Here is a 144,179-nt window from a genome sequence, read left to right as displayed (position 1 = left end):
GTCAGCTGAGGCTCCCTGGAATATTGTGAAAGAATCCATGTTCACATTCAGTAGCTATCCTAACTGGCTAAAAGGTTGTACACATTTTCCTTTCAACTGACTCTGGTGTCCCAGGATTTTTTGAGTGAGTTTTTTTTTTTTTCTTTTGGCCATGCCTTGAGGCATTTGGGATCTTAGTTCCCTAACCAGTGATTGAACCTGTGTGGAAATGTGGAGTCCTAACCACTGGACAGCCCAGGAAGTCCCTGGAGTGAGATGTGTAAATAGATCCTGACTCATGGCATTTTCTTTGTGTCCGCGTCTTTCCCCTTCACTTGACTTTGACCATTATGAGTGAGAGATTCCATCTTGGTGTACCCTCCCTTACCCTAGCACTGGACTTTGCACACAGTAGGGGCTCTATAAATGCCTGTTAACTTGAGTGGAGTTGATTTTATCCTTTTGGCATGCAGGAATTTTGACCAAGACTTCACCCTGGGAGGTAGCATTTATGATTAGTTAGGGATTTGAGGCGGGGGTAGGGGGGAGACTGTGACCACATCATGAAAGTTTAATGTGTTGGTATAGGCAACTCAGTCACAATCTAAGTATGTGCAGATCGTCTCTACACCTGGACTGCACTGGAGGACAGACCGTGTAAATTTGGGTTCGGAGGCAAGTAATGAAACTCCGAGGAGTCTGAAAACAACTCTCATAACACGTATCTCATAACACAGGTGTGGGTCCATCCAAGGGTAAATGTGTGGCGGGGCTGTCTGAGCTCTCACTAGGGCTGAGTCTGTCCTTTCCAGATTGCTGTTTGGTAGTTATTAATAAAACAAAGTGAATCACCCACCTACCGCTTTCCCTCCATAGTCAGTATGTTCACCAAGTTGACGTGAAGATCTAAGGTGCTTTTTCCTAAGCTTCAGTTAACCAAGACCAGTCTGTGGAGTGGCCCTGTGGCCTTTTTTCCCCCCCCTTGGTTTGTTTCACTTCCTTAAGGATTCATCTTGGTGTTTCACTTTTCCTTTCCACAATTTTCAGTAGGTGGTTTGCTGGTGGGAAATGGGGGGAAGGGGAGAGGGAAATGGTCCCCTGAGAAGTGATAAATTCAACACAAATCTGCCATGCAGCAAAGGTCTTATTCTGTCTCTCATCGGGGGAAGTTTTCATATTGTCATGGAGGAAAACACACGTGCACACACACACACACACATCACTAAACCCACACAAATGAAACCCTCTCTTCGGAGAAGCCAGCTACAGGAAACTGACTTATGCACAGGAACTGGCTAATCTCTTTTGTCACATTCGGATCGTTCCTTCGGCCTCAGTCACCGCTCACACCAAACCCAGTCATCTTGGGTTTGATTCTCCACCAGCCCAGCTCTCAAAACTTTAGATCTTCCAATGCGAGAATGTTACACTCTTGGGGAGGAAGGAAAGATAGATCCTAGAAGGAATTCATAGCAGTGAAATGACTTGGGCTGCTTTTGTTTTTACTTACCTGCACTGAACAAATTTGACTTCCGGAGGCAGTCATTTTAGTGTCAAGAGATTTCTTCGGCCTTCTACAACAGGTAAGACTTTGACTTCTTTAAAAATGTTTCTTCACTGTCAAAAATCTTTCTGATTTTATTTAGCTTTTACTATAGATTCAACATAGTGATTACTCTGTTCAACCTGTTGTGAAGTATAGAACCGTGTTACTCAGACAAAGGGAGTTAGTCTGATATCCAACTACTCCCCATGCCTGCCCAAGTCTAACAGGATGCATTTAGTTTCTGAAACATTAAACATTATAATAGTTGGCTTTTCGGTTTTCCAGATAGCCTCCTAGAGAATTCGTATGCTTATAATTGGCTATGATTGAGCTCAAACATTTTGGTAGTTTAAATATCATCCTATGTTTGATGAAGTAAATCCAAAGATCCTCTAAACTGTGCAAATATAAGTTTAAAAATTGTCTAATTCAGAAAAGAAACAGAACCCAAATCCAAATGATGTAGATTCATATCTGAAATTCCTAGCTTGTTGGTTTCACCTATTCCTAATGCTAAAGTCCTTTTTTTTCTAAAAGTGATATTTGATGTGTAAGTACATATTTTTAAATGAAATAAAATTTAGTTTTTTGAAGTGGTCTGATTTGGAGATACGCTGTGAGGTACCACTTGGTAGCCTGGGTTGTAACTAAACAAAGTTAGAGAAATCACTGGTTTGGGGTTCTTTACTAAATTAAAGCTAATATTGAAATATTCAAGAAAGCAGCAAGTAGTTGATTATCACTTGTTGATTCTAAACTGGCGTTGTGAAGGATGTAAGAGAAATGTAAAGAATTCTGTATTTTGAAGGATCTAGTAGATGTGATAAGAACTAACATCCGGGAAGCAGTGCAAGATGGGAATTACGGGATGGATGGAATGACCACAGGCTGTAAGAGTTACAGGATTCTGAGGGAAAGCTGGAGTGGTCTGAAAGACACGGGCCTTGGAAAGATGAGAGATTTGAGCAGCTGGAAAGCGGAAAATTGTGTGGGCAAAGGCGCAAAAGTGAGACTGATTAGAAGATGGCCATCCCACTTAAGGAAACTGACCTGAGAAAAGATGAAAGCTTGTTTTACACTTTGGCAGGAAATAAGGTTGGAACATTAAGGTGTAGATGGGTTATGGAAGACCTAGAGAGGCAAGGCTGCTGAGGAGAAGAGTCTACTCCATTCAGTGGCTGCCTGGTATCCTTAGGCCTTTGGGCACTTCTTTCTCAGCACTCACAGCTCTCACAATCCCACGTGCGAGGTTGCCTCGGGACCCTCGCTTCTTCGTGCTCCGGGCTTCCTCGTGTATCTCCTGCATCCGTGATTCTCTACTTGCCCTCCCTCTGCTGTTTCCCCTTGTACATTGTTAATGCAGAGAAAGGTTTGTGTGGCTTACGGTACCTATAAGACCACCATTTTTGGTTACTACCTGCTAAGGAGACCCTTCAGTCATTTGGTAACTGAAGTAGACTTCCTCTTGGGCGGACAAGCTGGTTGACTAATTATAAGCAAGTCTCCATTCTTCAACAGTCAGACCCCAGATCCCATGAACTATCTGTTACTTTCTTTGTGTGTCTGAATGATATGTTGTGGATATGCTGCTGTTCTTTCCCTAATGATTCCGAATACTTTTTTTCCCTGGACTATGAAATATCTGCATCCACATAATAATGAAAGCAGCTTCCAGAATATAAACCCAGACTTTGCCTTGTGTCAAATCCTGGTGCTGTTGCTTCTCACCTATGAGAACCTCAGACACATTACTTAACTTCTTTAATCCTCGTTAAAAAAAAAAAATATGTAAAGTAGCTCTAACAATAAATTAAAACATCTACTTCAGAGGGTGGTTGTAGGGATAAAAGAGATAAAAACATGTAAAGCATTTAGCCTAGTGCCTGGGATAAAATAAACTCTCAGTAAATGTAACTATTACAATTCTTAGCAAGAATGGGGACGCTAGAATGAAGATGGCATGGTCCCTGGCTTAGGAACAACATATCTGTAACGTTACTTTTTTAATGCCAGTATTCCTTTCAGAGGGAAGTGCGAGTGATAGGTAGAGGCTGAGATTTAACATTTTTTTTGAGCACCAAGAATAGACTCGTCACAGGGTTAGATGTATTATAGTGGTAATGTACATGAGAAAAGGGAAACAAGATTAGAAATAGATTTTTTAAGCCTTTCCCTAGCAAATTCTCAGACTTATAAGACAACTCTCTGAGCGACTGCTGAACTATTTGTGGGCATCTATGGTTCATGCTCACTGAATGCTTTCGGTGGGAAAGCATTCCAAGCATACTCTATAAAGAGTACTTGGAATTAGAGATAAATGAGTATCTTCCTTGGGCTGTTTAAGTGAAATTATGTATTTTATGATATATTTTAATTTTAGTGCTGAGAAGGCACTGCTAAAAATCCATTTCTATTTTGGAATCAGGACCATTTTGACAATGAATGCCCATAGTGCTTATTTTAAATTCTGGATGCTTGGATCTGGACAAAAGCCAAGATTAAAAAGCATTCTGCTTTCCCATTCTGCTCTCCAGATCAGAGATTCTTTTGGCTTTAGTGAACACCCTTTAAAAATGTGTATATGGCCAGTATGCTCATTATGCAGGAGATTCTCAACTACACATGTAGATTACTTTGGTTTTATCATATTATTATTTTTTTAACAGAGCTCCACCATATTCTAAGGGAGGAACTTTGGAGGCTTTGTGTGTGTAAAGGGGGGACACAAGTCCAGATGGATGTCAAAGTGGAGTGTGCTATAAAGCAGCCCCACAGTATCGAGTGCTGGGCTGGGCAGTGAGGGCTGGGGGTCAGAGATGGAAAGGATGATCAGAGGGACGTGGAAGGTGCCAGGATTAACGCTCCTCCTCTGAGGCTTTTCAGTCATTTGACTCCAACAGCTGCTTGAATGCCCTAAGCAACTTCTTGATGCCTCGTGTAGAAAAAGTCATCATACTGTTCCCAGATTTGGACCCTTGTTCAGAGACGATTTGATTTGTCTGGTTCTGGCATGGAATCATAGTTCCTCAAGTTGGCTGGACATCAAAACCCTTTGAGAAGATTTTCAAAAACAGTGATTCTCTTGTATCACACCCCAGTCCTGGAGTGGGGTCCAGGAATCTGTGTGATAAAAATACACATTTTTTTTTTCCCCACTCAAGTGACTTAGAGACAGTTGTTCTGTAGGTGAGCATTTGGGAGCCATTGATCCAAAACCCTCCTACCAGGGCCCCAGCACCGAGATGGTAAGTTGATTAAGAGCTGAAAAGAGGTAAAACCATCTTCCCTCTATTGCAAATAATGTGCGTGTGTGTTAGCCATTTAGTCATGTCCGACTCTTTGTGACCCCCATGGACTATATAGCCTGCCATGCTCCTCTGTCCTTGAAATTCTCCAGGCAAGAATACTAGAGTGGGTAGCCATTCTCTTCTCCAGAGGATCTTCTTGACCCAGGGATTGAACCTAGGTCTCCTGCATTGCAGGCAAATTCTTTACCATCTGAGCCACCAGGGAAGCCCTTGTTAATATCACATAAAAGCATTTTCCTTTGTTTTGAATTTATTTCTTAGGAGGATTTCTGAAAGTGGGATGATTTGGTCAAGTATGTATGCTTAGAGTTTTTGTCAACCATATTTACATGTTAACTTGCAAATGTAGGGTGCTACTTGAAAAATCCTGAAGTGTTACAGACCTGTAGAGGCTATTCTGTGTCACTCACGGAAAGCCCAGAGACAGGAATTTGCTTTCACATGAGATGATGCCAAATCACTCTCCCACTTCTCTGTTCCAGTAAGACACAATACTAATGAATTACTTTTGGAAGAAAATTTCAGAGCATTACGGAATGCTCGATTGCTTCTTTGAGCATAAGTTGAAGTCTTCTAATCACTACATTAATTTCTTGTGAAACTGAAGTCAGTAGTGACCTCTTCCCCATTTCGTAGAAAAGAAAACCAACGAAGACAGTGGTTAGGTAACATCAATATGGTTCTCATAATATGTGACATGAGAACTACATATAGTCATCCAGTCATTGTTCGAGGAAATAAATGATTGAGTGCTTTTTAATAAGTGACCCATGGAAAAACACCAGTAAAATGAATGGATGAAGAGAGTATTACCCAAACTGGGGGAGAGGGGGCAGAATGAATTTACTCACATAGACCTCCTGTTCTTTTCTCTTTTTTTTGGATTATGTTTTATTCATTATGCATTATCATAATTTGCTAACTTAAAAGCATGGCTATTGCTTGTGGCACAGATGGAATCAGGTGAATTTTCAATGGCTTCCATAAAAAAAAGACGTGCTTTTGCAAAATTTCTAGTGAGATATAGGTAGGAATGTGTGGGAGCCTGTACTTGCTTGCAAGGACTGATTGTGTTATTCCAGAAAACTTGCAAACCAGTTGTTAAACACAGTCACTATTAAAAAATTTAATTCTATAAATCCCAGTTCAATAAATTATATTAAAAACAAATGTAATACTCAAAACTTATTACTCCTGATTATTTACAATATTTTTGTTATCTGTGCTTTTGAAGTTATCATCCCCAATTTATCTGTGTGATAGAAATATCATAATGATGTGATATATATATTATATCAATATATCATATAATGATGATATGAAACATCTGTATTCAGTGATATCATGTTCATAACTTGAAACTGGACCCGATAGGTGTATTTACACCATAAAATTGGCGAATGCTATAAATCAAACTCTCCACCTTTTTTTCTTTTCCTTTGAGAAACATCTATTAAATAAACATTTACCAGCATGTTGCTGAGGAAATGTATAAAATACAACCATGGCAACTTGGCAATATGTGGCAAGAGCTATCCAAATGTTCATACACTTTGATCCATTAACTCTACCTCTGGGAATTTATTCTAGATAAATAATTCAAAGAAGGAAAAAAGTAACATGCATGAACTGTATTGTTCATTATGTATTATTATTATGACACTGTATTGTTATTATGACAGAATGATCTGAAAATAACCTAAATAATAACCAAAAATAATCTGGCAGCACTAATATCTCTGCAATATTTTATAGTCTTAAAGGTCATCATTAACAATAGTTATGAAAATATATTTGATATGGTGTTAAATTAGAAAATCTGGATTACAGTTTTCATGTCACATTCTGGTTTTGTTATGAATGAGGATGAAATGTGAATTTTAAAAAAATACAGCATTTGTGTTAGAATGGTGAGATACTAGAATTTTGTTTTTAGTTCATGTATTGTAGGAATGGTGTGTGCCTTAAAAATGCGGAGAAAGACTGTAAATAAGCGGTTTTAAGTAGTCTTAATATTTAAGGGCAAGGCTAAGGGGAGTTTTGTGGGCCAGATGGGGCTTGCTTTTGACATGCAAATATGCACTGTGACCCCAGGTGAGGTATCGTAAACGGTGTTAGGATCCAGGCAGTCTGAAGTGGTGGATGCTAAGGAGGTTTCCTTAAGGCAGCTCTGGAAGAAAGAAGCCACTGGCTGCCTGCGGAGATTGAGGAAGGGCCCAGAGAAAAGCTACTGTCAAAGGCAGGAGAGAGGGAAGAAGATTTCTTAGGAAGAGACAAAGAGATGCTGATCTCAGAGGGGAGTCAGATGAATATGAAAGTAGTTCCATTTAGATCTCAAAACAACAGGGCTCAAATCAGGAAGAAAATGATTCTTGTAAATCATGGGTTCTCTAATCTCAGCTGGATGGATGGGGGGATGTATTAACAAAAGCAGCTTTTACCTCCATGGATTCTGATCCAGTTGGTCTGGAGGTTGGCGGGAATATTTTTAACTAGTCCTCTGGCCTCGTAAAGATTCTGAAACAAATGGTCCGCACAGATCATGCTTTGAGAAATGCTAATGGATTAAAGGTGATAGTTTGGGTTGGCTTAGAGAATGTGTATGTATGTGTGTGTGTGTTTGGGAGCAAGCCTACTAATACCTTAAGGCTTAGGATCAAAAAGAGGTGTGACAACAGAGAAAAAGCCCCAAAGGGACAAGCTATTGTGTTGAATCTATAGAAACAAGCTAAAGACAGGAGACCACACTCGTGATACTCCTTAAAGGGGAATGTGGATGATGCCATAAAATTCCCTCCTATAGGCATTTGGATCAACTGAAAGTAACTGTGAACAGGCGAACTACAAGAAGGAAGCACAGAGAAAAATGGTCAAACGGAGAGCCGAAGATCCGTGAATATTCTATTTCAAATCATTGGGGAGTGATCATCAAGCATAAACCTGGAGAATACACACTGCTGGGTTTAGAAAATGTTTGAGCTGTAGTGTACAATAATATCACACTAAAGAAGTGAAGAAAGCCTGATGTTTGAGGAAATGTAGTATTTTATATAGAGAGTTATAGCCCTCAAAGTAATAACATCAGACATGTGCCATAATAACAATGTATGTATCACAAAATAAACATCTTAAAGTAAATGACGTGGCAGTAGCAGAAGCCATTGGTACTGAGATTATTGATTTCACCTGGCTTTAAAACTTTACTGACAGTAATAAGCTCTCAAATCATCTTTAATATTTTGGTTTTTTTCTACTTTATGCTGAAAATTCTTCAATTAAAAAAAAAATTCACATTCCCTCTCATCGGGGCATTAGTCTCTCAGGACGTTCATTAATTCCTTTGAGAATCTGATGAGAACCAAAGACCATATCCCTGAGAAAAAAGCCCATGTATAGAAACTGCATATTTGTCATGCACTTTTAGGAGATTTAGGGATATCCTCTAGAGTGCATTCCTGGTGACTCAGATGGTAAAGAATCCGCCTGCAATGTAGGAGAGCCCGGTTTGATCCCTGGGTCAGGAAGATCTCCTGTAAAAGGGAATGGCAACCCACGCTAGTATTCTTGTCTGGAGAATTCCATGGACGGAGGAGCCTGGCAGGCTATAGTCCATGGGGTTGCACAGAGTCGGACACGACGGAGCAACTAACATTCAGAGTGCATCCATGGAAGATCAGTAGTCCAGAGGCCTCATATTAAGAAATCCTGCCTCAGAGACTGTCAACGCAACAGAGGAGGCCTTGCAGAAGTTGCGAAAGTCCTGGTCATTGCTGATGTTGGACTTGGCTGCTAAAGAGAAAAATTGATAGTAAAAAGAAGACAAGAGGGCAGGTACACGTATATTTTTATAGCACTGGATCCTTAAGCTGGGTAAACACGTGGGGCTAGAGCTGGTTCTTGTCAGATTATTTATGACCAATGTTCGAAGTCCTTAATTCTAAATTCTCTTATGTGAGGCCAAGATCAGTAGCCATTCAGGAAAACCGTCTCTAAGATTGTACTTTAATGTCTTACTGACTGTCATGTGGTACCTACTTGGCACAAGAAATGCAGGCAGCTTGTAAATACCGATCTAGCCAACTCCAGAGTGTAGCGAGTGGTCCTCAGTGAGTACCGGATACCCAGCCAGGCTACTTTTAGAGGTGAAAGGCATTATTAGCTTGTGTGTAACGTGATCACTTCGGAGTGGGAAATGTTGGTTTTCCTATCTGAAGCCGAACATCTGTTAGGGCCCTGATGATTTTGGAGATAATACTTTGCCTGTGTAGCCTCTAGACCACAGAAGCTCAGTTGGCCATCTTCTGTTAATGGGTACCTGACTTGCAATTTGGGGAAGTAGGTGTTTTCGGCTGAAAGCTCATGCCTTTGTTAATGTACTGTCCACTTGGACGGTGATAGGGAGTTAGGCAGGGTATGGAGATTTACCCCAAATTCATCTGTTTGAACTAGTCAACTCTGTTGATAGTGATAAAACCATACTGTCATGTCATGTTAAGAGAGTAGGGGAGATACAGGATGGGGAGGGGAACTGCACCATCTTCAACCCTCCAGAGGAAGACTACAATTGGCTTAACAAATTGTGAAATTTGTGAAATTGTGATATTGAGTCAGGCTTCTCTTGGTCTAGCATAATGTAAGGATTATACATCTTTCTTTGAGGTAGAATAGGAAAATCTGTAACAAATACCAATATATATTTAAGTAATTAGTGTACTTCACCTTCTACAACCATCTTAATTATTGCAAACCCATGACTACAGCTCCTGCCAATTTCAACTCAGTGTATTCAATGTGTTTTTTGATGTATTCAGTGTATTTTATTATTATTATTTTTGGCCATGCCCACAGTGTGCAGGATACAAGTTCCCTGACTAGGGATTGAAACCATGCCCTCTGCATTGGGAGCATAGAACCTTAGCCACTGTACTGCCAGGGAAGTCCTCATTAAGTGTATTTTAATTTAATACTTTTGCCTGGTCAGCCGCTTCAGTTGTGTGTGACTCTTTGTGACTCTATGGACTGTAGCCCGCCAGGCTCCCCTGTCCATAGGATTCTCTAGGCAAGAATTCTGGAGTGGGTTGCCATGCCCTCCTCCAGGGAATCTTCCCGACCCAGGGATTGAGCCCAAGTCTCCTGCATCTCCTGCATTGCAGGTGGATTTTTTTTTACCTACTGAGCCACCTGGGAAGGCCCTAATATATTTAATGCGTTTAAATAATAATATTGCATCATAGAATTCTCAGCTACAGCTCAGAAAACAGAACTATCCCATGTGCTCCAAAGGCCACTGGCAAACTCTTCTTCCCCTTTTCTCCTGCGAATTGCTCCCCCTGCTTCAGCATTCTGCCTAGCAACCTAATTGCTGATGTGGGAAACTGACTGACATTTGTCTTTTTCGCCATACTTTTCCTATCTTTTCAGAGGCTCCTTTGAAAAGTAGAATCCGTACTTTTCCTTTGTTTTCCCTGGTACTATTCCAGCTGCCTCCTTCTTGAGCACTTCTAAATACACATATCTTATCATGAATCTTTTTCTCAGTTGCTGCAGAAAATTCTACCTGTCTTTGTTCCAATCTTGAGTTGAAAATGATCTCAACCATGATTGAGAAGTATAAGAATGCCTGTGATTAATCCTTCTAACAAAAGAGGGCCATGTATTGGGGTTCAAATTTAAATAATGTAAGACCATTGTCATCTGCTGCAAATACCCTTAAAGAGTTCAGAAATCCCTTTTGGTGTACTTTTTTGGGGGATAAAACCTGACTTTCCTCAAGCTCCAATAACTTTGGACTGTAACTTGCTGTAATTTATTATCGATAGTCACTCACTCTCTCTCTTCCTCTGGCTATAATAAGGAAGTAGAAGAGGGTGTTGGACGTATATACAGGAAATAGGAGGGGAAAGGCAGAAAAACCTTAAATGTTGACAATACCACAATTTCCTACATTTGTTGATATGACAAATGATACTGTCACTCTATTCTTATACACAAACTATCTGGTAATATTAAAAATATCTGTAATGATGTTGACTTTAAAAATATAATGGGCTTCCCTGTTGGCTCAGAGGTAAAGAATCTGCCTGCCATTGCAGGAGACATGGGTTCGATCCCTGGGTTGGGAAGGTCCCTTGGAGAAGGAAAATAGTAACACCTATTTGTAACAAATGTAGCATATGCTTTAAACCTAAATATACATGTATATATTTTATTTATGAGTATTTAGGTTTTCCTATACTAAAAACACCATCATGCTAGTGCTTTCCCTCCAAAATGTGCAGAAACTATAGAAAGCTGCTTAAACGTTGCTTCCTAACTTTAAGAGAAAAATAGCTGATGATTAAATGGGTCACGTGAATTAATGAAGGGCAAACAACTTTGCTGACTCCCATAGGTATCTTTTCTTCCTTTTTGTTCTCTGCATCTCAGGAAAAGAGATTTCAAGATGTAGATTATGGTAATGTTTCTGTTAAACGCTAGAGCCATGAAAACACACGGGTAGTTTTGGCATCGTGACAGGGAAGTTCTACGTAAAACTTGGACCAAACGTTGAAAACCCAAACCTATAGTTTTGGATTTCCCCAAGGGCTACCCATTTGATATGTCATCCAGGAAAGACCCAACACACACAAATATGGAAGGAAAAACAAAAGCTTTGTCTTCCAACAGGGGCTAGACTCTTGTGGTTTTCAGTTTAGAAACTAAATTGTGCAATTGCGCTCATGAAAAAAAGTCACCAGCCTTTTCAGCTTAAGCTCATGTTCAACTTTTTCTTCCAACCTGTGACCAGTCAATCTTATGAAGTTATATTATCTTGAAGCTTCCTCGGATTTATTGTTCTTTTCTTTAGAGGACTTAAGTGATCATATTTAAAATTTTTCCTACATTTACCCTATTTGGAGTTTTCAGTGTTAGTCCTCCCTTGTATATTTGGTCATGACTGGTTTTCTTTCTCAACAGGTATGTATTTCATTATTTTACCTACCAATTATAACTACTTGCTTCTTTTGCCAATTTTGAGAGTGCTTAACGATTCTTACATACTAGATCTTTACCAAAGTAATTACAAAAATGTAGGGTAAATAACAAAGCAAATTCACTTGCCTTCAAAGTGTTTAAGAGTTTGATGAACTTTTAAATTATTATCAAGTTTTTCCTTTTCTTATAAAATATTGGCCAAAATATAATTTATAAATAATATCTCCAGTCAGGGAAAAAGAGATGAATGATCCTTCTACTCACCATGTAATATGCTCAGTTCTAAATTATTATTTTAAATTACTTTAGGTGGCTATGGAAAGGCCATTCTTTTAAGAAAAATTACAAGTAACTGGGCAGTCGGAAGGAATACCCTTAAAATGTTCCTATCCTGTGACTGCTTCTAAGAATTGTTCCTAAGAAAACAGCAAATGTTTTACTATAAAAGCAAAGCTTTTCAACACAATAATTTTTTGAAGAATGTTTAATAGGTGAGAAAAAATCAGAGTTTAAAATCATATATTTTTATTTATAAAGGCTTATATATTTTTACATGAAGTCAGAATATGAAGTAGATAAACCAGTATGTTAAAAGTTATTATCTAGTGTATGATAAACTTATATATGATTTTTATGTTTCCTATATTTTCTGTGATTTGCATATATTATTTTTATAATAAAAAGGAAAAATCTTTTTTAAAAGAAAATCAATTTATGGTGTGAGGTTAATAGTGAAACTAGTAAAATGATTTTGATGTGAGAATTATTTTGACATCTTGAAGAAAACCTAATGCTTGATAGTCCTAAGCCTATAATTAAATTTTATCTTTTAAGATTTAAAGTATCTTTAGCTTTAAAGGGATTTCAAGTTTCTTTTATCTTGAACTTTGAAAATCACTTTTATGAGAGATGTTAGTTATTAAATAGGTTTATGTTTTTAAAATAAGAGAATTAGCTTTAACTAGTATCAGAATTTAAGTAAAATACACAATGTTCAAATGATGAATATAGATGATTATCTAAAAATTTTTTAACATGGGAAAAGATTCCCAGAGGGATCCTTTAAGAAGCACATATTCCTTATGTATCTTAAATATTTAATTTAGAAAGAATTGACTTTCAAATATTTTGAAAGATGCTGCTGCTGCTGCTGCTAAGTCACTTCAGTCGTGTCCGACTCTGTGCGACCCCATAGACGGCAGCCCACTAGGCTCCCCCGTCCCTAGGATTCTACAGGCAAGAACGTTGGAGTGGGTTGTCATTTTCTTCTCCAATGAATGAAAGTGAAAAGTGAAAGTGAAGTTGCTCAGTTGTGTACGACTCTTAGTGACCCCATGGACTGCAGCCTACCAGGCTCCTCCGTCCAAGGGATTTTCCAGGCAAGAGTACTGGAGTGGGTTGCCATGGCCTTCTCGGATTTTGAAAGATACCTATTAGGCAAATCATTCGTTATAAAGTAGCAAAATTATCTTGTAGCCTTTCATGACCATTTTTCTGCACAGTAACAAATATCTTAAAGTTTGTTAGTTTCAAATGCTAAATATTATTTCAAATGCATTAACTTTGTTTGAAAAGTTGATAAGTGAAGGAAAGCATTTTCCTTTAAAACATGAACAAAATCTCCTGTTTGACGGCATAATATTTCCGATCACATTTTTGTTTGCTTTTGTTTGCGCTTCTCTCTGGCTTTGGCTTAACAGTAATTCATGGCTATGTTAGACAAGTTATGGTTCATGAGACACACAGCATATCAGTTAGCAGAGCTTTCAGCTGCAAGTTGTGTGATACCTAACAATAGCTTACAAAAAATCTGGATCCATTTCTCCCCCATAGCCAGAAGTCTGGAGGTCTGCGTTCCTGCCCCTGGTTCAGTGGCTCAATGACACTGCCTCTGCAGTTTTCCTGGGTGTCATCATAGCTGCAGGATGGCTCCCGCTGCTTCCAGGCTTGTACCTCCATTGAGAGTCGTAGAGTTGGGTGAAGGCAAAAAGGAGGCTGATCTGGCAGTGGCTGTTGCATTTTCTAGGAAAACAAGAGTTTTCCCAGAGATCTCCTAAACAGATGTCAACTATCTTGTCATTGCTAGGATTTGGTTACATGCCCAGCCCAGTTGTGAGGAAGGTGAGGAAACAGGAAGTAGAATTGTTACATAATTGTCTTAGGCTATTGGAAGGACTGATGCTGAAGCTGAAACTCCCATACTTTGGCCACCTCATGAGAAGAGTTGACTCTTTGGAAAAGACCCTGTTGCTGGGAGGGATTGGGGGCAGGAGGAGAAGGGGACGACAGAGGATGAGATGGCTGGATGGCATCACCGACTCGGTGGACGTGAGTTTGAGTAAACTCCGGGAGTTGGTGATGGACAGGGAGGCCTGGTGTGCTGCGATTCATGGGGTCGCAAAGAGTCGGACACGACTGAGCGGCTGAACTGAACTGAACTGAATGCATTCCCAACAGGGAGGCAAGTGAGGAGTGTAGTAGGAATGAGGTAAGGGTAGGGATGGGGTGAGGGTAGATGGGATGATGATGATAACTCCTATGGGGGAGAATTGTTTATTGGTGAGGAGGAGAGGCAGAAAAAAGATATTACTCTTTTTATGTATAAAGCACAGATATGCATACAATACATAGAGTACATTTATGATATTAAATTTTAATGAGTGACATGATCAGGAAAAAAAGTGTCTAAAAATGCTTTGAGGCAAATGATAATGAAAAAAAGGGTGAGAAATGGTGGCTTAGGCCAAGCATGGTCCATTGCCTAAGGTCTTGCCCATTGTCTTACAACAAAATTGAATTCTATTTTTAAGAAAATATTATTTATATATTTGGCTGCACCAGGTCTTAGTTCCGACACGCAGGTTCTTTGATCTTCCTTGGGGCATGTGGGGTCTTTAGTTGTAGCGTATGGAGTCCTAACTAGAGATTGAACCCGGGCCCCTTGCATTGGGAGTGCAGAGTCTTAGCGACTGGGCCACCAGGTAAGTCCTGGATTCTATTATTAATGACAAAGAGAGGCTCGGATATTGAGTAGAAAACTAATAACGCCTGCCACAGGTAATGTCATAAATTAAATTAAGGAACAACTTACATTATCTTGTAATTGGTGATCTTCTCTCACTGGATTGGCAATTTCCTAAGAATGGGAACTGTGTTCTGTTCATCTTTGTATATTAGTATATAGACCTCCCAATATATATATTTTGTATGTTGAGTGTAAAAAACTGTTTTACCTGTTTTAAAGCTGGACCAATCACCCTAGGCATTAATTTAAACTTATTTCCCCACCCAAAATCCTTCAGTAGATTCCAGTTTCTTACAGGCACAAGATCTACCTTCTCATTCTCTTTTCCTATCATCTCCTTAACTCTGGTCTAGGGTCCGGGCATGCTCATTTACTTTTTCCTTAAGCTCATCTTTGCTCTCAGTCCTCTGCGCTTTTCTACAGGCCAATCCCTTCCTTGTTACCCTTCCAATTCCTCTCCTGTTGAGACTCTATTCTAGGTCACTCCCCCTGGGAGTCCTTAGGCAGTTCCACTTGCCTAGAAGACCTTTTCCTTCATCTCCAACCTTTTTAATCCTTCTCCTCAAAACCTAGTTTAAGCCCTGCTTTCTTACAAGTTCTTTTTTTTTAATTAAAAAAAATTAAAAATTGGAGGGTAATTGCTTTACAATGTCGTGTTGGTTTTTGCCATACAACATCATGAATCAGCCATTATGAGAAGGAAATGGCAACACTTGCCTAGAGAATCCCATGGAGAGAGGAGCCTGGTGGGCTGCAGTCCATGAGGTTGCAAATATATATATATATTATATACATATATATAAGATTTACCAACTGAGCTATGAGGGCTTCCTCATAGCTCAGTTGGTAAATCATCTGCCTGCAATGCAGGAGGCCTAGGTTCAATTCCTGGGTCGAGAAGATCTCCTGGAGAAGGAAATGGCAACCCACTCAAAGTATTCTTGCCTGGAGAATCCCATGGACAGAGGAGCCTGTCAGGCTACAGTCCTCGGGATCACAAGAGTCCGACACGACTAAACCACCAACCACCACCATATATATATATATATATATATATCCATCCATCCTTTTTTCTTTTTTGCCCCTTCCTTCCTTTTCTTTTTTAAAAAATAATTCCTATTCTTTTAAAATCCTATAGTGTTTACGATCTGTTTCACTCTTGGTGTACTTAATGTGTGTGTGTGTGTGTGTGTGCGCATGTGTGCACACGCATGTGTGCTCAGTCCTGTCCAACTCTTGTGGCCCCATGGACTGTAGCCTGCTAGGCTCGTCTGTCCATGGAATTTTCCAGGCAAGAATACTGGAGCAGCTTGCCATTTCCTACTGCAGTGGATCTTCCTGGCCCAGGGATCGAACCTACGTCTTACATCTCCTAGCTGGCAGGAGAATTCTTTACCACTGTGCCACTTGGCAAGCCCCAATTAAGTAATTAAGTGTAGTGGTAAAGAACCCGCCTGCCGATGCAGGAGACATAAGAGACTCAGGTTCTGACCCTGGATTGGGAAGATCCCCTGGAGAAGGAAATGGCAACACTTGCCTAGAGAATCCCATGGAGAGAGGAGCCTGGTGGGCTACAGTCTGTGAGGTCGCAAAGAGTCAGACACAACTGAAGTGGCCTAGCACCCACGCACATAATGTCTTTAATGTTAGTTACCTGACTTGAGTATCTACATCTTGTCCTCACAATGGGCTAAATTCCAGGAGAGCAGGGAATCTCTCACAAAGTCCACTGTAGTGCTGTGCCTCTAGAAAGCAATTGGTAAAAGCTGGTTATAGTAGCTAAAAGTGATAAGCGTCAATAGATGAGAGCCAGTCAGTAGCTAGACATGGTTTTCTTCGCAGTTCTAAAACCCACTGTACACTATTTGTGTTTTAACATAAATAACCAACATCGTGGGAATTCACTTATAAGAGACAAGCCTAAAGGCAGGTTTAGGAGCTGGAAACGGTTCATTAGCTCGATTCTGCCTTCCGTTTCCTGATCCTCTCTGCATGAGATAATTGGAGGTTTGGAGGCAGAGTGTAAAGCTCAGGCTTTTGGAGTTAACCAGGGTCAAGTTACTTAATTTCTCTGGCTCTCAGTCATCACATTTGTAAAATGCGGATAGTACTATTTTCCTTGTGGGACTGTCGTGAGGATAAAGCGAGATCAGGCATGAAGGTGATTGCCTCGGGCACCCTGGCACTCAATAAATGGAGCTGTGGATGGCTTGGATTATCTACCTGATGCTTCAGGGGCAATATGTCTTTGTTTTACTGAGTTTCCCTCTCAGCATTCCCCTGAAGAGAAATAGTCGCTTAGGTATACTTATTTAAAAGGTATTTCTACTTAAGGAGTTGGAATAGGAGTAGTATCTACATTTCATAACATTTCAAGCTGGAATGAAACCCTCCTATCTTATACTCAATGAAAGAAACACCTAGAGGTGAGTGGTTACTTCTGGTTACAAGGCCAATGACAGAGATGAAATTGAACCCAGATATCCTGACTCTTGATCAGGGCTTTCCCCTCTAGGCGAGGGTTTTGCTTTGGGGGGAAATTTTTTTTGTGTGTGTGTGTGAGTGTGAGCCAAAGCTGCTTCACACGTAAACTGGGGATAATAATATAATAATACTATTTTCCAGATGGTGAAGGTCAAATGAAAAGCTGTATGGGAATGCTGTACTTAGCTGTGTGACTGTTTCTCCAATTTGACTGTGCTTCTGAGTCATCCTCGTACTTTGAAAATAGCCTCTCTGGTTCTTCCCAGACCTATTGAATGTGAACGTCCCCGTGAGGGGCCCAGGAAAACATTTTAAACAACCTCTAATTTTGCGGATGCTCACATTTGAGGACCTCTGACTTTACCTCCTGGACATTGATCAGTTGGTCTGTAAACTGAGGGAGTTCCCTGGTAGTGCAGTGGTTAGGACTTGGCTTCACTGCTGTGACTGCAGGTTCGATCTCTGGTTGGGGAACTAAGATCCTACATGGCATGACCCCCCAAAAAAATTCTTTTTTAATCTGTAAATTGAGAATAATGATACTTCCCAGGGCTAATGGTACATCACATCACGGTAGGGCAAGTGCAGTGAATAAATACCAAGTTTTTCTTTAATACTGTAGTCAGTATTATATTACACTGCCTCTGATATGGATCAGTATTATAAACCCAGTGATCCTCGTCTACAGGTTGGACACTTGACTTTGAGCTGGATTAGAATGCCTCGGCTTTCTCTGTTCCCCATGCAGCATTTAGCACAGTGCCCAACACGTAGTTAGACTGCAGTTAGTTCCTCTATTGGAGGAACAAGCACACGAATGGTGTTGTTGAGAATTGAGATCAATGACACTTCAGATTATCAGTCTGAGATAATACAGGAAACTGGTAGGCCACCAGTTTAGGAAGAGCCTGGATGTAGAAGGGAATGACCCAGAGAATGGGATTAATGACCAGTAAAAGATATCTTCCAGTGTCTTACTTCTCTTTGTATACAGTTTTTGCTTTTTTTGTGAAAATTTCTCTTCCTTCCACCAAAAGTGGCTTTGACGATGGAATAAGACTTGAACACATTCTTATAAATATGAAAACTGTAAAAAAAGGGCTTTACTGGAGATTTGCATTCTGACAAAGCACTGAACCTCTGGAGAAAGGGCTGTTTCAATGGTGGGAGGAGGCACAGTAGGGAGGGGAATCCCCATCGCCCAGAGGTCCCCTGTGGGGGCGGCACCTTCTGGTAAGGCTGTCCCCTGAGGGGCGCGCACCGTACCTGCTGAACCAGCTGCTTGGGAAGCCCACGTGTCAGACTTTCTTGCAGGGGATCCTTATCATCCGGATGGCAGCTACTCCTGATAGACTGGGAAGCTGCTTCCTTTGCCATCTCCTTGTGGCTCGCTGAGCTGGGCCTCTGGATGATCCCAGATGGAGAATTGTGCTGGGGGGATGTCACAACATGCTTCTGAATTACTGTCCTCCTTAAAAATGAGGAGCCCAGAACTGTCAGTTCTATGCTCGAGAAGCAGTGATGACTCACGGTTGAAAAGACACTGGAATTCAGCCAGGAGAATATCATTAAAAGGAGAAGATGGGATAACAGATCTTGCTTGTGGCACAGAAAGGAAGTCCTCTGTCTCTTTCTGTGCCCCATGATGCAAAAAAAAAAAAAAAAAAAGAAATTACCTATTGATAGTTAACTCTGTGGTAGTCAAGTTTCCTGGGACGTGACTTTAGAAAAATAACAAGTGTGGGAAATTCCCTTGCAGACCAGTGATTAGGGCTTGTGCTCTGACTGTCAAGGGCTGGGGTTCAGTCCCTGGTTGGGGAACTAAAATCCCACAAGCTGATTGGTGCAACAAAAAGTTTAAAAAAAATAGCAAGTATGAGCCTCACTCTTCTAGTTCCTGATTGCATACATACACGCACACATGCACCAGGCTAATACGGCTTCATAGGAAATGGAATACTGAAGAGTTCATGAGGGGGTTTTTGAATTTAATCTTACAAGGTAAGCACTTTGGGCATGATAAACCCCAAAGAAGTGTTCTGATGGATGTCTGCATGAGATATGTGAGTGTTGTAAGATACAGACATAATGTACAAGTGAAGAGGTGGTTAGAGGAAGACGGAATGAACTTAGGGGATTATCTTCTGTTGCATTTCAGTTCACTTTGGAATTATGAACTTGAGACATTGGCTAATGCTGATATCCTGGGGTTTCTTTTGGAAACTTACTATTGTCTCTTGTAAGTAATTTCAGGTAGGCTTGTATCATTAAGGCAAGACTTGGGTAGACTAGTACAAGAAGATGACTAGACAGTCATCTCCTGAGAAGATGGATTTATACGAAGAGATATAGACCAGAAAAAAGAGAGTTGGTGACCCATGGAAACGTACAAAACAAGCAAGTCTGAGAATTGTACTCTGGCAGTGACCTTCCATGCACTGTCAAAGGACAGAGAATCGCAACTAACAGACTTCCTGTATTAGGATCCATTCACAAGACCATGTTCTTCCCTAGTGGCTCAGACGGTAAAGCATCTGCCTGCAACCCAGAAGACCCGGGTTTGATCCCTGGGTCGGGAAGATCCCCTAGAGAAGGAAATGGCAACCCACTCCAGGAATCTTGCCTAGAAAATCCCATGGATGGAAGAGCCTGGTAGGCTACAGTCCATAGGGTCACAAAGAGTCATACACGACTGAGAGACTTCACTTTCACTTTCACAAGACCATAGAGATGAAGTGAGCCTTAGGATAAAGCATGCCCTCGACCTTTCTGATACTCAGTAACAAAAGGAAATATATTCCCATAAATCCTAACAGTGGTAATCATCTCCATTACACAAGAAGCCTCTTTTCCTAGAATCTGAGTTCCCCCCAGAGATTTTTCTACCATGCTGGGCAGGGCAGTCTGGGCACAATCCACATATCACTGGAATATTCCAAAGTGTGTGTGTGTTTGCTTGCTTTGTTTTCACTTGAGTGGTATCTGAAAGAGGGCTGAGGACTTCCAGACTGAGTAAGAAAGGAACTTACAGATTCAGTGAGACCCGCTCATCTGACAGATGAGGTCACTGTGGTGGTGGGGGGGGGGGTCCTGGACTGGTTCCGGGTCACTTCATTAGTCTGATTCTGACCCAGGATCTGGGTCTCCTGTGTCGTACTTTCTTGAAAGTGACTACAGTGTCGGTTGATACTAGCAAATGCTGTTTCTATCTAGGAAGATGCGTTTATATTTGCAAGATGCATTTATATTTTCTCTTACACAAAGAGTCATGAGTTACTTTCACAACTCCTTGTTGTTACAAAAGAAGTATATATGTGTGTGTGTGTGTGTGTGTGTGTTTTACTGCGCCATGTGGCATGTGGGATCTTAGTTCCCTGACCAAGGATCAGTCCTGCATCCCCTGCAGTGGAAGTTCAGAGTTTTAACAACTAGACTATCTGGGAAGTCCTTGGAAGCAGTATATGTTTTTAAAGGAAATTTGTAAAACATAGATAAGCTCACAAAAATTTGTGATTGCACCAATCAGCGCATCACTAACATCTGGATTTAGCTTCTTATTCCTTTCTTTAATTTTACTGAAAAATCAGGATCATGTTGTACACACTGTTTTGAATTTGCTTTTTTTTACAGTGTTGTCATATACTTTTCTCCACATTGTTAAATATTTTCTAGAATTATAAGGAATTCAATAATAAAAACTTGTGTGTATTCCTCCTTTGAAAAGTTATGCTTTGTGGCAAGTTGTCTTGTATTAGTTAAGACAAATGAGGGCAAAAATGAGTAGAAATGCAAGTCCATTCTATAGGGAGTGTTTTCTGGAAGTCCTTGCTATTAGAAACAGATTTAGGATTAGGCCTCCTCTCATACATGTCGATAATACCTGTGTAGAGGTGGGAGAGTTGGCCTAAAGGATGAACACCAAACTCCAGGTAGGAGCTCTGGATAATCTAGAGAGAGCCACGAGTTACCACGCCAAGAGAGGATGGTTACCCAGTCCCACACCCTGCGAGGACCTGGTCATTTTACTGTCACGGGGACCACGTTTACAGGGCCTGGGAACTTCTAAGTGTGGAGATTTGGGAGGCAAATGAGTGACGTGGCCAATGGTTGCTTTTTGTGCCAAGAAAAGCCATGAGGATGCCTTAGAGAACTGCAGGATTTTGTAGGATCTAGGTGACATTCCCCTTTGGGCCTTTCTGACACCTTGCCTACCTGCTTGTTCTGCTGCCGTGGTCTGTAAATGGGCTGGGCATTTTCTCTAGTCAGTCTCTGAAAGCTCTCTAGAGTGCAAAATGTTAACAGGTTCTTTCTGTCACAAGTTAGGCCAGTGGACACTAAATTGGACTGGTACCTGTTCCCAGGAAAAGAGGTGCAAATTCTCTTTCCATCTTGCGTACTGCTAAGGTGGGTGTCACTGAACACTGTCCTGAAACCAGACACCTGCGAGGGCCCCGCGTGCTTTGTTTGGCAAATGTGCCAGGGCTGAAGGCTTCTCAGGGCCTGTGTCTCTGCGTCACGGGTGGTTTCCCGGGTGGCTCAGCGGTGAAGAATCTGCCTGCCAGTGCAGGAGACTCAGGAGACACAAGGTCGGTCACTGAGTCAGGAAGATCCCATGAAGAAGCCAGCAGCAACCCACGCCCGTGTTCTTGCCTGGAAAATTCCATGGACAGAGGAGCCTGGTGGGCTATAGTCCATGGGGTCACAAAAGAGTTGGATATAATTGAGCGTGTGAGTCTCTGTGTCAAGGTAGGAGATGGAAAAGGAAAGACAGTCAAAGACAGGTGAGAAGAAAGGTCGGGAAAGGGTATCAGAGGCAGGAAGGTTGAACCATCTGCACGTCGTGCTCTTCCCTACTAACATTTGCTCTCAAAGCAACAGCAGGGTTTAGAAGCATTGACTCCAACTTTGAGAGGAGTTCTACTGTAGGTAAAATGTTATCAAACAGCGCTGCATGCGACAAAGAGATTGTTCGTGAAAGGAAGAGCCCATCCACGTGGCAGACTTCATTTCTGTCTTATTTTAAGAAACTGCCACAGCTACCCCGACCTTCAGCAACTACCACCCCAATCAGTCAGCAGCCATCAACGCTGAGGGAAGACTCTCTGCCAGTAGAAAGTTTATGACTTGATGAGGGCTCAGATGATGGTTAGCATCTTTTAGCAATAACTTATTTTTTGATTAAGGCATGTGCATTACTTTTAGACATAATGCTATTGCACAGTTAATATACTTACAGTATACTGTAACTTTAATATGCAATGGGAAGCCAAAAAATTCATGTGACTCACTTTATTGCAATATTTGCTTATTGTGGTGGTCTGGAATCCAAATCCATAGTATCTTTGAGGTATTGCCTGAAAATCTGCTGGTAAAGAAAAAATTAATTGAGAAAAGCATCAGGGAGTAAAGAATAGTACGTTATAGTTTGTATATTAAAAGAAAGGGTGAATGTGTGTCATAATTACACATATTCATACATAGATGTTTGTGAATACATGTCATAATGTAATAGCTTTGGGAAAATGCATAAAAAACTTCACATAATAGTTGTCTCTGGGAAAATGGCCTGGGGCCCTGGAGGGCAGGCAGAGGAGGGAGATGTATTTTTCACTTTTGTCCTCTTTGAATTTTACGATAGACATGTATTAAGTATTCAAAAGGTAAACATAAAAACACTCAAAGATTACACGTGAGCTCAAATAAGGGAGAAAAATAATGCCTGTGAGGAGTCTCAGGAAGGCCTCCTGGAGGAGGTGGCATCTGAGCTGGGCTCTGGGACAGGCAGAATTTTACTAGGAAGAGTCAGCAGGGAAGAAGGTATTTCAGGAGACAAGAGCAGCACACTTAAGATTGAAAGTGAAAGTAAAAGTTGCTCAGTTGTGTCTGACTTTGCGATCCCTTGGACTATACAGTCCATGGAGTTTTCCAGTTTAGAATGCTGGAGTGGGTAGCCTTTCCTTTCTCCAGGAGATCTTCTCAAGCTAGGATTCGAACCCAGATCTCCCACATTGCAGGCGGATTCCTTACCAGCTGAGCCACAAGGGAAGCCTACACTTAAGATTACTGAGTCAGGGAAGGCAGGGAGAGTTGGGGGATGTCACACAATCTGGAGGCAGCAATGGCTTGGTGAAGTGGGGCTGGGGAAGAGGAGAAACGTAATGAGAGAGACGGTGGAAGGAGGTTACTTTATACTTGCCATGCAGAAATGAGCCATTTACAAATTGGCTTCAGTGTCCCTTTAAAAATGATCTCCCCACTGTGCTTCAGTCTCAGAAGCTGACTTTCTGCCCTCCAGTTACACAAACCCTTCTCCTGTGCACACCTGGCCACTGGCCACTTCTCTCTGGATGCTGTCCACCAATCCCATTTTCTCCCCCGCTCTGCAAGACCTATCTCAAATGTCACTGCTTTCTGCCTCTTCCACCCCCACCATCCTGGAAGATTTAAGCACTCTGTCCTCAGTATTCTCTTGGCATTTTGCAGTACCTTTATTATGGCATTTGTCCATTTAAATTTTAATTTTTTTTTCTGGGAGGAAGCTGTGTGTGAGATCATTTGTATGCAGAAGGCTGCTTCTTTTCTCTCTAATTTAGAATTTTTTTTCTCTATGACCTCAGTTATATGGGGCCTTATTATGATGAAGAACAGCCACACTGGCTACCTTTCCATGGCCATCTCATTACCTCTTCCTAAGAATTCATTTCTTCTATAGAGAACAACCTCAACAAAGAAGTGAAGGTCAGTCATCAGCAAAGTAGGAAAATTTTTTTTTCAAAAACAAAAAACCTCTAGGTGTAAGCTAAACTATATTAACATTTTCTTTATTACCTTCTGTCCCCATTAAGCTCTTTAAAAGAATTCCTAATTTAAAGGCAATTAGAGTCAGATATCCTCTCATCTATTTTCAGACTTCTATGGATTTGGAACTTGATAGAACATTATGTATGCATAAGCAATAAATTAAACAGTTAAAAGAATAATTTTGCTCTGGAATATCTTGATAGTTTCAGGTTCATTAGGAACTTGTTTCTCCCAGTTTTTGTAAGACCTCCATCAGAAGTTGAGCATCTAAGGAGATAGTTAATCCCACTGTTGTGTATTATAGCTGCAATATAATCAGTATGGGAGGTATAAACAGTGATATCCCAAAAGGGGATTTTAAAAAACCTAAGACACGCTGTAACAACCTGTGTTCTTAGGTTATTCCTCTTTGTTCCTCTTCTCCTTTAGACAACTTAGGGAGTAACTGGGCTTCCCTTGTAGCTCAGTTGGTAAAGAATCTGCCTACAATGCAGGAGACCTAGGTTCGATTCCTGGGTTGGGAAGATCCCTTGGAGAAGGAAATGGAAACCCACTCTAGTATTCTTGCCTGGAGAATCCCATGGACTGTAGCCTGCCAGGCTCCTCTGTCCATGGGGTCGCAAGAGTCAGACACGGCTTAGCAACCACACTACACCAGGGAGTAACTGCTCTGCCCTTAGCACAGGTTGTCTGTGGAGGGACATGTATTGGAGGACTGGAATTCATAGTAAGTCTCGTAGTGTCCACCATTGCAGATGCTTTTCCTCTGCATAGACCCTTTGTACCCACTGTACCTTGTAAGAGGTTTGTACCTCTTAATCCCCTTCACCTGTTTCACCCCCACTCCTATCCCAATTCCATTCTGGCCGTTCTGGGACTCAGGGGCTTCAGACCAGACTTGTACATTTCTTTATCTACATAAATGAGATTCTTTAATGAATTGTTCAGCTGCTCTTTTTAAGGTTACTAATATGTCATGGGTACCCTTCTTGTGCAATACATACAGGGAAAACCTAATTCTTTTTTTAAATCAAAATATAGTTAAAGTACAATATTATGTTAATTTCAAGTGTACTACATAGTGATTTGACATTTGCGTACACTGTGACGTGATCCCCACCATGAGTCAAGTCTGGTAACCATCTGTCCCCATATAAAGTTATTACAATATTGCTGACCATTGTTCTACTTAGTATCACATTCCTGTGATTTATTTTATAACTAGAGGTTTGCACCTGTTAATCCCCTTCACCTGTTTCACCCCCACTCCTATCCTAATTCTTTTTAATGCTGTATTGGATTACATTGAATGGATATGGCAGGATTAATTTAACCACTGACTTATGATGGAACTTTTAGTTAGTCTCAGTTCTTTTTTTTTTTTTTTTGCTATTGTGACTAATGCTGCAATAGAATTCTTGCACATATATCTTCACTACTTATATAGGAACAACAAAACAATGCATTTAAACAATTGGAATTGTTGGGTTAAAAGGTATATGCATTTAAAATTTTGATAGCTACTGGCAGGGACATACCAAGGACATAGGGGTGGAAGGGGTCCACCCCAGGTATAGACAATAAGGGAGTGAGTCATCTGTCAAGAATTTAAAGACAATAATAAAATCAGTGTGGGTCTGTTTTTTGTTATCACCACGCACTGGCAGTGATAGAGTGAGTGCTTAAGAGAGTGTATGGATTCCATTAGAGCTGACTTCAGGGATGTATTGTGATTGCCTGTGGTACTGCATATTTCTGACTCCTAAGCAGTAGATGAGAACTAAAGAATGATAGCCCAATGATTATAGAGACTATGAAACAGAACTTGATTAACTTCAATTCTGCTATTCTCTGTGGCTTTTTAGAGTTTTGTGTTTAGATTTAAAACAGTGAGTAGAGCACAATTTGCAGAGTATAATATTTTTGATTGATAATTACAAGTTTTAGTTCACACACAAAATATTTTACTGCACTTGAATAATACTTTAAAAATTGAAATTTATCTTTGTTATAAACTGTTACTTGTTTATTTTAAAGCTAAAGAATGAATCAGGGAAAAAATGATTGTTCTTGACTCTTATATATTATTACTGAAACTAACTTTGCCATGTAGATGAAAGAGGTTAAAAAACGATCAGCTCCAAGTGTCAAAAACAGTAAGTGTGCCGCTGGATTCCGTCAAATTGCCTTCTACAAAGATGGTGTTCTTCTGTACATCCTCCAGTTGTGTGAGAGTGAGTGCTTAAGGGAGAAACCTTTCATATGTTGTTAGAAACCAGGCCTGTAGTAAGAAAGAAATCACCCACCAGCTGAAAAATGTCTTTCTGAGTCTACCACCTCACCTCCTGCTTTTATTTTAGGATTGTGTCTTAGTCTGTTTGAACTGCTATAACAAAATGCCACAGACTATGCAGTTTGTAAACAAGAGAAATTTATTTTTCATAGGTTGAACAGTCTCTCATGGATATGAGGTCTAAGGAGGGCTTGCTTCCTGATTCTTAGACAGTGCCTTCTCACTGTGTCCTCATATGGTGGAAGGGACAAATGAGCTCTCTGGGGCTCTTTAATAATGACAGTAATTCCATTGATGAGGGCTCCAGCCTCATGGCCTAGTCACCTCCCAAAGTCCCCACCTCCTATGACTATCATCATGGGGGTTAGGTGTCAACTTAATTCAATCTGAATTTTAGGGGCACACCAACATCGGGTCATAGCAGATTGCTTAGTTTCATCAAGATGGCAAAGAAAGACAGACTTGCCCCAAATGAGAGACAGAGGGAGGGGAGGTAGAGACAGCTCTGTGAATGGACTTGGAGGCAAGCCCTCCTCACTAGCTTGTTCTCTTGGGCAAGTTACCTTACTTCTCTGTGCCTTAGTTTCCCCTGCTGTAGAATAACCACAGTGGTATTGAACACATAATATTATTGTAATGATGAATGAGTTAATTTTCATAAAGTACTTCAAACAGTATCTGACAAGTGCTTAATACCATGTGATTATTGTTATCCTCATTCACCAAATGGCTCCCCTCCATATCTCAGTTGGTAAAGAATCCGCCGGCAATGCAGGAGACCCCGGTTCGATTCCTGGATCAAGAAGATCTGCCGGAGAAGGGATAGACTACCCACTCCAGTGTTTTTGGGCTTTCTTGGTGGCTCAGCTGGTAAAGAATCTGCCTGCAATGTGGGAGACCTGGGTTTGATCCCTGGGTTGGGAAGATCCCCTGGAGAAGGGAATGGCTACCCACTCCAGTGTTCTGGCCTGGAGAATTCCGTGGACTGTATAATCCATGGGGTTACAAAGAGTCCGACACGACTGAGTAACTTTCACTTCACATTTATTTACCTAATAGTCAGGCATGCTGCTAGGCATGGGAGATAGAATTTTTTAATTGCCTTAAAAAATCCTCCAAACTATGCACTATTATCCACATCTTGCAGTTCTGCTTATATGACCTGCCGGAGGTTATACTATTAGTCGGCAATGAAGATGAGAATCTAACCAAGACCTGGACTCCACAGCCCAGGCTCTGTGCAAATGATGTAATATTACCCATTTTATACTTTGAAACTGAAACTAAGTCACCTCATTTCATGCAGTGCTCTGGGATAAATTTCCAAGACAAAATACCTTCTTTTATAGTTTGAACAATCTGTAAATTAAGGGTTTACCCTAATTTTAGAAGATGTTGGAAGCCTTAATTATTGCCCTGGAAGAGAGATGATCAGTCTCTCAAAGAAAGTTAATGAGGAAGAGAACATCTGTTTGAAAACAAGTTTTATATTAAAACTGGCAGTTATCTTTTGAGTAAAAAGCCACCTATTTGAATTATAGATCTATCTATATGGGTTTACATTTTAAAATTAAGGAAACTAAATATAGGATATAAAATGTAGATATGCATATTTGAAAAAGTACAATGTAGATGGAAAGATTGCTGAATCAGTGATTCAGTTTCTGGGCTTCAAGTCAGCCTCCAGTAACTAAACCACTTGTTTCAGGGCCTTGGTTTCCTCATGGGAAAATGAGTGGGTTGAACTAGATGACCTTTCAGGTATCTAATCATGCTGAGTTTCTTTCCACAATCAGGGGACATACTATTTCATATTCTATTTAGTGGCTGCTCAATGAGGGGGCAATACCAGGAGTTTGGGAAGTTCTCAGAATTCATGGACACAAAAATATATAAGGAAAAATTGCTACATATGTATTTAAATAAGAAAGGATCAATATCCTTAATCTCCAAAAGATTTTTAAAAATCATCATTTAAGAAATGATGGCCACCTTACTAGAAAAGTAGGCAAAGTAAGTGACTTATGAAAGGAGAAATATGTGGTTGATAAAAGATGAATTTTAATTTTCACTAGTCATAAATGAAACGCAAATGAAAACAGATCAAACAGGCAACTATTACACCCAGTGATGGTTGTGTGATGAACATATTCATATACAGCTATGGGGTACAAATTGATCCAAGTTTTTCATCTTTCTTATTCTAGTAATTGTGCTCATATCTATTTATGCTAAAGAAATAATTGTCTATTTGTACAAATTTATTTTGTAAATGTTCACTCAGTGTTACTACAGTAAAAATTAGAAACAATTTAAATAATAGTCAATTGCTTTAATAAATAATGCTACTTTTGTATAATGAAGTATGACAGTCATTAAAATTATGTTTGAAGGATCTTAATAACATAAGAAATATTAACGATGTAAATGTTAAATAAAAAGCAAAATGCCCAGCTGAATGTAAAGTATGATATTAGTTTTGACAAAAAAAAAAAAGGCACATTGAAAAAACGAAACAGGAAGAGGTACACTAATTTCTGCAGCTTTTGGTTTTAGGTGGTAGTTGCTTTTCTCCTTTAGGTCATTTAGATGGTTCAGTACTTTTCAAATGTTCCATAATGTGGATGAACTACTTTTATAATCAGAGAAAAAAAAAGAATGCAGAGATGATCCAGAGAAAAATGAGGGGGAAAGTAAGTCAGCGTGAGGAGGACATCTTCAGTCTGATTGGATCAGCAAATAAGGGAGGAAATGTTGTTACCACTAATGGTTTGAATGTGTGTGTGGAATGATGGTGGTGGCGATGGCCGTGCGGTGGCAGTTCCGGGGTGGGGGATGGGGGAACCCAGGGATGTGATGGTTTTCTTTGCTACAGATGATGCTCTAGAGCTGGGAGGTATTCTGGGCTTGGTGGAGTCTACTTAGATATCAGGTAGATTTCATATTTTCCAAGTAAGTAAAGATCAGAACTACTTTGTCTAAGGAGGAAACATAAAATCTAAAAGTAGAAACTCCTCACTGCCCCTTCACCTTTTCAGACAAAAAGGACCCCAGCGGGGAGGGTCTGCCTCACATTCAGAGTTACTTTGATTTGTCATCTGGTTTTATGTGGGTAGTCCATTTTCACTCTTGAGTTTCTTTCTTTTTTTCTTTTTAAAAGTTATTTTCATTATTACTGTTTGCACTTTTGCAAAGAGCTAATTCTGCAGAACTGGAGCAAGGAGGGCCACGGGAAGTTAGTGAACATAGTTATACCAATTAGGAAGTTCAGTAACTTCAAGTTCAAAGTAACTTCAAGAGTATCCTTTGACTAGAGTATTTTCTAGACTGGCCTTTACTTCCCAGAGGCAGGTGGTGATGACTTACGGAGATGCAGGTAGGGCTTGTACTTGAAGTTGAAGGCTTTCTTTTCACGACTTGGCTGGGAATCCTCACCTGGGCATGGCTTTCTCTCCTCTGCCTCCCTTCTACCAGGAGGCAGGTTCTAAGCCTCTGCCCTGTCTACGTTTATGTCATCTGTTATTTGATGCATCAGTTTTCCTTCAAATACTTGAATAAGTCATTGTGGCACGAAGTATACTTTTTATTTTTTAATGATGCTTTTCTGTATTCTCTCTAAAGCTAAAGGTGAGAATGAAACCACAGCTTGGACAAAACGCTATAGAAAACAAAAGAGCCTACCCTTTAAAACCTCTATCATGAAAAATTTTGAGCATATATAAAGATAGTGAGAACAGACTAAAAGTACCCCCATATACCATCATTCAACCTTAACAGTTCTCAATATTGTCCCGGTCTTATTTCATGCATCATCCTGACTCCCCCCCCCCCTTTTCTGGGATAATCTAAAATAAATCCCAGACATCATATTCATTTCACCTGTCAGATAAAGACTTTCTTTTTTTTTTTTTTTGGTTTTTGCCATACATGGAGGGGGGTTCAGGATGGGGAACACATGTAAATCCACGGCTGATTCAGGTAAGGACTTTAAAAATGTATACGACCACAACGTGATTATCACCTAACAAAATCAGCAAGAGTTCCTTAATGTCATCAAACACCCAGGCCATATTCAAACTTCTTTAAATATTTAAAAGATACAGGAAGGATGGAATTTCCCTGGTGGTCCAGTGGTTAGGACTTCGAGCTCTCAGAACTTGCTGAGGGCACATGTTCAATTCCTGGTTGGGGACCTATAATCCTAACATCCCACAAGCCACATGGTGCTACCAAAAATGCACATACATGGGATTCCCTGGTGATTCAGACGGTAAAGAATCTGCCTGTAATGCAGGAGACCCGAGTTTGATCCCTGGATCGAGAAGTTCCCCTGGAGGAGGGAATGGTACCCTACCCCAGTATTCTTGCCTGGAAAATTCCACGGATAGGGGAGCCTGGCGGGCTATAGTCCGTGGGGTCGCAAAGAGTCAGACACGACTGAGCACCAACACACGCACACACACACACATAACATATAACACACACATATAACATATAACACACACACATATAACATGACTGAGCAACTAACACACACATATATTTTATGTACATGTAAGGGGCTTCCCAGGCCGCGCTTAGTGGTAAAGAACCTGCCTGACAAAGTGGAAGATGTAAGAGACTTGGGTTCGATCCCTGGGTCAGGAAGATCCCCTGGAGGAGGGCATGGCAAACCACTCCAGTTTTCTTGCCTGGAGAATCCCACGGACTTCCATGGGTTACCTTCCATGGGGTCACAAAGAGACGGACGTGACTGAGTGACTAAGCACACATGCACATATATAATTTAAAAAATTCTCTCATAAGGAGAAAAAGGAGAGATGGGTGGCTTAGGACATTCTTGAGAATAGGTGTAGTACACGCAGCTTAGCTTGTCTTCTTTCCAGGATAGGCCTTGAAAAAAAGAACCAGAAGCCAGAGATAGTGCTTCTAGGAATTTTAAACAAATTTGGCTGTTCAGATATAGAGAATTTTTGTCTTCAGACACTAATGGGAGCTCATGAACATTCTTTTGCCTTAAGGGACCTCAGATCAGTCTTTTCTGCCCTTTCAAGCCCAAAACCTAAAAAACAAAGGAACACACACAAAGCACTTCAAAACTTTACACATAACTCATGTTTTATTTTAATTGTATTTTCAAATGCACAGAAGCAAGGAGAAGAAAATGAGAATCAGCTATAATTCCAGGAATATAGACATTTCATCTTAACATATTAGTGTATACTGCTTTTCATACAGTTTTTCATAACTGTGCATATTTTGGAATCATACCGTTCATATTTTGAAAGCTGCTTCTATGGGGGTGGGGGCTTCCCGGTGGTGCTAGTGGTAAAGAGCCCAGCGGTCAATTCAGGAGACGCAGGGGACAAAGTTTCCATCTCTGTGTCGGGAAGATTCCCTGGAGAGAGGAGTGGCTACCCACCCCAGTATTCTTGCCTAGAGAATTCCATGGACAGAGGAGCCTGGTGGGCTACAGTCTATGGGGTCTCATAGAGTCGGGCTGAGTGACTAACACTAACTTTATCTCATTCAGCTTAGGGACCCTTTTCCTGTCTCAGTTAATGCGCTTATACTCTGCTATTTTAAAAGATATGGATTGTAGGAAAAAACTAGTTTATCCAAGAACCACCTGTTCTATTTTTTAAAAAAGCACATTTATTTATTTGGCTGCATCGGGTCTTAGTTGTGACGTTTGGGATCTTTGTTGCAGCACGCAAACTCTCTGGTTGTGGTGTGTGGGCTTCACTAGGTGCTGTGTGCGGGGCCTAGCTGCTCACGGCATATGGGATCTTAGTTTCCTGACCGGGGATTGAACCCCAGTCCCCTGCACTGCAAGGCAGACCCTTAACCCCTGGACTGCCAGGGAAGCCCCAAACCACCTATTCTTGAATGATTTCCCCCATTATAAACAACATAGATGAGACTATGTGTGTAACTAAATATTTTGTGTCAGAGTTTGTGGAAGAATAAGAACCCTCCTTGCTGCCGTCCTTCTTCCCTGCCCACACATTCTCATTCCTTGTGATGTGGCCACAGCCCCCTCGGCTCTCCTGGAATCTCTCTGGCACCCCAGTCTGAAATGCCTCACTTTCCCCTTGTCTCACAAACCAGTCTCTCCTCCAGCCTTTCCTGTTTGCCAGTGGCTCCCTCCCAGACCCCCTCTCGGGCCTCACAATCATCTTACTTTGGGCCTGCCAGCCAGCTATCTCTAATAATCTTGCAACAGCCATTCAGGATAAATAATAATAGCAGTAAAGACTTCTGTATCACTCTGCGCCAGGCACCCTCCTACGCGCTTTACATTCCCTAATCCATTCAATTCCATACAGCGACCTTCTATGACAGGTACTGTCAGTATTGCCTATTTACAGTTAGAGAAGCGAAGGCTTAGCAACTTTCAAGGCCGGATGGTTCGAGTCCATCGTCTTAATCACTGTGCTATACTGCCTCTATTTACAAAGGAACTAAAGCTTAGAGAAATTAAATAATTCACCCAAGATCACACAGGCAGCAGCAGATGTTGAGGTCAGACACAAGCTTGCCTGAATTCAGGAGTCTGCGCTCTCCTTCTTACTCTGAATTGCCTCTTTTCATTTAGCAAGGGTTGTCAAACTTTTTCTGTAAAAGGTCAGATAGTAAATATTTTAGGCTTTGTGGGCCGTAAAATTTCCGTTGCAACATTGAATTGTAGCAAGAAAGAAGGCATAGAAAATTTGTAAATGAAAGAGCACAGCTATGTTCCAATAAAATGTTATTTATGGACATGGAACTTTGAACTTCATATGATATGCACATGTCATGACATATTGTTCTCTTGGTATTTTTTAACCATTAAAAAATGTAAAAACCATTCTTAACTCGTGGGCTATACAAAAACAGATGATGAGTTTGACCTGCAGTTTAGCCACACTTTGACAACTTTGCTTTGCAGCACTGTTACTTTCTAGAATGGTCAGACATACTTGTACCTGCCTCTTTCCTATTTTTTTTTTTTTTATTTTTGCTTGAACAGTTCAGCTTGGGCCCCATATGTGCATGCCCAACTGAGAAAACATGAGCCCTTCAGTAAATGAAATTTGCATCCCTTAGAAAGCCTTTGGGCTTCCCAGGTGGCTCAGTGGTAAAGAACCTACCTGCAGGAGATGTGGAGGCGGATTTGATCCCTGGGTTGGGAAAATCCCCTGGAGAAGGAAATGGCAACCCATTCCAGTGTTCTGCCTGGGAAATCCCATGGACAGAAGAGCCTGGTGGGCCACAGCCCACGGAGTCACAAAGAGTCGGACAAACTTAGAGACTGGACAGCAGCGATAGAAAGCAGGTCAGAGACCAGGTGATCGTTCCTTGAGCACGTCTTGTAGGGGTTCCACCCTCAACTCCAAGCAGTTTTTCAGAAGATTCCTTCCAACTGTTTTAAGAGAGGTTGCAGTAACTACACTTTCCCATCATGTACATTTCGAGTTGAGATTCTAGTGTTTTTAAGGGTGCTCTGCACAGTTGCCTGGCTGGCTTGCCTTGTTTTTGACTCTCAACTTGGACCAAATTGAAAACTCTAGACCTGTGGTGAGAATCCAATTATTGTGTTCCTCTGAGTGGCGTGGACCAGTCAGGGCAGGGTGGGTGGGACAGAAGGGGGGAAGGGTGCCTTGGTCCCTGCTTGGTGTGGGGTCAGAGGGGCAGGGCTCTGGGTTTGAAGAGGGCTCAGGGACTGGCGATAATCCATTTTAATTAAACGGTAATGGGATGACATAGGCTTTAAGTTTGGGAATGTAAATACTGCTTAAATACATTCTGGAGAACACATAATAAAAGCCACAAACCATCTTGCAAGCAAAGTTTCAGAATAAAATCCATTTGGAATACAGATGATCTGTGCATAAAAATCAACTGATTTGAAAGTGATTTCCTTTTGTGATTTGGAGGAGGAATTTAATCATTATTTGTGGCAATTAGAAATGCACTAAGGGAAATTACTGAAGTACAGTTGAGAATTAGGACTTCCCTGTAGCTCAAATGAAATGGTAAAGAATCTGCCTGCAATGCAGGAGACCGGAGTTGGATCTCTGGGTTGGGATGATCCTCTGGAGAAGGGAATGACAACCCACTCCAGTATTCTTGCCTGGAGAATCCCATGGACAGAGGAGCCTGGTGGGCTACAGTCCACGGGGTCGCAAAGAGTCAGACACAACTGAGCAACTAACTACTATTACTACTATGACAGTTGAAGTTTAGTGAAATGAACATCTTGCAAGGTGAAAAATTTATGATAAAATACTCTTTCAGAAGGTAATCTCTTGTAAAGGCGTAACCTTATTTTTATTTATTTATTTTAAAAAATATTTATTTACTTATTTTCGGCTGTGCTGGGCTTTTGCTGCTGTGTGTGGGCTTTCTTGAGCTGTGGTGAGCAGGGGCTCCTGTCTAGCGGCGGTGCATCGCCTTCTCGTTGTGGTGGTTTCTCTTGTCGCAGAGCACAGGCTGTAAGGCCCAGTCTTCAGTAGTTACAGCATGCAGTCTCAGTAACTGGGGCACCAACGGGAGTTGGTGATGGACAGGGAGGCCTGGCGTGCTGCGATTCACGGGGTCGCCAAGAGTCGGACACGACTGAGCGACTGAACTGAACTGAACGGAGCTTAGTTGTCTCGAGGCCTGTTGGATCTTTCCAGGTCAGGGATTGAACCTATCTCTCTTATAGTGCAAGGCAGATTCTTAACCACTGGACCACCAGGGAATTCAGCATTAACCTGATTTTTTGAAAAATACTTTTTTACTGAAGTTTAGTCTTTGTACAGAAAAGTAAACATGTCGTAGGTCCGCAGCTTGAGAAATTTTCACAAGCTGAACACCCTTGTGGAACTAGCTTCTGGATCAAGACACAACACACTTCTCGTAAATCTCAAGAGCTCCTCATCTGTAGGAGTAGAACTGGAGCAGGGGCCTGGCTGGAAGGATGGCCAGAAACACTGTCTCGAAACCGGGATTGCTTAGGAAACTTGGTTTTTCTTGAGATGCCTTGGATTGGGCAATGGGAATTGTGGGGTGTGGGTGACACGTGGAGCTGCTGCAGCTTTGGGGTCATCCTCTGTTTAGGTCTAACTTTGTTTCTGCCATTGCCTTGAACAGTGGCTGTAGGCAGGATTCTCAACCCCCTGAAGTCTCTGCAGTTCTGAAATGTAGATCTTCATGAAGATAGCAGCCAGCTTGCTCACTACCGTGCTATTAGGACTGATACAGTGCCTGCCACAAGAAGCCCCAAACAACTGCCTTTTAAAAAAAAATAAATAAATAGAACAGCTAATGAATACTATATACAGCCCTAGAAGATGTTTAATGATGTAAATAAAAGTCTCAAAATGAACTCATTGATCCAGTAATGCCACATTTATGAATATATTCCCCAAGAAAACTGTCCTACATAAAAATTACTCCCATAAATGCATATATGTTTAATATATAAAATAATACTTGTTAATGGCTGTGAAATACGGAAACTAATTCAAAGACTGCTAATAGTGGGAAATGGCTCTGCAGTTATGGATTGTTGAAACAATGGAAAACGATTTAGTTAAAACCTGTCAAGTATGTAGACTGTTGAAAATAGAAAAATTTTTATGTTGAAAAAAAATGTTTAGAAGATATATAAAGTGTATATTTACCAGTGAATGAAAACTGAGTGAGAATTTGGACTGAGAAAGTTTAGAAGTGACTCTACTTTTCCTTTATGAAGTTCCTTAAGATTTTTGAATTCATTCTCTTTTCCCAGAAGAAGACAAAGTGAAATGAAGCACCAAGCCCTACTCCCAACCCCCCGAACTTGGATTCATTCGTCCACCCCCAGCAGGGCCTACTCTTGCTTGTGCTGTGCTATGGGGGGGACATGGAGAGAAGGCAATGGCAGGAGATGAGTTACTGAGAAGCATGATGATTTCCTAATCATTTACGTGCTAGATTCACGGCAGAAGCAATTTCCTTAATGGATGAATTGGCTGCTGCCAGAGCAGGTCCTTTGCCCAAAACTCTTTTAAGAAGGATGACATTCAGATGTATTCTCTGTAATTGACAGGCCATCCTCAGCTGATGGCTGCTATGGGTTCATCTTTTTAAAAAAAAATAAAAGAGTTTTTATCAGCATTTGGGCTTTCCCTGGTGGCTCAGATGGTAAAGAATCCATCTGCAATGTGGGAGACCTGGGTTCAATCCCTGGGTTGGGAAGATCCCCTGGAGGAGGGCATGGCAACCCACTCCAGTATTTCTGCCTGGCGAATTTCCATGGACAGAGGAGCCTGGCAGGCTACTGGGTCACAAAGATTTGGACACAACTGAGGAATTGAGCATATCAGCATTTTGAAGTAAGCCACCTCAATCAAAGCCCAGATAACCTAAAATGTGCAGCAACAATTATTAGTTCAATGAGTCATAATTTCATCTTAGTTTTATTTTGCTTTTCTAAGAAATAGTTTATATTGTCTACTATTGTTTTTCTTTTTTAGATTATTATTTTTTATGCTCTATCATTATGAAGGAAACTTCTCATAAGATAATCAAGAGGTATTCTTGGAGGTACAAAGTCTTATAAAAGTACAAGCTTCGATTATTGCTGTATCATTATCATTTCCATCTGGTCCTTATGAACTCCTGGTGAGAAAGCTCTCATTCCAGTTTTTCAGGTGAGGGAGATGTGCAGGAGGACCAACCATGTGAGCAGTGTGATGATGGAGGCACAGTGGGGTATTCTGGCAACACAGAGGGGATATCTGATCTAGCAGCTGGTCAGGTGATCAAAGAAGATTTTTCAAGAAGAGGTAGAAGTTGGAGGAGTGAGTCTTCCCTGGAAAACAGAGTATTGGAAAATGTGTCTGAAGAAAGAATGATAGTGGAGAGTGGGAGTTGGGGTGATACCTGAGGCTAAAGTGAAACGAGGGTTTCCTACTAGACAGCCCTCCAGAAGATGGAATGGACCAGGACGCTTCATCTCCAAGCCCTCCCTTTTGTCTGTCTCTCTGCCTTTGCTATGATAGACGCCATTGCCTTTGCAAGATGAAGCCTCCCTGCCCTTTTCCTATCTCTCTGTGTGAACCAGAGGGTTTTGGGGAGAGCATCTTTTCTGTGAAACGGTGGAGAGAGGAGAGAGGGAGGTTATTGAGGCCCGAAAGGCTCTGGACTTGAAGGTTCATTAATTCCAATCTGACTTAAGTCCTAGAAGGGTCACTCATGATGCTATCTGAAGTCACTTTTGGTAACTCCTCCGTAATGATTGACATATAATTGGAGCACCCCTGCTAATTAGCCACTAGTGAAATATCATTGAAAACCTGCTTCTATGTTTCACCCAGAGCTCCTTTGGGGAGAATCTTTCTCTTCAGGTGAAATTCCACTGAAATCAAGCCAGTCAAACTTCCACACATTATGTCGTGACCTGTAGTGGCTCCGTTGTGGGCATCATCTGAAGGTGATCTATCATGTCTGTATAGGGTGTTGCTCCAGTTTAGACCATAACTCCTCCCACTACTCCTCTCCTAGATCCATATTTAGCCATCTGCCAAAGGCTACACATGTCATCAAGTTTTGTCATCTGTCTTTGCTGCTACAGTGCTGCTCTGGAATAACATGGAGAGTTATGCAATTGTATATATGCTGCGGGCTATAAAGTTTTCTCCTTTGACCTCAGTTTCCATTTCCCTAGAGAAAGCTAATCTTGTCCAATCACTTTCTGGTTTGGGAAACTGAGGCCCTGAGAGCTGGTTCGATGTGCCTCTTAGTGCCAGAACTGCCTGGGAATAAAGGTCACTTGACTGAACAGAGCTTTTTTCTCCAGTCTGTCTTTGGAGCTCTCTGAGTGGCAAAGCTGAGGCACACATTTCTTTGTTCATATCATATTTCATTTTTATGCTCAGTTCAGTTCAGTCGCTCAGTCGTGTTTAACTCTTTGCGACTCCATGGACTGCAGCACGCGAAGCTTCCCTGTCCATCACTAACTCCTGGAGCTTGTTCAAACTCATGTCCATTGAGTCGGTGATGCCATCCAACCATCTCATCCTCTGTCGTCCCCTTCCCTCCTGCCTTCAATCTTTCCCAGCATCAGGGTCTTTTCCAATGTGCTATAAGAAGAGTATATATGTATTGTAGTCACAGCTGGCTATAAGACTCTTAGAGCACCCTTTGCCACAGAAACCTTTTTAGTGCTACTTTGAATTAATTCCCCACTGATAATATAAAATTTCTTATTATTATATTTGATGAGATGGTTGGATGGCATTACTGACTCGATGGTATGAGTTTGAGCAAACTCTGGGAGTTGGTGATGAACAGGGAAGCCTGACGTGCCGCAGTCCATGGGGTCACAGAGTCGGGCATGATTAAGCTACTGAACTGAACTGATTATTATATTTAGCAATTACTGTTTAACAATAATTTTAGTAATAAGGACTGTTTATTGTGTTTTCTATGTGGTGACTATGTACTTGCAGTATGTTTACTTGATATACTATGCTAAGGATTTTATATATTTAAGCACATTTAATACTCTCAACAACTCAGTATTAGTAGGTATTATCACATCACATTTTACAAGGAGGGAAATTGAGGCTTAGGGAGGTTAAAAAATTCTTCTAAGTTCATGGCACAGGTGGGTCAGTTCAGATTCAATTCCATACCTACCTGATTTTAGAGCCTGCATTCTTAACAATTTTGCCTCACCAACTTCCTTTTGTAGATATATACTCAGGAAATTTGACTATTCAATCTCTTAGAAATGATTTAATAACCAAACACCTGACACATGCGTATTTTTCTTGGTCCTGGTCCTACTACATCGGGGTCGACATCAAACTTGACACATGTCTTAAGTCTTGACACTGGACTCAGTAATGAGGAGGTCACAATTGCTTCATTTAAATCATCCATAGGTTTAAGGAGCTAAAGTCTGAGACCCAAGGAGCTCCTAAGGGGACCTTACTCAAAGGTCTGGTGACAAAGAGGTGTCCAGGACCATGGTGTATGAGAATGACCCAATGTGGAGTTTTCAGACAAAGTCTGGGTGAATATCTGACATCCCACATCCCCTACACTTGGACATTCAATATTTGGCATTTTAAATAAACAGTAGTAGAAGCTGAAAAATATGGTGCCTGCCCATAGATTCCATGTGCCACGTTCTGTGCTAAGCCAGACTCTCCATATACTGAATTGTTACAATAATTCCATCAAGAAATTGCCTTTCTTATTTTCATCTTTGTGAAGAAACCAAGGCTCAGAGAGGTTAAGTAACTTGGCCAAGTTTACCCTGTTTATGTGTGATAAAAATGAATATGTCAAAATTATGTGAATTATTTATGTGATCGACTCATTTGTAAAGGCTGCTGGGCTATGTTTAGTCGCTCAGTCATGTCTGATTCTGTGTGACCCCATGGACTGTATCCCACCAGGCTCCTCTGTCCATGGGGACTCTCCAGGCAAGAATACTGGAGTGGGTTGCCATGCCCTCCTCCAGGGGATCTTCCTAACTCAGGGATTGAACCCAGATCTCTCACATTTCGGGTGGATTCTTTAGCATCTGAGCCACCAGGGAAGCCCAGGAATACTGGCGTGGGTAGCCTATGCCTTCTTCAGGGGATCTTCCCGACCCAGGAGTCAAACCGGGGTCTCCTGCATTGTTGGCAGATTATTTACCAGTTGAGCTACCAGGGAAAACAGTAAAGGTTATTATGTCTTATTAAACAGAGACTGTAGGTAGACAAGGATAAAAATGTCTTGGAGGGGAATGTCTGAATTTAGAGGAGTGATTTTTAAAAATTATGTTTTGAAGCAGACATATCCTATAGATCTGTTTTACATTACTTTACATGTGACCTGTCAGGAAGATTGCCAGTGGAGGAGGTTATAAGCCCAGATTGTATTAATAACCTTTACTTTGAAGTTTGGTCCAAAAGACCTTTCCCTTGTCTGAAGCCAGGCTGGCCTTGCGATGCTGTGCTTCAGCAGACAGGATACCGTCTCCAGGCTGATCTCATCGTCTGGAGCTCTTTCACCTGCAGTGAATGAGAATTTATTTGACCCTTTCATGAAATTTAGATGCTGTCATATTTATGCTCCTTGTTTAAGTGACAGGCACAGAATACAGCTGCTTTTAAGCAAGTTATTTTGTTTAACCAGAAGCCTAGCAGAGTTCCTGATATATAGGTAGCTGTTCAGAAAAGAGAGAAACAATTTTATCCCCACAAGATCTCTGAGAAGTGGTTCCTAAATTTATCACAATCTTGCAGATGACTAAACTGGGGCTAAAGATTAAGCAAAGCCATGTCGTTGCATAGGTAATGGAGTCTGACTTGAGATGCAGAAAATGCCAAGGACAGTGCCCTTTCCATTACCTTTGCAGCCAGTTTTTGGAAACACCTCAAGGGAAAAACCACAGCAAATTTTAAAAGTTTTGGTGATTTCTTCTCTCTGACCTCAGTACAAATTCCCTCATAAACCAAACACTAGCTGATGAATCAATAAATGAAAGGAAGTGCTCATAGAATCTGAGGCTCATCACATTGCTCTCTTTTGCAGTTTCCAAAGTGGCTGGGATCCGTTAGAAACTGAAGCGGCAGAGACCTCTGTTAGCTGTGGTCCCCACTTCTTGGAGCAGAAGGCCAGAGAGAGCTGTTCGAACACGTCTCATTCACACCAGGTTGCTACTGAGGTCTTTTTCATGTTGCCGCCAGAGCAGCTGCTTGTATTTTTATCGCTGGGCTGATTTTAGAGATCAAATCAGCTTCTGCTTCTTGACTGGGTGGAGTTGTGGGTTCCAATGCTGGGGTATAACAGATTCAAGCTTTCTCTGCTGGGGTAAGAGTGGCTTAGACAAGCGGGGTCGGGCGGCTCCACAGAGATGGGACCCTTCATTGATCTATTTGCCAATGAGGAAGATCCCTGTCATCAAAAAAGGGAAAAAAGACTCAATTTCTCCACTTCTCTTCCTTGTTCCAGTTGAACACCAGCCTTTGGATACTTTCAAAGTAGACTGTGTGTCTCCCTTGGATGGACCGGAAGAAGTAACATCCTGCAAGCGGCTGTCAGAGGTCCTGAGAACACAAAGCCGTCTGGCCGTCCTTCCCCGTGTCGAATGGCGTTTGTCTCAGTAGCCCACTGAGGGCTCTCTTCCTCAGGATTCTGAACTTGTAACTAGGAGTCTGGGCCGCGAAGATGCTGAGTTCCATCAAGTGTGTGCTGGTGGGAGACTCTGCTGTGGGGAAAACGTCTCTGCTGGTACGTTTCACCTCGGAAACCTTCCCTGAAGCTTACAAGCCTACAGTATATGAAAATACAGGTGTAGACGTTTTCATGGACGGGATCCAGATCAGCCTGGGCCTCTGGGACACGGCCGGCAACGATGCCTTCAGGAGCATCCGCCCCCTGTCCTACCAGCAGGCGGACGTGGTGTTGCTGTGCTACTCCGTGGCCAACCACAGCTCCTTCCTGAACCTGAAGAACAAGTGGATCGGGGAAGTCAGGAGCAACCTGCCGTGCACCCCCGTGCTGGTGGTGGCCACCCAGACGGACCAGCGGGAGGTGGGGCCCCATCGGGCCTCCTGTGTCAACGCCATCGAAGGGAAGAGGCTGGCCCAGGATGTGCGAGCCAAAGGCTACTTGGAGTGCTCGGCCCTCAGCAACCGGGGCGTCCAGCAGGTGTTTGAGTGTGCCGTCCGGACTGCCGTCAACCAAGCCCGGAGACGCAACAGAAGGAGGTTCTTCTCCATCAACGAGTGCAAGATCCTCTGAACCCCAGAGACTTCATCCCACACTCACTTACCACAGAGACCGGCTGGGACAGAGAGAGCAGGCAAGCCAGCGAAGGACTGATGCTCTTTCTGGGCATGGCCTGACTGGCTTTTACTACCGGATACAGTTGTTGATGGGACTTGGACACTGGATGTTTTTATAATATGTACTCTACGAATGAACTCTTTGCCCAGTACAATTAGAAGATTCCTTGGGACACTGTAATGACTATTTCATGTTTGATTCAAAAACCACAATGAAGTGAGTTTTCCAAAGAATCCCATATTTAAAGACACAGCTTATTTAAATAATAACAAATGAACAGCATTTGTATATAATTAGTTTTCACACTTGGAGTCTTTTCCTCCCTACTCACAAACTGATGTGTGAGTGCAATGACCTCACAGGGCTCTGACATATGTTCATAGTGTTAGCATTTTCACCTGAAGTAGTAATTTTGTTGAAATCACACTCGCCTGTTAGATTTTATTAGGTAACCAATTTTAAAATCACTGTAAACTGATCCTTGCAATTAATTTTCCATTCATTTGTTGTTCAGAGTTGTATGTATAAAATACAGTTAAATGACATAAGGTTACTATAATACTGCCTAATGATTTTTAAACGACTATCATTTTATGTCTCTGTAATTATTGAAAAAAACTATTTCTTATGGTATTGCCTTTGACCCAAAGAATTTCAATTATACAGTAAGTATTCTGTCATTCACTGAAACAGACTGAAGGAACACTTATCAGGTAGAGAATCAGACTGCTCTAAGCAATAACCGCGGAACTTGGAACAGATGTGAGGAAGTCTTACTTTCATTTCAGAGACTGCTGCACCTTGCCTGCTTCCTAGCTTATTGTAGGTCTGATGAAAGGCTCAAAGTTCTCCATAATGGTGATTTAGCAGATTTGTTGTTTGAGCTCTAAACTGAGCTAGCATGGCAACATAATTCATTAATTTGAGGGTCTAATCAGAATTAATTGGGGCCGTGTCTACATGAATGATATGTGTTTAAAGGAAAAAAGGGGATTTATAGCTTCTACTATTTCATGAGTATGAAACATCTGAGTGGAAAAAAATCACAAATTCCAAGTAACAGGAAAACTGTATAGCAATTGTAATAAAAAGTTATCAGGGGAAATACTGAATCAATAGGAACATCCCCCCACCATTCTATCTGATAGCTTAAAAGCAACGGTATTAACCATCTATTAAAGCTGAAAACAGAGGACTATGTAACTTAAGAAATTGTGAAGCCTGGAACCCACATGTTGCATTTACTTCCTTAATCAAATAAAACCTAGAACTACTCTGAACCACGGTTATTAAAGTCCATCACTGTTACGGTGCAACACACCATTACACACCCCTGGTAAGGCAGCTGGCACAAATGACTATGATTAGACTTACATTGACGTAACCAAACCAATTTTCTAGTTTCCTTATGTGGTCAATTCTTTATAGCGCTAATCAGTGTCAAAATCAGAAGTGTGCTCATCTTTACACTGCCTTCTCTCTCTTTCCTCCTCTCTCATCCACCTCCAGTGAGACAGCTGGACCCGGGGTCTGAGTCTTTGAGCCTGAGGTTCCCTCGCTTCCCTGGTTCAGACACATCTGCCTGCACCCAGCAGCTCCAGCTCTCCAGCCCCATGGCTTGTCCTCGCCTCTGTGTTATCTGTTTCCCGTGACATGAGAGCTACTCGATCCAATTTTCTATGTTGGGCATCCTGGGAGTGGAGGCCTTCGGAGCTGGCCAGGCAGGGCCAGTGATGGGAGCACATCTCCTGCTGATATGCTTGTTGACCTTCCTCCTCTTCTCCAACAATCGCAAATGGGCTTAAATAACTCATGCAGGTTTTCCTTCAGGGCCAGTCTTTAGGGTGGGAGGTATTGCTCAATAGTGTCCAACTCTCTCCAACCCCACGAACTGTAGTCTGCCAGGCTCCTCTGTCCACGGAATTCTCCAGGCAAGAGTACTAGAGTGGGGTACCGTTCCCTTCTCCATGGGATCTTCCCACCCAGGGATCCAGCCTGGGTCTCCCAAGTTGCAGGCAGATTCTTTACCTTCTGAGCCACCAGGGAAGCCCCATTTACTGTGATAGCAGGAATAAATTTCTAATGACAAAATTGGCTGTTTTCAAGCTTTTCTTTCTTTCTTGTTGAAGGGAGATTGGTGGAATGGTGGGTGGTGGAGGTAGGGATCTGAAAATGGGAAGGGCAACTGACTCTAAGTGAGGGAAGAGGAGATGATTCCATAATGGAAGCAGGGGGGGGAAGGGAAGTCCAGACAGACACAATCTAATGACTTTGCCTTCGACTGGGCACATAGATGAGTCCCCTGCCTGTTGGCTGGGGCCAAACTCAAGGACTCCCTCTGGGCACCCACTCATCTGAGAACAGGACTCTATGTGGAAACCCTCCCCAGTGATGGGACCTGGCAGAAACTGAGGCCAGTCGGTGTCTGTCTCCCCTACTAGATGATAGTGCTTGAAGTCAGAGCCACACCTCAGAGTTCCCAGGGCCCAGCTCAGGGAAAGTATTGAAGTTGAACAAAGTCACGTTGAACTGGAGAGAAGGACAAGATTTGGGCTCTTGTGTTGAAAGTGGTTATGGGAAGGAACCCCACCACGTAGGGGTAGGGGCGGGGGAGGGAAAGAAGTGAAAAGAGGTCATTGTGTTAGAATTCACGCTATGTGTTCTGCGTGAATGTTTTACCTGACTGTATATCTATTTCTCCTGCCTGGACTCCAGTATTTGTTTCTTACACTTCAAAACTTGCAGTACTTTTTTTTTTCTTAAATTAATTTTTAAAATTGTATGTTGATTTTTAACCATCCCAAGTAGCAACATTAAATATGCTCTTGTTTTACACTGAAGAGTTGGTCTGAGTGGTTGAATAACTCATCCCATTTTCTTTTACTTTATCCTGACAAAGTGGGGTGGTAGAAGCGAGTGCAATGACGTTAGGCTGAGTGATGAGAAAGTAGAAAGCGCTCCAACAGTTGTCATTTGTTGAGGGCTTTGGAAATGCTGGGTCCTGTGCTAAACACTCGAGTGTTTGTTATCTCACCATGTGGTGTGAGCACCATCCTACGTGGGGAAACTGAGGCCCAGCACACTGACGGATGAGTCCAAGGCCCCTCAGCAGGCGAGTAGCAGCACCAGGAGTCTCGAGTGTGTTTGCTGAACTTCAAAGCTGTGCTCAAAACCGCCACGTCGAGAGCAGCCTGACTGTATATCTTTGCCACACGTGATCTCATATAACCTTGTAGGCCCCAGCCCTACCAGTCAAGTGGCCTGTATTTTAAAACTGATTTTTAATAAAATATTCCGAGTCTGATCTTTGTCCTACCTTTTTATTTTTCTTCCTGGCAATGAGAAAGGGATGCATCTAAGTCATGGAGCACCATCGTGTACAAAGGTGTCCGTGTCCTGACATAGAACTTAATCCTTAACCGTAGATAGACCGCCATAACGTGGGAGTTAAGAGAAGCAGATGGTTGCGACATATTTTGGAGTCACAAAGTCTGGGTCATGTGTCTTTCAGCCTCAGTTTCTCTAAACTAAAACAGATACTAATTCCTGGATTCCTCTAAGAATTCATACAGTAGTGACTGTGGGAATGTTTTATGTCTGTGAACTATGGTTCATGGTTGCGTTTTCATGGTTTGGGTGGATCTCTATGCAGATACATGGGCTGAAGAATCTAGGTCCGATCAGAATATTCTAGGACTTGTTGATACTGGCCCACATAATGGGAAATTACGCAGAAGCAGGTGCTGTTTGTTGCAGGGCTAAATAGGGTAAGATGAGTAAAATGGCACGTAATGATAATAGCAACAAACTATATTTAATTCCTACTGGTTCCAAGTTTGTGCTAGGCCAACTTTACATACACCATCTAATTAAATCCTCAGAACTACTCATAAGGTAGATATTATTCTCTTTCTTTTGATGAGAAACCGAGGCTCAGACTAATACATAGAGATATTTTCCTTGCATCTTTACTTTTCAAAGTGTAATTTTGGTGTAATTAAACTCCACCAGTTAAAAATTGTATGGTGAATTATATTTAATGTTCATTACACTTGCTACCTTAGCTAAGATGGTGAAAATGACTCGTTACATGCTGATGATTAGGGCTTGGCAGTCTTCCTGCGTGAGCTTCCTTTTGCCACTCTTCCTATGAGAAAGTCTCAGATGGTTCCTATCACATGCTCATGGTGGTCTCTGCTGGTTGTCCCCACTCCCCCATCTCCATTTTCCACCCTTGACTGCCCTCCCCTGTGGCTGAGAGGCTAATCCTTGGTCTGCGTCACCCAGGGTCTCTTCCTGACTAGCTTTCACTTGGATGCAGCTGCTGGGAGACTGTCTGGAAGTCAGAGGGTAGGATGAGAGAATAGTTGGGCGTTTTTTCCTATTTGTTTCCTGCCTGGGTGATGCTTGTCCATAGAGTCCCTCCCACCTGCTGAGCGGCTTCTCCATATCTCCACAGGGCCTCGGACTGTATTTCCTCTCTCTGTCTCTCAGTCCTATAGGAGGTCCTGCTGCTGCTAGTCTTGGGATGTCGCCTTAATCCAGACCTCTCCCAGCCGTGCCTTCATTCACATCTCTTCATCTGAACCATCTGGAATAAATTTGGTTTCCTATGGGATTTTGGCTGGTGTACTCACCAAATATTCAAGGTCATCTGTATGTGTGGGCAGTCAGTGAGCACTCAAAACTCTTCTTATGTGTTTTATGCACTCTTGTGTGCCTGATGTATTTAATAATTTAAACAGTTTAGTTTTTTTTTTTTTTTAATTTTAAGTTCAGGTTGTACAGTCAAATTACCAGAATTTGAATTCCAGCTCTGCCACTCACTAGCCTGGCAGCCTTGTGCAAGTTAACTCTCCTCTCTGTGCATCAATTTCCTCATCTGTAAAATGGAGAAAATAGCATCAGAAGGTGGCAAGGGTTAAAGAAAAGAATGAATACAGGCAAAGGCTGCAGTGTGACTGGCACATAGTAAGTTTTCAACGGATGGCAGCTGCATCGTTCAGTTGGCACATTGTGTACCTCAGAGCTGGGAGGCTCCTGCTCTTCAGGGGACTAAGACATTATAATCCTGGACTGTTAAATGACCTACCGAAGCGCTGTGAGCTTGTGGCAGACAGTCCACCTCATTCTCGCTACCACCCTTTGGATTCTCTTTCTCTCAGCTGCATGAGCAGAGAGGTTTTGTTTCACTTCTTCACTTTTCATAAGCTCGCTTTCCAATCCAAGTTTCCTGTACTTTGTAACTTGCAGTATTCCTTGTTAGCACAAAACAGATGACTTTCAGTGCCTTACTGAAGGGATCTACAGAGCCTCCAATCCCTTATGTATTCATTCATCATTTACGAGGCTCCTTATGCTTCCATGATGGCTCAGACAGTTAAGAACCTGCCTGCAACGCAGGAGACCCGAGTTTGATCCCTGGGTCAGGAAGATTCCCTGGAGAAGGGAATGGCTACCCACTCCAGTATTCTTGCTTGGAGAAGTCCATGGATAGAGGAGCCTGGCAGGCTACAGTCCACGGGTTCACAAATAATTGAACATGACCAAGCAACTAAAACTTGATGTTCTGTAAAGGGGGTGAGTCAAAGAAAGTAGAGAACTCCATCACTAAAAGAGATATCGATCTGAGCGTTTCTTCATCACTAGATTTATGATGTTATTTCATAATTATGTGTTTATATTTTCATGTCCCCATTGGACCATGACCTTCTTGGCACCAAGACTGAAAATAGCCAAAGCTACTGCTTCTGTGGAGTTTAGGATCTAGTTAGGTAGGGATAGCTGTGTATGTGCAGATAATAATTATGTAAACAAATCTGATAACTGTGGATGTGTGATCAGTGCTATAAAGAAACAAATTAGGAAAAGAAAGAGAGGACATTTGATAGTTTATTCTCTGAAGTGAGGAGAAGCCTGGCTGATGTAGACAGACTGCATTGTTTAAAAATAAACTCCCCCTCTGAAAAAGAGAGCAAACTTAACTTTGCCGGCCTCAAAAAAGGGACACTCAGGCTTTTCACAGTAATCAGTGTTCACTACCCAGTTCCCTCCAGAAGTGACGAACTTACCTGGGGATTCCAGCCCATCTGGCAATTCCAACCCTGTTGGGTTAGGGCTGTTCCGAGGGATGAATTAGCAGACTGGCTCAGAAAAGTGACACAGTTTACAGAAGGAGGCTGATGCTGGAGGCTTACACCAGCAAGTGGTTTCCAACGGATTCTGAAAACAAGGAAGGAAGTGACTTAGAACTCACAGAAGAGATAGGCCGCAAAGGAGAGCCAAGAGCCTGCCTGCTGCGTTCTGTGGACCTATTCCAAGAATTGGTGTGTGTATGGTAGCACAGGCTTGAGAAAGAGCAAGGTTACAGCACATTAGAGCCCATCTACTGATGCCGTTGTAGTACTTGCCCTTTATGGCTGGGTTGTTTAAATAAAGCATAGCAAGCTGCCCAATCTGTCTTCTGTCTGTGGAACTTTCATGCAGAGGGAAACAGGCAGGGGTGTAATTTACGAGTGAGTCACTGGAATTAACCGAAGGGCAGTTGTTGGATGGTAAAGCCATCATTTCAGGGAACTAAAGATTTACTGAGGGTTTTTGATTGAAGCTATTTAAAAAAAAAAAAAAGTTTTCAGAAAGTCTTCAATAAATCACTGCACGTATGTACTTAGCAAATATATCCCTCCCTCCTCATCATCATTTCCCTCTGCAGCCAGGTACCCCTGTCACCCATCTCTGGTGGCTCCAGCATCTGAAATGGGGCCTTGCTAATAGTAGACCCTGACCTCTATTTCCTGAGTGAATCAGTCTCCATGATCACCACCCCACATATTCATTTATAGAGCTCTTTAAATGTGTCCAAAGTGCCTTTCCATGTCTTATGGGACTAATTGCCAGTGTTTGCTTAGCATTCTCTAACTTTGTGTACGTTTTCTCCCAGGACCTCACAATAATGCTGTGTGTTATTATTTGGCCCATTTTACAGGCCAGGAAGCTAAGACTCAGGAGGGTTGTTGCTGCTGTTCAGTTGCTAAGTCTTGTCTGACTCTGCAACCCCATGGATTCTAGCACACCAGGCTCCTCTGTCATCCACCATCTCCTGGAATTTGCTCAAATTCATCCCCGTGGAGTCAGTGATGCCAGCTAATCATCTCATCCTCTGCTGCCCCTTCTCTTGCCCTCAATCTTTCCCAGCATCAGAGTCTTTTCCAATGAATCAACTCTTCGCATCAGGTGGCCTAAGTATTGGAACTTCAGCTTCAGCATCAGTCCTTCCAGTAAATATTCAGGGCTGATTTTTTCAGGACTGACTGATTTGATCTCCTTGCAATCCAAGGGACTTTCAGGAGTCTTTTCCTGCGCCACACTTCAAAAGCATCAGTTCTTCAGGACTCAGCCTTCTTTATGGTCCAACTCTGTCATCAATACATGATACTAGAAAAACCATACCTTTGACTATAGGGCAAGGCTAACTGACCCCATCTATGTGCATCTAGCTAATGCTTGGCAAAATCAGGATTGTGCTTAGATCTTTTGGTTCCAAACTCCCCTTTTTCCCACTGTATCAGGATTTCACCTGAGGCTCAAGATGACCCTGTGAAGAAGTGAGAGAAATGAGAGCCAGGAAGGTGATGTGATGTGTCTAGGCCGTGCACACAGTTACTGTCCAGAAGTGAGGTCCCTTCTAAGCCCAGCTCATTAATATTATCATCTTTATTATCAGAACACATTAAAAAAATTGAACCCACTTCTACGTAGTTGCCTCTGAGTAACAAATTGAAAAGTCTGAAAGAAGGAAATTATCTGTAAGGGTCCAAACTGTATTTGCACTAATTCTCTGTACACTGCATGCAAACTCACACTAACTTTTTTCTCTCCTTCTGTTAGTGTATACGCTTCTATTGAAGGTCTAATATCTAAATCAACATGGGTGGAACATTTTCTTGTGTTCTCTATTATTTTTGTCTTATTATTTTAATAATTACGCCATATAGTATCACTGTTTATATATTATACTATAATTATTACATTATTATTAATGTGCTATTACTAGACTCACGTTTTTGGAGTTGGAAGGGATCTCAGGGAGGATTTGGCCCAAGCTTATCACTTTGCAGATGAAGAAATTGACTCCCGTAGCTGCCCAAGACGCAGAGCTGCCGGCAAAGCCGAGACTTGGAGGTCAGGTCTTGGCTCTCAGGAGCTCTTCCATCTTCCCTCAGGCCTCAGACCTCCCAAGCTCTACCTCTGAGATTTGGACTCTGTGTTTATTTGTTTCAGGTTTCAATGATGGAATTTTAAAGGTTTGCCTTTTGCTTAAAATGTCAGGAACATTGGCAGGTGATTAAAAAAAAAAGAAAATGTCAGAGGGAAAGGCCAACACGTGAAACCAGAAACAGCAGAGGAGCAGGAAGGCATAGGACGCAGCAGCCAGTCAGCAGCGCTGCCTTGCTTGTTATTAACAAGCTCAACAACCAGCGCTATGAACCCCGAAAACTCAGAGCTGGGCTGTCATGGGCTCAGGGGAAACCAGAGACACACTCTTCCTTCCTCCACCCAAATGCTCAGAAGGGAAATCAGCAAACCAGCCTGGTCAGGACAGGTTAAAAGAAGCATAAAGGAAAGAGATTCTTTACATAGATATGTATTTCTTTTTTTTTTAATACAAGTTTTATTTATTTCTGACTGCACTGGGTCTCTGCTGCTGCGCGGGCTTTCCTCTAGTTGTGGCGAGTGGGGGTTACTCTCTAGCTGCGGTGCACCAGCTTCTCACTGCGGCGGCTTCCCTTGCTGGGGAGCACGGACTCCAGGGCGAGTGGGCTTCCAGGGCGAGTATTTGTGGCACGCGGGCTCAGTAGTTGCAGCTCCTGGATTCTAGAGCACAGGCTCAATAGTTGTGGCACATGGGCTTTGATGTTCCGCGGCAGGTGGGATCTTCCTGGATTAGGGATGGAATCCGTGTCTCCTGTATTGGCAGGCAGATTCTTTACCACTGAGGCACCAGGGAAGCCGAGATATGTATTTCTATGCCTGTCTTCCCAGATTATACAAGTATTGCATCCTTGTTTAAAAAAAATAGAAAAAAGCAAAACAAAAGACAATAATTAAAATCACTGTTTTAATTATTATTGATAACACTGATTATCACTGTTAAACCTTTTTTTTTTGGTATTTACCCCTCCAGAATTTTTCTTACACATGTATGTGTGTGTCTTTGCAAAAATGGGATCATAAGGTCCAATCTGATTTCCAACCTGCCTTTTTTTTTTTTTTTCCAACCTGCCTTTTAAATATCACTATACTGGGAACAGCTTTCAATTCCAGCGTATTCATGAATATACATATTCCTATGCCGTTGTATGTAAAGCAGCGTGGTAACTATTTCAGATTTTCCCCAGGAACCTGAAACCACATATTTGTTAATTGCATCTATGGGCGTCTACTGAACTTTGGGAAGTGTGTGTGTGTGGCCTTGCTTAAAGCTGTTGTAAAAACCACAGATATATCTGAATCCATGTGCTTTATGTATGTTAATTAATTTTCTTGTAAGCACCCAAGATGAAGCTAATATTATTATCCCCATTTTACAGATGAGGAAACTTCCCCAAGGTCAGACACCTAGCCTGTGTAAGAGTCAGGATTCAGTCCAGGCTATGTGGGGCAAGCTTAAGCTCCTGACACTACACTTCCAAGAATGGTTCCACCTGTTGGGTTTCACACTCCAGCTCCTGTTACATAACTGGGGAGGGGGTGCTGTAGGCACTCCAGTCCTAGAAAGAAAAGTCTTAGTATGACAGGTATGATGTCCAGAGAGTTCTTGCTTTCCTATCAGCTACCTGTAAGTTCATCACAGAGTTTGATGACCATCCACCCAGGTCTTTTTTCTCTGGTCTTCTCTGACCATCTTTCCCCTCCCTGTCATCCCATCTTTTTCTACTTTCTCTGCCCTTCCTGCAGGCTTGGGCTCCGTGTAGAAGGTCCCCAGTGGAGGCTTAAGCCCTTCAGAGTGAAACAGCTCTGAAACAAACACCCCTTTCCTTGGTTACTATTGACACCTGTCAGAAGTATTTGATGTTAGGCTTTCACAGTCACTTTCTTCCATTTTACCAGACTTCCTCCCAGGAAGGGCTGGGAGGGGGTCTTGGGGAGGAAGGAAAGAGGGTGAGGGGGGAAGAAAACCCCCATCCTGCCACAACACAGAGCTTCGGATTTTGCTCCGCTTTGATGCTAACGCCTCTGGTTCTCCCTGGTTCATTCTGAAGTTCGGGGGTGGGGGAGGGAGGTGAACATGAGAGCCGCTGAGCCTCTGAGCCATGGCATGGCTTTGGGAAGCTGTTTGATGAGGACCCTTGAGTGGACACCTCTATTTCCCTCCCCTCCAAAGAACGACAGTCACCTTGGGTGAGTCTGCTGTTACAGCTGACTGGCTGGAGGTGTGTGTAGGACACACTCAGGGTCTCATCTCTTCCAGGAGGTTTTCAGAATGGAACTTGTCATGTAAGAAAATCAACTGGCCTCTCCAATGGGTCTGTGATCTTCTGATTAAACCACTGTGGTAAAAGACCTTTTCTTTTTCTTTATTTCCAATCACTGCAGACCAAGACAGCTTAAAAGTGTGATGAATTTGTGGAAGAAGAAGAAAAGACAAAGATTTAATAGGAAAAAATGAAGTAAAAAAAGACAAAATGCAAGTCCTATTTTTATTTGTAGATTCAATAGACATTACTGAATTACTAAAAAACTCAAAATAGATACTCTTGATTTCTCTGCTTATCTTGCTGTGGTCCAGCAACAGTTTGCAGACCTGCCCTGCCGGGTCTTTGGATCACACTTTGAGTAACTTCGATCTAGTTCACTCGTCCCTTCTCTGTTTGGAAAAGTTCATTCATTTGCTCATTCATTCTCTCAATAAACATTTATTAAGCACCTGTTACAGGCCGGGCATATAGGTTGATCCTGACTTTCTCTGGTTTACTGTAACACCATGATTATATGTTATTTTTACATAATTAAATTTCAACAGTCCTGGAATATATAAAGATAACGTGATGTTCATCATAATAGCATTGGAAAGAAAAATTGTCTTAGACCTAGTCTGGGACAGATTCTTTCTGTGTGTGATGTCATTCAAAACCTCTTACTGGGGAGAAAATCAATGCTCCTGATAAAACACCTACACAACTTTCTGATAGACTGTAATGGGATTGAGACTTGTTCTGGGAAACCAGTCACCCTCGCACTTTCTTCCCCCTATCCCCGGTTGACCGTTAGACAACTGTGTAGTTGACATTTAGCCATACATTCTTTTCTTCCCTTTTCTAGTCTGATTATCTGGCCATTCCTATCATGTGTGAATCTTTGAAATGGACTCCTAGAGACCTCTTCCCTTGAAGAAAGCCCACAGCAATATGCCACACGATCGTATCTAAGAAAGGAGGAGACAGTTTTGATGGGTTGGTGGAGTTGGCAGGAACCTGTGACCTTGAGCAAGCTTTGTAATATTTCTGAGTTTCATTTCATCTATGAAATGGAGAGCATAATACCTCAGGTTGTGGGAATGAGGTGAGGCATTGGATGGAAAGTGTTTGGCAAGTAACGTGTGCACCTTAAGTGTTCACCATTGTTATCACATTATTGACCAGAGACATATTAGTATGTATCAAGATGTCTTTTGTTACCCAAACGTTATTAACTGGAGACGTTTCAATATTCACTTACATAACAAATTGCCGGCCACAGGCATAAGTTTCTGCAAAAATTCCCCTGGTCAATAATGAGTTAAGATGATGCCTGTGGACTCTGGGTCTCCTTGAAGTCAAAAGGCCTGTGCTACCGAGTTACTTTTCTGCTCCAAGTCAAGCTCTGGGTCTTAGCTTGCTCTGGTGGGAATGAGGCTGGAAGGACAGACTCCAGCAGGGGGCTCAGGAAAGGAACTACCCAGAGCAGCAAAAGCCCAGTCCCTCAAGGGCGGAGGGGGCAGCCCGAAGTGGGGAAAGTCAGCCAGGCTTGTGACTGACGGGGTAACACTCAATTTCCCACACCTTGAAGTCTCCCCCTAAGGTTGAGGGGAGGGCATTAAGCTCGAATCCGCTTGGGGCCACTTCTGGCTGAAAGACTTACAGCAGGTGTGTGATCTGGAAGCCAGCCAAGCCGACTCACCCCACAGCTGTGGGAGAAGGCAGCGGTCTCCTGCGGTTTCAGCTCTGCGGCTGTTACTCAGGCGCCGTTTATGGGCTGTCCTTTTTCACAGCTTTTCTCTTCGCTCCTCGAGGTTTGGGCTGAGGGGAGGAGGGAGGTCTGTTTTGTTCTTTGTGCTCTTGGTAGAAGAAGCACACTTGTCATGTAGTGAACAATTTTTCTTCTTCAACCTCAGTTTATTTTCTCTGAGAGAGTAGCGTCTGTGTGTAAGAGGCTCTGGAACAGGCGTGAGGGTGAGATGGAAGGGTCGAGTGAAGGCAACGTGAGGAGGGGAGACAGGAGTCTGGCCAGTGTTCCCAGACCACGTAATATTGTGGAGGTATACACTGAGCGTTCTCTGCCCTAGTCCCCTCTCCCCATAGAAGAGGAGGAGGCAGCAGGAGAGAAAGCGTGTTGTGCAGGTGGTACAGCGACGCCAGCCCGCGGAGCACCCGTGTGAGGATTAGAAAATGGCGCCTGCTCTGGGTGCACATTGGCCTGACTGAGCTCGGCAAGCTCAGCACGCGCGGGCCTCCGGTCTCCACTGGCCCCTCTGCCTAGAGTTTGGTTCAGGGAACAGTCTACACGACTGTGACCAGCAGCTCTGGCCGGGGGACCACGGTTCCCAAATGCTGTGAAAGATGAGGCTTCCAAGAAACGTAAGATGTAAAAGCGGCCCTGGGTTACGGCTACCATGTCTGGTGGGTGTAAAGATACAGTGCGTTTCCAGAAAGAAAGCCTTACTTCTAGGCAGTCCCTCTGCTCACTGCGTAGAGTCTTTACTTCCTCCACGAGGCATCAGTCAAACCCTGTATAACTGAGTTCTCCCCCTCCTCTTTCACCAAACTTGGGCTCCATCTCTGTTCCCCCCTGTATTGCTTCTTTTGGCTCCCAAGGAAGAGGCTTCCTGGACTTCAAAGTGAACTTTCTACCCCCGACATTTCTGCTACTAAGACTCCCTCTTACAGGAAAACTCTGGTGCCTTATTCTGCTGAAAGAATCTTTTTTTCCCCTTCTTACCAAACAGCACCTCTTTCAGAAAGGAGAAGAAGAAAAAGATAAGAGGGTAAAGGGATGTGAGAGTGGAGAAAATCCTGCCTAGTCACACATAACTTTTTGCTTTAGTTCATTCCCTGCCTCCCCCACTGTGGAGAGAGTATCTAAAGCTTTCATCAGATTCTCAAAGGAGTCTACGAGCCTCAAATTTCAAGAGCTGCTGCTATCAAATGATTCACAGAATCCAAACGAAAGGGATGTAGAAAGTTCAGGGAGGGTTTATTAAATTAATTTTATCCCACTGTCTGGTTTTCAGGAGATTATCTAATTTCTTTTAGACCTTGAGCGTGAACACTGCTGCTGAACGTCCTACCTGGCTTGGATGGCCCCCAGAATCACATTATTCTAATTGCCAACTAGTAGGCAATCCCGTTCTTCATCCCCTCATCCTCCATATGTCACCAAAGTTACAATCCTAAAGGGTGTCTTTCATTGTATCTCCACCAAACTCCAGGCAGCTCATTGGTGTCAAAGTCCTCTGTTGTCTGGCCCAGCCAACCTCCCTGACCTTATCTTGTTCTGTTCTATAGCTACTCCTCCAATCCAGCTGGATTGGCCAATGTACTGCCTGCCGCATGAACATCATGAACATCAGCCTCCGGGTTTTTATCTTAACTTAGGTCCTTGTTACCCCTTTCCCCTCAGCTTTCCAGACCTTCCCATCATTTAAGGCCAGCCCTCTGATGTGGCGTGCCCTGCTTCTGCGTTGCCACAGCACCCCGTTTCCCCCATCACAGACCCCATGGCTGTGTTCAGGAGCTCTTGCCTTCCCTCTTCACCTCTCTCATTGGCCAGTGAGTTTCTGCAGGACATGGTTTGTGTCTGGCCAGCGATCTCAATATTGCCTGAAAGTTAGTATGTGCTTGGTAAACGTTTGTTGGATCACTGAAGCTTTCTCTCACAATTGTAGTGCACGCCTCCACTGGGGCTGTATTTTCTCAAACTTTCAATATATTTATTGTTTTTACCAGTGACTGATAATCAGAATTACTGGGAGAGTTCTTATAAAACACAAATTCTCAGAGCTCTATTCTAGCTCTACTGAATTCGAACCTAGATGGGTGGGGCCCAGATTCTGTATTTTTACCAAGTTCCCTAGATGATTCTGATAACCTAGTTTGCTTTAAATCTGCAATTCTCAAACTTTCTTTTTTTGTCTTGGGGCCACTTTACACTCTTAAAAATCACTGAAAAATCTAAGGAGTTTTTGTGGATGTGAGTTATAGTTATTACTGTTAACCAAACTAAAATCACAATCGATAAATGACAAAATATTTATATATTCACTTAAAGTAATAATAAATCCATTCACCATGAACGCAAATGACACATTCTTGATTCAAAAATATTTTCCTAAACACAAATTTTAATGAGAAGAGTACCACTGTTTTGCATTTTTGCAGTTTGCTTTAATGTCTGACTTAATAAATGATCGCTGGGTCTCGGTCTGCTTCTGCAGTCAATCTGGCACAATTTGCAATGGGTAGTTTTGGTGCAACATACGAAGAAAATTCAGCTTCACATGAACAAAGAGAAGCACTTTAATAGGCTTTTTAGATCATTGTGGATGTTTTTTCTTTGAAAGTACTCCAAAAATTGATGTTATAATTTCTTAAAGGTTAGTTGCAATGTAAAATCTGAACCACATGGATGAACCCTGAACACCTGCAGAGAATGAGAGAAATAGGTCCGTCGGTCCTTAGTGTTATTAGAGAATAGTTTTGACTTTTTTTGAGGTTTCTACAGTGATTATTGTTCATTACTTTTACAACTTTTTCATGAAGATAATTCTCACATTGTTTAATTCACTCAGCAAACATTGCTGAGTGCTGTGTGGCAAGTGGTATTCTCGGCACTGAGGCTCTAAATGTAACCTATCCCACGGTGAAATTAATTGACCACAGAGGCCCCAATTTCAGAATTGCCTCCTTGAGAACCCAATTTCAGGGTTGCTGCTAGGCCATCTGACACCTTTGTGTATATTAGAGGTCTCACAGGCACACACTTCTGCAGAGCCCCCTGCTTCAGGTGGGCATAATCTCACACTGGACAGAGGGCTTGGTGAAAGGACTGTGGGTATAACTGTAGCTACCACTCACTTGTTGGCTGAGTACTTTTGTGCAGTGAACAACTTAGGCAACTGCTCGAGGTAGCCTTACATGTTGTATATTTCTCTTGTTCTCTAAGCCAGTTAGCCCCAGAGCCAGAATTTGAACCTAGGTGGTGAGGCTCCAGAAGGTTCCAGGAAGTCTGTGACCTTAACCACTGGACTATGTAATCCCTGATGCATAGCGGACTCTCGCCAAATGGCAGGTGTGTGAGTAGTGGTTATAATATTACATCCTCTTAGACGTTAACAGATTTCTGTTGAGAGATTTATGTGACTTGAAAAATATGGTACTTCCTAAAGACTGGTAAAAAGAACTGAACTTATTTCATAGAGGGGCATAACCACACCACTTCAGCACAAACAAATGTTCAACAACTACAAAGAACACTGGCCCACTTTGGTGTTAACTACTAAAACTTTATCACTGGGGCATTGATAAAACTCTCAGCCAAGTGACAATATTACCTGGTCACTTACCCTGTCTTCAACTGTGTCAGATGCTACTGGGTTTCAACTGGAAGACGACTGAGAACTGGTTGTTGGATTTATTAACATAATAGTAACCTTATCAACAGCCCTTTCATCTGAAAGGCATTGGCAAAAACTTGATTAGAATGTGCTCGATTGGGTCGAACTGAATTTTTCGATTGGATCTCACTGAAATGTCAAAGAATGGGCCTTCATCAGCTGTATTTCTACAGATCTCTGTATTTTGTATAGTTATATTTCATTCCTTTACTACTTCATGAATCCTTGCAAAGTTTGGAGATGCAGGTCTGCAGACACCTCAGCTGCAGTTGTTGGTGGCCAGAGGGTGGGGGAGACCCACTGACTGCGGCAGAGTGATGAGACTACCTGGAATGTGGTGAGCCGAGAATAGCTGAGGTCTGGGGGAGCCTCTCTCCACCTGATCAAAGCTCTCACCTGCAGCCCTTCCTGCACCTGCGTGTGGAGCGCTATGAAAGCGGGCGGCCCAGCAAGTACAAACAGCTTGACAGATGACCTGACCGAGGGACTGAGGATGTGGTTGGTGGGGGTGGGGGAGGGAGCGGGGGGAGACAGAGACGGGGAGAGGGCAGGTGACTTTTTCAGTGCTTCCAAGAATCATCTGAACAGAGATTAAAGCTCTGTGGAAGGGGCCAGGAGAGAATTAACCGAGGACTCGCAAAATTAAGCTTGGACTAAAGCACTGTGTGGCTATGATCATCTGTTCTGCCAGCTGCAGGGTCTTCAGTTACGAAAGGAGGTGACTGGTTCCTGTAACCTTGGAACCTATACTACCTACCCAAACTAATAACATAAAATGTCCTTTCACTAATCTTTTAACACGTCTCTTCTAGCCTCTTTGGATATTTAACATGCTTCCCTAGGATGTTTCATAAACTTACATCAAGAGTGTATGGTAGGAAGGTCAAAAGCCAGGTTTTAGCATCATCAGATGGATCTGATTTTAAGTTCTTTCGTGGCCATTTGTTAGCTGTGTGAACAAAGGCAAATTATGTAGCTTCTCCAAATTCCTGTTTTCTCAGATATAAAATTGGGGATAATACCAATACCATACTCATGGGTTTTTTCAGGGATGAAGTGAGATAAATGAAGATTAAAACTTAACATGGGGTCTGGCACATAGCAGGCTCTCATTAGCTGTTCTTAACACTGTCATTATCATCACCACCAGCATCACCTATGAAGTAAGAAAGGGCAGAAAGAATCATCCATTTTACAGCATGGAGAACCAGAGTCCATACTCAAACCACAAGATTCAGGAAGAAAACTGAGTTCTACCAACTCATTAATTAAGCTGTCTTTAGTCAGAAGCTCCCTTCCTCCGTAAAAGTGAAAGTGAAGTTCGCTCAGTCGTGTCCAACTCTTTGTGACCCCGTGAACTATGCAGTCCATGGAATTCTCCAGGCCAGAATACTGGAGTGGGTAGCCTTTCCCTTCTCCAGGGGATCTTCCCAACCCAGGGATTGAATCCAGGTCTCCCACATTGCAGACGCATCTAAACCCTTCTTTAGAGGAATGTCTGATGGATGGAGTGGCTTCTACTCCTCCATGATATCCAGGAGGAGGGAGATCTTCCTTTCCACGTGCAACCAGAGGAGGACTTGGTGAAAGCTGACTGACTGTGACACCCTGGGTGCGAATGTTCCATCAGACAACTTGGAACCCAGAGAACAGGGATTATGCTGTGTTCAGCCCACCTATTGTCACTGGTGAGGATGAACCTTTTATTTCCCTCTTATAGTCTGATCGAGAGCTAGAAGTGTTGGAATTTTGCTTTGTTCTGTGTGGTTTTTAACAGCAAGAAGGAAGGAATGTGGTTTGGCAGTAGGAATGAAAGAATGAGTCCTAGTGTAAACGTTCAGATTGCAGGTTTTAAGAGCATAAAAATTTTGTTTATATAATAGCTTTTTCTTATGTCTCCCAATAAAACATATCAATATTCAATTACATTTATTGATAAATACCAATAAAATAACATATTGTGATTATTTACTTTGAGTAATAGCCTACAAATACTTACACTTCTTATGATGGGGTAGCATAATGATCTGTATTTTTCCAAACTTTGGAATTATAGTATACTTGATAATTTTCTTAAAATTTTAACTTGAAAGGACTATTTATATTATTCAATATCCTCTTCCAAGTGTTTTCAATGTGTACTTTATTTTTGTAGAATTGCAATTAATGTGTATTTATTATTTTGTGCACACATATTTTCATTTAACACTGTTTTCTGAACAAATTTTCATGTTTTCCCACAGTGATATTTATTTTAAGGTTAAATATCCCATTGTATGAGTAGATGCTGTAAATATCTGAAGTGTTTTTGTCTATGCTATTTTTCTGAAGTGTCTTCAGAAGGTGTTTTTACCTTGATCAGAAGGTATAAATATTTTATAATTCTTATCAAAGTTATTTAGTACTCAGCAAATTGACATTATTTTGGTCCCTATCAGTTCTTAGGGTATTTCCAAATAAATAATCTGCTTTAAAATTAGCTTTAATTGATAATAATTTACCAGAACCAAATAAAGTTTAGAAATAATTCTTACAGGGGAAAGGGACTAAAGTAATTTCGTTGAACATTAGAGACAGTTTGCATCTGTCTAGGCACTATTCATGGATTTAGTTAATAAGTGGGAAATCTGGGATTTAAACTTTGTCAGTCTAGCTCCAGAATTTATGCACCAGATCATTGTCTGTTCTGATAAACTTAATTCTTAAAGAATCCACCAAGGCATGTGTTCGTGCTAAGTCACTTCTGTCATGTCTGACCCTTTGCAACCTCATGGACTGTAGCCCGCCAGGCTCCTCTGGCCATGGGATTCTCCAGGCAAGAACACTGGAGTGGTTGCCATGCCCTTCTCCAGGAGATCTTCCCAACCCAGGGATCGAACCCATCTCTCTCATGTCTCTTGCTTTGGCGAGCGGGTTCTTTATCACTAGCGTCACCTGGGAAGCCCAAGGCATGTGTTTTTAATCTCATTTTACAGAGAAAACTGAAGCCTACAGGGTTTCAATCAAGAGCTCAAACTAAGGTACTCGTAGGGAGTGGGTGTAAGATGACGCTTTTCCCTTCACTCGTTTTGCTTAGAATATAAAGCTCTCTCAATCTGTATTGATAGTCATGGTTATAAGAACTCTTTTGGTGTGCTGTTAACCAAATGACAAGAAAAGCAGCCACTCAAGAATGATAATGAGATGTTACTAGTGAGAGTTAAGACCTCTCAATTAGTCAACACAAACAACTTAAAGTTTAAGATGGCCATTCTTGTTAAAGATCATAGGTAAAGACAATGTGGCTAGAGGAATGTTTAAGACATGACTTTGTCAAACCTGCTTGTGGCTCAAACAGTTAAGTCACTTACGCTCTCAACCTCTGTTTCTTTGTCTTTAAAATGGGAAGAATAACATCTACTTCATAGTGTGGTATAGAGATTAAATGATGTCATGCACTATAGCACATGTAACTGTTCAATGTTACCAACAATGCTGCTCAGACACTCAGACACCAACAGATACTCAGTCTTGTCTGACTCTTTGCGACCCCATGGACTGCAGCATGCCAGGCTTCCCTGTCCTCCACCATTTCCCTGAGCTTGCTCAAACTCATGTCCATTGAGTTGGTGATGCCATCCAACCATCTCATCTTCTGTCATCCCCTTCTCCTTCTGCTTTTTATCTTTCCCAGCATCAGGGTCTTTTTCAATGAGTTGGCTCTTCAAATCAGGTGGCCAAAGTATTGGAGCTTCAGCTTCAGCATCAGTCCATCCAATGAACATTCAGGACTGATTTCCTTTAGGATTGACTAGTTTGAACTCCTTGCTGTCCAAGGAACTTTCAAGAGCCTTCTCCACCATCACAGTTCCAAAGCATCAATTCTTTCGTTCTCAGCCTTCTTTTTTTTTTTTTTTTTAGTTGGAGGCTAATTATTTTACAATATTGTAGTGGTTTTTGTCATACATTGACATGAATCAGCCACATCCATGGGATTTTCCAGGCAAGAGTACTGGAGTGGGTTGCCATTTCCTCCTCCAGTTCTCAGCCTTCTTTATGGTCCAACTCTCACATCCATACATGACTACTGGAAAAACAAAAGCTTTGGCTATATGGGCCTTTGTCAGCAAAGTAATGTCTCTGCTTTTTAACACACTGTCTAGGTTTGTCATAGCTTCTCTTCCAAGGAGCAAACATCTGTTAATTTCATGGCTGCAGTCACCATCTGCAGTGATTTTGGAACCCAAGAAAATAGTCTTTCACTGTTCCCATTGTTTCCCCATTTATATCCCATGAAGTGATGGGACTGGATGCCGTGATCTTAGTTTTTGAATGCTGAATTTTAAGCTTTTTCACCTTCATCAAGAGGTTCTTTAGTTCCTCTTTGCTTTCTGCCATAAGGGTGGTATCATCTGCATATCTGAAGTTATTGATATTTCTCCTGGCAATCTGGATTCCAGCTTGTGTTTCATCCAGCCTGGTATGATGTACTCTGCATATAAATTAAATAAACAGGGTGACAATATACAGTTACCAACAACAAAACTTAGTGATCCTACCATTATTATGCCACAACTCTCACTGTTGTTCCGTACTTTGAGAAAATAGACCTACAAAAGAGCATATAACTCATTAAAAACAAAAAAAAGAATGACAATTAGTGTCAACTATCACTCATCTTCTGTGTCAGAAAGACAAGAGGGGATGGTGGCTGGAGCAGTGAGGAGACGCAGCATTCCAGCCTCCTCTCAAGGGGGCTGCTCCCCCCAGTTAAATATGGTCATGGGGGGCAGCAGGCCCAGCATGGCCAGGTATGGCAGTTAGCTATTGCTACCTGACAAACTACCCCCAGACTCGGTGACTTAAAACAATAAGCATTTATTATTTACCTACAACCTATGGATCAGGTAGGTAGTTCTTCAGTCTTGGCTGGATTCACTCATGCATGTGAGGTCATCTTTTGGGTCAGCTGTGAGTTGTTTTCTGATCTTGAATAGGCTCTCTTGTGTGTCTTGGGCCTTGGCTGGGACAACGGAGATAACTTGTGTTTGTTTGATATGCTCTCTTACTCTCCTATGGGCAAGCCTGAGCTTGTTCACAGGGATCTTGGCATGTTTCCAAGAAAGAAAGAGCTATGTCCAAGGCCTCTTAGGTCCAGGCTTAGGACTGGCATGCTCATTTCTGTCATATTATTTTATTAGACAATTTTAAGATAGTTTATTATTAACCCAGAGCCATTAGGATTTACAAAAAAGAATAAGCATAGCTAGCTTAAGATAGCTGTTGCCAAAGAACCTCAGGAGATACCTGGGAAATACCACTTTGGACTGCCCAAGACCTCTGGCACTGCAGCGGAAGTTTCCTTCTCATGGGACTAGAGAAGATTAATAAGTGACAACTGTTATTCTCACGTATGGCATACTTAGATCCATTTTGCCTTACTAAAAATAGGATGTGCATTCACAGTTATGGAGAATGATGCCTGCAAATTTCCAGCAAAATGATCATATTTGTCTCAAAATTCTTGTGTGTGTAGTTACTCAGTGGTGTCTGACTCTTTGCAGCCCCAAGGACTGTAGCCCACCAGGCCCCTCTGTCCATAGGACTTCCCAGGCAAGAATACTGGAGTGGGTAGCCATTTCCTTCTCCAGGGGATCTTCCCAACCCAGGGACTGAACCCAGGTCTCTTGCACTACAGGCAGTTTCTTTACCAACCAAGTCACCAGAGAAGCCCAAAACCACAGTGCGATGCATCAGCTGGGAATTGAACCCAGGCCTCCCGCATGGCAGGCGAGAATTCTACCATTGAACCACCAATGTAAGGCTCAAAATTCTTACCGGCATATTTCAATAAAAGAGTTGGGAGGATCTTGCATTTCAGGGGTCCACATGAGATCAGAGTGTTTGGATTAGATGTCTCCATAACTCATCTCTGTCATATTCTGTTGGCCAAGGCAACTCACAAGGCTTGATCCAGAGGCAAAATGTGGAGACATAGATGTCAACTGTTTATGGGAAGCTCTGTAAAGTGACACTGCAGACCATGTGGTCAAATGGAGGGGAGAAGAACTGGGGCCATCTTTGCAATCAATCGACCACATGCTGTCTTCCAAGTTTTCAGCAGAAGTTAGAAATCCAGATCTTTATCTATGAAATCTCCTGAGTTTTAAGTCCTATCAACTAATTTACAACTTTCAAGACAGTGGTGGGTCAACACTCTGTGGGCCAAACACATCAAGTCTGAGTTGGATGTGGTTTGTCGGCCGTTTGCAACCTCTAGGTAAATAATTTGCTGATGTTTCCACAGCACTTGGCTGAGAAGGAGGTTTGAACCAGGGCTGTCTGGACTCCAGGCCCATATTCATTCAGCAAAATTTTCATGTCTTCCAAGTAAAGCCTTTGAAAAACAAAGATAAAGAAAACACAGTTCCTTCCCTAAAGGGTCTTCCAGTCAAAAGTGGGAGACAATATGTAAACAAACATTTAATTCATGTGATTAAATGCTGTGCTGGGCTGAGCTTAATCACTCAGTTGTGTCCAAATGTTTGTGATCTCATGGACTGTAGCCCATCAGGCTTCTCTGTCCATGGGGATTCTCCAGGGAAGAATACTGGAGTGGGTTGCCTTGCCCTCCTCCAGGGAATCTTCCCAACCCAGGTATCGAACCGAGGTCTCCCACATTGCAGGCAGATCCTTTACTGACAGATTAAATGCTACAGATTGATTAATATAACTTTGGCTCTCTCTCTCTGCCCTTTCATATACGCCGCACCCTGAGGATGGAGGGATTGATCTCATTGGTAAATTTGGGGGAAGCACCTGGGTATGTTCTGCTGAGTCCTTCTGTGTGTGTGCTCAGGGCAGGGCCTGGCAAAGGAGAGTGCATGTTCTCTGAGCCTTCCTGCTGAGAGTCCTCCCAGAACAGTCCCTCCACGCTGTCCGCTCTCCACCCCCCAGCTTGGTGGTGCAGAACTGCTGAGAATGGGCAGGAAAGCCACTTGATTCTGGGACTCAGGAAGCAAGCTTATTTAGCTCTCATGTTAGGCTATGCATTCCTACCCAACTTTATCAGCAATGAAGGAGACATCTTGGCTTCTGGCTTTCCCTTCTTTTTAAATTTTATTTCTTATTAATAACTTGTTTAGAATTGGGATAGGGAAAAGACATAGAGACACGTTATTTATTGAGGGACAGCCTCAGAGACCTCAATGGTACTATGATTATTAGAGTATGTGGTATGTACTATATATATTATATATGTGTACTATATATACTATTGTAATATTATGTAAATATTATATGTAATATACATGTCAATATATACATATTTATATACATATATTGACATTATATATATTATATTATGTATATCACATGATATTTATATTATATTACAATCAATATTTACATAATGTTACAATAGTGGTTACATAGTATATGTAAATATACACACCTGTGTATTCACACTCACATATACTCTATGGGCTTCTATACATTTGTACACAGGTACACACAGGCACTCTAAGGCCCCTGACTGCTTAGACGCTTCACCATGCTGCCTCCTAGAACTCAACCTTGGGTTTGCGTGTACCTAAGTGGGGGTGTAAGTCTCATATTCAAGCAAAGGAAACAGACATGTTCTTAACCCAAACAAAAGCTGGCGTTGAAACCGTGGAACAGCACTTGCTATCATATTACAAAATCGCCCGTTATATTTTGACACACACTTTTCCTTCCAGGAGCCTCCTTAGATATCATCTGCTTCAGTCTCACGCTAGCTTCTGTTAGCATGTTGTTAACGAGGGCTTATGTCTTCCAGGAGAAGACGGGTTTGATTTCAAAGGACTGTTAGATTGCCTTCTGGGTCTCAGCATGTCCTGCGGGTACTTATTTACTGAGTGTCCTGAGCACCCAGGGCGTGGTGGGCGCTGGGTGGGGCGCTGGGGTAACTGCAGAACATGGAGTCGCCTCCCTGCCCCCGGGGAGCTGCGATCTCCAAGGAGAACCTGAAGCCAAGAGAGGAAAGTGAGCGCCCACATCACACCAGGGCCCGGGGCCGAGGAAGGCCTCAGGTCCTGGGATCTCCGGGCCAGGCTGAGGACCAGTGGCCCTCTCGTTTCTTCTGATGAGATTCTCCTTTCACAGCACTTGCTTTTCACCTGGTGAACGCTTACTGCCTGTTGTGTCCTGAGGACAGTTTGAGGGGGACTATCTGGCCCTTTGCATATTTTCCATCTGTCAAAGGCGACTGCAGACTCTCGGGTTGGGCCGGCTGGGGAAGCCCGTCTTCCTCACCAGCTGCAGCCAGAAACCTCACCCGCTCACCCTCCTTCATTCTCTTTGTTTTTCCTCCTCCCAGCATGCTGCAGCCAAGATGAGAAGGAATCGGTCCCATGGAAGGAATTTCATGTCTCTCTAGCAGTTCGGCAAGACAAGCTTGAGAAGGAAGCCACATCAAAACGGGAGGCTCCTGCCACCATGAGGTATCTGCAGTGCGAATGAGTCAGTCAGCGCCCTCATTTCCATGAGGCGCCTGCAGCTACCTTAGGGGCAGTTAATACTTTCCATTCGCAGACCTATCTGTGACCATTTACAGTATATGCGTAAGACTCCCCATGACACAACAACCCCCATGTCACCTCATGTTGACAAGTCAATTCTGGGCCCAGAGTAGACTTTGGTTTAACCAGTACTGTAATGTTCTAGATCCAATCTCTGACCAGGAGACAACATCTGGGGAAGTAAAAACCATGGAGTCAGACGACCTGAGTTAATTAAAACCCCTAACGACTTTATTTTTCAATCAACTCTTTTTTTTTTAGACTTATTACATATAAACCATTTTCAAAGGCTTTATTGAATTTGTTACAGTATTGCTCCTGCTTTATGCTTTTAGTTTTTTGGCCATGAAATATGTGGGATCTTAGTTCCCTGACCAGGGATTGAACCCACACGTCCTGCATTAGAGGGCAAAGTCTTAACCTCTGGACCACCAGGGAAGTCTCCCTAAATGACTTTAAGGATGTTATTAAAGTTTTAAAATATCAGATTGTGGTTCTATAAAATAATTTTGTTGAATAAGATAATGATAATACCCATCTCACAACGTAATTAAATTGAAATGAGGTCATGTACTCAGCATGCGGGTGGGCCATATGGAGACTCAGTAAAAAGTTCACCTCTGTCATTCCTGGGGTATCCTCAGTCTTGCTGGTGACAGAGAAAGGAAAGAGGCAGGAAAACGTACTCCTTGGTCTGACAAAGGTTGTCCACAGTGCACAGAATGTACTTCCAATGCCCTCAGTACCACTTGAAGTTGGAATACTTCCCAATCCAGTCAGATCTTAGACAGTTGACCGGGCACAGAGCTGCTGATGTTTTTTCCCATCCTGGAGACAATAGGTGGAGGAGGCAGGGCTCCAATTGCCCTGATACAACTGGATGGAGCAGGGAGAACCTGTATGACGAACACTTTAGGCCAAAGCACCAACCAGAGGGTGATCCTGAGAGGCATCAAGGGAAGGCTCTGAGGTCAAGTTGGAGAAGTGGAAAAATGGAGAGAAAAACAAGAGCGAGAGTGATAATAGAGAAGGCTTGACTGAACTCTCCCTCTCTACCCAATTCTCTCTCTTTTTCTCTCTTTCTTGAAAATGTGCAAGAGATGCTACCTGGCTGCATCGGGGCTTTTTTAGAAAGGTGGGCATGTCTACTGCCAGAGAACCTTCTCTGGGGAAAGGGGCAGGCCCAGGAGTGCACAGGAGTGCTCACTGAAACTTCTGTCCTACAGACGGGGAGTCCCTAGTGGGTGGTGGGCTGCCCTGCTGCCGGGGGCGGGGGAGAGTGCTTTTAGCTCCTCAGGGTGCGAACCAGCTGCACTCAGAGAGAACGGAACATTCTCCTCCTTACATTGATTTAGTCTGATTTTCACTGTCAGATTCTTTAATGAAGGCCCTGGGAGTGGGTTGCCATGGTTATGCTGGTTTTAACATCTAGGAACTTAGGGCTAAATGGCTTCCCCCAGGCCCAGCAGCTTTTAGCTGCTGCGTTTAGATTTTTAACTTCTCCTCCTGGGAGACACTGTTCTGCAAAGGGGAAAGGATTGCAGACAGGCCTGTCCCGGGAGCCACGGGGGAAGGAGGTGATTTTGATTTGAAAAAATTTATGCTTTCTCCATAGACAAGAGGTAGAAAAAGGTGGTGATCAAGGGAAAGGGCTTCGTCAGAATCCCGGCTTTGTCCTATACCATCGATAAGACCTTAAGCTGATGACCTTAAGCATTATGAACAGTGTGCACTTGAAGAGTTAAACGAGATGATATCTGAGCCAGGAGAAGAGTTCAGTGAGTGTTGTTCATTAGGTTCTTTCACTCCTGTTACCGCAAGGGCTCCTAAAATAACCCCAGATGCTGTGTCAATGGCTTCCCAATCTTCAGGAGGACTGAAGCAATTGTTCAAGGACCTTCCTCTCCGGCCTTTGAGACTTATGTGTGCCTGCTTTGACATCATCTCCGCCCGCTGCCATGCCTGGCCTGCCTCTCACTGTCCCCCTCTTTTTGATCCTCAACCCTGGCTTTTCATGAGGACTTCCAGGTCCTTCTTGAGTTTTCAGCTGAAGTCACCTCCTCGAGAGGCCTTTTCTCTTTTTTAAAAAATATAATTTATTTATTTATTTTTGGCTGTGCTGGGTCTTTGTTCCTGTATGGGCTTCTCTGGCGGTGGAGGAAAGTTGGAGTTGGAATGCATGGGGCTTCTCACTGTGGAGACTTCTTTTGTGGAGCACCAGCTCTAGGCTGCACGGACTTCAGTACTTGCAGTGTGTGGGTTCAATGGTTGTAGTTCCCCGGCTCTAGGGCACAGGCTCAATAGCATGTGGGATCTTCCCAGATCAGGGATTGAACTCTTGCCTCCTGCATTGATAGGTGGATTCTTTACCACTGAGCCACCAGGGAAACCCAAGGGAGGCCTTTCCTAATCACTTTAATGGGGGTCGCAAACAGTCAGACAAGACTGAGTGTGCACACACACACACACACACACACACACACAATCAACCACCCTACTTACTACTCAATCTATGTCACTTTATTTTCTTTAAATTCCTTATAGTCTGAATGATTTTGTCATCTTTAAATAGCTCATCATCATCTGAAGTTATTGTGTTTATTATCAATTTCCCCTGATTAGAATGCAAGCTCCTATTTTTCTTACTATATTCCTTGGGTTGAACCTAAACTTGGAGACCCTCTGCAAACTGTGCCTAGCATTTGGAGTCTATGAATTTAAATAAAACAAAAATTATACCTTTATTTTCACTAACCCCTAACTGAAATGTAGCATTTCCTTTCGTTGTGAATGTAGGCAACAAACCACAGTCCTTGAACTGCGCTTGAGACTGTCACCCACTGCCCTTTTACAGGTATCTCGAAATGTCATTTACGCTGACCACTAATAAGTTAAAGCATTCTCTAGACCCACCACTGGATCTTGTTATTTAACACAATAATAAAGAAACATATATGTTACTGTATCAAAATTTTAAAATGTTTTAATAACTATTTTAATACATTTGGCTTTTTTTTAATAATCCCTTCTGTTTGTTCTATGAATTTAAAAAGCATTAGCCTGGTCCTTCCTGGTGGCTCAGATGCTAAAGAATCAGCCTGCAATGCCAGTGACCTGGGCTTGATCCCTATATTGGGAAGATCCCCTGGAGGAGGGCATGGCAACCCACTCCAGTATTCTTGCCTGAAAAATCCCCATGGACAGAGGAACCTGGCGGGCTACAGTCCATGGGGTCACAAAGAATTGGACACGACTGAGCTGCTAAGCCGGAGAAGGCAATGGCACCCCATTCCAGTACTCTTGCCTGTAAACTCCCACGGATGGAGGAGCCTGGTGGGCTGCAGTCCATGCGGTCGCTAAGAGTCGGACATGACTGGGCGACTTCACTTTCACTTTTCACTTTCATGCAGTGGAGAAGGAAATGGCAGCCCACTCCAGTGTTCTTGCCTGGAGAATCCCAGGGACAGCAGAACCTGGTGGGCTGCCGTCTATGAGGTTGCACAGAGTCAGACATGACTGAAGTGACTTAGCAGCAGAACTGCTAAGCATAGTACAGCCTGGGACATAATTCAACATACATAACAGCTCTCTTCTTCCATCTTTAAAACCCTCAATGGCAGGTCAAGTCCCTCTCAAGTCTCAAATCTCTCCTACTTCTCCTTCCATCTTCTCTGACTCTTCCACCTTCCTTCCTTTTCCACTTCTAAGGGCACATTTGATTACATTGGACTCACCTGGATAATCCAACACACTCTCCCTATTGGCATAATCTCCCTATAGGTATACTCTCCCTAAAGTCCTTAATTTGGAAGGCTTTTTGTTGTTAGTTGTTATATAACATAGCATATATACAGATTCCATGGACATTTTAGGGGAGCTATTATTCTGCCTCCTCTATCAACCTTCATTGTAATCTTTTCAACTGTTTGTAATATGTTGGGGAAAAGAGGAGGTATAGTAATATCTACCTTATCGAATCAAAGTGGTGAGGTTCAAGTGAACTAAGTAAACAGTGATATAATGTGATATTTATATAGAATTCATCATCCTAAAAAAAGAAAAAAGCATTGGCCTGAGAAATTGGTCCATAGGTATCAACAGAGTTCTAACAGAGGTCATGGCACAAAAAAGATTATTTATCTCTGCGGCCTAGAGCTTTGACATATAGTAGGAGCTTGATAAAAATGTTTTTGAGTGAATGAGTTAGTAGATGAAAGAAGGTAGAGAAGGAAACAGTGTCCTAAGCAGAGGAAATAGCATTCAAGGGCTGGGGGCTCTGTACTCTGTTCTAGAAACAGAAAAACTGTCTGGTGTGGTTTGAGCTTTGAGAGCTGGGCGGGGGGTGGGGTGTTTTAAGCTGACACTAACAAGGCAGGCTGGCTGAACCTCACCCCGGGGCAATAGGAGGCTGACAGAAGGTTTAGGCAGGACAGGAATAATGATATTTGGGTTTTAAAAAAATCCCTATGACTTCCAAGAGGAGAGGAAAATGAAGAAAGCAAGGGCAGATGCCAATTAAGAGGCTACTGTCGGTGGTTTAAAGTACATTGGAAGTGAAGGTGGAAAGGGTGGATGGATTTGAGAGCGATTTCAGAGGTGAAATAGACACCACTCGAGGGCTGATTAGAAGTAGGGGGTGAGGGAAAACAGGAAGTACAGAAGCACTGTGGCTTTCCTGCCCGAGTTCCTGAGTGATGGGGGGGCTCACTGAGGTGGGGACACCGTGGGAAGGAGGAGCAAGGTGTGGGGACAGGTCCCAGGGCACCTGACCCTGCAGGTTGCAGTGTTATTTTGTTCAGCCTGGCTTCGCTGAAATGCCTTAGACCGCAAATGATCGTGTGAGACCCCAGCTTTAGTCTTCCTTCTGCCACTAACTTGCTACCTCAGGCACTCTTCTCAACTTGTTTGTTTTCTCAGCTGAACAATGGGAAACACTGAGTCCTGAGACACCTTACAGGCTGGAGGGATGCTCTGCTCCACCCACTGTCCTTGGGTCATGTCAGAAACATTTGAGCTTATGACTTTGCCAGAGAAGTCTCAAAGTTAGTGATTTTTCTCTAAGCCTGGATTAATAGCTAGGATCTTATATGAATATCATGATGAAATTAATTAACATTAATAATAAAGGCCAGTCAATATTGTTCCATCATATTTTGCACACTCTGAGGGTTTTATGTACATTATTCCTTTTAATTCCCTATAATAACCCTATGAGAAGGTTGTTTTTATTATACTCAAATTACAAATAAGAAAACTGAGGCTAGCATTTTAAGTTACTTCCCCAGTCACATAGTTGTAGTTGGTGGAAGAGAAATTGAAGCTCATTCAGTCTGACTCTAGAATCTGTACTGTTAATCACTACATATTCCTGCCTTGCGGATTAATTAGTTTCAGTCCAGGTGTTTGTAGTTGTCCTGACCCCTAGGTCCCAGATTGAATTGAATCATCTCTCCATTCCATGCCCTGTGTGATGTCCAGGCCCTCCCCGAGATGTTGGGAATTCGGGTTGGCCTGCACTGTCATTCAGTCTGGCTTGGAGCTCCTGCTTCCGTGGAATTCTTCTGGTCCCTGGGCCATCCTGCGTGTGTTCTCTTCCTTGTCCGCATTCTGTCAGCCCAGCTACGGGACCCAGATAATTTCCCTAATTTCTTCCAAGGCTCTTACTCACACATTGTAACATATTTTGCCAAAAGTCAAAAGATGGAGGGTTTATAGCACAGAAAAATGCAGATTTAAAGAAACTGAATAATAGCTAGCTCCATTTTTCAGAAGTCCCTAGTGATTTTGCCATTGTATCAGTTAAGGTTTGGGCTAAGCTGCTGAAATGAGATCCTCCCCCCACAACCCCTGCTGACTCTCCCACCAAAAAACACTCCGCTTTCTCCCCCCGCCCCTAGTCTAGGCCGAGTGGCTGCTTTGCTTCCCACTGCCGTTGGAAGAAGGAACATCTAACCACAGTCCCTTCTGTCTTGTTGCTTTGCCATCCCCTGGGAGTGACTCTGTCCTCTTCTGTATAGGCAAAGCCAGGTCAAACCACAGCTACAAACAGCCCGTGAGAGAGAGAAGAGGAGGGAACGGAGACCAAGGATTTCCTCCAGAGCAAGTAGATGCTCACATCACTTCCATTCTCATTTCATTGGCTAGAATATAGTCACGTGATCACGCTGGCTGCAATGGAACCTGGGAGATGTAGTCTCAGATGGGGTGGTCATGAACCCAGCTGGGATTCTGTTACTATGCCAGAAGGGAAGAACTGGGTGTTGAAGGTAACGGGAGGTCTCTGCTTCGACCAAGCCTCTTGCCCTTTGCTTAAACTTTCTCTTCTTTCTTTCTTTCCACTTTCCTTTAATTTCATCTGTCTGCTTCTGCCTCCCTGCTCTGCCCTCATTCTTATTTGTTTTTAAAGCACAACATTTTAGCCATCTCTTATTTCCATTCACCTGTTCTCCCACGACTGAGGGAGACTCCTTTTCCATCCCAAAGGACCTATAAAGCTATCGTCCTAAGCAAAGGTATTTTAAATGCAAATTGGGAGTTGGTGCCAGCTGTTAAGATTTTTTTCCTACCCTGGTACATGGTAAAAATAAAACAAGGCACCATTTAAAGACATCCCCCTCCCCCACCCCCACCCCCCGCCATCCCCCCAAAACTGAGTTAAGATCCAAAAAAATCCATTGATCTGTCAGGTAAACATCCCAAATACTAAGTGACTGAATAAACCCTCAGGAAAAAGAGGCTGCTCACTGCTTAAAATGAAACAATTTCACACTGCAACAGAGCAGAAAATCTGGACTTCCCAGAAAAAGTTGCATGAGAGGCAGTTGTGACTTTTGTTACTTGAAAAGTAAAATGATCTTTGTGAGAGAATTTTATATTCTCCATCCCCACCTTCCTAGAGACCATCTGCTCTTGGTTCTGCCAAACCACCCAAGCATTTCAAGTTTCTGCTAGGATGGGTATGCCATGTCTGATTACATTTCACTGGCCAAAGCAAGTCACATGGACAAGCCCCATATCAGTGGATCAGGAATCTCTCACTCTGCCCACAGGGGGGACTACAAATTATAAGGCAAAGGGTGTGGATGGACAGTGTTATTTTTTGGGGGGTGGATATAATGCATAATAATCAATTTATCAGGTCATGAGAGGTAGGATTGGGAATGGAGACTGAATTCTGGACATGGAGACTCCTCTAACATTAGACCATGTAATTGGGGCTTTATTGGAAGACTACAGAGAATCACTGAAGATTTTGAACAGGTTGCTGTTGTTATCAGGAATGCCAGTTAAGGGCAGGACCTCTCCACCTTTTGAACTCACTTTCATGGGAGAAATTGTGATGACCTTGAATTAATGAGTTATTACAAATCAGCATTTTATTCCTGCCTCTATCTGGACAATGGGGTAACTGAACAATGGGATAAACCATTGTAATTGTCAGTGTTCTTCTGAGAAACCAATAGTATATATACCAATAATAGTAATAGTAGTATACATGTAATGGAAAATGGAAAGAGATTTTAAAGAACTGGCTCATGGAATTGTGGAGGCTCACAATTCCAGTATCTGGAGCACAGGTTGGCAGGCCGGAAACCAAAGGAAGAGGGGCAGACTGCAAGGAGAACTCCTGCTTCCTCAGGGGATTCATTCTTTTTCTTTTTCGCTAAGGTCTTCAATTGATTGCATGAAGCCCACCACCTTATGAAGGGCAATCTGCTTTACTCAAGTGCATTGATTTAAATGTTAATCTACCCTAAAAATATCTTCATAGCAACATCCAGACTCATATTTGACCAAATTTCTGGGTACCACTAGACAGCCAGGCCACCTTGACACATAAAATTCACCACACCAGCCGCAAATGTCTCAGCCTTTGCCTGTAAAATAGGCATCGATTCAGCTGGGCTATGGGGATTGCATGGGTAAATGGCAGCTGGAGAGAAGTTGGTAGGAATGAAGGGCTATGGCATGGCTCTAGGGGCTGACATCCACCTTAGGCAGCCAGGCCTCCCTCTATAAAAGCTACTAGTGGAGGGACTTCCCTGGTTGCCCAGTGATTGAGAATCTGCCTCACAATGCTGGGGACGAAGGTTTGAGCCCTAGTCGGAAAACTAAGATCCCACATGCCGTGGAGCAGCTAAGCCTGCATCCTACAACTACTGAGCCTGCGCCCTCTGGAGCCTGTGTGCCACGACTAGAGAGTCCGTACACCACAGTGAAAGACCCCGCATGTGCAATGAAGATCCCGCATGCCACAACCATGACCAGCACAGCCAAATAAATGAATATTAAAAAAAAAAAATCCTGTTAGTGGAAAATTGTCTTCTGAGAATAGTATCAGTGAAGTACCCCAATGACCTACCCTCTTGGCACGGCCTCTGCCCTAGTTCAAGCCTTTATGATGTTTTCTCTAGATTAAGGCACTTCTTCCTTATGCTGCCCCTCCCTTTTCCCAAGCACAAATCTGAGCACACGCTCCTGAGAAAACCCCCCTCAGTGGCGCCCCACCACAGTCCCCCAAGGCTGAATATGTTAGGCCATCCAAGCCCTGGCCACTGGGCGACCAATCTCCAGATCTACTCAAGCGCCTGCCTCCAACACCACCACCCACCTCCCCTAGCCTCCCTGTGGAGTCTTAGGCCTGTGAGACATGCCCCATCAGCCCCTTCTGGGGAGAGGTATCCCCTACAGCCCCTGAGGGTATCTGTTTTATCTGCTGGGTTCCCACGTGCAATTTGCTTGTTTGAAGAAAGGATTCTGTGTGTGGTGGGGGAGGGTTTGGAGCGTTTGAGAACACCAAACTGCTCAGGGTGGACTGCGTCCTCCGTGTCATTTCACTCTTCCGCTTCATCGTGCATGCTGCTTCCGCCCCTGGGAATGCCCATCTCGCTCTGCCTGGACGCACGCTTCCCTGGCTATGGACAAAATGTTTGTGTTCCCCCTGAAATCATGGGTTGAAGCCATCCTCTCCAGTGTGATGGTTTTCATATTGAAGTGGGGCCTTTGGGAAGCAATTAGGCTGAAGATGGAGCCCTGTGATTGGACTAGTGCTCTCAGAAGAAGGAACAGAAGAGAGCGCCCCCGACCCTGCACCGTGTGAAGATCCCCTGAGAAGGCAGCCTTGTGCAAGCCAGGAAGTGGGGCTTTCACTAGACGTTGAATCTGCAGGCACCTTCATCTCGGACTTTGCAGTTAACAGAACTCTGAGACATACAGATCTGCTGTTGAAGTCACCCAATATCTGGTATTTTGTTATAGTGTCCTGAGTTAACTAAGACATTCCTCAAGCCTTAGCTCAAGAAACTCCACTACCAAGAAGCTGATCTAAATCTCAAGGTGGGCTAATGTGCTTTGCCTATGTTCCCACTGAAGCCTGCATGTGTAGCTATTCTAGTATCAGAATAGCTAATACTTTCCCTATTAGGCAATATATTCTTGAAAACAGGTATTGTTTCTTTATTCCCTCAGTACCTTGTGTAGGTGGGGTTTAAAACACTGTGTGTAAAAAAAAAAAAGTTGTGTGTATTAATCTTTATATAGATATCCATTTTTTTTTTTTTTTGGTAGATGCTGAGAGCTGGAAGTTTTACATGCACAAGAGTTAAGATCAAGTTAGCTCCTAGAAAACACTTGGCAGTTGGCTGATGGTTTGCAGACAGCCTCTGCATCGTTATTTCACACCCTGACATGCTGGGGCTGTCAAGAGATCAAGGTTCTGCTTGTCAGCTGGCTTCAGTTCTGCCTCAAAGAGGACTTCAAGGGTCAGTTAACCCTAAAGCTTCCCCATTTTTGATGGCATAGGGAGCTAAAGAATAGTCCTCAGGTTTATTCCAAGGAATGCCTACCTAGGTGCACTTCCCTCAGGAGAACTCACATAATGTGACTAATGTATCCAGTTCTTATTACAGTTAGATTTTTTAAAAATTGATAAAAAATAATTACTGTGGGCCATAAAAATACTCGATAAATATCCAACAAAAATTAATTATTATGCATGATGAGAATAAGTGCTAAACTAATGGTTTCTAAGAAAGAAAAAGTAAAGCTCATGGTAGCTAACCATGAATCACAGTTAAAGCTTTCTGAACTATATTGTACTGTTTCAATTATTTATTGCAGTATACTGGGCTGAGGAGCTGGTTTTCACTTGGGGCCTCTCGTGAACTTGAAGTCGGGCTGTGACCGGGGTTGGAGGCATCTCAAAGGCTGGCTGTTGTCTAAGGCTCCAGCTGAAGCTGAGGATGGGAAGGTCTATTCTTGGCCTCGCCATTGCCACCCGGGCTTCCTCAAAACAAGGCCCTGAGCTTGAAGAGTAAGCACCCTGAGAGAGAACCAAGCTAGAACACCTTTTATAAACAAGCCTCAGAAATCACGCGGTGTCCTTAAGCACAGCCCATATTCAAGGGTAAGGTCATTAGGTTCTAACTCTTTATGTGAGGAGTGCCAAAGAATACACAGACATGTTTTTTTTTTTTTTTTCACTTTAAAGAATTTTTTTTTTAACTTTCGCAATGTTATGTTGGTTTCTGCCATACAACAATGCGAGTCAGCCATAATTATACACACATTCCCTCCCTCCCTCCCTTGCCTCCCTCCCCTCCCCGCATCCCATCCCTCCAGGTCATCACAGAGCACCAGACTGGACTTATATACAGGGACTTCTCGCCGGCCATCCATCCTACACCTCATCATGTATATATGTTGATGCTACTTTCTTCATTGTCCCCTCCTTCCCTGACTGTGTCCACAAGTCCATTCTCTACATCTGTATCTTCTAAAACCATCATATGTAGTAACTCTGCAAACGTTATGGCTTTCATCAGAGAACGATCATTCCTCTGTTGACTCTGACAGTGGGCTCATTCTCTGAACATCCTGGGGCACACACAGAACTTCAGCACACATCCACCTGTTCTCAGAGGCCCCCCCCCCCGCACTAGGCGGATTACCTTGTAGGACAAACAGCTCTATGATGCCATCTATCTCCTGGTTTTTGTCACTGCCTTTAAAAACCCTTGATGGTTCTGAAAGTGCTTTCTGGGGTCCACCATGATGCTCTGCACACGGCTGCAAAGGGGAAAGGCTGTCTGCAGAGGCTGGATGAGTGTTCCTCTCTCTCTGGTGGACTTTCCTGGCCCAGAAAGCTGCATGGGGTGACGGAGGTAAAACGGAAGACTCTGCTTAAGTCAACAGCGGGTAACAACTGTAAGGAGGGCAGCCGTCGGAGAAGTAAATAGGAAGTGGGTCAACCCTTTGGGACCACGATTTCGCTGCTAATAATACTGAGCATTTATTGAGCTCTTCCTCTGTTCTGGGCACCATGCTTTGCATTACCTCATTTGACTACTCTTCTTACCAGCTTTAAGTGATAGGCACTATTTTAATCCTCACTTTACAGAAAAAAAAAAAAACATTTGTCAGAATGATTGAGTGACTTCCCCAAGTCTGAACAGCTACTATCAGATGGAGCCTGAATTCAACTCAGTTATGTCTGACTCAAAAGGCAGTGTAGTGGTTATGAGTGTGACCATTGGGACCAGAGCCCTAATGCTTGGGCTTGAAACCTCATTTTGGGTGATCTTTGACCATTAACCTCTTTGTGTTTCAATTGTCTCATTGGCAGATAGGGGATGGAAAATATAAATATGTAAAAAATATGAATATATATATATATATCCATCTCACCAAGGTTTTAGCATTAAAGGGGATGAGGTATATAAGGTGTTTAGCACTCAAAAATGTTAATTATTCCTCCTCCTCTATTACTTACCTCTACTTGGATGGTAACTTATTCAAAAGCATAATATGCTAAAGATCCAGAGGTCTAAGGAAGTACAGAATGAGGAATCAGCCTTCGACCCACTATCAGACCTCATTTCAGGTCTGAAACTTCAGTTGTGACTCTATGTTCCCATCTGCAAAGTGGGCAGAATACTGAGACTTTGTGATGATAAATGGAGGCCTCCCAAGTTTCTCCACTATGGCATTCCAAGCCATCCTCTATTTCCAGATCTAATTAAGTTTGCAAACCAGGTCTAAACCAAATACAAATTATACATAATGGAAATTGATTCAGGGGCTCAGGATCAGAAAGGAGGGCTGGGGATAAGCCCTCTCCACCTCCTTTCTGGGTTTCAAGCACTTTCCAATCCCAAGTGGTCAGATTCTGGTCTCTTCTCTTCGAGTTAAAGTCTGAAGAGTAGGGGTATGACTTTCTAACATGTGTTTAAACTGCAGGAAAGCTGTAATCTGTTGCAGTAGGATTTCTTCTGCTGTCTATTTGAGTAATTTGGAGGCCCCAGCTGGAAAGGGCCCAATGCAGAGCCTGGTGGGTGGTGTGGGCCTCCCTTTGCATCAGTGTGGCTCAGCTCCCTATCAGAGTGGCCTCCCCAACCCAGAGAGGCTGGGAGGTTCTTACACCGGCCCGGGCTGCCGACGAGTGTGGTACAGCCCCCTCCTTGGCAGGCTGATTTGTGAATGTGCTGAACTCTGGAACACTAGGCGGCCTAACCACAGAGAGAGGTGTTTTGTTTCTCTACCGGATACACCTGCCCAGAGAGCAGCGTTGCCGCCTGCTTCAGGCTCCAGTCTGTTTTACTTTTGAAAGATTGCACCCTCCAGATAAACCATTGTGTGTGCGGAGAACCTTCTGAGGCCGAGAAGCAATGAAACTGGTTTTCTTTTCTTTGGGGGCCAAGGGACAATTGTACAAAATTGTTTCTCCATCTAAATGAGCATTCTCCACTTTCCTGTTAGTTGGTATTTCCCCAGGCACACCAAGAGGACTTTAGGGGTTTGGGATACGTGGACACAGCATAAAAGAGCATTGAGTCACAGGCTGAGAAATTTAGTCCCTTTTTATTTTATTTTTTTCAATCTTCCTGATTTTGTCAGGAAAAAAACTTTCACTTGAAGCTTGAGTTTCTTTAACATCTAACACTTGTTAATCTCCCTTTAAAAACACACATATACAAAATGAGTACAGACCTCAGATTTAGAGTCTTTAATTAGATGTATTATAGTATCTACTATAATATTGTCTAGATAAAATTTGATAATATTTTTTCTGTGATTATTTTTAGTATCTTTAATTTTTTAGGGTTGTCTTTAATTTATGGCAATGGATAGCAATTTACCATTTATTTTAGGGATATTATGTTTCTTTTAAAAATAAGTGTATTCAAGTTTTAAAAATCATTTAAAGAAAAATGATAAGTAAATAATTGTACAGGTGCTATTCATAAATAGTGTAAGTCATGAGGATAGTTTGTGGTGGTGTTTCGATGTGCTAGAAATTGGGGAGTACACAAGTATCTGACTGTGACCAATTGATTTGCAAAATCATGAGAATGGCAGTTCATTACTCACTTTAGGTTTTGTGAAGACAGTGCATGAAATGAATGGTCCTGGAACATACTCAAGAAAGTTAGCCATTATTATTATTATTATTATTATTGTCAGGAAACTATGCTTGTGTAAGCAGTGCCTGGCACATAGTACACAGAAAAGTGTAACTGCTCCTATCATTGCTGTTTTTATCGTTAGCATCGTGTGTTAGTTTGTGTCTGCTTCGAAGCAGGCATCCACATGGGATTAGGTGTGTAAGAGATTTATAGGGGGAAGGCCTGTGCAGGATGAAGGAGACAGGAGCATGAGGAAGTGGGGACAGACGTTCTGTGAGAAGTATGTGGCATGGGCCGAAGGAGTCTCAGACTTCAGCGCAGTTGCAAGAAAGGTTTGGCCAGGTGGATGATGAGTTCTGGAGTCAAAGTTGACTCCTGGAGAAGTCTGCCTTCTGTGCTCAGTCACTGGTTGGGAGCATCTCACAGGACTTATATGCAGAGTACATCATGTGAAATACCACGCTGGATTAATCATAAGCTGGAATCAAGATTGCTGGGAGAACTATCAACAACCTCAGATATGCATATGATATCATCATAATGGCAAGAAGTAAAGAGGAACTAAAGAGTCTCTTGAAGAGGGTGAAAGAGAAGCATGAAAAAGCTTGAGACACAACATTAAGAATACTAAGATCATGGCATCCAGTCCCATGACTTCATGGCAAATACAAGGGGGAAAAGTGGAAGCAGTGACAGATTTTATTCTTTTGGGCTCCAAAAATCACTACGGACAGTGACTGCAGCCATGAGATTAAGCCTTGTGCCTTGGAGGGAAAACTAGGACAAACCTAGACAGCATATTAAAAAGTAGAGATATCATTTTGCTGACAAAGGGCCGTATGGTCAAAGCTATGGCTTTTCCAGTAATTGTGTACGGATATGAGAATTGGACATAAAGAAGGCTGAGCACCGAAGAATTGGTGCTTTCAAGTTGTGGTGCTGGAGACTCCCTTGGACAGCAAGGAGATCAAACCAGTCAACCCTAAAGGAAATCAACCCTGAATATTTATTGGAAGGACTGCTGCTCAAGGTGAAGCTCTGATACTTTGGCCACCTTATGCAAAGAGCTGACTCATTGGAAAAGACTCTGATGCTGGGAAGGATTGAAGGTTAAAGGAGAAGGGGGTGGCAGAGGATGAGATGGTTAGATAGCACTGCTGACTCAATAGACATGAATTTGAGCAAACTCTGGGAGGTTAGTGGAAGACAGAGGAACTTGGTGTGCTACAGTCCATGGGGTCACAAAGAGTCAGACATGACTTAGTGACCGAACAACAATGACAACAATTCATGGAAGTATGGTCTTCATGTGATCATAGCAGCATCTGGGTCAGTTATGTTCCCTGCCCCTCCCTCCCCCTGCCCCAGCAGGAGACCTGAGCAGCACTTTTTGTGACTGTCATGCAGATCGTCTTCATCTTACTCATAAAAAGGGGGCCTGAGCATTTTCTCTAATTCATTTATCTGGCTAACTAACACCTGGTCATTGCAACCAACAGAGAGATTAAAATTATTTTACACCTAAAATTAAAATATGAAGTGAACTGAAGTCATTCAGTCGTGTCTGACTCTTTGCAACCCCATGGACTGTAGCCTACCAGGCTCCTCCGTCCATGGCATTTTCCAGGCAAGAGTACTAGAGTAAGTTGCCATTTCCTTCTCCAGGGAATCTTGCTGACCCAGGGATTGAACCTGGGTCTCCCGCATTGTAGGCAGACACTTTCCCCTCTGAGCTACAAAGGAAGTCCAAAAATTGAAATATAATATTTGACTAATGATTTTCTTGTCTCAACGCTCAGCTAACAAACCAAACACACTATTTACTTTAAAGCATTTATCATGATCACAACTCTTTATTAACCTTTCATCTTACAGCTCTAATTTTGGATTTCAAAAGTTTTGCATTTCAGGCAGAGAGTGAAGCACAGTTGACACTTTCATGCAAATTGCATCTAATAAAGGGTCTCAAATGTCAGTCCACATGTATTTGGCTCATACAGTGTTTAAAAAAATTTTTTGAGTCCACATTTTAAAAGCAGGAGATAACATTTTTTTAAATGTCGATATCAGGCTTCTCTTGAAAACCACAGATCTGGAACACTGAGCTGGCATGTGTGCATGACAGTGTTATCTAGAGAGAGAGCAGCTGCCGCTAAAGTGGGGCTCTCTTGTTTGCTATTAAAAAGCAGAGACGTTACTTTGCCAACAAAGGTCCATCTAGTCAAGGCTATGGTTCTTCCAGTAGTCATGTATGGATGTGAGAGTTGGACTATAAAGAAAGCTTAGCACCGAAGAATTGATGCTTTTGAACTGTGGTGTTGGAGAATACTCTTGAGAGTCCCTTGGACTGCAAGGAGATTCAACCAGTCCATCCTAAAGGAGATCAGTCCTGAATATTCATTGGAAGGACTGATGTTGAAGCTGAAGCTCCAATACTTTGGCCACCTGCTGCGAAGAACCGACTCATTGGAAAAGACCCTGATGCTGGGAAAGATTGAAGGCGGGAGGAGAAGGGGACGACAGAGGATGGGATGGCTGGATGGCATCACCGACTCGATGGACATGAGTTTGAGTAAACTCTGGGAGTTGGTGATGGACAGGGAGGCCTGGCGTGCTGCAGTCCATGGAGTCATAAAGAGTTGGACACGACTGAGCGACTGAACTGAACTTGTTTGCTTCAAGACCTACGACTCACATAAAATATGCATATGCCCTTATACCCAGCAGGCTTCACGATTTACAGTCATATCTGATCCTTTTGTGCAGGGAGTGCTAACTTTGCAGTATTACAGTCTCCCCTTCTTCTATAGTGAAGTTATAGCTGCAGGCATGACTGCCCATCTAGGACTACACTTCCCTGCATCCCTTGCGGCTAGGTATGGTCATGTGACTAAGTTCTGGCCAGTAGTATGAAAATGGAATTGACATTTGAAACTCCAGACTGCTTTTTAAAGAAAAGTCTCTTCTTTTTCTCACCAGCTGCAAAGTGAATGTGATGGTGGGAGCTGGAGCAACCATCTGATATCACAAGATGGAAGCTATGTGTATTGAGAATTAACAGCAAATGGGAAGAAACTGGGTCTCCAACATCAAGGAGTCACGTACCAGCTCCAGAAAACTTATGCTCAGACTGTTATATCAGAAAAATTAACTTCCATTTTGTATCCCTTTTTCACAGCAGCCTCAACTTTATCTTAATTAACACAACTGAGTTTGCAGTTGAGTCTGTGGCATGTGGCTTAATTGGAACTGAGGTCTAAAAGAAAAGAAAATGTATGATTTGGCAGATTGTTTTTCCTTATAAATGAGACCTATGTGGCCAGCATCAGGTTGCACTGAAGGCTGAGATGAGGCAAAGTATTGCTTTATGGTTAAATCAATATTGGAAAGCCCTGGCCACGTCTCACAGGCTCTGTTTGCAGGTGGTGCCACTTTCTGGCTGTGAATGATTTGTCCACATGGCTCCTCAGGGGCTTTTGTATCCACAGCTACACATCTCAGGTCCACAGGCTACATTCTCATCTCTTCTTCATCTCTACCTTGTCTTTGAAGACCACACTTGAGCAAGCAGCCCGCCCACCTTTTCTCGGCACAGCTCTTGAGTGGAAGAGAGTAGAAATTTCTTGGCTGGTACGATTCTCACTCTCAGGGGTCCAAGAGAGGCTTCCTAGTGTTAAACCCAAAACCACTGAGGATTCTCACCGTTTCAATTTGAGCAGACCCTGCTGTATTATGTGAGGGTAAAGGACTAGTTATAAAAATGATCTATGATACACACACACACACAAAAGAACTTACTGCCTCCCCAGAGGAAGGAGTCAAAAATGGCATGTGTTCTTTAGAATAATGAATGAAAGTATTGAGTGGACTTTGGATAATAATAATGCTGAACAACTTAATTTGTTGTTAATCAATCAGTTGTGTCTGACTCTTTGTGACCCCCAAGGACTGTAGCCCACCAGGCTCCTCTATCCATGGAATTCTCCAGGCAAGAATACTGGAGTGCGTAGTCATTCCCTTCTCCTGGGGATCTTCGTGACCCAGGGATTGAACCTGGGTGTCCTGCATTGCAAGCAGATCATTAATTGTCTGAGCTACTTAGATTGCCCATGAGTCTCCAGACTGGGACTAGTTTGGGCAACAAAGAGGGGAAGAAAAAACTTATTAATGAGCACCAATATGCTAGGAATGTTACATACATTTTCTCATTTAATTCTCAAAAATCCTATGGGGTGGTATAACTATTTTGTTTCTTCAAAGCAGAGATACTAAGAAAAGGTAACTGGTCAAAGATCATATAGCTGGGACATAAAACAATCAGAATTTTGACATTTTTTGACCTATGTTCATTCCATATCATGTAGCCTCATGGATGCTCTGAGTCTGGCCTGATCAGGAGGAAGAGGCAAGCGTGATCACAGACAAAACTGATGGGGATGGAAGTATCTGGGTGAGGAGGGTAGCCTGGAATGGAGGCAGGCAAACAAGAAAAGAAAGCGGGAGAGAGACCAGTTGGAGAGACTGTATACCTGCATCAGACCCTCCTAAAGTCCCCACAGTACAGAAGACCAAGATGAGTGCAACTGTCTGCTCCCCAAAGGAGAAGGGGTTCTGAAGAGGAAGCAGGCAGAGACACATGGCAATGGATTACCTGGAAGCAAGAGGAGAACAACCTGAAAAAGAACATTTTCTATGCTTCTTATATTGAAGGATCTTGCTGAATAAATGGTTGGTACGTAGAGAAGGAATTACAACGTAATAGTTAGCCAGCCAATTTCTGCTTATTTAATTAAGTATGCTTTTCCCATTCCTGGCAAATTCTTTTGATTGACATACGTATCCCCCTTCTTTTATATAGATGCTTCTATGTCCATCCACACTGTTCCTCAAGACCAACAGGGAAAATAATTCCCAAAGCAATGTTCTGGGACAAGTAAAGCTATCAAACATCAAACAAAATTGCATCATTTTTTTCCCCCTTCTTTAATCATCTCTTACCTTCTGCCTCTTCAGGGAAACAGTTCATCTTTATTTCCATTTTGTGACAAAGCATTTTCTAACCAAATCAGCAAAACTCCATTCAAAGTCGACAACCAGTTTTTTAGACATAAAACACACACCAGTTCTGTCTAGCACAAAGTAACTCTAGCAGATCTAATATACTTCTTTATCTCTCAGCCAGTGATGGGTATCTGATAGTTCCAAGCTCCATTAACATTAAGTCAATTAGTTAGATGGATAAAATCCTCAGAAGTGGAGACATAGCCTGTAAGATGTAGCTATTTACATTTCACAGATGGTGGGGAGACAAGCTGGGGTCCCCGATGTCTATATTCAGGCTCTAAGGAGAATGATGTCCTCCAACCTGGGTCAACCAAGCTCTTTCTACAGAATGAGTCTCAGGTGACTGAATACCATTCTCCAGACAGGAGCAGGGAAGGATATAAAACTGAAACATTAAGATGAAAAATGCATTTAACACACCTAACCTGAAAAACCAACTTCCCCCATGACTCAGCAGAGAAAGAATCCGGCAGCAATATAGGGAGACACGGGAGACACAGGTTCGATCCCTGGATCAGGGAGATCCCTTGGAGGGGGAAATTTGACAACCTGCTCCAGTATTCTTGCCTGAAAAATCTCATGACAGAGGAGCCTGGCGAGCTACCGTCCAGAGGGTTGCAAAAGAGTTGGACCTGACTGAGCACACACATGCACACGCAAATTACCAAACATCTTATCTTAGCCTAGCCTACCCTAAACGTGTTCAGAACACTTATATAAGCCTGCAGTTGGGGAAAAACTCATGTCACACAAAGCCTATTTTATAATAAAGTATTGAATATCTCATGTAATTGACTGAATACTGTACTGAAGGTGAAAAATGGAATGGTTGCCTGGTTACAGAATGGTTGTTAAGTGTGTCAGTTGTTTACCCTAGAAATTGAGGGGCTGGTAGGAGCTGAGGCTCACTGCCCAAGCCCAGCATCATGAGGGAGGATTGAACCACATATTCAGTTCAGTTCAGTGGCTCAGTCCTGTCTGATTCCTTGTGACCCCATGGACTGCAGCACACCAGGCTTCCCTGTCCATCACCAACTCCCGGAGCCTACTCAAACTCATGACCGTCACGTTGGTGATGCCGCATATTGCTAGCCCGGAAAATATAAAAATTTAAAATTACAGTTTCTATTGGATGTATATCACTTTGCAACATTATTAAGTTGCAAAATCATAACTTGAACCATTGTAAGTCCAGGACTGTCTGTAGTTAGGAACTGGAAAGTACACTGCCTCACCAAGCTCTTTGACTTCAGTCTCTCGCCTGCCTTCAACTGATAAAAGCAGAAATGCAGCTTTCAGTGCCATGGACAATAGTTCTCCATCACTGTGACCCTGGCCTAGTGGGGAGGAAATGAAACTAATTTGGGCAAAGACGTGTCCTGTCTGTCCTGTCCATTCTTCCTGTGGGGGCCCTGGTGTAAAAGCAAAGGGTTTTGCATGTTGAGCTAGAATATTAGGAAAGAGGAAACAGTGTCTAAAGCGGGACTTTGGGGTCAGGGATCGTTCAAAATATAACAATTTCCTATTGCTTTTTCACCTTACCTTTTCTTTCATTTTTCAAGTGAAGTTTCAAGTAGAAAAGGCAATTTTTGCCAAGTGCCACAATTTATGCTGATTGGGTTCTGAACATTAAGGCCCTCTTTACTCTGGCAGTAATTTAAAATAATAATAATGGAAGAGCCCTGAGTTATAGGTGCCTCGTTCAATGCTATGATTACCCTCTGAGATAGCGATTGTTCTCTGCTCCTGTGGGGAAATCGCAGCTCAGAGAGCATATGTGACTTGCCCTCAGTCACTCAGATGGTAAGTGGCAGAGTCTGGGGTTTTCTCTTTCTACCACACTGATCACCGTGACTCTCACATAGTAGCAGCCGCTTCAGATACACGTGAAGGGTTCTATTCCCGGCAGCCCCCTGGGTTCCATGTGATAAGGATAAGGAGCTGTTACTCTGCTTCCCACAGGTGTGTGGTGAGGCTCCCCAGAAACTTTAGTTCTTCCTGTCCCCATGCATCCAGAACAGAGGGCAGTTGGATTTCATAATGATCACTTTAGAAGTGATAAAAATTCCCAAAGAGAATTTTATTACTGACATGGAGTTGGCAGCCTTTTTTCATAAGCAATGCATTGGTGGCATGTTCTGCTTTGGTGAGGAGGAGACGTTCTTAGAAACAGAAGACAAAGATGACAAGGGAGGAAGTGGGGAGAGCCAGAGGGAGAGTGTTCACGGAGGATCACGAGTATTGGCTCTTCTTCCTCCTCCTGCTTAGCGTTAGGGGTCTCTGCCTTCCTTCACCTGGGAGAGAGGAAGCACCACTGACTTTTAAGTCAAATAGACTGTAGCTCTGTGAAAAAATAGACAACGGGCCTCAAATGGAGTCACTTGTGCCAAGCCCATGTCACCAAATCAAAACTTAAAACTAACCTGATTGCAGTTTTTATATCTGCCAGGAATGTCATCTTAATTCCTGTTTGAAATTTTCTGGTGAGCACCAATGAAGGAATCTACCACGTAGATCCTTTCTCATCCTCCAGAGGAAGATAAGGTAATTGCTCTTTTCTTATCCCTTCCCTGTCTTGCCTGCAAAAGTCTTCCATTCGGTACAGCTCCTTGGAGATCCTTTTTATACGCTAGATGTGGTGCTGTCTGATTCATGAATTGCTGGGTAAAGACATTTTGAAATTCAAATTTACTCAGTTGAAGTTTGTTTCTTAACGGTTCAAACCTCAGCTCTGGTGAAAACTCTTGTGAAAGCTATTTAACCTCAGTTTTCTCATCTATAAAATGGACTAATATTAATATCTTCTTTGTTGGGTCATTGGGGGAACTGAATGAAATAATGCAATGTTTCTCCAAGGAAAATATTTATATGGTTTTCTGATGATACATTTTCTTATGTAATAATTAAGCCACATATACATAACTAGCATGCTAAACCTGTCATTTCATAGGTCATATTACTTAGGGCAAGGCTAAATTAAAAAAACAAAAAAACAATCCAATTTGAAGTATTTCTATTAAAAATAAAACAATCCAATTTATTTTTCTTATTTTTGTTTTAACAATCCAATTTAAAGTTTCTTTTGATACAATGTTGAATGTGTGATACAGACATCGCAAAAAGTATGTAGGGAGGGAACTCTGAGCCAGTATGAAAGCTGCTGGTCCAGCCTCCTCCCTTCCGGAAGCGACTCCTTTCCCACTAGTCTTGGTTAAGGAAGGCATCTTTGGACAAAGAAAAGCTGGAAGACTCAGGCAGGACAGGGAGGCTGAGTTACACTGGGGTCCTGGAGTTAGCTGCCCCGTGGAGGCCCTGGAATGTCGCCTCCTGCTGCTGCCCTCCCTGGTAAGGGCTGGCCCCAGAGTCCTGAATACAGGTCAGAGTTGACACCCAGCACCCCTGCACCTCCCTTTCTGCCCCCTTTCTCACCTCTCCTCCCCCTGCCTTCGAAACTCACCCACCCCCATCAGTCCCAGCCAGCTGTCCTACGCTTCCTGAAGGCTCACTTCCTCCTCCAGCCTACTCACAACAACTGCCCTTCCCGAGATTCCTTATAAATCATCAGAGGGCATTCTGATTCTCAGGGGCACACCACCAATGGTGGCTTACCTTTCCCAGGGGACATGTGTTTTAAAAGAGGGGAACTGGTTTAGACCAAATAAGGCAAATTGGCAGGAAGTACAGTGGCTGTATCACTATGATGGGGATCTTTCTTTGGCTGTCACCTTTCTTTATGAAACATACCTTCTCTTTAAGTAGGCATCTAGATCCAAGAAGTAAAATCTTTTTATTTCTTTCCAGGAAATTCTGCAACAAACTTTCAAAATAGTTTTAACTGCTGGTGTTAGAATTACAATAGTTTGCTTGAGATTAAAAACCCCAAATAGCAATGGCTTAAAAAAGATTTTTGATGGCATCATTGACTCTATGGACATGAGTTTGAGCAAGCTCCAGGAGACAGTGAAGGACAGGGAAGCCTGGCGTGCTGCAGTCCATGGGGCCCCAGGACTGAGATAGGTTCCTTCTATCTTGTTTCTTCAATGTTTAGCTTCCACCTTGTGGCTCACGATGGCTGCTCCAGCTCCAGACCTTGGGTCAGCATTCCAGTTTCAGGAAGTCAGGTCCCAAGAAGGGGTACCCTCTAGTCCTTTAAAGCACTCTCTACCTTCCTATACGTCTTCTGGCCAGGACTTGGAAGTGAATTCATTGTAAAGCATAGTAGGAAATGTGACATTTTTTTCCCCCTGAGCAGCCTATGCCCTGCTAACATTTGATATTTTATTACAGAAGAATGGGAGAATGGGTTTTGGAGGCAGTTGCTTCTCTTACATTTTTCTGCCATTGTGAAAATGCTACCAGTGCTGGGGACAATGCTCTAGATCACAGCCAGGAAGCTCAGGGTCTAGTTCCAGCTTTGCTGCTAGCCAGTGCCACTGCCTCGAGAGAGAAGTGTATTATTCCAGGACGGCAGTGTTTCTAAAATAAGGTTACATAATTTGATCTCCAGGGTCCCTGCCTGCTCTAACATTATGACTTTATGTAACTGTCTTGGCATCTGTAAGATCGAGCAGTTAAATAGAAAATAAACATGCTTTTTCCTTTTCTCTGTGGCCATTAAATGCCGCAGGTAATTAAGCATAGATTGCCAGTCCCTGGCCCCCAGCTATCCTTTTAGCCTTGCCAGCCTTCCACAGGACTCCTTCCTGCAGGAACTGGCTAGAGATGGGGTTGGTGGCCAGGAGACCCACTTTATTTTCCCGTTGAGATTTGGAAACAAGAGGGCTAAAGTGACCGAGAAGGAACCTCATGGTTGTAGTTTCTGTTTATATCCGGTAGTGGCGGCTGCGATCGCCCATCTCAAACCGCTGGGACAGGAAGTATTTGCAGCCGATTGATAAAGAGGGTACATGCTGTGAGCATGCTAATCTCGAGGAAATGGGGATCCCAAGGCACCTGGATTAGCCACAGACCAGAAAGGGGCCCTTTTAGGGCTCCTTTCAGTTGCTAAGGCACACTGTGTTTGAAAAAAACACCTCCTCCCCCGCCTAGAGGGAGAAAAACATGAGCTGTCATTGCTCAACTTACAAATAACCAACCAACACTGGCATCTGTGCCTTAATATGTGGCTAATCTGCAAACAAAAACATCACCGTGTCTGCTTCTGGGGGACAGAAAGTGGACCGGTTCACACGGTAGTCATCAGGGCTACGAGATAGCTGCTTTTCTAGCTCTGTGAGACACAGCGGATGAGCCAAGGATGGTAACAGCAAGAGAACAAGGCTGGACATCCAACCAGAAAACACATCTCCGGTCTGCAGGCCTGCCAGGCCCTCAGTCCCAGCAAGGCTTGCTCCTGACTGGAGAGACACTCCTCAGAGACCGGCGGATCTCACGAGGAGGATGGGCACTCCCCTGGGTGGTATCTGGAATAATATTTCCCTTTTGACTACAATAACTCCTCAGACTCAGGAAGGCAACTTTGCATTTTTGGTTGGAAGGACTCTAAGTGGGGCCAGAAACACTCTTCTTCCATTTGGATCTACATAGCTTGGTGGTGGTGTGGGGGTGGGGAGGCTCTCTTATTGCAATGACAGCCCTTTAAGCCAACCATTGAAATAAGCTGAACCCATAAAAATTGTAATAGAGGATGTTAAACTAATATTTTTAAATATAATGAAGCATAGTCAATCAGACTGCTCTTATTGAAAGAGTAAAAAGGATCACTTTGCCAACAAAGGTCTGTACAGTCAAAACTATGGTTTTTCCAGTAGTCTTGTACAGATGTGAGAGTTGGACCATAAAGAAGGCTGGGCTCCAAAGAATTGATGCTTTCGAACTGTGGTGTTGGAGAAGACTCATGAGAGTCCCTTGGACAGCAAGGAGATCAAACCAGTCAATCCTAAAGGAAATCAACCCTGAATATTCATTGGAAGGACTGTTGCTGAAGCTGAAGCTGAAGCTCTGATACTTTGGCCACCTGATTTGAAGAATTGACTCATTGGAAAAAGACCCTAATGCTGGGAAGGATTGAAGGCAAAAGGAGAAGGGCATGACAGAGGATGAAATGATTAGACAGCGTCACCAACTCAATTGGCATGAATTTGAGCAAACTCTGGGAGATAGTGGAGGACAGAGGAGCCTTGGGTGCTATAGTCCAGAGGAGCCTGGGGTTGCAGAGTTGGACATGACTAAATAACTGAAAAACAATATATAATTTTATCATTATAGAAATAAATAAGTTTAACTCACCCCCATTAGAAGTCCATGTTACTGTATGTTCTATCATGTAAATAATAATGTATTAATAAAGTATGCATGTACATAGCTATAAATAAACATTCATCAATGACAGGGGTATATGTTCAAAATTTTAATCAACAGGGGTATAAATCAGAAAAGTTTGGAGATGAGGCTGCATAAAACTTACAAGCTTCTGCACAGTGAAGGAAATCATTAACAAAATTAAAATTATAGATAGGAAAAGATATTTGCAAACCACATATCTGATAATGGGTTAACATCCAAAATATACAAAAAACTCATACAACTCAACAGCAAAGAAATAAATAATCCAATTTAAAAATGGACAAAAGACCTGAATAGACATTTTTCTAAAGAAGACTTACAAATGGCCAGCAGCTACATGAAAATGTGCTCAGCATCACTTATCATCAGGGAAATGCAAATCAAAAGCCAGAGCGCGATATCACTACACACCTGTCAGAATGTTATTTCAAAAAGACAATAGATAAATACTGGAGTGGATATGGAGAAAAGGGAACCCTTTTGCCCTGTTGGTAAGAATATAAACTGGTGCAGTCACAATGGAAAACAGCATGGAGGTGCCTCAAGAAATTCAAAATAGAACTACGTATGATTCAGCAATCCTACTTCTGGATATATATCCAAAGGAAATGACATCATAACCTCAAAAAGATAGCTGAATCCCATGTTCATTGCAGTATTATTAGCAATAGCCAAATTACGGAGACAACCTAAGTGTCCATTGATGGATGAGTGGATAAAGAAAATGTGACATATACGTATATATATCATGGGTGTGTGCGCAGTCATAGCTGACCCTTTGCAACCCCATGGACTGCAGCCCCCAGGTTCTTCTGTCCATGGAATCTTCCAGGCAAGAATGCTGGAGTGGACTGCCATTTCCTCCTTCAGGGCATCTTCCTGACCCAGGGATTGAACCTGCATCTCCTGTGTCTCCTGCGTTGGCAGGCAGGTGGATTCTTTACCACTGAGCCCCCTGGGAAGTCGTGTGTGTGTGTGTGTGCGTGTGTGTGTATTATTATATTATTCAACCTTTGAAAAGAAGGAAATCTTGCTATTTCAGATTCATGTGGATGAATCTAGATGGTATTATGCTAAGTGAAATAAGCCAGACAAAGACACATCGCACATGGTATCACTTATATAGGGAATCAAATAAGTAAAGTTGGGTTCAGAAACAGAGGATAGAATTGCGTTGGCGTAGGGGAGATAGGGAAGGGGTTAGTAAAAGCATCAACTTCAGGTTTAAAACACAAAGAAAACAGAAGAGGAAAAGCCTGGAGACGTCCACAGACCATAAGACTAATCCCAGGGGTAAAGCTGGTGCTTTCTGTCACCAATTGTTCCTTCTCCCAGTGAAAGTGTGGTGTGAGGGGAGCGGTGTAGATTCAGACCCCTTGCTGGGAGCCCAGCTCACTCAAGATGCAGCGAGTGCATTAAGAAGTTCTGTCCATGCAAATAAGTGATGGTATGTCACCAAATGGAATCTTATGCAACTTCTACAAAGAACAGATCAACTTAGGTTGATGTAGAAAGATGTCTAAGCTACAGTAAGTAAAACAAGTCATAGAACAATGTATAATGTCAAATAAACTAATATATACATATACTCTATATTCATAGAAAATTTCTGGTAGCAGTGGTTACTCTAGGAAGTGGTACTAGATAGACAAGAGAGGGACATTTACTTTTTTAAGGTCCTGTTTAAATATTACATGAACGGGGAATTGCCTGGCTGTCAGGTAGCTAGGACTTGGTGCTTTCATGACTGAGGGCCTGTGTTCAGTCTCTGGTCCAGGGGGCTGGGACCCTACAAGCCACACAACATGGCCCCCCCAAAAATCATAAATAGTTCAATATTTTTAAAAAAGATTTTTAAATGATCAGGACTTTTGAAATCCTTTTTATGATTTTTATCCTGAGGAAATATATAGTAAATGTTTGTACCAACCTGATCACAACAGCATTTATTATTATGCTGTAAGACTGGAAATAACCTAAATGTCTAACATGAAGAGAATGGTTAAGTAAATAATGGAAAATAGACTAAGACTCTTGAGAGTCCCTTGGACTGCAAGGAGATCCAACCAGTCTATCCTAAAGGAAATCAGTCCTGAATATTCATTGAAAGGACTGATGCTGAAGCTGAAACTCCAATACTTTGGCCACCTGATGCAAAGAACTGACTCAATGGAAAAGACCCTGATGCTGGGAAAGATTGAAGGCAGGAGGAGAAGGGGACGACAGAGGATAAGATGGTTGGATGGCATCACCAACTCAATGGACATGGGTTTGAGTAAACTCCAGGAGTTGGTGATGGATAGGGAGGCCTGGCGTGCTGCAGTCCATGGGGTCGCAAACAGTCGGACACGACTGAGCAACTGAACTGAATTGATAATGCAGTCATCTACAAAATCAATTTTCTGAAAATTTTAGCCAGATGGGGAAATGCTGACACTCTACCAATGAAAAAAGCAAGCTCCATGTAAATTCAACATTAATATCAATGAGGTAAAAAATACATAGGGAGAAAAATAGCCTAGAAAAAAACATTCCCAAATGACAATAGTGATTGCCTCTAATAGTAAGATTATGGGGGATTTTTTTCTTTCTGGATTTTTGTATTTTCACATTCTTTTCAATTTTTTATGCAATGAGTAGGCATTATTTTGCAATGTGAGAGAAAAGGAAAGTAAAATACTGAGAAAACTATTACATGCATTCCTGGCATGAGTCAGGAGCTGAATTTTTATGTTTAAATTAGTTTCAGAAACACAGGAGTGGTTTCTAGGCAACCTGCTTGGGAAATCATGTTCCTTTCCATTGTTGCTGGAGTGTGCGTGAGTGTCTCAAAGAAAATGCACCTCAAAGATGAACCCTTGCGAAAGCAGATTCCTGTGAGGAAGAAACAAGCTTTGTCATGGAGGCTTGAGTTTCTGTGACCCCAGAGACACACAGGGACCCTGTGGTATTTTTTTTTTTTTCTGGCCGATGAGTGCTTGATTTTAATGAGGACTGCCATAGGTAGGTAGAGTAGGACAGCTATTCAAGTCTCTGCAAATGGTACGGGAAATTGGGGTCGGGGAGGGGAACAGGGGCCAAAACCAATAACCCAGGAAGATGGCTTTCCTGAGAATCCAGGGCTGTGGATTCAGCTAGTGGTGAGTCTGTGAAGGCAGATTGCCGCTCAAGATGTGACAAGATTGCCTCATCATCACGTGAGCCATTTACTATCATTATAGACAATCCTGCTGAGCCAAAGGGCCTTTAGTCAGGAAGAAACACTGAAAAATGGAATCGGAGCCTAGAAGCCCTTGGCTCAGCCTGATGGGCTGTGGAGGATGGGCTGAGTCAAAAATGATTCTGAGCCTCGAGGGAGCCATGTTCTTTACAAAGAGTTTACAAAGGGTTCTTTACAAAGGGTACAAGGCGCAGACGGTGTTGTTCTCAACCCACGATGTACGCTTGTGGACCTCAACTGCATTTTTCCAGCAAGAAAACAAAACGCGTTCTGCCTGGTAAATGGGGTCAGAGCTCGGCTTCTTGCTCCTCCACCCCCTGGTGGTAGTCTTTTGTAATTACAAAAATTAAGTAAGGAAGTAAACCCCAGGCGGGGGCTTCCTAGGTGGCTCAAGGATACAGCATCTCCCTGACCATGCAGGAGACGCAGGAGACAGAGGTTCCATCCCGGGGTGGGAAAGATCCCCTGGAAAAGGACATGGCAGCCCACTCTAATATTCTTGCCTGGGGAATCCTAGGGTTTCCCTAGAGGAGCCTGGAGGACTACAGTCCATGGGGTCTCAAGGAATCAGACACGACTGAGGACAGAGCAAGCGTTTGGAGTAAATGGTAGCTGATGACTAAGGGTTACCGCCTCTGACCTCGGCTCCCTCTAGACCTCATCAGAGCTCACGGGGGAAGCTTCGGATCAGATCTGTCCTCAGGAGGTACAGATCCAATTCCTAACAGAAGGTGGAACCGGAGGGCAGGAATCCTCCACAGAGTAAAGAGCCCCTTCTGTCTCCAGACTTGTGACCTCATGTCCTGAATTCCCCCAGTCACGGGCCACTGGACCTGGCCGCCTGTCCTTTAAAGTGGCAGATGCCTCGCGGGGAAAGGAAAAGGGGGGACTGATATTTTTCTACCCCTCCTCATGTGGGCTTCCCGGACGGTGCTAGTGGTGAAGAGTCCACCCGCAGTGCAGGAGACAGGAGAGATGCTCAGTGATAAAGCATCTGCCTGCCGATGCAGGAGCCGCTGGAGATGTGGGTTTGATCCCTGGGTCTGGAAGATCCCGTGGAGGAGGGCATGGCTACCTGCCGCAGCGCTCTTGACAGGAGAATCCCACGGACAGAGGAGTCTGACAGACTTCTGTCCATGCAGTCGCAAAGAATCGGACACGACTGAGCGTGTGAGCACACACCTCATGTGGTAGACGTTAAGGGCAAGACCCTTCTCTTTCCATCTTTGTACTCCAGGACTTAGCACATGTGTTTGTCACAATGTTTGAAGTCCTGAATGATGTATGGAGCCCTGAGATAGATGACATTACCCCTGTTTTTCCAGTGAGGAAACTGAAGTGCAGAGAGGTTAAAAAATGCCCAAGATATGTAGCTAATAAATGGCAGAGTAGGAACTCAAACTACAAGTTCCAAAGGATCTGCTCTTTTCTTTCCACCATGATGCCCCCTCCTGCCACCTCATGCCCTCTGGCTGGTTCAACCTGTCAGGTGAAAACCCCACTGTCTGTCCTTTGAGTCAATCCAGCCTGGAGCCCAACGTCTTCTTCCTTGTCTGAACTTCTCATTTGGCAGCAAGTCACCCCTTCAAGGCATATTCTTCTTATATCACTTGTTTGACTCTTTTACTATTATTCAATTTTCCTTAGGGGTTTGTCTTTTTCTTATGCAGTCCATAAGCATCTTGAAGGAAGGAGTAATTTATTCATTCTTCACTAAACTGTGCCCAGCATTCAGTAAATATCTGCAGGGAGAATGATTTTAGCGGCAGAGTTCTGGTCAAAACATAACCTCCCAGGGCTTATTGGTACTAGGAAACTAGCAAACAATTTTAATTTTTATCTGAAAACATTCTCATCAAAAACACCTAATTAAATGAATTTTTTACTGCCCCCCCCCACACACACTGAGGGGCTAACTACCTAAGATAAGTTAAATCCAGATCTCTTTTTCTAGAAACTTAGCATCTTGAGCACATGTGTAGCTGGGCTGTTGCAACACTGGATTTGGGTCAAAGGTGGAATCTAAATTCAAATTCGCCTCTTCCATTCTAACTGGAATCTGTTGGTTCCCAGGCCAGATACAGGACTCTGCTCCAACAAGCTGCGACACGGGTGGACCTGGGAATACGTAGCTGGCTTCCCTGCCAGATGCATTTACATCCGGATTTGTTTTGCCTTCCTCTTACGGCTGCCCCCCAGGGAGCCACGCCTGGCACAGGTACGCACATAGTCAGGTTAAGATCCAAAGCGCTCAGCCCCCAACATCCTCCCACAGTGCAGACGGCACCAGTCCTCAGGGGAAGCAGGCCAAGGCTGCCAGGGGCAAGTGTGCTGTGGGAGGCTGTCAGCTGCCATCCTGACAGGCTCTGGCCTCTCCAATCATATAGTTCATGAACATGTATCGGACACTTCTTGTTTGCCAGACACTGGGGATACAGTGGCAAATAGGGCATTTGGGAGGTGCTAGTCTAACACGTATCCGTTTTGTAAACAAACAACTGGATACACGTTAGATTAGAAGTGTGTGTGAGACAGCGATAAGAGAACAGACTCTGTATAATTTCAGTACCTTTAGGTCATGACATTTTTGCACCCTGTTTTATGTCCCTGGATATGTTCTGGTGTCCCTAGCTTATAGTCTATGGGAACTTGATTAGAATTTGTATCCTACTGTGGTGTGAAAATTGTACAAATCTTAATTATGTTGAATTGGTTCATGGTGCTCTTCAGGTCTATCATATCCTTCTATTTTTCTGTATATTCACTACTTTTTGAGAGTTTGATATTGAAACTCCAACTAAGAATCTTAATTTATCTACTTAAAAAATGAATATAATATATAGTGGAACTGTTAAAAAAAAAAAAGAAAAGAAAAAGAGAGAGAGAGAGAAGTGTGAGAAACCTCAAGAACACAGGGAATATAGCACAGAATTCTGCCCCAGGAGGCTGGGAAAATCTTCGTTGGTTAGGTGATTCTCAAAATGTCTTGAAGGAGAAGTTGTTCTTGGTTGGGTGAGGCAGGATGAGGGCTCCAGGCCAAGGAACAACATGCACAATAGCATAGAGGGGAGAAGGAGTGTAGGCAATGCACCTCGTTAATAACACTAGGTGGGATGAGCCAAGATGAGAATATGAAGGTCCTCTTCGACTTAAGGTGGGTCTCCATCCTATGGATGATGGGAGAATGTGGAAGGATTTCAGACGGTGAGGAGCTGTAACACAGATTTCAAAATATCTATGTAATGACAATGAGGGTTTCCCTGGTGGCTCAGACGGTAAAGAATCTGCCTCCATGCAGAAGACCTGGGTTCAATCCCTGGGTTGGGAAGATCTCCAGGAGAAGGGAATGGCAACCCACTCCAGTGTTCTTGCCTGGAGAATTCCATGGACGGCGGAACAAGAGGGGGCTACGGTCCTCAGAGTTGCGAAGAGTCAGACAGGACTTAGCATCTACACGTTCACTTTCAGTGACCATGTGAGGGCGGGATGGGAGGAGGCAGAGCCTGAAGCAGGGGGACCAGTGATCACAGGTGTCCAGGCCACACCACCCTGTCTGTGTCAGGAGAGATAAGAGGGGCGGTGTGGCCTTAGCTGATGGGACTGATGAATCCTCGCTAGTGACAGATGGGCTGTGGCGGTTTGTGGGGGGAGACTAGGACATGCCCAGTCTCGGCATGGGGAGATGGGAATGGTGGCCCCATTCACCAAAATCAGGAATGCATGGTGGAGGTCAGGGAAGAAGGTCAGGGTAGTGGGTGAGTTAAATTTTGACCACATCTAACTTGCATGTGGGACCTCCAAGCAGAGCTGCCTAGTAAGTGGTTGGTATTTGGGACTCCGAGCTCCCGGAAGAGGCTGGTTTCTGATGGTAGAGGCTGGATCAGGCTTCCGTTTCTGCAGACATTCAATAAACATTGTTTTGAGAAGCTAATTAATGATTACAGGGCACTGGGAAAATAGAATGATGTTGCAATGTAAATGTGGATGCTCTTACAGTCATGGACTGATGGTTGCCGAAAAGCTCAGGCTAAATAACACTAATTTTTTCCAGCTATAAATAGACCTTCTTCTGCAGTCAGGGTTTTCAATGGCACAGTGAAAATAGATGCAGCAGTGGAAGCTAGGAAGAGGGGCAGAGACATCTTGTTTACAGGGTACAAATGGTAGCAAAGTCCAGCCACAGTGGAAAGGTAGGGGTCTGACTTGGTGCCAGAGTTAGGGTTAGGGTTAGACTCTAAATATTAGAGTCTAATATTCTGGGTTCAAATATTGATTCCTCAACGAATTGGCTAGGTGTCTGTAATAGATTATCAGATGTGTAATAGATGTTTGATAACTACTTTTAGAGATATAGTCACAGTTTTAAGCTCCTTCAAACCTCAGAAAAACCTCACAGTATGTCCTTTATTAAGCTTCCTTTGGAAACTAGTAAACTGAACACAGAGCGTTTAAGTGATTTGTCCAAGGCCACTCAGCTAAAAAGTGGCATTTCCAAGATTTGAACCCAGACAGTCTGGCCCAAGTAGCGCCACCTGGGAAGCCCCAGAATCCTTTTAAAAAGAGGCAGTTAACTACTGTGTTATGTAACTACTTTCCATGTAAAAAAGTAAAAATAAAGGAAACATCACTTGGCAGAGCTTTTGGTTTATCACTGCATGGATTTGGTAAAGGGCAAATCACGTAATTTACATTAAGGCCTAAATCACAGGTGGACATTTTCACTGTGTTCTCCCATAATTGATCCTTCAAGGAAGCAGTGTTCAACAATTTGTTCCAGATCTTCTTTCCACAAAAAGCTACGGGAGTTCCTATAATTGTGTGACTTTGTATTTGCAGACCATGGCAGGCTCCCTGAGCAGCATTACCATTCAGCAAGAGATCTGTTCAATTCAGGGTAATCTTATTGAGGGCTTTCCAGATGACTCTGTGGTAAAGACTCTGCCTGTCGATGCAGGAGATGCAGGAGACCCAAGTTCGATCCCTGGGCCAGGAAGATCCCCTGGAGAAGGGAATGCCAACCCACTCCAGTGTTCTTGCCTGGGAAACTCCATGGACAGAGGAGCCTGGCAGGCTATAGTCCATGGGGTCACAGAGTCCAGCATGACTGAGTGACTAAATAACAACAACAATTATAATGATCACGGGGCTCATGAGTCAGAGAGACTTTGGTTCCATCCTGACTCTGCCTGGTTGTATTACTTAAAACTCTTTAAGCCTGCTTCCTCGTCTGTTCATGGGATGATATTAATTAACTACATAGGGCCATGAGGGTTACAGACTGTGGTACAGAGTTCATGATCCAGAATAAGAGTCATTAATGGCACTAAGACACAACTAGATATGTGAAAAGGGGAAAACGCATTCTAGGAAAAAGGAACTGCAGAAGTCTTGCTTTGGCAGGGACCTCGGAGTGGCTGAAACACTAAAAGAATCAACAGGCGACTGTCTTGTAAATTTATTAAGCCATTAGCATTCTATTAATTCTTCAACAGTCAGCATTTCTCTCTCTATAGGATGTATATAACTATTAAAGCAAAACTCATGATTTTAAGAAAATAATTTCCCTCAAACATTTGAACGCTGATTGTGAGCCTAAATTAATAAATTCTTTCATCCATTTAATTAAAATCACAACGTGAGCACACTGGATTTTCATAGATGCGTCAGAAATCTTAAAAAACTGACAAGATGCACACTGAAGTTGCAGTGGTTACAGAAATTATCATGTAAAATGTATTTTAAAATTGCTACTATCATGGATTTAAGTTGGTTGTTCCTCATATCCCTTGTTAGCCATATTTTAATTCTTATTTTTATTTTATACCTTCCTAGAATTTCTATTTCTGTATCAATCTATAGCAACAATAATCATACACACCACCCCCACCATGCCAAAAAATTTCAGTCCCGCCAAGTTGCAGATTTTGAATTATCAAATGATTGGTTCTTAGTGAGGAAACCATACCTAGCAATTCAAGCCTGCACAATTAGTCTTTAGGTTGAAACTTTTAAAAACAATCAAGTCTCATTTTTGATGTCACAGAACTTTAACGTCCCTTTTAACTTCTAGTAGATTTTGAGTTTTGAAAACCAAAAGAAGCAGGGGTTCTTTAAAATGTTCATAGTCTGGTACACAGTCAGGGAAGCAGAGGATGGGATGAACTGGAAGGCTAGCATTGAAACACATATATCGCCATATGTAAAATAGCTAGTGGGAAGTTTCTGTTTAACACAGGAAGCTCAACCTCCTGTGCTGTGACAACTCAGAGATGGGGTGGGATGGGGTGGGCGAGGGGGTGGGTGGTTCAAGAGAGAGGGGCGTATGTATACTTATGGCTGACTCACATTCCTGTAAGGCAGAAGCCGACATAAAGCAATTATCCTCCAATTAAAAATTAATTTTAAAAAGTCCCTGAATTCAACCATCATAGTATATTGATCTGATCTGTTACTAATTGCCAGCTTGCATGTGCTTTATTAATACCTCATATGATGGTAGTGTCATCTAGAACCTCACTACTCAAAGTGTGGCCCATGGACCAGCAGCATTAGCGTCATGTGGACAAAGAATCTTCACTTCAGACCAGCAGGCTCACAACCTGCATTATAACAAGACATCAATCTACCCTGTAATTTGATTGCACTTTAACACTGAGAAGCACTAATATAAAAAAATTCATCTGCTTGGAGATGGCGGGTCATCTGCAGTTGGGACTCCTCTTCTGGCCGTGCAATTCATTTATCCTCTTGGCACCCACTCTTGCTCCCCCTCTTTTCTTAGCCTGAGGTTTCATTTTAACTGCTGAGATTTTCTGCGACACTGGCCAAGAGAAGCAGGTCTGGGACTGAATCCAAGGAATCCAGTACTGGAAGGAGTAGATGAGGTCGAGTTGTCCAGAAATCTAGGGAAAAAAACCAAGAGAGTGTGACTGTCATGGAAACCCAAAGCGGAGACCTTTCAAGGTTCTCTGGTCAGGTTCTCTTATCACACTGATGAGCACATAGTAAGTCCTCCATAAGCATCAGCCGTTGTTCCTGTGATTATTAATAGTAGTAATTAAAAAATGAAGAACAGATGTTGTGTTGCACAAGCTGGGGAAACCCAAGAGGCATCAGTACAGAGATTTCTCATAAGAGTAATATTCCTGGACCCTTTGAGAAAGGATTTATGATCCCTCCAGTGTATTGAATGAAGAAGAGTTGATTTGTAGAAAATAAACGCAGAAAAAAAATTAAGGTCAGAGGAAATAGTCTGTTCACTGGTGTGTTTACATTCCTTTCTGAGGGCAGGATGAGTGGTGTGAAGGAAGAAGGTGATAACACATCTAAGTACACTGATTTTTGCAGAAGGGCACAACTTTTCCTCCACTGTGTAATCTGGACCCTGACCTTGAATTCTGTTTTCAAAATGTCCTGCCCCAAAGAAATGAGAGATCTAGTCCTACAAATCCGATGAAGAGTTAGTTCCCCTGAGACCTGAGAGTGCTCTGTTAAAAATTAATCTGGCTAAGGAATGAGGACAGAATAACACAGGAACATTCTAGAAAGTATATTGATTAGGACACACTAACTCTGGTAATAATCTACTTCATAGCTTAAATCTGTTGGTAGGTTGTATTATCATAAGCATTTAGCTATTAGCCAGGAATCCTAGGTAAACCGATGGGTCTCTGTAGATTTTGTATCTGATGCTGTTGCATTTCAAGCTGTGTGTGTGTGCGTGTGTGTGTGTGTGTGCGTGCGTGTGTGCGCGCGCGTGTGTGCATGCGTGCGCCATCTCTTTAAAGTTGGCTGAAAACCAGATTTCACTTGTGACGTTCTCTTTAATGCCCTGTGTGGGGATCTGCAGGGAGTTGACAGCGACACCTGGTGGCCGATACGGTAAAGTACGCTGGCTTTGTTAGAATAGAAAGGATTTGAATTGTGTCTAAAATTTGGTTTTTGATCGAGAATTCTTCATTCCAGTTCTTTTTGTAGAATAGCAGTTACATATTTTTAAAATAGGCTTTGATTCTTTTAGATTATTTTTATATCCTCCAGCCTTTCTTTCCTAAAGAAGCCATCAATCAGGTGGATTGACTAGCACCATAGCTGGGCTAGGAAGGACAGGACTAGGCCGAGGCAAATGCAAATTTAAGGAGGTGCCGGAAACATCAGTAATGAATATAGATCACGTTCTAATGCAGTTAATTTAAAAAGTCAAAATTAATGCAAAGAATTCATTATAAACAAAAATACTAACATTTTAAATCCAGGAATCAGTATTACTGATTTTCCCTTTTTTATCTCAGGCTCCAATATGGCTCCAAAGGCACTGAAAAGAGCCAACAAACTCGATGGCCTGGCCCCTGCCCGGGTCCACGCACGTTCAATGAATGCATGGCAGCCGCCCCACCTCCACGCGTGGTTTCCTTGTCCCTCCTGGGTCTCTTCCCGTGTCCTCTCATTCTGGCCAAGGCTAAGGAGCCTAGGTCAAGGGCAGTGATCGAGAAGAAGGAAAAACAGAGAACAGAAAACTTAAAGGTGGCCCTGGGGGGAAAGTTGGGAATGGAATCTTCCATTTCTCCTGTTTTCCTTTAGAGCACCCTCCTTCCTCCAGGTTCTTCCCAAACCTGCTTCTCAGGAACGGGGCCTGAGTCACTCCCTCACACCTAGCTGCTCTCCGCTGAGTGGGCCTGAGGTAGAGGAGGGCATTGTTCCAGTGAGAAAGTCCCTTCTTGCTTCTTTTCTGCTTTAGCACGCTCGCTTTGTTCCCCTGTGGCCGGGGCCGGGGCAGGGCATGGGGCAGGGGGAGGTGAAGGTCTGGGACTCGGGCTGTGCTGGGGCGCACGTCTGTGGGAGACGCTGGAAGCGAGTCCATCTCAAGTGGCCTGCAAGGGTGGGAGTTCGGTCCCCGCGTTTCCCCATTCCTCTTCGCCAGAACTGGCAATCCGGAAGTAGCCTGCTGGGTTCACAGGAGGAGAGGGTTCCCCTCCTGCATTCTCCTCATTTGCCTTTCACCTAACTCTGCCTGGTAATCAGACTGATGGTGACTGCAAATAGCAGGAAAAGATTGTGCAATTGGAACCGCAGAAGCCGCTGTGAAAAGAGGAAGTAAAGCGGGTGGGTTGAGAACTTACTGGGGTGAAAAAGGATCAGAAACTCAAGAACAAAGAAGAATTTCAAAAAAGCCCTGAGAAGCAAGTGACCCTGACAAGGAGGCCCAAATTGTCTCATGGATGGGGCTGCTCAACACATAACGAAGACAAACGCCAGGAATAAGAGGAAGCCAAGAGGTACTCACGCTATACAATTGTGCAGGGTGTTATGGCTTTCCAGTATAACCCCCCTGGGGATTTCAGGAAGAGGCACATGAGCCCTCTGACAAAGCACAGACATCAGAGCCGGCCCCAGCCCCCAGATCCCTCACTGGGACACACCCGATACCCTAGATCACGTATCAGCTGTTCTCCTGACCCAGAAAACTGCACACCCCTTATCACCTGCTTGTGGCTCTTCATGAACCTGGCTCCTCTCTCGGCAAGGTAATGGGTCTCTTTTTATCAGTAGAGGTTTTGCTGACTGCTGGGGCCCATATGGTCAGCAGGGGAATCATACTGACATTTATCCACAACCTGCTATACACGAAGTATGTGTTTGGCGCTTTATCTGTTTTGTCTTTAATCATCACAATAAACCTTTTAAGTAAATATTATAAGTATCATTTTTACAAATGACAAAGTGAGTGAAGTGAAAGTCGCTCAGTCGTGTCTGACTCTTTGAGACCCCATGGACTATACAGTCCGTGGAATTCTCTAGACCAGAATACTGGAGTGGGTAGCCTTTCCCATCTCCGGGGGATCTTCCCAACCCAGGGATCGAACTCAGATCTCTGAGACTCAAAGAAATTATGTGACGTGCTCATGCTCACATAAATAATAAATGATGGTCCCAGAATTTGAACCTGGGCCACAGGGCCGCTACTCTGTCTTTATGTTCTTTCTGTTGCATTAGGTCAGCAGAAACATGGGGAGATGGCTCCCCACCCTCCTCCAGCATCCATGGCAGACACTGCTAATGATATCGGTGGTTGTTCCCTTCGATCTAGGACTATATACAAGGCACAGTCTACATATAAAGAAGTGGAAGTTATGATCCATGTTATCAAGGAGTTTCCTTTGACACAGGCTAAAATATAATGCAGCTGCAGACTGGCAATATAAGGCCGTGAATAACACTCCAACCTTGAGTGCTAAAGAGATTCTAGCAAGCTTATGAATCATAGGAAATATATCCAGTGTCCTTTGTCTGAAAGCTGGCCTTTTCCCTGCATTCTAATTCCTTGGATTTCTTTTCTCAGCCTAGATATTACTCATTTATTCAATCAATAGATACCTTCTCTGGGTCTAAGACTACAGCACAGAACAAGGCCAAGTCCCTACTCTCAGGGAACTTAATTTCCTGTAGGAAGACAGACAATAAACAAGCAAGCACTCAGAGGCAGCCGTAAGTGGGATGAGACTGTGAAGCAGGGGAGATGGGCAGATGTGAGCGGAATGCTGCTCTAGGTAAGGTCATCTGGGAAGGGCCTTCTGATAAGGTGGCATTCTAACTGAACCAAGAGGGAGGAGAGAGAGGGAGCCAAGAAGATATCACCAAGGGTCTCGCAGGCAGAAGGAAAAGGAGGAACAAAGGCCTGTTTGTGGGATGGCGAAGACCAGCCTGGCTGGAGTGCAGTCAGTGAAGGGAGAGTGTTAGAGGTAGAAAGACAGGGCCTTGTAGTTGCCGGTAAGGATTTGGGCTTTTACTCCAAGCAAAACAAGAATCCACTGGGGACAGCTGAGTGGAGGGGTGGCAGGGTCAGACGGGCACTTTAAAATGCTCACCTGGGGTGTGGTGCCAGGACCACGTGGACATAAGTAGCCCCCTCTGTCTGTTTTCTAGGAGGTCCTCTTTCCTTCCCTCTGGAATCCCTTTTGTTCTGATTTCACCTGCATTTCCCCAAGCCAAATGGATGTGGGCACAGCTGAGGGGCGGTGGGGTCACCATCCTTGAAACAGAGTAGGGATCTGGGGGGCTACTTAGTGAAGCTGCTGGAGTCCTGCCTCTGGGGTGTCTCTGTCTCATTCCTGGGGACCCAAGAGGGTCTCACGTGTACTTCTGGAACATTCCTCTGCCGCTCACTGATCTCAGCCCCTAGCCTGGCTGTTGCCGCGGGTTCTAGCACCACTGCATATGTCACCCGTATCTGGGGACTCTGATTCCCTGCCAGAGTAATCCTACGGTCACTATGTGGAAGTGAGGAGAACTGTCAAGCCTCCAGACATCAGACAGGACTGATGTGGGCTCTCCGGTTTCCATGTGTTTCTGTTCAGTGGAAAGTCTCCTTTTATGTGGGAGAGCTCCCTCTCTCTAGGAATCTGGGACAGGACCCCTGGGAGGCTGCGCTGGAAGACAGCTGGGATCTAATGGAACTGGCTGAGCTGCATCCAGTGTCAGGTCCAGACTCACCAGGCATCTGCCTACATCATGCTTGTGCCTTGGGACTCTTTTCCCCGCAGGCTATGATCTGTCTTCATCTGGAATGCTGACCCCTACTGCAGTTTGTCTGAGCCTGGTTAAGTGGATTTAAGGGTTCGATGACATATATTAAGATCCAGCAAACTCTGACCAGCCACCTGTTTTTGTAAATAAAGTTTTATTGGAACAAAGCCATGCCCATTCATTCACATATTGCCTTTGGCTGCTTTTAAAACATAACAGCAGAGAGGAGTGGTTGCTAGAGAGACCATATGGCCTGCAAAGCTGAAAATATTTACTATCTGGCCCTTTATCTAAAGAGTCTGCCAACCTCAGTGATAGATTTAGATCTGCTAACTCTCACAGAGCAGAAAGGAAGAGTAAGGGCTTCCCTGGTGGCTCAGTGGTAAAGAATCTGCCTGCTAATGCAGGGGACATAGATTCTATCTCTGGTCCAGGAAGATACCAGATGCCCTGGGACAACTAACCCGATGTGCCACAACTACTGAGCCAGAGCCCTGGAGCCTAGGAGCCACAACAAGAGGAAACCCCTGCAATGAGAAGCCCAGGCACCTCGATGAAGAGAAGCCCCTGCTTACTGAGACTAGACAAAGCTCCTGCAAAGCAGCGAAGACCCAGTGCAACCCAAAATAAAACAAATAGATAAACAGTGAGTGAATAAAGAAATGCTTAAAAAGAGATGAAAAGACTGCTACAAAAGCATGTACATAATGAAATCCACAGTGGATTGACAATAGTACTAATATTGCAATGAAAAAAGGAAGAAACAAGGCAATGGAAGCACTCCTATTCTCCCGCTCATAGTGCTTGTCAGATAAAATAATTATTCTCTAATCAGGTCTGTCAAGAAGTTGGAAGACAGAGAAAGAGGAAGAAGGGCAGGGGGCGGGGAGATGGGAGAGAAATGAGTAGATGATAGGTAAATTGTGGCTAGAGTCTATGTGTTCAGTTTTTTTGAAATGCTGCGGTTGCATTTTTCCCTTTTCATCATCACTTGTTTAGTCCTTTTCATGGTTAAGCACTGTTATTAGGGTGTTACCAAGTCAAATTTGGGTCCTCTCACCCAGCTCAAAGCAGAGCCAATCTTCTGACACCACGTTGTGCTAAAGAAAAGTGTAGTATTCATTTCAAAGTGTCAAACAAGGAGAATGGGTGGATAATGCTCAAAGACATAAATTCCCCAGTGGCTTTCAGGGAAGGACTTTTAAAAACATCATTAGAGGTGAGCAGCTCAGGGACATTCTTCTGACTGGTTGATGGTGAGGTAACAGAGTAGTCTTTCAGAAGTCAACATTATCAGCCTTCTGTTTCCCATCTGGGATCTCTGTGATGGTGGTCAGCGTGGTTAGTGTCTTCTACCTGGTGGCGGTCTTACTACCTACAAAACAACTCAGGGATATGGCTCAGGATATTATCTTTAGCCCTTGGGGAAGAACTGAAGCTCCTTGATTTTGTTTTAGGGCTAAAGTATTATTATTTTGCCTTGCTTGACTTCTTTGCTCATTTTCTCACTTCTCTTATTAAATTTGCTCTTTAGAGCTCGTGGAAGGCCAAGGAGGATAAAGTTTTTCTACAAACAAAAGGTGGGGGACATGTCGGTGTGTGTGTGGGGTGTGTCTGTCCCTGGGAAGGTCCTGCAAGCTCTTGCGTGGTTTCAAGAGTTTCACATATGTTAACTCATTTAGTTCTCAAAACAAGAGAGGCAGATACTACTAGACTTGTCCTCATATTGTAGATGAAAAAAACGGAGGCACAGAGTGGTTAAGGAATCCATCCAAAGTTAATACAACTAGGAGGTGCCAGGAAGGCTTGAATCCAGGCAGTCTGACTCCAGATTTATGTTCTTAAGATCTATACTGTTTTCTTGATTACTAAAAGAAACCAGAAAATGTTCAGAGAGTATGGCCTCAGTAGGTAGTAATCCTTTTGGCATGATTTGACATCCTAGCTACCAACCCTTATCCCAAACTTTGGTACATGGTAAAAGAATTTGGAGATTATTCCTTAAAAAAGAAAGAAAGAAAGAAACCTTGAATTTTTAATTTTGAGATACATGGTCAGATGAATCCATTAGAAAGTAGCATGAAATAAGGCCTCAGGCACAGAGGTCCATGGGGCATCTCTTGAGATTTCAGTGCGTTGGGAGGAGGCGTTGGTCAGCAGGTGACAGCTCTGGGCACCCAGGATAGTTCTCCTCCACCAAGAGCTCCAGGGAGGCTGAGGGGCTCTGACTTGGCTCTCGAAGGAAAGTTGTTGTCCTGTCCTGTCTGTGTCCTCTCTGGGTAGACCTGTCTTTTCATCTGTAAAACAAGGTAAGTCAGCTAGATGGTCTCCGTGAGTTTTTCAAGGGTTAAACATATTCTGATTCTAGACTTAAGGACATGGAGAAATTATTCATGCCATGTTAATTTGTAGGGGGGAAACCCTTTACAAAATATGTTTGATTTTTGCAATTTTTGCAAAATGAAGTTATTTGTCCTCTTCACTCCTTTGATTTCTTCCCATCTCCCCCTCTATGAAGTTAATGAAGTTATTTGTCCTCTTCACTCCTTTGATTTCTTCCCGTCTCCCCCTCTGTGCTACTGGGAAAGAGGGTGTTTTGGCAAAAGAATTCATGAGGATTCTCTGTCGAGGGGAACTCTATTTCAAAGAGGGGAAGCACGGCCAGCCTTCTCCCAGAATGGAGCCGGGAATGCCCTCAGAAGGCCTGACCTCATTGGACAAAGGGTTCTCACCAGTTTCAGCTAAAAAGGGTTAAGCAGGGACCCTGAGGGAGGGAGAGGGTGGGAAAGGATGAGAGGCCATTCAGGGTAGATCCTGCGTAAACTACAGTGCAACCCGGTGAGAACAGAAAAGGAGTGTTTAGAGCACTCTTGGTACTTCTTTGTGCTCTTGATCTGCATGGAGTGAGCTTTCCTATTGACCTGGGTCCTTCCAGGTCTCATAGGATATGACAATACAGTTTCATGAGTATTTAAAAAAACGACCACAGCATGAACGCTGTCTCTGCCTGGATGGATTCTTCTGAGCAACCTTTCTTTTCCTTCATTGTGTTTCTCTATACTTTCTAACTTGCTGCACCAGACATATGTTGCTTATATAATAAAAACTGTGCTTAAAGCTATTAAGATCGTATCAAATGTCTCCAGTATCCTAATACATATTTTGGGAACAGACAAGTCCCCTGAAATTTGTCCATAGAAGAGGATTTGGCTCATAGCCAAATCTGAAAATGATTTCAGAGCCAAATCAGCTCTGAAATGGCTGAACTACTTTATTTGGCAAGGAATGCTGCTTTTCAATACCTTGGCCACCTGATGCAAAGAGCCAACTCACTGGAAAAGACCCTGAAGCTGGGAAAGACTGAGGGTAAGAAAAGAGGGCGACAGGGGATGAGATGGTTGGATGGCATCACTAACTCAATGGACATGAGTTCGAGCAAACTCAGGGATATAGTGAAGGATAGGGAAGCCTGGTGTGCTGCAGTTCACGGGGTCACAAAGAGTCAGACAGGACTTTACTAATGAATAACAACAAGCTGCTTCTCAAAAGATGCAGATCTTGGAAGGATTTGTGCTCTCTAGAAATTTTCTGAATTGTAGGTCCCTGGCCATGGCCAGGATATACGCCCTCAGATGGTTCTATCACACAAACTATGGTGAAATGCTGTTCGGAATTTCTACCCATGATCCAGGAAAGGTAACTGCTGGCCTGAATATCATGAACTTACCAACTTAAATAGTTTTGTGCTCTGTGAACCTGAATTAATATGCTAACAGATGTGACCATTCCAAAGTTAATGGGCTCTCAGGGAATGGGATGTAGCCTGGAGGTTCCAGATTTCTGGATGGCTGTGGTTTATTCAGATTATCTTCGTTGCCTGAGAGTATGTTTTAGGAAGTCAGTCTGAATTATGTCTGCTTGCTTTTTAGCCTTATTGAACTCTAAATGGTGAACTTAATGGATTACTTCTTCCACTAGTTTCTTACAAGTTATGTTAAAGACCACCATGTTAAAGACCTCTCTGTCTCTCTCTCTGTAATTTGGAGCTAATGGAAGCTTAGTGATTGGGTAAATATGTGTAGGTCCCTAGGAAAACACCTAGTGGTGGTTTTTTTTAGTTTAAAATTTTTCTTTCTTTCTTTCTTTTTGACTGAAGTGGGTCTTCTTTACTTTGTGTGGGCTTTCTCTAGTTGTGGTGAGCAGGGATGACTTTTCCTTGTAGTACACAGGCTTCTCATTGCAGTGATTGTTTTTAGAATGAATTTAAGAGGAGTTTGCTTTCTAGTTATTAACATCTTTGCCCTAAAAGGCAGAATTGCCCCCCTCAAAAGTATTGGCTTAATGTGGTTTGTGTTAACATTGACAGATGAGCCTCAGTTAGTTCAGTTGCTTAGTCGTGTCCGACTCTTTGAGACCCCATGGACTGCAGCATGCCAGGCTTCCCTGTCCATCACCAACTCCCGGAGTTTATTCAAACTCATGTCCATTGAGTCAGTGATGCCATCCAACCATTTCATCCTCTGTTGTCCCCTTCTCCTCCTGCCTTCAATCTTTCCCAGCTTCAGGGTCTTTTCAAATGAGTCAATTCTTCGCATCAGGTGGCCAAAGTATTGGAGTTCCAGCTTCAACAACAGTCCTTCCAATGAATATTCAGGACTGATTTCCTTTAGGGCTCTTACCATTTTTAAAAAGAATTCCAAGTGACCGACTGAATGAACTGAGTTAACATAAAGCAATCAGGCTACCAAAGATGATTACTTTTGAGGCGGCTTACAAGCAGCTGGAGCAGTAGCTAACACCATCTGTTTGTTCACTGATCACTTACTCCCAGGGCCGTTCCCAGTGATGAGGCATCAAAGACATAAGATAGAGCATCTCTCCCCATGAGAAGAAGAGGCCGCGTTAGCGTGGGGAGCACATTGAGCAGGGGTGGGTGGCCTGGATTCTGACTCTGGCCAAGTGCTGCTGGAGGCAAGCCACTCGCATCTCTAGACATCAGCTTCCTCATGCGAAAATGAGGCACTTGACTCCATTTCAAAAGGACCTTCAGCCTCTGAGATTCCAGAGTGGATGGTTTTTTCTAGAAGGGAGGGCTGTGCGTGGGCACCAGGAACTGTGTCATCTGATGAATGAGTCAGACTAAGGGCGTCAGGAAAGTTACATCTTCACAATCAACACAAGGGCACAGGCAATTAAGAAACACACTTAGCTGAGGGCTTGAGTGTCTGTTCCATTCGGAGGATATATTCCTGAAGAGGGACAGGGTGACTCATCAGATGGCTGTAACCTGATGAAGTAGACCTATCCAATTTCCTTGCTCTGATTCCAGGCAACCGAATGATCTGAATTTAGTTTTCCAAGGCAGTTTCCCCAGGCAAGAGAAGGGACAGACTATGACAATTGGAAACTGACATTCTTTTGTGTGAGCAGAATTAGATCACATATGAGAAATGCCTGAGAGGATATAAAGTAGCATTCAAATGCTAAGCACCATTGGTTATGAATCATTCTTATACATTCTTAGCATTTGAACTTTTTTTTTTTTAAGTGCTAGTAAACCGTGGATGACTTGGTAAATGCAGAAATTCTGTATCTGCAAAGCTGATCAGAGGTGAAAATGACTAGTATTTACATGAAAGTGAAAGTCGCTCAGGTGTGTCCGACTCTTAGCGCTTTACAATTTACAAACGGTTTCTACATACAGTACCCCAGTAACTCAAGCAGAGAGGGATTATTTTCCCTGTCTCCAGTTCAGGAAAGCTGTGTAGAATGAGGGAGGGTTTGGACTAGCAGTCAAACCTAGGTCGTCTACTGCTAGTCCAAATCTCAGGACCGCTGCAGCTTGCGAAGGAAGTGAAGGCTCTGTTCCCATCCAGGGTGCCCCCCACCCACCTATGCACACACATGCGCACACGCAGACTCACGCAAGTTACCGAGCAAGGTGCGTGCTCAGTGGGACGACTGGAGGAGTGATGAGAAGCAGAGACAGAGAAGAAACCCAAATGCCAGTCTGTTCAAAGATCACGGAACTGCTTCTCGTCCCCCCTTCAAAAGGCAGTCAAAGCGCATAGGGCCTTTCTGGATGGGCTACCCCACGGATGGGTCAGTTCAGCTTTTCTTAGAGCCCGAACTCAGACTGAATCTACTCACTGCAGGTGTAGAAGATGCCTGGTCTGCATAGGTGGAATCTCAGGGGTGTTGGGCTCCCAGCTCTCTTCCCTTGAAAGACTGGTCTGGATATTCCTAGTGAAGGTAGCTAGGGATTCTCAACTGGGGCAGCTCCCCCAGGGCAGCACTGCCTGACCTAACCCACCTGGGGCTCCTGGCATCTTACCTGCTGGAGCCGCTAGTCTCAGATTACTGATGGGCAGGGGACCTGGCAAGCCTGCTTTGTGCCTGGCAAGTCTGAGCTCCCCATCTGCTGTGCGGAGACAGAAACACAGTGGCAGCCGTGTGCCCAGACCCTTCCCGTTGCTGGAGAAGCGGAAGACCGCACTGCCTCGCTGGGGACTTATAGAGACTTAGGGGGAGAGATGAACTGGCCCCATTCCTGCATCTCCTTTTGCTGGATCTACTTTGCTGCCTCCAGACTGAGAGGTAAGAGGCTGGTGGGTGTGCAACGGTCTCAGCTCAGGGGTCACTTCTTTGGTGGAACATTGGGTGGGCCAGGAAAAGAACAGATGCTCTAACTATAAGAAAGTATTTCGGCTTCTTACTGTCTCATGCTGATCCTGTAAGGCCTGCCAGAGAAATAACTCCACTTGACCCAGAGCTTGTCCCTAGCTGATGGTAGGTAGGTAGGATGGTAGGATGGTAGGTAGGGATGATAGACCTAATGCTAGTCCTTGGTCTGTTGCTCTTTGCCTTGAAATACACATAACACTGAAGCTTGATCCAGATCCCTCTTTTTGAGCAGCTGTAGAACCAGCAGATGGAAAATATGCTCAGAAGTTGTTTAATGACCTTTTTGAAGACTACTCTAATGCTCTTCGTCCAGTAGAGGACACAGATAAAGTCCTGAACGTCACACTCCAGATTACACTTTCTCAGATTAAGGATATGGTGAGTAACATAGTGTTGATGCTTCTGAATGGTTAGAATGAAACTAACAGTGCTTTCTAAAGGGAATGTCTTACCTGGGAATTTGAGAGAAAATGAGAACAGACAGCTCTGTGTGCAAGCTGGTGGGAGAAGGGAGTTGCAGGGGATGAACGCTTTCTACAAAATTAATTTTACTAAATTACCTAAACCTTTCCGTGAATGTTAACAGTCTTAGAACATCTCAAGAAAGTTGTTTACACATTACATGTTCCATTTCTATGAAATGTGCAAAGTCAGCAAAACCATTAAGACAGAAATCGGAGTTAGGTTGCCAGGAGCTGTGAGAATGATGGGGAAATAGTGATTGACTGCTTGATTGTCATAGGATTTCTCTTTTGGGATGACAAAATGTTCTGGAAGCAGAAAATGGGGATGGTTGCATGACGTTATGAATAAACTGGAAACCACTGAATTGCACACTTTAAAATGGTTAAAGTGGTGAGGTTCATGCAATATGAATTTTATTCCAATTTTTAAAAGATGTTTTAAGATGACATACATTAATGCTCATATGTGTTTAGTTACACAGAGTTATGAAACTTCAAAACTTTTTCTTCTGTACATTGTTGATGTTTGCTGACTTTTTCATTAAAAAAAATTCATCAGTTGATCAGTTTTCATAAAAATTTTAGCAGTTGACCCATGCATCTGATGATTTAAATATTTGTCCACTTGATGTTCCAAACACTAAGCAAGCAGGAAAAATATGACCTTGGCAGTCAATCAGAGGGATAGACTCGAAAAAACGCTCACTTATTGGAAATGGATTAGTGCTCTTGGAATTCCTGTTTTGAAGACCGGTGTTTTACAGACAAAGTGCGTTTGATTGAGGTGTCTACTGGACAGTTCTATCTGGGTTAATTGTGCAGGATGAGAGAAACCAAATTCTGACTGCCTATTTGTGGATCCGCCAAACCTGGCATGATGCATATCTCACGTGGGATCGAGACCAATATGACGGGCTGGACTCCATCAGGATTCCCAGCGACCTGGTGTGGAGGCCGGATATCGTCCTTTATAACAAGTGAGTGCAAGTCAGTAGCTTCTCGGGGATGAATTTGTTGATTAAATGGAACGTAAACATAATGGGGCCTCCCTGGTGTCTCAGGTGGTAAAGAATCCACCTGTAATGGAGGAGACCCAGGCTTAATCCCTGGGTCGGGAAGACTCCCTGGAGAAGGAAATGGCAATCCACTCCAGTACTCTTGCCTGGAAGATCCCATGGACCGAGGAGCCTGGCGGGCTACAGTCCCTGGGGTCACAAAGAGTCGGACATGATTTAGCAAGAAAACCACCACCAACCACCACCACCACCACCAAACATAATGGAAGAGGAGAGTTTGAAACATGCATGAAATTAAGTCAATTCTTGTTCCTAGATCCTGAACTGATAGTTATAAAATCTCAGATAATAAAATAATAATGGTCATAAAAATCTTAGAGCTACGGTCTCCCTTTCAGGTGAGAAACTATATTGGAAGTCGTGTTAGTTTTCCAGGGCTACTGTAACAAAGTACTACAAACTGGGTGGCTTAAACCACAGGGACTATTGTCTCACAGTTTTGGGGGCTAGGTATCAGATAAAGGCGTTGGCAAGGTTAGTTCCTTCTGAGGCTGTGAGGAGCATTCCATGTCTCTGCCCTAGATTCTTGGGTGGTTGCTGGCAATCTTTGTTCCCTTGACTTGTGGAAGCGTCACCCCAATCTCTGCCTTCTTCTTCACATGGCATCGTGTTCCCTGTGTGTTGTCTGTGTCCATATTTCCCCTTGCATTGAAGACACTAGTCATGTTGAATTAGATGCCCACCCTACACCAATATGACCTCATCTTTTTCTAAAAATTAAAGATAATTTTATTGTGCTTTTCTTAACACCAAAAAAATTATAGATTTACAGTTTAAAGAAGATAAAGTTGCCTAAATTAAGGCACTAAGACAAGTAAAAATTACTCATAATCCCCCAGAATATGACCTCTTCTTTTAAATACTTTTAACTACTAATTACATCTGCAATGACTCTGTTCCAAATAAGGTCGCATTCTGACATGCCAGGGGCTAGGATTCAACATATGAACTTTTTGCAGGTGCAATTCAGCCCATAACAGTGGTGCTTCCTTGTCTATGATCATGTGTGGAAAATACATGATACTGTGAAGATTAGGGGGCTTACCAGGCAGTGCAGTGGTAAATCTGCCTGCCACTGCAGGAGATGCAAGAGACAGGGGTTCAATTCCTGGGTTGGGAAGTTCCCCTAGAGTAGGAAATGGCAACCCCCTCCAGCATTCTTGCCTGGAAAATTCCATGGACAGAGGAGCCTGGCGGGCTACAGTCTATGGGGTCACAAAGAATCAGGCACAACCGAGCGACTGAATACATTAATATTGAATCATAATGGACCAGCTAGAAGCTGGCCCATGGATTTTGGACTTTGTATAGAGTGGAAGATGAACTGGATCATAAGATCACCAGTTGGCCTTTTCCTGGTCTGAGAGCAAGGGGTCTTAGTGAGTGGGCAGGTAAGGCTTAAGTTTCTCAAATTGTAAAGTGTGCATGAATCACCTGAGGAGCCTGCTAAAATACAGATTCTCATTAAGCAGGTCTGGGGTAGAGCTGGACGTTCTTCATTTCTATGAGCTCCAGATGGTAGTGCTGCTGGCCCATGGACTGCACTTTGAGAATGAACCAGATCACTCTGTCACAACTCGGGGTCAGCTGCTCCACCTATTGTCAAAGGGGCTCTCTCTCTTTTTATCCTGGAACTCAAGTTTCTCAGAGTTAGGAAAATTTTGCTAATTTTGCTAATTTGCTACAATTTCTGCTCTTTGAGCAGAGCCAGATGAATGAGGAGCAATTGGAGGGGGGGACTCTCCTGGGAACTCAGCCTGCTATTGAGCGTGAGTTTCCCTTTAGGAAGCCACACTGGTCGGTTGCAGCCTATATTTTAGTCTTAGTCCCTACTCAACTTGTCCAAGGGTCACAATCTTGTGAATCATACTTCCGATCCTGCTGACCTTTCCCCACTCTGAGTGGCCAGAGGTATCTTCTGTATGCCTTCCTAAGCAAGATAACATCCAAGTGCTAAGTCTCTTTCAGTCATGTCTGACTCTACAACCCCATGGGCTGTAACCCACCAGGTTCCTCTGTCCCTGGGATTCTCCAGGTGAGAACATGGGAGTGCCTTGCCATTTCCTTCTCCAAGTACTGGTGCTTTATTACCATGGTTCACACCCTGCCCTCCCCCCCCCACACAGCACACACACACATACACATACATAGAAGGCAAGAGGATGAGCCAGGATGTCCATCTTCCTCCTGGAGAGTAATCAGAAGATACACTTTACATAGAACACTCACAGCATTCTGTAAGTTCAGATTTCTCCCTGAAAAAAAACAGAACACTGGTTCTCCTTTTCATCTTGCTTGATTGACGGAAGCAGTGACCAGCTCTTACTGAAAGGCTTCTTTGCGAGCTGGCGTGGTGACCTAAGTTAAGCCTGCCCCAGACCTCCTTTATCAGAGAAGCCAGTTATGGACTCGTGAGCTCCCAGAAACCTGTGGTGGCTTAGGTAAATTTTGTCCCCAGTCTCTATCCTTCCCCTCCCTGCCCGGATCACTGGCCTCCTTGAGATGAGTGAGTTCTGGTCGCCACACTTTTCCACACAGACCTTTCCTACTATACTGATTCATCAGTTCTTTTCTGTTCCTCTGGGTTGACTCTTTCGTCTTCTTTGCTCTCCTCTTATGGACAGTTCTGTTTTGGATCCTCTTTTCTCCTGCGTATTCTCCTTCTCAGTAACATCAGAGTTTTACCATCAATGTGTAGAGGAAACCCTAAATGTAGCTGTGATTGGATGTCATTTGCATCCCTCTGAGCAGCTGAAATGAGAATGGAAGAGAGTTAGAGTATCAGGCAAAGGAGGGACCCCAGTGATAGCTGTTACCCTGACCCTGGTCCTTCTAGCTGAATTCCTGGACCTGTAGAATCTTCTGATCTCAGATTTAGTATCAGTACTTCTTGGAAACCGGTACCGAACCTTGTAGGCCCCAGAATGGGCTTCCTGAGCGGTGGTAGGGAGAATAAAGAGGGGTGTAAGACAGGTGATCCAGTCGTGTGTGATAAAGAGAGTTTGGGCAGGAAGATGCTGAACATCTAGATTCACCATTGGTGCCTGAGTCCATGGGTTAGATTATCTGGGGAGTGATCAGGATGGTGATGTGCCTGGAAGCTATTTCATGTGAGGAGCAGTTGAATTTATTGATGCTTAGTTAGAAAGAGAGAGGTCCTTAGAAAGACTTGATGGCTATCATAGGCAATCAAAGAGAAAATAAGGTGGAGGGAAAAGAGAAAATTCCTCCAGAAGACAAAACTCAAAACAATGAGTAGAAGTTAAAGGGTTTTAAAATTGCATTTTAATTCAATTAAAAGAAAAACTAATAATTTGAATGAGTTTTCCTAAGAGGTAGTGAGCTCTATAACAAAATAATGACTCAAGCAGCTATTGGCTATTAGCAGTTCAGTAAAGGAATAAATAAATTGGGGCTCAAAGTTCTGGTGGGGTTGTTTAGTATAGCTCTGTGGCCAGTATATTGGTTGGTGTAAGAGACTGCAAGGATTTCTGACATTTTAAAATTAGGTAAAGAGTGGATTACAGAAATTTCAGATGTGTGTTTATTATGAGATAGTTTTAATGGTTGGATTTTAATGAACAGGTTTAACACTTGGATTTTAGACCTAATGAGAAATTGGGTACCCTGCTGAAATCAGATTTGTCTATAATTTAGCTTTAAGTTCTGCTTATGTAGCTTAGATGATGGAAAGGGTAGGAAAACTTTCAACTGAGATTGGATATACATGTGTCAAATTTGGTCAAATTTTACACTTTAAATGTATGCAGTTTATTGTATGCGAATCAGTAAAATTCTTTAAAAAGAAAAAAAAAGATGAGATTGGTAGTAAAGAAGGGAGAAGAGGAACAGGTTTGGAGAAAAAGGTATGGATTTATTGTGAGACCTGCTCAGTTTGGGAGGCCAAAGGAACATTCACATGGAGACGGCCAACAAAGAGATTGTAAAGGCAAGTTTAAAGCCTGGAAAGAAGGTCAGGGATAGAGCTATCAGAAGCCCTTTAAGCCCTTATAGAACTGCTCAAGGAGATCTGGAAGCATTGGCGGGCCATAGGAAACCATTGCAAGTGCTGAGCTATAAAATAATGTGATCAGAGAAACCAGGGAAATAAAACAAAGTACTGGTCATGAAGCAATTAATAGTAATGTCTTCAAACTCGTCCTGAGTAGCTGGGGTGATGTTTTCAGACAGTGGGCTCCTTTGCCCTCTGGCTTCTGGTCGGGTTGGCCCAATGAGAAACATTGTGAGCTGTTGGAGGGAGAAAAGAGAGGAAGGTTGGGGCATGTATTCCCTTGCTCCTTTCCTATAGTTATATCCTTGGCTGGCTGTGTCCTTTGACAGAAGTATGTCTCCTACTGGAGAAGGAAATGGCAACCCACTCCAGTATTCTTGCCTGGAGAATCCCAGGGACAGAGGAGCCTGGTGGGCTGCCGTCTATGGGGTCGCACAGAGTCGGACACGGCTGCCGTGACTTAGCAGCAGCAGCAGCAGGTCTCCTGTCTTGGTGACCCACTTCTGCCTCTCTTCGCTCCAGTATTGGTAATTTTGCACCTTCCCTTCATTTCTCCAGGCCCAGGAATGGTAATAACTCTGCTGTTACTAGTCCTAGAGTGGTTGCCCTATACTTACCTTAGTAGATAGTCCTTTTTTTAAATCCTCCTCAAGCTATCTAATTTGAATGTGCCATCCATTTCCTGCAAGGACCATGAGTAATAGGATTGTTCTAGCTCCAGATATATTCTCTCTGACTCCCAGATCTCTTATACCAAGGTAGGATAGGTGAGTGATGCTCCAGTTCTCAATTCTTGGAAAGCTAACTTTATATACTTTTTATTTTTACAGAGGGTAGGTTCTGGCATTTTCAAAAACGCCATTTTGTTGTCTTCACAAGACCCACATTAAAGATCCCCTCTTTAGACTTGCATTAAAAATTGAGCACCACAATTCAGCTGCAATACTTTGATTAGAGTGGACACAATCAGACCATTGTATTGTGGTACCTAAAGGTTAGTAAGCAGGAAAAACCTTGTAAAACTTGTCAGTTCTTAGATCTAATACATCGTCTTCTAGCAGTTTAACCTAAGGAAAGAGTCAGTGGATAAATGCAACAGTTTGACAACAGGGATGTTCACTGTTGCATTGTTTGTAAATGTAAAAAATAGAAGCAACCGTAATGTTGAACATCAGTGAGCTGGTCAAATTACTATGGCACATCTCTGACAAGGAGTGTAATTGAATATCATTTAGCCATGAAAATAATGTTGCAGAAGATTATGGACAGATGACCACCTACATTTTAAAATTGTCTCAGTCTTGTTTTGGGCAAACTAACTTTTTTATTTCAAGATAATTTTACCGAAAAGTTTCAAAGGTGGTACAGAGTTCCTGTATACTTTTCACGCAGTTTTCCTTAACATCATGTCTTACATAACCATAGTACATATGCCAAAACTAATATAATACTGTTAGTGGTGCTAGTGGTAAGGAACCTGCCTGTCAATGCGGGAGACACAAGAGATGCAGGTTTGATCTCTGGGTCAGGAAGATCCCCTGTTATAAGAAATGGCAACCCACTCCAGTATTCTTGACTGGAGAATTCTGTGGGCAGAGGAGCCTGGTGGATCACAATCCACGGGGCTGCAAAGAGTTGGACACGACAGAACGACTGAGCACACAACTAAACTACACCTGTTACTTGGACTTCATCAGCTTTTCCACTCATGTCCTGTTTTCTGTTTCAGGATCTAATCCAGCATATCACATTACATTTAGCCATAATATAATTTATAGGGAAAAAATTGTGAGAAACACTCAGAAAAATATGCATTAAATATTAACAGAAACGTATCAGTTAAAGCAGAAAGCATTGAAAACTGACTTTGTCTACCTTGTCAAAAAAGGAATTTGTAGGAAGGATATGCTACAGCTCACTAAATTAAAGGAGAATAATCATTGATAAGGCCTTGGAAAGGACAGACTAAGACTACTCCATAGTTCAAGGCAAGGGGCTATTGAATTTTAAAAAAAATTTTAATTAATTGATTTTTCTAGGAATCCATTACCAGATTGACTCTTTTTGGTCTTTGGGTCACTCTGCTTAATATTTAAACTCCAGGGAGTGTGAATCAGTTGGACCTAGCTCAGGTCACAAGCCAGCCCCTGGCCAGGGGAGCCTAGGGTATCTTGATCATCATTTCATCTGCCTTACAATGGTGGTGGAGAAAAAGTCATTCCCCAAAGCGAAATAGAAATTTTGTACCCCCCCCCAAATGCCAGCCATAAATGTTGATAAAGCAAAAACAAGATATATCTAGAATAAATTTTTATCTTTTAGATTACAGATGAATAATTTTTTCCTCTGTGCTTTTCAGATGTTCTACAATAAGCATGTAAAATTCTTCCAACAGCAACAAAGAGCTACTTTAATATTCTTGTGCCCAAAGTTAACAGAATCATTTAGGCAGAGCCTCTCTGTCAGATGTTAGCCTCATTTACTTTTTGTCTGGGTGTTTGAATCATTATACCTGGACCGAGAGAATGGCATCGGGAATGGAGAGGAAGGGCTAATAGGCAGAGCTGCGTATTTCTTTCATTTTGGTGGCACTGGGCTGCGCGCGTGCTCTCTCCGTTGCAGTGAGCGGGGTCTACTCTTCGCTGGGGTGCGATGGCTTCTCACTGCGGTGGCTTCTGTTGCAGAACACGGGCTTAGTAGCCTCATGGCTTGTGGGATCTTCCCGGTCCAGGGATTGAACACGTGTCCCCTGCATTGGCAGATGGATTCTTAACCACTGGGCCACTAAGAAAGTCTGGCAGAGGTGCTTTAAAGGAAGAATCCAAGAGAACTCGGCCCTAACTAGTTATAGGAGATGGCGAAGAAGGGCAAATCAGAGTTGATTTTGGACTTTCAAGCCAGGGTGACAAGAATGGTTGTCCATTGCCAAAGACCCCGAAGTGATGGTGAGCTGTCTGGGTTAAAGAACTTGGCGAGTTGCCCTGGCAAGCAGCTCTTATTTTCCTCCTCTGACCTCCAGGGCTGACGATGAATCTTCTGAGCCCGTGAACACCAATGTGGTCCTGCGATATGATGGGCTGATCACCTGGGATGCACCAGCCATCACCAAAAGCTCCTGTGTGGTGGACGTCACCTACTTCCCCTTTGATAATCAGCAGTGCAACCTGACCTTTGGCTCCTGGACCTACAATGGCAATCAGGTGGACATATTCAACGCCCTGGACAGTGGAGACCTCTCCGACTTCATTGAAGACGTGGAGTGGGAGGTGCACGGCATGCCTGCTGTGAAGAACGTGATCTCCTACGGCTGTTGCTCTGAGCCTTACCCGGATGTGACGTTCACTCTCCTTCTGAAGAGGAGGTCCTCCTTCTACATCGTCAACCTCCTCATCCCATGCGTCCTCATATCTTTTCTGGCTCCCTTGAGTTTCTATCTCCCAGCAGCCTCTGGGGAAAAGGTCTCCCTGGGAGTCACCATACTGTTGGCCATGACTGTATTCCAGCTCATGGTGGCAGAGATCATGCCAGCCTCCGAAAACGTCCCTCTGATCGGTGAGTTCAAGTCTCTTACGCTGTTGAGTCAGCTTTCTGGTGACTGCGGCTGTATCTGTGCCTTTAAACTCATAACGATTAAGTCAACTGCAAACTCAACACAGGCTCCTGTAGTGTCTTCACTTGGCATCTCGGAACAGGGCTGTGGCTCTTCAAGACAAAGCTGGTCTCGAGGTCTCCAGGTTTACCCCAAAGAGGAGTGAGAGCCGTGTGGTTTAGAGCGGTGGTTCTTGAAGAATGGTCCTAGGCCCACAGCATCAGCCTTGAGGTGGATATACAAATCCTCAGGGCCCACCCTAGACCTGCTGACCAGGGTGGGGGTGAAGCCTGCAAACTGTTTTCACAAGCTTTCTGGGTGATTCTGATGAGCTTTTTGTTCAAGTCAAAAAACCACTGGCTTTTAGGCTAAGGCCCTGATTTTGAAGTCAAAGAAATCTGCATTTGAACTCTGACTTCACCATTCCTTCCTTGATCAACCTTAAGCAATTTACTTAATCTTTGAGTCTCTACTTCATCATCTTCAAAATTTGTGTAATTGTTATCTCACTGTGCCATTGCTTAGCACAGATCCTGGCATATGGTGAGGACTGAACAAACAGTGACTGTCAGTATCTTATCACATCACAAGGGGTTTCTTCTTGGGAAAAATGGTAAACACGATAGAAATGATGAGCTAGATTTTTAAGCCTGCCATCTACCCTTGATAGAATAACTCTCAACCTTTACTGGGTATAATAGGTGTGAGAGAGACTGTTAAAAAAGCAGGTAACTAGTGGTCCAGTGGTTAAGACTCTGTGCCTCTACTGCAGGGGTGCGGGGTCGATCCCTGGTCAGGAGAGTTCCACATGCCATGAGGTTTAGCCAAAGGAAAGAAAAAGAAAAAAAATACAGGTTCTCACAGCAAAATAGGTTTTTAAAAAGCAGTCTTGGACAACATTTGGGAGTCTGAGGTGATTCTAAAGTAGATCATATTTTCAAACATCTGCAATAGTGAAATGTTGCTCCAAGGGTAGAAGTGTAGACTGTGGCTGCCGTCACTGCCTTCCTTTTCCTTTATCTCTCTTGTTGTGAGATCCCTCCTAATACCTTTAATACCTACTTCCTGCCACCAAGGATAACACCCAGATCCACCACCACCTCTGCCTCAATGACTTATGTTGTAATAGATGCTTTGAAGAATCAGAAGCTAGATCTAGTTTTTAGTTCTGTAAAGCAATCAGTGGGGGGAAATTTCAGAACACCAAGAGGCTTAGTGACCAACATAAAAGAGATATTATACTGCCTTTTCTCTCCTGAATGTAGTATTACCCATCTGAATAACATTCAGATGTTATTACATTGGTTTCTCTGTTAGGAGATTTCTTCCTTGTTATGTTTCTCCAAGCAAGCCACATACACACACTCACACACACACACACACACACACACACACACACACACACTCACACTCACACTTGCACTCATGCACATCTTTTTGAGAAATAGACACAGAAAGTTCTCTCCTTTCTCATCACCACTAATAAAGCAGAAACGGTGTATTGGTTCTTTCATTACTTCTCCTAAGGCAGAAATGATTGACAGTGATGACATCCAATCATAACCCTGTTTGAGACAGGAGCAACAGGCAAATCCCGCTCTCTGCTTTACCAGCGACAGCAAGCTGGCTCAGTTTCTGAAGATGTCTCAGATCATGTCTCATGAATTTTACAAGCATTACTTTTCCTGTCTCTGTGATAATATGAAATGTATCTTTTTAGGAAGGGTGCGCACAGATCTTTCTTGAGAGTTTTTAATAGTCACAACGTATTATTTGTAGCACCTATGAAATAGAGTTCCAGTTTTAAGAAATGTATGTACATTTCCTGCATTAAGTATAACATTTGATCCAGGCTTTGACCCATAGCCTTTACAATGTTAAGAAGGATTTTATTTTTAGTTTACTCAGAGCTTTTAACAAATAATAAGCAGATGATGAACATTATTAAATGTATTGTTTTCATCTGTTAAGATAATCATGTGAGTTTTTTCTTTTCCTCCGTTAGTGTTGTGAATTACAGTTTTCTGTTGTTGAACTAAATCCTTTATCGTGATGAGTTATAAATTAAAGACACCATAGCATTTAATTACCCAGTGATTTTTATAGGAGTTTCTTAAATGTATCTATAAATGAAATGGCCTTAAAATTTCCTTTCTTGCTTCTTTTAGAATCAAGGCTAAATTTATTTCATAAAATGAACCAGTTAGGCAGTATTCCCTCTTTTCTATTTTTGAAACAACTTGCATTAAGATATGAGTTATCTGTTCCTTAAAAATTCAATGAAACTCACCTGTAAAACCTTTTGGTTCTAGAGCTTTTTGGAAGATGGGTGGGTAGAGGTATCTAATTCCTATTTCTATTCAAGCATTCTTTCCTCTTAGATCTTCTAGATGGTAAAGAGTCTGCCTGCAATGTGGGAGACCCAGGTTTGATCCCTGGGTTGGGAAGATCTCTTGGAGAAGGAAATGGCAACCCACTCTAGTATTTTTGCCTGGAAAACCCCATGAACGAAAGAGCCTGGAGGGCTACAATCCCTGGGGTCACAAGTGTCAGTCATGACTGAGCGACTAACACACATATTTATAGAAATTTCATCTAGGTTTTTGAATGTATTATCATATGGCTATTTGTAATGTTATTTTACTGTTTTCTAAATTTCTATCCTCTTATTTTTTCTATTGCATCCTTTTTCTCTCTCCTGCCCCTATTCTATGAATGTCCTTATCAAATGTTTATCAGTTTTATAGCTCTTTTCAAATAACTTGTTTTTGTTCATCTTTTAGGTTCTTTGTTCTGTATTTCCAAAATTTTTTCACTTATCTTTATTGTTCCTTCCTTAATTTTCCTTTTTCATGACTATTTGCTTTTTGCAATCACATATTAAAGACCAATAGGGACACAATATCTCCTTTCTTCTCTAGTAGGTGTGAGATTCCATTTAACAAGGCTTAAAGACAATTCTGAGAACTGACCAAGATCATTCATTGTTTATTTGTTTTGCTGAATGCAGAAGTTTTTCACATAGTGAGAGCAAAAATTTACAAACCTTTTAACTCAAGGATGAGGACAGTGCTGAAAACTTTTTCTGTGTTTTTTCAATTAAGCTTCACCATATTCTTGTGAGTTAGATACAAATAGTATAGTCTATAGAGAGAAGAAAGCTGAGGCTTACCAGAATTATGTAACTTTCTGTAGGTCACCAGCCTACTGAATGGCAGAGCTGAGATTTGAACCCAGTTTTATTCAAAAGTCTATACTAGTCACCATTAATGTGTACAACTTCCAGTTGTTTCTTTGTGAGTCAAATATGAAGACAGTTTTTCTCCCTAAATAGATATTTATTTATTTGGCTGCTTTGGGTCCTAGCTGTGGCACGTGGGATATTTCATTGCAGCACACGGATTCTCTAATTGAAGTTCGTGAGCTTAGCTTCTTCTCTAAATGTGGAATCTTAGTTCCCCAACCAGGGGTAAAAACCACATCCCCTGCATTGCTAGATGGATTCTTAACTGCAGAACCACCAGCGAAGTCCCTTGAAGACGGTTTTAAGCTAACTGGGTTGCTGTTGTTTTCCCAGGGAAATACTACATAGCCACAATGGCCTTGATCACAGCCTCCACTGCGCTGACCATCATGGTGATGAATATCCACTTCTGCGGGGCCGAGGCCCGGCCAGTGCCACCCTGGGCCCGGGTGGTCATCCTGAAATACATGTCCAGGATCTTGTTTGTCTACGACGTGGGTGAGAGCTGCCTTAGCCCCCACCAAGACAGGGAGAGAGGCTGTCTTACGAAGGTTTATGACAAACTTCCGGAGCCTAACCTGAAAACATCCAGAAATAAAGACCCTTCCAGAAAGAAGGAAATGAACAAACTCTTAAAGAATGACTTGAGGTACCAGGGTGAGAACCTGGAGGATGGTGACAGTTACTGTGCCCGGTACAGAGTGTTAACAAGGAATATTGAATACATTGCCAAGTGCCTCAAAGACCACAAGGCCACCAACTCCAAGGGGAGTGAATGGAAAAAGGTTGCAAAAGTCATAGACCGATTTTTCATGTGGATTTTTTTCATTATGGTGTTTGTGATGACTATTTTGATAATAGCAAGAGCAGATTAGTGAGCATTAGATATGTGGGAATAAATCAGCATAAGTCCCTGTGATCTACTCTAATGCTCTTCGAAATCAGAAACATCTATATCCATATTTACACACAGATACACAAATATATATAAATTAGGGGTTATGTTGTCTTTACTTTTTATTTTTAACTTCAGATCAATATTATAGATGTCAGTTTAAATTATGCAGGAGGTTCAAAATTTCAAGGGCAAGACAATGGAGGAAATAGAGAAGGGTCACTGTTATATCCTACCAGAGTGGTAGGTGGCTTCTAGATCACACAATTATTCTCTCCTTCAGCAGTGCAGTTACAAAGCATACTGCATTCTATTTAAAATTTAAAGCAAAAGAAAAGAAACTGAGTCCCCCCCCCGCCCTTAGCCCCTACTAGAACATGCTTTTTAAAAAAGGAAAATAGTCATATATTCCTTAGTGTTAATTTAAGTCTCCATGTTACCTTTCTCACTTCTCTGGTGCATTTCAAGCTGTATTTCAAACGATGGAATAAAAACACTTTGCACCACATAAAGAAAGTCTAAGGATTGGAAACTCAGTGGGGGGAAAGAGCTTTCTTTGTATTGATGATGTCATATATGTTGGTTATGTTTTATACGAACCTTAAAGATGAAGTCATTCCTACATTTAGTCTTGGGTTTAAGTAAGATCACCCACAAACTGGGCTGATTTTTTCATTCATTCAATTATTCACCAAACATTTATTTTCTCCTACCTATAGTAAAGCTACATGATTCACATTTGAAGTGGGTGTTGTACCAAATCTTATGCACAGGTCTGATCCTTGCTAATCTTCACAATTCTGTGAGCTAGGTGGATAGGTGTTTCTAGTCACCTTTCTCAGAGGAAGAAGCTGTCTCTGAGGAAGGTGGGTGTAAGTGACCTGCCTCCCCATCCACCTAGGTGCTAAGCAGAGCTGGGAGATAAACCCTTGGTCCTGTGAGTCTAGGCCAGGTCTGCTAAAGCCACACTGCTTTTTGGCAGATCATGATTTAGGATGGTAGTGATTGAGAGATTTTTTTTTTAAGATTTTTTTTGATGTGGATCATTTTAAAAGTCTTTATTGAATTTTGTTACAATACTGTTTCTGTTTTATGATTTGGTTTTCTGGCTGTGAGGCATGTGGGATTTTAACTCCCTGACCAGGGATCAAACCTACAACCCCAGGATTAAAAGGTGAAGTCTTAATCACTGACCACCAGAGAAGTCCTGATTGAGGGATTCTCGTTCTTAATTCTAAATTTCTGCTCTAAATTACTGCCTATGCTTCTCCAGTTTTTTCCTACTTTGAGTCAAATATGTCTTCAAATTTCCTCACTTGCATCTTGATTAAAATGATCCAAGTACTAATACACATGCCCTAACTTCCAACCCCTCAATTATTCTTTTACCAGTAAAAAATAAATGAGCCAACATGGAGAGAAGACAAGGGTTAAGCTAGAAAAGAAGGTATTTGGTTTAAACAAATACACATTGTTTTTTAATCTTGTGTTTACTTATTTGTAAAATATTTATTGTGCACCTACTATATACTGAGTGCTATGTCAGCTTTGAAGCAAACAAATACAAAATGTGATTTCAACGCTTTGGTTTCTCATATGGTGCTTGTAGTTCAGTAGAGGGGATAGTTAAGAAAGCAGACAAATACAACATAGTATAAAAGTGCTATCACAGCAGCTTGGACAATATGCCGTGGAATAACGAAGATTAATCTGTTTGAGGGAAAGCTTGGGAAAGACCTTGTCAGGGTGTACCATTTGAGCTGGGTTTTGAAGAATGCATAGGCGTTTGCTAAACAGAGAAAGGAGTGAGTTGCGGTTAGGAAGATTTGGGGAAATATAGTTTAGAATCAGATTATTTTTTTTCTTTAACTATAGAAGTACTTTTATAAGTTACAACTGCATTTGGCAATACATAATAGAAAACCCAATGGACCGTGACTTAAGCAGATAGAGGTTATTTATCTACACAAAAATAAATCCAGGGTTACAAAGTCCAGGGATCTAACCATCTTCCCTTTGTGTTGTTTTAAGGCACAAAATTCTAAGTTTGCAGTAATTTATTATAACAGCAATAGAAGACTAGTACAGTACCCAATGAGCAATTTTATGTGTATAACTTTTTCTGTATTTTAGATCATTTGTCTTAGATAGATATATCTAAGGCCAGATTGAGGCGGTCCTATTGAACCATGTGTCCAAAAATGTTGAATTTTTCCTAAAAACATCTGAGAACATGAAAGAATTGCAATCACAGAGTGATAGAGTCAGACTGGTATTTCAGAAATGAGATTGGGGTGGAAGTCAGAAGATTGCAGAGAAAAGAGAGAAAAGATAGAGAGATCTACTGAAATTTTTTAAAAACCAGTTCAGGGAATTGATAATGAAGGCTTGACCCAAGACGGTGGGAATAAGAGAATGAATCACGAAGTATTTATGACTTAGACTGGACAGGACTTGGTGACCTGTTGGATGTGGGTTTGGGGAGAGGGTGACGTTGAGAATGAGCCGAGCTTTCCATCTCAAACAACTGAGGTGAAGAGTAAAGAAGGACCAGGTTTTGGAGGAAAGAATTCTATTTAGGATGTCTTGAGTTGGAAATGCTTGTGGGGCGTCCTGGTGGAGAAATTCGGGAAGTAACTGAAGATGCATTTGGAACTTACAAGAAAAGTGAAAACTTCACTCAGGTTAGTTGTTAAAGTACTCATTAAATGATTTCAGTGGGTAAGACACATGTTACAAACCGTAAGAGACTCAGATGGATAGAAATGCATTATTCACCAGAGTTCCAGAAGCTTATAACTGTCCTGCAGCACTAAAGCAATTCATTTCTCCATTCACAGATCTCCTTCCCCACGCACACTGAGGTCCTCTCCAGGTCTAGGGCCCAGAAACTCTGGCATTATTCTCCTTGTATCCTTTGTGATAAGGATATTCTCTTTTTATTTTTTGTGGCAATAAAGGGTGTAGTATGAGGTCATGAGCCATTAAACGCTTATTGAAAGAATGAGTAAAAGGAAGACTTAAAAGGTTCCAACAAAGTGCCAACGTGTTTAGACTGTTAAAGAGCCCCCATCCTATGCAATGTACAAAAATAAATTCCAAATGATTCAAGACATAGATGTAAAAATAAACAAAAGCAAAAGGCATGTAAGAAAACCTACTTGACTTTCTGAATAAAATTCTCCACCTCCATAAAATTTAAGACATGGTTACTGCTTTGAAAGAGGAGTCTAGGGGATTCCCTGAAATGGGTGAGGGGTGGGGACCAAAGGGGCTGGGATGATCAGCCTGCTGAGGAAGTGACTTTGAAGATGAGCTCTGATCATAAGAGGGAGTTAACCAGGATAAGACTTGGGGAGAGTGCCAGGTTGCAGGCAGTGGAAAGGTCAGAATTCAAGCTCAAGGGCAGAACAGAGCTTATTATTATTTGAGAAAGAGAAAGGAGGCCCTCGGGGCGGAGATGGAATCAGCAACCTGCAAAAGAGGAGACTGCAAGGTGAGTGAAGTGAGCAAGGCTGGGTCACATGGGGCCTGCAAAGTTCAGAAAACACCAATGACTTTACTGTCTGGCTGTCTTGGTACAGTGAGGGGTGCCTGGGTTTGTTGAGGTCCCAACCTTTGTTTTTTCTCCTTTTTCAGCCTTTGTGTCTACTTTCTCATCAGTTCATCGCTCAGACCAATATTTGCCAACACAACCATGAGCAAACCTGGCAAATGGACTGTCTTGGTCAAACTGGAAGCACAGGTTCCAGAATATCTTGAGCAACACTGGTGGGGCCACTTGTCATCAACTCCAGAGGCAAGCAAAGAGCTCTCTGCCTACTTCTTCTTTCCTATCAGATTACACCTTTGAAATAGGCCCTGGCTGTCAGTATACCCAAGGTTCTCTAACTTAAAAAATAATAGGCCCATGAAATAGATCCATGAGCTTGTCAGTATACCCAAGGTTCTCTAACTTAAAAAATAAACTCTGCAGTGAAACCTCACTTGTCTTTGTGTATTTCTCTCTCTCTACTCTTCCCAGCCAAGGTCCCCCACCCTCTTGCATCTTTTAGGGTTCCACCAGGACACAAATGATATTCTCAAATTTGGATAATTCAAGGAAGGTTTAATAAAGGACTATTTACCCAGGTGTGGGCAGGATGTAAAGAAACACAAAGGGTGGAAGGAAACACTAAGACTAGCAAAGCAGAGCTATTACCACTCTGGGGCCTGAGAGGAGGCAGGAGAAGTAGTTACCTGAACCCAGCTGGAGAAGATTGTGAACTTTGGTTGAGTGAACGCAGCAGACCCCATGAGCAGGGAGCTGGGGGGTCCAGGGGGGCGGAGTTATCTCCACCTCACTCTCCTTCCCGTCAATCTCCTCCCAAGGCTCACCATTGGCCAAACTCAACACAGTCATGGAAACTAATTGATGTTAGCGTTTATCTGGGACAGATGGCAGAGTGGTGAAGGGTAGAGTGTGGATCTGGATGAAGGGAAGTCATCTGGGGCATTCTATCACTCTTTGACTTCACTCTAAAATTACAAACTGACTTTCTTTCACTGCACTCAACTGAAACTACTTTTGCCAAGTTCATCATTTGGGAATTGCCAAATCTGCTGGATGCTTCTGAGACCTCTATGCTGCTGTCAGCACAACTGACCACTTCCTCCTTCTTGAAGCTCTTCTCTCTGGTCTTCTGAGCTACCACTTTCTGCTGCTTAAGTGGATTGTTCTCAAAAACCTCTGCTGGCTCCACTCCCCTCTCGTCTAGTAAATGTCAGTGCCCTTCACTGTTCCATCTTCAGCTTTCCTCCTCATGGTTTTTACTACCACATATATGCTGATTATTCTCAAGATCGCTTGTCCATCTTGCTCTCCCTGTAGCTCTAAATTCAATATACTCTTCATGTCAACCAAGCATTGCCACTTCAATGTCTCACAGACTTTCAAACTCAATATGCTCCAAAATAAGCTCATTATCTACACTATCATCTAAGTCTACTCCTCCTCCTCTGTTTTATGGCATTTATCTGTATCATCATTAATTACACCATCTAGGCTAGAAATCAGGCAGTCATTCTGGATAACATCAAACCAATCACTTATCCTGTTGATTCTACCTGCTAAATGGCCTTCAGATCTGTCCTCCTCTCTCTATGCCCTGGCAATTGCCTTATTTCAGGTCTTTGTCATCTTTGCCTGGACTGTTGCAGTAGTACTTCAATTGGGCCTCCTGTTTATTTTCCTTCTATTCATTCTTCTTCACTGCTGCCAAACTAATCTTGTGACTCTTGCACCTAAAACTTTCAAATGGCTAACTAAATACCTACAAGTTGAATAAAGTCCAACTTCCTTAATATGATACAGCAGAGATTAAAAATGTGTGTTTTTTTCTTTTCCACTGCTCTAGTAATAGATGTTCTTTTGTTCACCCCAGGAGTATAAATTATCTTCTTGGCATGGAAAGTAACCACCTTACTATCTCTTACAAGAGGGTTCTGAGAGTCTGAGGCCCTCTGGGTCTTTAGAGACCTTCAGTGTTTGATGGTTAGAAAAGAAACAAGCAGACTGACTTCCTATCCTGGGCATGTGATTCAGAGTGAGCTAGACATGTACCCCCACCTGAGACCTTGATTCTTAAAGTTTATCTGGAAGAATGAATACTAAATACCAATAGCCAAGAAAAATATGCAAAAGGAGACTGGAGAGTGCTTACCTGAGAAGATATTGAAGGCAAATAAAATTGGGATTAGGCTAGGAACAAACAAACAAACAAAATCAGTAGAAATGAGCTGAGAATCCAGAAATGTATCCCAATGTGTGTGACTATAATATATGATAAGAAGGGTAGTTCAAATCAGTGGGGAAAGTCTATCCATTAAAAAAAGGGGGGGGGGCCTTTTTCTTAATACTAACTCAAAATTGCTTAAAGACTTAAGTGTAAAAAAATCAAAACATATACATTCTGTAAGAAAATCTGGAAGGACATATAAATTCTGTAAGAAAATGGTGAAATAGGATGTCGCCCACTCACATCTGCGCTCAGCAACAATAATTTGACAGCTTTTCACAGAAGAAGGTTTCTTTGTGGGAACACCGTGGGACCCAGACAGGAGATTGTGAGACCCTGGTGGAGCCCGAGGCTGAGGAAAGCCATTTGAGAAGGCAGGCACGTATCCAGGTGGCAGATCCACCAATTGTGGTCCTAGTTATAGACGTGGAAACAGCCTGTGGACTCAGCCACAGCCCCACGTGGCCTTGACCCTGACACCAGCACCATCTGACAAGGGCCTTGGCCAGAGATATGGCCATCTGTGACCCTGTAGGTAGGCTTGCCCACCTGAGTTGGACTACAGATGCTGAAATGGCCTGTGTCTGGGTGACAGCTCCTCTCAGCCATGGCCAGGAATACTCCTGTTTGCTCAGGGGCCTGCAAGGAGACACACCCCTCTGTGTCTCCTGAGGCCTGCTGACCTCAGCCCCACCATGATCCTGAAGCAGCCCTATGACTTGGTTGCAGCCCCTTTCAGCTGCCATCAGTCAGGAGCAGTCCTGTCCACCCAGGGACCCAGTGGGAGACACGCTTCTCCACGTCCCCAAAGGCAGGCCCACCAACCTTGATCCGACTGCGATTCTAAAGCAGCCCTGTGACTTGATCAGCTCCCCTCAGCTGTGGTCTGGGACTGACCCTGTCCTACCAGGGACTTCACACCTCAAGGAACTAGGAAAAGAGAGGAAATGAAGCCCAAAGTTAGCAGGAGGAAGGCAGTAACAAAGATTAGAGCAGAAATAAGTGAAATAGAGATAAGAAAAACAATAATAAAGGTTAATAAGACTCAGGGTTGGATTTTTGAAAAGATAAAATTGACAGACTTTTAATTTTTACATTAATTAAGAAAAAAAGGTCAAAGGACTCAAATAAATAAAATCATAGATGAAGGAAGAGACATTATAACTGATACCACAGAAATACAAAGAATCATGAACCCACTGTGAACAATTATATCCCAACAAATGAGATAGTCTAGAAGAAATAGAAAAATATCCTAGAAATATACAACCTACCAAGTCTGAATCCTAAAAAAATAATATGAAATGACTAATAACAAGTAAAGGGGATTTGATTTTCAGGTAATCAAGATACTTCCAACTAAGAAAGCCCATGGGAACAGATGACTTCACTGCTGAATTTTACCAAATATTTAAAGAAGAATTAATATCAATTCTCTTCAAATCCTTCCCAAAAACTGAAGAGGCAGGAACACTTTCAAACTCATTTTATGAGACCAGAATTACTTTCAAACCAAAGCCAGGTAAGGACCCTACAAGACAATAAAATTATAGGCCAATATCCCTGATGAACATGAATGCAAAAATCCTCAACAAAATACTGGCAAACTCCAGTCAATCATGTGTTAGAAGCATCATGTACTATGATCAGGTGGGATTTATTCCTGGGATACAAATCAATAAACATGATACACCACCTTAACAGAATGAAGGATTAAAATCTTCATCTTAAGTGTTCTAGTCACGCATTTGAGAAAAACAGTAACTATGTAACACTTGTTAATTAACTTGAAATTGGTAATCACTTTACAATGTGTGCATATATTAAATTATCACCTGGTACACTTTTAAAAAATCACATTGTACTACCTAAATCCATGTAATTTTCATTTTTAAACTATACTCTAATAAAACTGGGAAAAAAAGAAAATTTAGGGGGCTACAAATAAATGGCAAAGGTTTTTTTCTTAATTGGAGGTATAATTGATATGAGTTTCCCAGGTGGCTCAGTGGTAAAGACACCTTAATTTAAATGACATCTGCAAAGACCCTCCATCCAAGTAAAGTCACACTCATGGGTATGGGGACTACGACTTCAACACTTTTTTTGAGGACACAATTCAACCTATAATAGTCGTGTAGTCAATACTTGATAGAATAATGTTTTAATTTAATTGAAGTCACGGGTTCTTCATATTAAAAGAAATTGTCATAGAACAAGCAATAAAGTTCTAGTGATCTAAGGGAAAATGTAGTAAAAGCAAAATGCGTGCTGATTTGTAGCCAGTAATTCATGCCAATGGAGAGGGTGAAGTAATTAAAATAAGTAGATATGAGAAAAGTAAGGATGGAGATTATTAAAGATCTTTTTCTTTTGTACAGGTTTTCTTTCCAGGTCACAGAAATCCAAATATAATAAAATTTCTCTTTACGGAGAATGTCCCTTATTCGTATTTAGAAGTAAATGACTCACTACAGATTGAAAGTTCAAGGATTAAAACTAGAACACACATTCTCAAATCGGGGATGGTGCACTGTCTCCAGGGGACGTTGCAGAATGGAAAAGTGCCTTTAATTCAAAAAAGATAATTTCATACAGTTATTATTTTCATTCATCAAACCATAGGAAACAAAACTAAGTCTTGACTGGTAGGGATATAAGGAACTTAGAAAGATTTTGAAGGGGGTCTGAGTTAACTTTGTGAAAAGTTGAGAAACCTCTGGCAAGAATAATTCAGAAAATCATAAACTACAAAAGAGTTCAGCATCTTCATGAAGACGATGAAAGTCTGGTTCTTCTTTGAGTCTGAGGATGACAACATTTTGACAAACTGGCTGTGAGGTCTCCTTTCTGGCTATAACCAAAGAAAAGTCTTCTTTGCCCTGTGTCTGGCCTGCAGACTGTCACTGGACCCTGATTTCTTTAGTCATGATTGATAACTCCACTTGCAGGTAACAAGTTTAGAATGTTGACATATAAACCCAAAGACAGTGAACTTTCCAGATCTTGGAGATTTGAATCAGGGCTCCTCCCCAGCCCTTGAGAGTCTTGGGCTGAGATAAAATGAATTGCAGGCCAAAGCTGATGCTATGGTCCTTATTTTCTTGATAATTTAATAATAACTGTAGTAGCAATTAAATAGTTGCAAGGGCCTCAATGTAGCCCAGAGGAGTCCCTGTAATCCAGAAAACCTACCAATAGATAGAGATTTGTCTTGTTCTGCACCAGTCACGTTGAATTCTTAATGGTTGATACTGGGAAAAATGATTTAAGCCTCTCTGAGCCTTCATATGTAATTTAGCTGTAGAACTACATGTAGCAATTGAGATTCTCACCTCAGATAACTGGACCAACCTTCAGAGACTAGCTGCTGGGCAGAGGGCTGGCCGATAGCCAGGTGTCTTTGCCCCTGGGAGTGGACTCCAGGCATCCCAGTCCTTGCCACATGCTGGGCAGCCGCTGTAGGGTCAAAGCTACGGAACTCAAGATTCTCTGTTTCTGCAGGGAGACCAGTCTTACCATTGATTCAACGCTTACTAGAGAAGTAGGCAGTACCTTACACTGTTTTTAAAAATGCTCTGCAAATGGAACAAGTAGTATAAAATTTTTTGCAATGAGAAATAAAAAGAAGAATAGCTTTCCTTACTTTTATCAGGGAGCAAAATCTTTCCCAGAAGCCCCGGCAGTGTTCTTTGTATTACATTTCATTGGCCCGAACTTGGTTACATGCACACCCCTAGACCAATCACTGACAGAGCTTAGACCACACCTTTGCAATAACTGGTTTTAAAACAATCAGATTTTTTTTTCCCTGGGCTGGGCAGAGGTGGTGGGGGGTGTTGGTCCACTTTACCTCACCACATTGTTGCCCTCCCAATACTGAACAACAGCAGGGTTTGTTGCCAAGGAAGATTTTGGTTGGTACTCAACAGTGTGGACCATAACATTGGGGAAAAAATAGAAAATAGGGCACCAATTAATCCAGGTACCTGCATACCATTCTTTACGTGATAAGGACAAATTAAAATTTGTCCCTATCTTGTCAACATAGACAGCAGTCTTGAATGAGAAACATAAACTCTTATCTGGGTCCTTGCATGTTGCAAGTGGCCCAACTAAACACCCTACCAATTCTGAAACCAGTTGATAGAAATACAAAGTTGGCTCCTAGAGTCAGTTAAAATTCTGAAATTTAAACCCTTTACCAATTTTTCTCAAAATTTACCTGGCTTGATAAATTGAGAAAAAAATAACTTTAAAAACGAAGGAAATATTATACCAACATGAAAATCAGAAAAGAAAAAAGAACTGAACATAAACATTGAATAAGACTTCAAAACTACATTCATTAAGTCATCCCTAATGACTGTGAATGGCCAAATACTACCAAGTTATCAGTGACAGAGAGCTTCCTGGTGGCTAAGTGGTAAAGAATCCGCCTGCAATGCAGGAGACACGGGTTCAATCTCTGGATTGGGAGAATCCCCTGGGGAAGGACATGGGCAACCCACTACAGTATTTTTGCCTGGAGAATTCCATGGACAGGAGAGCCTGGCAGGCTACAGTCCATGGGGTCACAGAGTTGGACATGACTGAAGGACGAGCAGCATGCATGACAGAAATAATATAAAATGAAAGACACTGCCACAAGGTTAGAACGTTAGGTGCTATTCAATGCAGGGGATTCATTCTCTTCTTTAACATAAAGATACATGTGCCAGATATGTATAATTCTATTAATAGAAAATCTGTTTCACCTGTCTCCACTAAAATGAACGACAAATATTTACTAAACATTGCTTTGAAGAGGTCCTCAATTTTTACCCTCTCTAGCGCACCCAGTGAGACAGTGGGTATAAAAGGGCTTTGGCATTCAGCAAGCTGGTCTGGAACACACGTTGCTTACTTCCGCTTCTGTGACCTTGAGCAGGTCCTTAATCTTGCCACTTGTGCATACTAAGCTGCTTCGGTCGTGTCTGACTCTGTGCGACCCCGTGGACTGTAGCCCACCAGGCTCCTCTGTCCATGGGATTCTCCAGGCAAGAATACTGGAGTGGGTTGCCATTTCCTTCTCCAGGGGATCTTCCCGACCCAGGGATCTCTTATGCCTCCTGCATTGGCAGGCAGGTTCTTTACCACTAGCGCCGCCTGGGAAGCCTTAATTCTCGTTGACTCTCAAATCCTGAGCTGTAAAATGGGAACAGCTGCTCTCAGAGTTGCTGTTCTTGTCAACTGCCTGATGAAGTCTAGCAGATACAGTCACTTTTAACTTCTTATTAGAGACAGGGTTTTCAGTATGTGGTCCCCAGACCAGCAGCATAGCATATTTAGGAATGTGCTAGAAATGTAAATTCTGAGGTTCCGTCTAAGAGCTACTGAGGCAGAAATTCTGAAGTGGGCCCAGCAATCTGTTCAAACAGGCTCTCCTAGAATTCCGATGTGCACTCATGTTTGAGACGCACTAGTGAAGGAAGGGCAGCAAGCCACACTGCTTGTTTGATTTCTTACAGTGTGATCTTGAGCAGGTTACCCAGTTTCCCTCCACCTCAATTTCCTCATCTGCAAAATGAGGACTATGGTCATATCTGTCACATAATGCTGCTGTGAAGATTGAGTGAGTTAATACATATGAAGCGCTTAAACAGCCCACAGGGTTAAACAGATGACGGCTGGTGAAATTAATTACTAATAGTCCTATTATAGTTCTTGTTTTGTTACGAATATTTTCAGGCCAAAGGTCATTTGAGATGAGGTGACAGAGCCACTGTGATGGTGTTTTGTATCCCTGAAGCTTCATCCTGTTGTGGAACTTCTGCTCTACTCCCATCCACAGTGGTCTGAGGCAGTGGTCCCCAATCTTTCGGCAGCAGGGACCAGTTTCAGGGACAATGATTATTCCATGGGCAGGGTTGGGGTGGTGTTCAGGTGAGCAATGGGGAACACCGGGGAACAGCAGATGAAGCTTCACTCGCTCACAGGCTGCTGACCTCCGGCTGGGCAGCCCGGCTCCTAATAGGCCACAGACTGATGCCTGGTTGGCCAACCCTGGGAGGGAACTTGGGAATGATAGGAGTATACAAAAAATGTGTCTTTTCCAAGAAATCAGTAAGTCTTACCCTGTTTAGACATTGAGAGAACCGATTGAATCATGTTTGAACTGTTAATTGCTGTGATCATGTGGGTTCAATCAAGTTGAACTGGTTCTTCTGAGTTCAGTCATTTTACTTTTTAATAATTTTATTTATTTATTTTAGTCTTCACTGTGCTGGGTGTTTGTTGCCGTGTGAGGTTTTCTCTAGCTGCGGTGAGTGGGGGCCTCTCTCTAGTTGCGGTGCTTGGGCTTCTCATCGCAGTGGCGTCTCCTGTCTTGGAGCGTGGGCTCTGGGGCATCCGGGCTGCACAGTTGCGGCTCCCAGGCTCTAGAACACAGACTCAATAGTTGTGGCACATGGCTTTTAGTTGCTCTGCGGCATGTGGGATCTTCCCGGACCAGGGATCGAATGCGTGTCTCCTGCATTACTGGCAGGCAGATTCTTTACCACGAAGCCACGAGAGAGGCCCCTGGTCTTTTTAAATTTAAGAAGCAATTTATTACTGTTCATCAGTTAATTACACATCAATAAAGTTATTAAAGTATTCTGAGGGAAAAAAAGAAGTAGTTCATAGAAGAACAAATACGGTATGACTCCACTTAAATGAATACCTCTAGGTATTTTGGGGAGAACAGCATTTTGCCAAACACTGGCTATAAAGTCTCCCTTCTGGTTATAAACCAAAGAAAAATTTTCTTTGCCTTGTTTGGTTTGAAGACTGTCATTGGAGCCTAATTACTTTAGACATTTATAGGCTAATAACTCCACTTTCAGGTCTCAAGTTTAGAAGGTTGATATATAAACCCAAAGCAAGTGAATTGCCTCGTTTCAAGATCTAGAAGATTTGAAACAAGGCTCTTCCCCAACCCTGAGAACTGGGCTGGGTTGAAGTGATTTCCAAGCCAAACATTTTTTATATCCATCGTGATCTCTCCCCTGAACTTCACACCCATAGATACAGCTACCTTTTGGATGCCTAACAGGGATTTCACATTTAACATGTTCAAATACCAAACAGAGATTCTGATATCACCCCCTACCCCCTACCCCCCCCCCCCTCCGCCGCAACTACAAACCTTAGTCTTTTCCCCCCATCAGTAACCAGGAACTGTTTCCCTGGTTGTTCAAGTTAAAATCCTTGAAGTCATCCTGACTCCTGTCTTTTTTCTCCTACTCAGGATTCAACCCATCCAGTCAGCTCTAGCTATCCTCAAAATGATCAGAATGTCAGCCCTTTTAACTACCTCCACTACTGTTACCTGGGGACTTCCCAGGAGGCTCAGTAGTAAAGAATTTGCTTGCTAATGCAGGAGATGTGGGTTAGATCCCTGGGTCAGGAAGATCCCCTGGAGTAAGAAATGGCAATCAACTCCAGTATTCTTGCCTGGAAAATTCCATGGACAGAGTAGTCTGGTGGACTTACAGACCATGGGGTTGCCAAGAGTCAGACAGGACTCAGCGACTGAGCATGTACACATGCCTGTCCTACTGTTACCTGGCCCAGACACTATTATCTCTTGTCTGGATTGTTGTGATAACCTTTAACTGGTCTTCTGGCTTCTGTGCTTGAATCTATTCTCAGCCCAACAATGAGAACAACGCTGTTAAAATGTAAATCAGTTGCTGGGGGCTGAATTGTGCCTCCCCAAATTTATATGTTGAAGATCTAACTCCTAGTACCTTAGAATATAACTATACTTAGAGATAGAGTCTTAAAAGAAATGATTTCAGTGAAAACAATGCATCCAAGTGGTCCCTCATCCAATTTGACTGGTGTCCTTATGAGAAGAAGGAACTTGGACAGAGAGAGACACCCCTGCGACGGACATGCGCAGAGGAAAGGCCAGGTGAGGACGCAGCAAGCCCAAGGAAAAGGCTTCAGGAGAAACCTAGCCTGCCCACACCTTGATCTTGGACTACCAGCCTCCAGAAAACAATGTGAGAAAACAAATTTCTGTCGTGTAAGCCAGTCTGTCTCTGGTGTTTTGTTATGGCAGCCGCAGCAAACTGATACATCAGTGTATACTCTCCTCTCCTCAGACCCTCCCAAGGCTTCCCACTGCATTACAAGTCAAAGCTGAAGTTCTCACAAAGACCTACAGGGCCTTTATCACCCGGCCTTCACGTCCTTTCTCTTACTTTACTCCTCTTCCTCTCTCCCTTGTTCATTCTGTTCGAGCCACTCAGCCTTTCTACTGATCCTTCAAAACAGCAGTCACATTTTGTCCTCAGGGCCTTTTTACTTTCTGGCATCTCTACTGAGAAACCCATGCCCCAGATACCTGCAGGACTCACTCCTTCATCTCCTTCAGTTTCTTACTCATCCTTGGCCACCCTGTCCAAAGGAGCACTCGTTCTTCCCCATCGTTAAGGCCCTCTCCTCTCTGGATTTCCTTTTCTTTTTAGTACTTATCACTATCAACATACATTTAATGTGATTTTTAAATTTCTCGCCTCCACGCTAGCATGAAATCTCCTAGAGGGTGGGTTTTGTGTTTACCTTGGTCACTGCTGAAGCTCCAGGGCCTGAACAGGGTCTTGTATGTAGTACATGCCCAATATTTATTTTTTGAATGAAAAAATTATTTTTTAGTGTGATATAATTGACATATAACATGATATTAGTTTCAGGCATGCAACATAATGATTTGATATTTATATATATTGCAAAATGATCACCACAATAAGTCTAATTAACATCTATCATCTCACGTGCTACAATTTTTTTTCATGTGATGAGAACATTTAAGATCTACTTTCTTAGCAACTGTTAAATATACAATACATATGAATAAATTATTTGACAACCAAAGAATCTTTTTTTAAATATAAATTTATTTAGTTATCAATGAGGTAGAATATTTCTTTCAAAAGTTTTTTAAGTCATTTACATTTACTCTGTCTGTTTTGTCTACTCATGTTCTCTGGCCATTTAAAAAATTATGGTCCAAAGACAATGTTTTCTCTATATAGATTTTTTTTCAATCTAAATTTTTTACTTTGTATTGGAATATAGCTGATTAACAATGTTGGAACAGCCCAAGGGGCTCAGGCATACATATACATGTATCCATTCTCCCACAAACCCTCCTCCCATCTAAGCTGGCATATAACATTGTGTTTTCTCCCCAAAACATTACTAACTGGTATAAGTTATACATTAAAGAGACTAAGTTTTTTGTCTGCCATAGTTTATAACATATATACTTTGGTTTGTAGCTAGCCTTTTATAATTTTTTAAACAAAATAATTTATAGTTAAATCGATTGTGAGTTCTTCCTCTGAGGCAAGTTTAAAGTGGCAGCTTTTTATAATTCTGTCAGTTTCCCAGAAAATCTCTCTTTATCTCCAGCGACTCATTCATCTAAAATTCACTCACCTTGGGCAGGTGACATTAAGCTGTTTTCCTTCAAGGAGTGACTGTAAAGAGGTTTTATAGTATTGACTGCAAATGGGTTTGCCCTCATGACAGTGTAATTGTCAGCCAACGGTCATTCGATTTTAGCATGTTTTAAAGGTGTATGTATTCAGGGCCCAGTCTCACCAGACAGGCCTTGGGTATATGGCTGGTGGTCTCTTTGAGCACCTACCTGCAAGGTCATTTCATTTTTTTCAGCTTCCTCTTACCCATCTTCAAATGCCAGTCACTGCAATAAGTTGCCTCCCCTACTCTGACTCCAAAGGGCTTTGTGGCCTCTGGCAAAAAGACGAGGAAATGGAGGTACAAAAATGCTTACTTAACGTGCTACAATTTAAAATACTTCCCAGGAAGGTGATAGTCGAAACGTTTAATGACCAGCATGCTGCTGCTTATTGTGGTTTAGTTGCTAAGTCATGTCGGACTCTTTGCAACCCCATTGACTATAGCCCACCAGGCTCCTCCGTCTGTGGGATTTCCCAGGCAAGAATACTGCAGTGGGTTGCCATGACCTCCTCTAGGGGATCTTCCCGACCAGGGGATCGAACCCGCCTCTCCTGCGTTGAAGGCAGATTCTTTACTGCTGAACCACTGGGGAAGCCCCATGGTGCCGATGGTGGTGGTTTAGTCACTAAGTCGTGTCTGACTCTTGCTACCCCATGGAGTGTAGCCCGCTAGGCTCCTCTGTCCATAGGATTTTCCAGGCCAGAATACTGGAATGGATTGCCATTTCCTTCTCCAGGGGATCTTCCCGACCCAGGAATCGAACCTGGGTCTCCTGCATTGCAGGCAGATTCTTTACCGACTGAGCTATGAGGGAAGCCCTACAGTGCTGATAGCAAGCATAAAATAGACGCTACCAGAAGTTGACCAATCAGAATACATAGGGCATGACTTCTAACCAATCAGAACAGAGGCCACTGTAAACAACCAGGATGCCCCGCCCTCACCCAGGAAAAGGCCCTTTTTCAGTAGGGCCAGCCAGGACTTGGGCTCCAGAGTCTCTGCTCTTGAATACACGCCACTATACTGGCTGAGCACCAGACTTTCCAGCGGCGAAATCTGATTGCCGGTTTCAAGCCCTCCTGTTCTTTAGTAATCTCCTTCTGTTCCTCCTAAGCCTTCAGCAGCGATCTGTATCCAAATCTGGGTATAGCACTGTCACGAAGGGAGAGGACAGAGTGAAGCTATGTGAACACTAGAACAGATATGTGTGCACTAGTGTTGGGGTGTTTGGGGTGAACCGCCGCCTGAAGGAAACTTACGTGAAGCGGGGCGGGGAGGGGGGGTGGGGGGTGGGGGGGAGGCGTTGGGACAATCCATGAAATAGCCTGGAGCGGCCGTCCACAGTGAGGAATAACAGCATTCTCCCTTCCCCAGGATCTTGAGAAATTTTTGGAAGGAAAATACATTTTCTGCAAATATAGAATATGTGATTTCAAAATACGATGATGCTGACTGTTATTAAAGGAACTGGAGGGTGGAAACATCGAGAATGCTTGGCATGGACATGAGGAGAACCCAGGGAAAGGTTTAAGAACATCATCTTTGGAGTCGGATAGAACTCTAGGCATGGCACTGACATTTACAGGTGAAGTGACCTAAATCAAACCTCCTTCCCTAAAGCTCCTGAATCGTGTGTGTGTGTGTGTGGTGTGTTACTTGCTCAGTCGTGTCTTACTCTTTGCAGCAGAACTGTAGCCCTCCAGTCTCCTCTGTCTGTGGGATGTCCCAGGCAAGAATACTGGAGTGGGTTGCCAAGGGGATCTTCCCACCCAGGGATCTAACCCACCTGGGAGGCCACTCCTTAGTCTATAACATAGGTGTAATAACAGTGCCCAACCCCCAGGGCAGCTGTGAGGGTTAAAAGGGCATGTGTTTCCAGTTGTTGAGCACAGTGACTGGAATGTTCAGGCAATGCCAGGCATCACTGCAGAGAGCATTGACTTCATCACCTTCGTCATTACCACACTCTGAAGTCTGTTGAGTCCTTAAACACACACACACATCCACAGGAGAAAAGCCCAAGGTAGGGATGCTTGCATATTTCCACCTAATCTCCAGATGGCGGAGGAAGAGAAAGCAATGTGGTAAATCAGGAATTCGAGAGGCCAAATTTGAGAGCTGTTGAGACAGTTGCCGTGGGCCGGGTAGTGGGCTCTGAGCTCAGGAAATTCCTAAAGAGCTCATGCAAGGAAATTACCAAAAAAAAAAAAAAAAAAAAAAAGGAGAGAGCTTAATTTGGCTTTAGGGAAGAAGAGAAGCCTTTGGTACAAGGGTTTGACTGGCCACAATCCGACAAGAGAGGAAGTGGTTAATGATGGTTATAGAAGACAAGGCAGGTAATGAGAAGCACTTTCTTTTTTTAGAGTTAAGAGGGCATCTCAACCTGTCAGACTTTATCCCTTGCCTTTTCATTGCCCCTCTGGGAATATTAAGGTGGTCAGGAAGTAATGCTAGTTAATGCCATCTTTTTACATAGTGTTTTGATTCAAATATTTTCAAGGTGATTTTGGTTGGCACTGATGAGGTCAGGTCAAGTAAGGTGAAGTGAGTTGAGGAAAGTGAGGCCAGGTGAAACCAAGTGAGGTATGTATGTCCTACCCTGTGGGAGAGAGTGGAAGTTAGTATGACCTCTCTGTAAAGCAATGAGGCAGTGTATCTCAAAGTGCCTTAAAATGATCATTTGTTTGAGCGAAAACTTCGGAGTAGTATTCTACAGAAATGATCAGAAATTTTGCCAAGGAAGGCCATTGTGTTGTTTATATGACTAGCAAAAAGCTAAT

The 144,179-nt window shown here is 42.8% G+C and overlaps 2 protein-coding genes and 1 non-coding gene across 7 annotated transcripts in view; 2 read left to right on the top strand and 1 right to left on the bottom strand.

The window, feature by feature from the left end:
- RHOH (ras homolog family member H) overlaps positions 1-45,519 on the top strand; it is a 50,590-nt gene extending 5,071 nt beyond the window's left edge. The window contains exons 1-3 of one of the 3 annotated variants that reach the window (XM_043438700.1): positions 1,189-1,562; positions 40,959-41,079; positions 41,379-45,519. In XM_043438700.1, the coding sequence (XP_043294635.1) occupies positions 41,595-42,170 (576 nt within the window). In that variant the 5' untranslated portion in view covers positions 1,189-1,562; positions 40,959-41,079; positions 41,379-41,594 and the 3' untranslated portion in view covers positions 42,171-45,519. Of the gene's footprint in view, positions 1-1,188; positions 1,563-19,213; positions 19,319-40,958; positions 41,080-41,378 lie in introns of those variants that run through there. The other 2 variants (XM_043438702.1, XM_043438701.1) reach the window with 2 other exon arrangements.
- An 18,295-nt stretch (positions 45,520-63,814) lies between these two features.
- Positions 63,815-63,885, bottom strand: TRNAG-GCC. Its single transcript has one exon. It is a non-coding gene; the product is annotated as a tRNA-Gly (tRNA).
- A 41,193-nt stretch (positions 63,886-105,078) lies between these two features.
- On the top strand, positions 105,079-130,079 carry CHRNA9 (cholinergic receptor nicotinic alpha 9 subunit). Of its 3 annotated transcripts, none has more exons than XM_043438853.1 (7): positions 105,079-105,166; positions 112,578-112,739; positions 113,059-113,204; positions 114,113-114,267; positions 121,398-121,930; positions 125,545-125,996; positions 129,746-130,079. In XM_043438853.1, exons 1-7 carry the CDS (start codon positions 105,136-105,138, stop codon positions 129,866-129,868), a joined length of 1,602 nt encoding a protein of 533 aa, XP_043294788.1. In that variant the 5' UTR covers positions 105,079-105,135; the 3' UTR covers positions 129,869-130,079. The 3 variants fall into 3 exon arrangements, with proteins under 3 accessions (XP_043294788.1, XP_043294789.1, XP_043294790.1); XM_043438855.1 differs by lacking the exon at positions 105,079-105,166 and adding an exon at positions 107,680-107,722; XM_043438854.1 differs by lacking the exon at positions 129,746-130,079 and having other exon boundaries at positions 125,545-129,336.
- The last annotated feature ends 14,100 nt before the right edge of the window (positions 130,080-144,179 follow it).

This window comes from Cervus canadensis, chromosome 19 (genome assembly GCF_019320065.1).
Source record: "Cervus canadensis isolate Bull #8, Minnesota chromosome 19, ASM1932006v1, whole genome shotgun sequence".
NCBI lineage: Eukaryota > Metazoa > Chordata > Mammalia > Artiodactyla > Cervidae > Cervus > Cervus canadensis.
This window is presented reverse-complemented; position numbering and strand designations above follow the sequence as displayed.

Bases quoted from the DNA above. Each gene is read 5' to 3' on its own strand.
- CHRNA9 (XM_043438853.1), top strand. From the start codon at position 105,136: ATGGGCAGATGTGAGCGGAATGCTGCTCTAG. The intron at 114,268-121,397 runs GTGAGTGCAAGT...TCTGACCTCCAG, and splicing joins GATATCGTCCTTTATAACAA to GGCTGACGATGAATCTTCTG. The intron at 121,931-125,544 runs GTGAGTTCAAGT...TTGTTTTCCCAG, and splicing joins CGAAAACGTCCCTCTGATCG to GGAAATACTACATAGCCACA.